Consider the following 144,179-nt stretch of genomic DNA (forward strand, 5'->3'; position numbering starts at 1 on the left):
ATGGAGATTTATATTGGTGAATCATGATTTGCGATGTGTGGGCGGGAGTCTAGGAAGGAGGTGGTAATTCAAAGCTGGAACAGTTTCTGGTGGTGCCGATATAAAAACTGTACTCACTGAAGTAAGTCCTAGCCCTTATTAGCCATTTGCGTCTACTTCTAGCTTAAAAAGACTGAGACACCAGCCAAGAGTACTTTAAGACAGCACCGTGATGGAACACTGTTTGGGAGTGCTGTGAAGTAACACTCTAATGGAATGCTGCGCGAGCATTCTGTGAGGTTGTGCTGGAATGTTTTGTGTATTGAAAGTATTGTGAGGTACAGTAATACTGTGGTGGAATGCTGTGAAGTCACTCTGTGATGGAATGTTATGAGAGAGTGCTGTGAGGTAATACTGTGATGGATTGCTGTGAGGTGTCACTAACTGGATGCTTTGGGAGAGTTTTCTAAAATAACACTATGATTGAATGCTACGAGAGAGTGTTCTGTGATGGAATGCTATGGGAGATTATTCTGAGGTAACACATTGATGAAATGCTGTATTGGAGTGTTCTAAGATAACAATGGAATGTAATGCTATGAGGGAGTGTTATGAGGGAATATTGGGATAGAATGGCATGATAGTGTCCTGAGGTAACAGTGAGGGAATGACATGAGGGAGTGTTCTGATGTAATAATACTGGGGTAGAATTCTATGAGTGAATGTTCTGAGGTAATACTTGGATGGAATGCAATGGTAAAAATAGCGCTGTTTGGCAAAGTTGTGATGGAATAAAAACTGAGAATGAAAGCTGTGAAGGAATTCTGAAGAGTGCTGTGATATAAGCCTACAAAAATTGGTGAAGAGTATGGAGACAAATAACTACCTTGTATGAATAAAATGGTGGCTTATCACAGTTATTCGAAAGATTTTGCTGTAACTGCCTGGGAAAGACAGGTTTTTCTGTAACTTACGACTAGGCATGATGAAATTTACAAGGCTCTGGAAGCTGTTGCAAAAAAAAAACATTTGAGTGCAATTTTTTTATACTTAATTATCCTTGAATTCCTTGTGCCCAACGGGAAAACATCTTCACATATGGACATCCAAAATACATGATATTATAGATGTTGGATAAGAGAGAAGATGACCTGGCTTAAACTCCCACACGTCACTCTATGACGTCAGCTTACATCTAATTGAGCTGATTTATATCCTGCTTAATTTATAGTCTAATTACTTATGCTTTATTGATTCTTTATTCATTTAGCAGTCCCTCATATAAAAGGTAGCATACACAGCTGGCATACTGACATTTATACTGCTGGACTTTAAATCAACATAGGTAGGGGATTCCCGGGTGTGCTGGCTAAATTCCCAACCTGGCTCGTTCAAACTTGCCACCTAGTCATCCCCTGATTTAATTGGTTAAAAAATGTTCTCTCCCTCTCCACCTTAGCTAATGTGTGGTGAGCATCCTGGCGCAAAATGTTTGCCATGCATCGCCCAGGTGGGTACTACACATTTGTGGTGGGTGAGGTGAGTTCCCACTCACCACAGTAAAGCACTTTGAGCATTTGGAAAAGTGCTGTATAAATGAAATGATTCATTCATTCATTCATAGGTTAGTTACGCTACTCAGGGATAAAACTATTAAGTTAAAAAATGCAGCCAGTACCACAGAATGAGATGATTGACTTATAATGCAGAATTCTACTGATGCATTTCACCCATTATGCCATCAACATATAACAAACACTCATACATCTATGACAATGGGCGAATTTCCCACAGGTTCAAACTATCACATACCGCAAAATAATAATGAAGCAATTACACTCTTGATCGGAATACTAAGTGAACTCATACTTGTCAGTTCAAACAGTTCATCATTGTGCTGATGCTGACACATTGAACATTAGCCTATGTACTGGCATGCTAAATATAATTTACAAAGGGTACATCTCAACAAAAACAATACCACCCTCCACCATTGAACATGGGCAACAATCTGGGGTGGGTAGGGGAATCAGATAATTGCACACATTGCAATTGGGACACACAGTTTTTATACCATTTGTGGCAATTTATGTTTATTTATTTGAATTGAATTAGCTTTAAAATGCTTTTAATTGAATACGTGATTTCCCCAGTAGACTAAATTATTTATAAACCCACTAATCTGGCCAGCCTTGGTAAAAACAATTTTTTTTTTATTTAAAAAAACTTACATTAAACCAATGCATGCAACTACTACTGAAATCAAACAAGAATTACCAGAATCAAATAAACAGTCCAGTTCTAAGATCACATATCGTTTTCCCTTTACAAAAATAATTTTCCCTTCCTCCACTGCTCAATGCCCAATAGGCTCAAGTGTCTAAGTGCCTGTGATTACTAATAGTATTCGGCAGCACCGGCAAATTCTTTTTATTTTTTATTCAACTGGCTTTCAACTTTATCGAGTTGAGCACATCTATTCAATTATCTAAGAAACTGTCAAGTTCCTAAAGATTCCTACCCACTCTTCTACAGCAGACTTTGTGAGAAATGCCAGATTGAGGAATGCTCCATTAAGGGATGGACGAGAATTGATGATAATAATAAAAATTATTGTGATTATTATTATGATTATTATTATGATTATTATTATTATTATTATGATTATTATTATTATTATTATAGTCTCCAACTATAAAGAAAAACTGTCTTTTTTAAAAGTTTATAAGTTATTAAAAGTTACTGAAAAAACTCTGAAACCTGAAGTTACCTTATGAAATAGTCAGCAGCAATCACAGTCATGTTAACAGTGATTTTAAAGACAGAATACCCATCTGCAGTTGTTGGTCGCAGTTAGTTTAGAACAGCGTTGTCAAACACAAGTCAAGGAGGGGTGCAATATCTGCAGTTTTTTGTGCTTTCCTTCAATCAGCATCTACTTTAGGCCTTGGAAACAAGGTGTGTGAACTTTTTCAGCACTCAGTGACTTCAATTAATCATTTAAGTGCTGAAACAAACCAAAAAGCCAGCAGATTCTGCAGCCCTCCAGGACTGGAGACTGACACCACTGGGTTAGGGCATATAGGTTGCATTGTCATTAAAAATGAATTAAATGTTAATAGGCAAATTCAAGGGATCACAATTCAAGACTGCGTAAAAGTACAAAATTGCATGGTCTATATATATTCTGCAAGCCAACAGATGGTCATCAAAATCATTTAAAAGTTATTAGCACTGATTATCCTACCTGCGTCTGACAAATCTTGAAGTATCTTGTTCTTAATATTTCACAGCAATGTCAAAAGCGCTAAAACTTTTGCCCTAATTAACGGGGCTAATTCTGCTAATTAACAGATGCATGAGAAGGTAATGCATGGCTTGTCTTCACTGAGAAGTGCCAATCAAACCACTACACCATACCAGTAGGGCTAAATGAAGATGTCACGTTGAGTTCCCCATTAGAGTGCCTGCAGAGCCAGTAAGGCTATAATTCTCATCCAGCTCTGTTCTTGTTTCAGATCTGTCCGGATTTTCTTTGAGACCATCCTCAGCATTGACGGATCATAACAAAGCAGATGCACCTTCTGCCACGTACTGAATCAGCCACACACACAGGTTGTGTCAGAAAATGAAAACAAAGAAGACATAAGGCACTAACAGAAATAGTTTTTGTTATTTCTGACATTGCGCGAGCTGACTTTTTGCAGCGTGTGAAGAGTGTTAAACAAGCGACACTCGTCACTGTTGATGAAGAATGGTGAGATGACGGCAGGCATCTTAGCCACACAGCGCACACTCAAATAAACAGATGGCAAGCCAGTGTCATGAGGTGAACTGATAATTCTGATGCGCAGGGAAACTAAAATAGCATAGCTTAGTGTCCTGGATGCTTATGGGCCGTAGACGCCCGTAAAAGCTAAAATCAAGTATTATTTCCAGATCCTGGGACCAGTTGAGGGCAGTCGGTCAGCTATGAGGGGAATTCTGCAGATGTCATAAAGGCGGGTGGGGGGTGGCGGAGGTGGTGGAGTATGCTTTAAGGATTAAGGTCTGATTCTTTTTGTTTCATTTTGGGCCAGATGTGTTATTACCCTGCTGGACAAATAATGTTTTAAGCTGTGGAAACTTTAGACGAAAACTAACTAAACTCACTTTTTTAGTGCTTGGAAAGGTTCCCAAATTCCCCCATGCATACCTTGATTCTCAGTGCCTCAGGGATGCCCAGCAAATCTTAGCTGGTCAGGCATGGTATCTCCCATAGCCCAACTACTGGTGTGAGCTGCTTCGATCAGATATGAACCTGCACCATATGGGGTCATGGGTGGGTGGAGTTAAGACCAATCCAAGGTCCCTGACTGACAGGGGCCCTCAAAAAATGGTTGAGGGTTACAGTAATTGTTCAGAGATTGGGTGGCCTGGGGTGGTGGGGGCCCGTTATGAGATAATTTCCATGGGCCCAAAATCCCTGGAGGTACCCCTGACTAAATCATATATCTAAGGACTTCCTGGACTTCTGCTCCTCCATGCTGACTGGAGTATATCATACAGAAACATTATCTGATCTGAGTACAGTTGTATGCAGACCCACAGACGAAATAGATTCACGTTAATGCAGATAGCTGTGTTCATGTGACCTTTAGATCTGATGTGCTTGTATATCTTCTGCCACTGAATGTGAGAAAGCCATAGTGTGTTGTACTCCACGTGCATTTTACTTCAGGTTTTCCCTGGAGAAACCAGATGAGAGGAAGGGAATAGGCAGGCCATGAATGACAGAAGTCAAAGATGTTTTCCCATTATATCTATGGGAAATTCCTAAGACATGTACATTGAGGTTCCAAAGAATTGCTACCTCTCAATATTGCATTTAATTTGCTTAGTGAGTTGGGTTGATTGGCTTGGCGCTACATATTGCTGTGTACTGTCCCTATAAGTCACTCTGGACATCCATCTGCCAAATGAACAACTATACTGTAAATGTATTGAAAAAGACTAATCCAGTTCATTGAAAATACCAGTGCAATTCAGCATCCTGAACCTTAAAGTTCAGATGTTTAAAAGAGACTCTTGGAAAACTTCTGAAATGGCACGGGTGAGAGGCAGTGACATTCCAACAGTGTGAAAACTGACGAAGTGCCAGAACAGGTTGCGTCTCCTCTCGCTCTCTGGGGGAAGGGGGTTTGAGGGGGCAGAGCCAGCTGTACCGGAGAGGTGTTTTAGCAGCGCGAGACATGCGTGTGAACAGGCTGCCTCCAGTAACAGGAAGTCCCTTACCCCCCCGCCCCACCCCCACCGCTGAGTGGGGCAGATGGGTGGCCATATTTTCTGTGTGACACAGAGTGATTACCTCAGGCCTGGAAAAATTTTATAAAAAGAAAGCAAAAAAAGAAACCCCTAGGAAGTACAGCAAGTGTTTGAATTCTGTCAGATGAGATGGCAGCCTCCTCACACCCAACCCAAGCGCTAATGGATCCCTGCCCGTGCCAACCTGTCACGCGACATTCACGTGCCGACGCCCCACGATGGCATCAAGGGTACGGGGGAGAGGAGGGAGGTAGGGGAGGGGGGTGCACTGGCAGGCATTGACCTCAGTAAACATTTTAGAATTGTTCTTCTTGCCTGTCAGTTGTGCTCCTAAAACAGTTATTATAAAATGAACATGACATTCATGATGGGAAACGAAAGTTGTAATAATTATGATCACGCATCTTTGGATTCCAACCTGTAACCTTCTGGTTATGAGCAATCAAATAAGAAGTTAAATTATATAAGCAAATTTTCTAGGTTTTCTTTGGTATCTTTTCTCACAGAAGCTCACCATGAATTAAAAGAGAAGGAGATTTTTTTCACTTTTGAGTAAACATGAATTTGCTGATGATGATTTGGCAACATTAGCAATAACCCAGTCAGCAAAAGCCAGAATCTAGATGCATAGAGGGGTGGGAATATAGGTTGAAAGACCTTTTGACATAAATGAACAAGGTTATCCCCAATATAGCTCAGGTTTTACCTGGATAAGGCCTGCCACAGCCCATTAGAAAACTTACTTTCTAACCAAATGTAGCCAGGCTTTCACCTACATGGCGTTTCACTGAATTTTCATTGACTTTTCGCCGCAAAATGGTGCCACTGGGCAAACAAAAAATGAGCCTGTGGCAGGGCTTGGTACAGCAGACGGAATCGTAGAAATCTGGGTCCATGCCTACTGGTTAAGTACCAAGTAAGCACCTGGATAGCATGAACTAATCAGCCCAGGGCTTATAAATGTCACTAGTCACTAGTGTCCACAAAGGGCTTCACAAACTGAACTACAGAGGCTACACTGTAAGATGCAAACCACTAGTTTGCCACAAAAACAGGACGGCCAGGTTACAGTTTGCTAAGAAGTACCTAAAAGAGACTTCAGAGTTCTGGAAAAAGGTCTTGTGGACAGATGAGATAAGATTCACTCGTGTCAGAGCGATGGCAAAAGCAAAGTGGGGAGGCCAAAAAGAAGATGCCAAAGATCCAAAGCATCCTCTCATCTGTGAAATATGGTTGTGAGGTGTCATGGTTTGGGCATCTATGTGCTGCCACAGGTACGGGCTCACTTCTCTTCAATGATGATGTAACTGCTGACAGCAGTAACTGAATCAATCCTGAAGTGTACAGAAGCATATTATCTGCTCCAGTTCAAGCAACTGCTCCCAATTTATACATTGTGAAACCAAAGTGCATAAATATATCCTTCAATAAAAGCTGAGAATGTGCTCTTCAGCCATAAGTCAATTGTTTGATTACAAGTCTAAAATTGTGGAGTACAGAGCCAAATCAAAATATATATATGTATTTGTAACAAACGTTATGGAGCTCACTGTATGTTCAGTGTACTGCATTCACTTAATTGTAAGACAATAAACTACTAGTAGTATTAATTTTTAGAATAAAAAAACAACATGTTTTATTTTAACATAATTAACTTTAGTCCTATGGTGATTTTGATTTTTTTCACTAGCCTCTGTTTTTTCAAGATTAAACAGTTTGCTCAATAGATAACCCTTCTTGCCCCCTTTTTTTTTACAAGACTTGTCCCTATCTGGAAATATCATGTTTATATCTGGAAACAATATTAACGATTAGTTGGTAGGCCCTATTTTATGTGGGGGAAAAATCATTTTCGCTTCCTAAAAAAATGTGCTCATGTGCGTATATCTCCAAAACAAAAAGTCTTACATTGCAAGAAGAGGTTGGATGGCGTAACCACATCATAGAGCCATTTCAATAGGACATACCATTGCTTTATAATGCATAAAAATATCAGCAAAGTACCATGCAGAAATATGCTCTGAGAACTGAAATGGTTAAATAAATCTGTTTTCTTTTATTTTGATGACACTGGAACCAATTTGTACAATAAATAACTATTTTTTAACAATAATAAAATTAAAATAAATTGACATTATATCTAACTATGAGATAAAACAAAAATAAAGACCTTGATAAATAACTATGCATCCAATATGTACTATATATTTTTTACCATGAACTGAATGATTAGTCTACAACCTACTGAAGCTGGTGACAAACAGCCTAACATTTTTACCAGCATTGCAGCAAATGCAAATCTGGTTTTATTGTTGGTCAGTCTGACGTAATTGAGAGGCGCAAGTCTCCACTGCATAGCAAAAAAAAATGATCCTATGTTCAGAAATAAGAGAGTTAACAAAGATTAAAGGGGGTGTTTTATCTGAGTTCAAGGTGTTAAAGCGTTAAGAAAACATTTTTCCAATGTGGAATCCCTGCAGTTTTCTATAACAGACTGCCAGTAAAAAGTGAAAATGGATATTGTGATTCCCAGTTGTGTATAAGCTATTGTACATCTTGGAAGAAGATTACAGAAAAAAAAATCATCCAGGTCATGCTTCTAAAATAGAGATTATTTTGCAAGGTTCACAGTCCTAAACTAATGGAACAATGCAAAAAGGTCCCTGTTCTGCCCTGCACATAACTGCAATGTATAAAAAATAACACTTATCACATCACATGAAACTGAGTATACACATGACATTTCCTCCTCAAGTGGCTCCAGGCAAGAGCCCCTCCCTTACAACCTGAGAATCCAAAGACCATGTGAATATGACCTTGCCTTTTGACACTCTTCCCACCTCACCCACCAGAAAGCGGTCTCTCTTCTGTGAGAACAGATATTCCTCAGATTCAGATATAAAAGAGGGGGAAGCAGAAAAGGTGTATTTCCTAGCAGGATTCCATTAGTGGAGGCAGGAAAAGCTCCTCTCAGCAGGGAAATCCATTCTATCCTCCTTCCAACAGCTGTTTGAACCTTGAACGCCAGACGGGGAACTGGATAATGCCAAAGAGGCTTTTGATTTACTGTAGCAACACTGCTGACCAGCTTTTCGCGCAATGGGAAATGGAAAAAGAACATTTCTGAATCCAAACTAGACCATTCCCCCAATCCCCCTCATTGCCCCCCACCTCTACCCCCCTCACCAATCTCTGTAGAGGTTTATGTTCATCCCTGCCAACCTTATGCCATCAAAGTCTATTCATAGTAAAATAATAAGTATATTCCGTAAGTATGTACTAAGCACCAAAGTGCTGCATTTTGTAGTTCTCATTCTAAAGTACTGCGGAAAATGAACTTTCAAATATATGCAGTGAATCTCAACCAAATGCTTAACATTTTGCCCTTTGTCCTTTCTGTTTTTATCAATCATGGTTCAGCTGCAGTATCATTTCCTGCTTTTCAGTTAACGCTCACACAGAGCAAAGCCCAAGCCATTCACAGCCACCACAGCTAACAGCTGTCTGTCGACATTTGGCTGTGCCATTAGCACACAAATCCAATACTGCATTAGCACGTTGACGACAGCTACTAGCGTAGTACGGAGGCTGTACTCGACAAGGCGGTAGAACAACCAGCAGCACCCCTGCACGCATGTTTGCTGTAACAGAGTATTATCCGTAGGCAGCACAGACACGAGAGGGGATATGTTGAAAGAGAGAGCTTGGGCTGAGAAACATACGGCCAGTCATGTGTGAGTGGATGGCGAGGCTTGATTAACCCGACCTGGCCTCCTGTGAGCTGATTGGCTGGGGTGGACAGGTGAGCACTGTTCCCAACTCCTCTAGGCTTCTCCATACCAAGGCAGGGTTAAGCCCTCTACACCTCTAGCCATAAATAGGCAAAGAGCTAACACTGCCAAATCTGCCAAGCCAATTAACAGTGCATGGTGCAAGTCAATAAAGCTGGTTTGTGTCCCTTTATGAATCAATTATTCAATTTTCTGGTCATTGTATCCAGCGCTTAAACTTACAGCTTGTACAAGCCACTTACTCTACTCCATTAATACTACATACATTACAGGCATTAGCGACGCTCTTATCCAGAGCACTACACAACTTTTTTAAAGCACTCATGTATCCATTATACAGCTGATATATACTGAGCATGCGGTTAGTACCTTGCTCAAGGGTACAACGGCAGTGCCTTACCCGGGAATCGAACCTGCGACCTTTCGGTTACAAGCGCAGTTCCTTACCCACTGTGCCACACTCCGTCCACTCCTGAGTTGCTCAAGGGTTTAGTTCTTGGGACCATTACATAAGTTATTTCATAAGTAACTCTGAAATTAATTTGACAAAAAGTAACGCAAACTAAATTGTAGCAAACTAAAAAAAATTCTGGTCAGAAGAAATTACGAACCTAACATTATGATTAATTGAGACCAAATATATATATATAGACAACAAGCACAATCATAAAGTAATTTTACAGTTGAAAAAATGATAATTGCTTGATAAACACCGTACAATATGGGGGGAAAAATCAATCAACACATAAAAATATTGTTAAGTACAGCACATACCTTACAACCTGTTTTTAAAATATTGTTATAGTGCTGTGAGTCATTCGGGGCATCTCCCAGTCCACACCTATCTTCTGTAAGCTTGCGCCATGATTCTGTAACCGAGATGGCAATGCACACCCAAGTAGCGGACTGCAGTGTTAAAAAATTCAGAAGCTGAGGTCTCATTTTCTGGAGGACATTACACTGCATTTATTTGGCAGACGCTTTTATCCGAAGCGACGTACAATAAGTGGGGAGTGCGTACTTGTCCGTAGTCTCACAATTTGATAGCGCAGATTGCACTGATGAGTGCTTCAACTAAATTCAACCAGGCATTCCCAATAGCAAGTAAAAAGGTCAAATGTTTATTTTTTTTAACTCTATAGAGGAACTCTGTACCTTCATCACATTACAATTCAGGACCCAACACTACTTTAAAAGAATGACTGTTATCCTCTGGTTCTACAAATTTGTTAATTAATCTTGATCCATTAATTTGATCCATTAATCTTGCCACAAGCACACATATGCATGTCAGCATGCGCACACACAAACCCTCTCTCTCACACACACACACTGACACACAGTCGTGTGGTTTAGTTTAATGAGTGCCAGTGTGATGTGAGGGTAAGGCTCCCATTCTGGATTAGAAAGCTGCAGGCCTCAGTAGGACACTGGTGTTTACCCTTAAGCAGCCTTAAGGTTGACTGGCTTCAGTAAATATCCTGCAGTATAACTGGTTAATGTGCAAATGCAATCTCAGTCTAAATCACTCTGGATTGGCGTCTGCAAAACAAATAAATGATAAGAAAAATGACAAAGAGCTCACACTCTGGGCAGCGATGGCAGGTCCGTATATCACTATAGAGACCATCTGGGAGATGCCTGAGAGCAAGTGCATGACCTCCAATGGCCTTTGCTCATTTAAAGGGCACCTTGCCAACAGGAAGCTGCCTGGAAAGAATGCTTGTTGCATCCACATCTGCCTCATTTAAATAGCACTGTTAGATAATGCAGCCCTGAACCAAGTTAGAAGAATGTGGTGTTCTCTACCACATTAGCCTTCATTTACATTGATTTGTGGGGGCAACAGTAGGGTAGAGAGACAGACATTCAGATTGATGGATGAATGAATACAGGTAGACAGATTTTTATTTATTTTTAAATACTTTATTGAGGAGTTCTCGTTTCAACCAGTCACAAACAACAGGTTCAAATGTCCAACAATACGTACTTCAAAGATTGAAAAGAACCAAAGGAGGGAAGTAATTAAAATACATAAATAAATAACAATAAAATAATCCTTAAAGGATGTAATGTGAGATTATGTAGGTATACAGACAGACAGACAGACAGACAGACAGACAGACAGACATGCAGGCAGGCAGGCAGGCAGGCAGGCAGGCAGGCAGGCAGGCAGGCAGACAGACAGACAGACAGACAGACAGACAGACAGACAGACAGACAGACAGACAGATAGATAGATAGATAGATAGATAGATAGATAGATAGATAGATAGATAGATAGATAGATAGATAGATAGATAGATAGCGAAAAAAGGGCCCATATGTGCTTGACTGTCCGGTGCACAGACGCTAGAAGCGGATTCTTGCGTTCATTCACTATTCATTCACTCACTATCCAATATGGACCTGGCCCACTGCCGCACACTGCAGTGTTACACAAAAGTGTTTGACATAGAAATGTTCATTGGTTTCAATGAACATATGTGTCTGTTTGTATGTACTGTAGTCAAACATTTTTACAATATTTAAAATGTATTTTATCAGTCAGCGTGAGCTTTTTGATCAGTTGCTTTGTTCTTTGCCAGCCTGGAATGCAAAAACAAATCATCTTCAAATAATAAAACTGTTCAACATAAAGGACTGAAGATGCCAAGAAATAAAATAGGAAAAATTGAAAAAAGAATCACAATAAAAATTTAATAAATAAATAGGATGCCATAAAAAAAAATCAGTTTCAAAATAGATTCCTGTTTGCCATAATAAATTTCTTCCTTCCGTTCCTGCTGGCATGCTTGTCCATCACTGATAAGAAAGTATAAGTGTCCGTCAATATACAGAGTAATTAGACCACGTTATTCATGAACCTTGGATGCATTATACAGGCAGTGTGCTTTATCTGTGATTTCATCCCATTTACCACAGTCCCTGACATTTCACTATCCACTTGTGCCAGGAGCTTTCCCAGCAATTTGTTACAAATCACACAGAACACCTTCTAAGAAATTAAAGTCAATAGAGCACCTCTCACCATGTCTACAATATCTACAAATACAGTTTAAAAAATGTACAATCAGATAATTGTAAAAAGATTTGATGTTATAAAATAATGTTTTGAGTTAAGTGGGAATTGAAGAAATGAAAAAACTAACAAAACCTGTGACCACTGAGAACTGCATGCTCAACTGGTCTACCTGGTTGCAGTGACACTCTCACATTTCATCTACCATTTAAATAAGATACAATGAATACAATAAATCTAATTTATTGAACAAATCAAGTTGAACCACGGCCATTTCCATCCAAACAGCTTAGCAAGATGATTTACCTGATGAAATTTAAGAACAAGGGTCCCCAGCTAAGGAAACTGTTCCTCTTATTCAGGCTCTAGGGCGTGACATCACACTCCTGAACTCTATTCTGGTAGAATACTGAGTCACCACTATCATGTGTAAAACACTGTAATGGATAGCCTTTGGCTTCCCATTCAATATCTAATAAATGTCGCAACAAATGTCTCAATGGTTAGCCTTTCAATGCTTGCCACCTTCAGGTGAATTAACTTTCAACATGCCTGGCTAGTCTGTTGTCCATCTGAGGCACATGCTCTCAGTACAGAGATATGCTCGACAGGCACTATTTAACTAGCCTCAAATTAGGCAATAAAGCTTCAGTACGATGCATAATTAACGTTGGTGTCACTCAATTGCGAGGATATATTCACTTATATTCCTTCATAAATCAACAGGAGCTCCTGAAGTAGACTGTGAACCTGCTATACAGAGTGCTTGTGCAAACTGTGCCAGTTGCGCAGTCCTCCAGAACTGTGCAGCCTACCTGACGGTTTGCAGAGTGAAAAGAAGTGGCTGGTAGCATGTGCTCTCCTTAACTGTCAGAGGACACTGCAGCAGTGGAGCAGGCTTACAATTCTGACTGGGATTTTTTAAAAAGCATGGGGGGAAAAAGGAATACAACTCCTTAACTTCAAAATCCCATCACAGAATGCAAGATGATTTCAATAAATTACCATACACACGTGCATATTTATCGCTTTTCCCTATCTTTTACTTTATCTCAAGATGGAACACGGTTGTCCCCAGACATGTCTGATGTAAGGTGTAAATAGCAGATCCGGCGAATCGTCGGCACACCTGAAAAGCCACGACTGCTTCGCGGCCCCACAAAATCCGTTGGTGACTGAAAGCGGCGCCTTTTCCTCCGTGCAGGAACCTCGTCTACTTTAGCAGAGCTATTTATTCACCACACGTCCTTTTAATGCAGGTCTTTGGCAGGGGCGCTTGAAACGCGGCACCTTAATTCCATTAGGCTGTTACTCTTAATCAGCGCCGATAATCAGACCCCGGCTGAATGACGGGGTTTGGAGAAGAGGGGGCTGGGAGTGGAGCGCAAATTCCCCCGTGAAAACCTGCAGGTCACGTATTCCTTTTGGGGTTGTTTAATTTGACTAATAGCTGCCCCCCCCCCCCCCCCACCCCCCGTTCTATAAATGCTGCTTACACACAGTAAATCTCAAAGGCAATAAGACAGGAGGGAAGTGGGTGACTCAGGATTTTCAGCAACAAATTCATCAAGCTAAATATTCCAGTGTTATGAATATTATGTGGTTTGTTCATGTTCAACCGAGGATGAGAGCATACACTGTTATCCTAACTCGCTAACTAACCTTGGTAGAACAGTTGCATATATTGATGCATTCACACTGTATGGGTCCTTTTTTTGAGACATAGTAGGAGACTGTGGGGCCATCGAACGCATGAAATTTGTCTGGCCTCACCTAACAACCAAACTTCTAGCTGTTTTGGCCTTGATAGTGAATATTGGTGATTATGCCATACATTTCATTAGCAAAACAACAGTTCAGTCAGGACAACTCATGTATTTAAATTAAATATGTAAAAGAATGTGCATAGTAATTATTTTTTGTTTGGCGCTGAATGGATCTGCTTTAGGTACATCTGTACACACACCAGCGTGCACTAACCTATCAAACAGGGATCACGATACATATCCCCTACAAAACAAAATAAATACCAAAACCCCCCAGTACCTGGGTGGTGGGGGGTGAGTGCAATTCTGTGAGCTGCAGCAAGTGTAGTATGCAAAAAGCAGTGCAGGCAATGAGCAGCACCTGAGAGGTCTGACTGTCAGTTTAAAAAAGACGCTCCATTAGCAATGCATGCATGTGATACGTTGAGTTTGAGAACATACTTATGTGTACATGCATTTGATTGAGTATGAGAACATGTGGCTGCTTAGGCCGACCAATGGTCAGCTGCAGCATGGGTTTTCTGACCGAACTTTCTCTGTGCATTTCATGCACGTCGTTCATTAGAGTGGATTAGCTCAGAGTAATTTAGTCTCCCACGCCAAAGCCGTGCTTCCCAAACTCTCATGGCATAAACTTTACAATTTCTATATAAAACAAGGCTTTACCCTGGCTGCCCTTGATGGGGGGAGTGCGTCGGGGTAGGTGAGTGGGTGGGGGGTGTTACGATGGGGGGCTGGGGGGTTGCATGGGAAAGTGTCCGCCTCTGCCTGCCCGCCTGATCCACTAAGGGCCCGAGGAGAAGAAAGCGAGGGATAAGAGTGAAAGAGGATTAGGGCCTTGAAACCTTAATTGTTGTGATCAGTTAATAGCACTAATTCTCAATTACCCACCTGATTGCGCAAAGGTGTCTTGTGGCAAATTTACATTTGGCAAGGAGATGGTGGAGACAGAACAGGGGCAAGCTAAAATGGGGCAAGACGGATTACGATGCTCAAGATGTACCAGCATAAAAATGAGTGACATCAGCCTTTCATGAAGTAGCCCCTTCAGACAAGCCCCCTAGTGGCCGGCATCCTGACATTGCTCAACTCAGGCATTCAGCAGGTAACCTATGAGCAGAAATAACAAACTCTCTGTTCTAGCTTTATTAGTAGATGATACACCAACAGTAGTAGCCACTGTTGTCACATAGTTTGTCCATTTAACACGCACCCTCTCTCTGCAGTCTCATCTGCAACTATGCCGCCAAGCGTGACACATAGGACAATAGCATCTATCCAGAAGTACATAAAAATATCCTTTCACCACCAAAAATACGTATTCCATCATAGCAACAAGATAAAGCCAACAATAGCCTGAAGGTATAATAATACAGCGATGAAAAATCCTGCAAAAAGCGAAATAAAGAAGAGGTATTCTTGTTTAATTATAACAAGTCATTCTATTATCAATAACTGCAACTAAATATGGAATAAATATACAGCCTTACCACTGGTTTTACCCACAGAGATTTCAAGATTCAGTGGTCATCTATTGTCTTGAATAAATTGTTTGCAAAATAAACACGCAAATAGAGAGTGGGGGTGGGGATTTACATTGGCCACACACAAAACCTCACAAGCTTTTTATGTCATTGTAACTCATTTCAGTTCATTCTGGTTTGATTGGTAGCTCTTTTATCCAGCAGAGGACAACATAAGCTTTCCAACAGTGTATGGCATGTCTCATTGGAAGCTTATAACAACGATTGAGAGCCTAGCTCAATGGCATGAATGATTGCTTCAGTACAGCTTTGTGGAGTCAACTATAATGTTATGCAGTAATACAAAAGCACATGTTGAGGCGTAATTGCTTTTTACTTCAGTTTTGGAAGATTTTACTCATTTTGCCAACTCATCCACATGGCTAAAACAAATTTTCACCATGCTGATTTATGGAGTGGGACAGGAGAGGAGGAGGAAGCATGAAGTCTAGCGAGGATATACATGAACATGGTGAAGATGTACATACTGCTTATAACATTTCAATTATTTACGTTGTGTCATATTTTTGATATTGTTATATTTGCATTGGTCATAATGGGCAACTGTTAGCCTGTGCTAATAATGTTCAGCATATTTGTATTGAGAGCTATTTGTAATAGCTGTTATTATAAGAGCATTGTTAGCGTACCCTAGGCAGTGTTAGTTATCCCATCCTGATGCAAAAAAAATATTACATACTGTAGAGTACAGAAAAACATACAAGACTAAATGATTACATTTTTAGGTATGTGTACCACAGTGCGTTATGATGCTTGTGCATTATTTTTCAATGCGATTTCAATCTTATACCATTTTAATCCACCATAAGGGGTCCATGTTTTCATTTTCAGAGAGGTTTTGAAGGTTATGCAAAAAGTGAGTTTCCTGAGTCAAAAGTGAGTTTCTTGTGTCAAAACAGTATATTTGTAGTGAAGTATAAGATTATGTTATGATTATGTTATCATTTAACAGCAATGTACAATTTAAACATTTTGGATAGATTTGGAGTCACTAAATGACACCAAGGATACTGTTTACATTTCTCTTCACAGATTTTAATGCATATCACCCACAGATTTTGTACAGTTGTGGTCAATGACTTTATGATCCAAGACATGTATAGTTGTACCTGTTTAATATACAGTATGTGATCTCTCATTATTTCACTTCAACCTGAAGGAGAACAAGTTCAGTTTAGCATTTTCACGAAGACAAATGCATTTTTGCCATTTTATTGTTACCTTAGTTATGATCATAAGTGGTACAAATGTCTTGCTTCATTTAAGCCATTTTCCTAGTCTCTGATGGTCACCTCTGGAGTTATAAAGCCTTAGAACACTACATAAATGGGCAAGGATTGCCCAGATTTTGCATTTGTGCCAAGAAGGTAGAGTTAATAGGCTGGAAGTGCTATCATCCCAAGGCTAACGAAGAGGGTGGCACAAACAGCTCAACTGAAAGCATCCATGTTACCCATATGGACCTTAAGCAGAAAGTCTCCTCATCTTCGAAAGTGATCTCCTCAAGCACAGCAGTGCCATATCGCTGCCCTTCCACACTGGCGCTCCGTCTTGACGTGTTTACGGTCAAGTTTACAGTTACTGAAGATGTGTGGTTCTGTACTGACAGGCAACTCGGTCCCACGAGAAGAAAGAGCTGTTTCCCAGATGAACCCGGGACCGGCAATGTTATGACAGGAGAGAGGTGTTTAGCATCAGGGCTGTTTTCGCGATTTCAAACAATGTGGCAAATAAATTCCCCCTCTCGCAATAACAAGGTGAAGTACAGGAGGTAAGAGGCAATGCAGGACAGAGCATTGAGTGGATTTTTCCACTTCTCGCAGTACCCTGTTCACTGTTCTTCACGAGTGAGAGAGGAAGCAGCCTGACATTAACTCTGTCTTTCCCTGCTACCATATGTAGGCAGAGGTGACTCACACAGGAAGGATTAGAAGACAGTGAGCAAAACCCACAAGAAAGCTGCAGCTGCACTAAACAGAATCATGAATAAGTGTCGTTGAACAGGGGAGTCAACAGAGTCGCAGGATTCAAAAAAGGGCATCAGAATTATCCTGGACAGGAAATGATTACCCTGGGGCTTTCAGGGGAGGGACATCCTGAAGATAGTCTTTAGCACTGGTCCAGTGCAGTAACACGCTTTGTGATGCAATGCAATTACGTGTACCTCTGGTTACTGGGCACCCACAGACTGTCTGAGCTAGCTGTGGATGAAGTATATTCCTCTGACACCATGACTGCACAGTTCAGCTAGTTGGCCCCTGAGTGAAACTATCTCTTCAAGTGATGTTTTAAGGAAAAATATAACATTTTCCGTTTATGTGCAGTATATATATTTCAAACAACGTCAATGCATTACTGCTTTCAAGACCAACGGGGCCTTGCAAGATACCGACTACATTTCCCACTGTATGCTGAAATTAACCGGAGGCCATGAAATACAATGTGACTTGGGAATCAATACACTATATTTGACCAATTAGTACAGTACAGACATATCCAGAGCAATTTGCACAGATTACGTTTTTCATCTACAACTGGATAGTTTACAGAAGCGATTCAGGGTTAGCACCTTTCTCATGGGTACACCAGCATCATGACTGCTGGGAATCAAACCTGCAGCCTTTGAGTTACAAGCTTGGTCTCCTAACCTGCTAGGGAACACTCATTGCTGCTGAATTAATAAAATGTGTTATTATTTAGTCAAACAATTGCTATGCTTTCTCAGCTCTACTGTAAAACACCTAAGAATTTTCCTTCTATCACTAATAGCAGCTCCCATGTCAATGTGCTCGAACAAAGTTAGCACATGCTTTCTCCAGAAATTATGCAACAGGCATACAGTCACAACTGCCAACCAACCTTGATAAATCACATCTAATAGCTCACAGGCCTTTCACACATTTAACCACGGCAAAAGGTAACTTGGTAGAATGTCACAATTTTACAGGCAATAAGAGCTCTCCAAGTTTAGAGATAAATTTGCTCTAAACTGTCAATTCTGCTCTAAAAAGTGGGTACTTACTTAATACAAGAATACAAGCTATACTGTTAACACTATTAATTAAATGCAATTTTTTTAATTCAGTGACACCATTCCCAGTGAGTGTCATACTTCTGTACTATACTATAGCCCTGTCACGAATCTGTATAGCACTGGAAGAGCCTGAACAACCACCCCCCCCCCCCCCCACCACAGCCCCAGCAATTTCACAATAAAAACTAAAAACACTATCAGCACCTCCATATATTAACGCTCCCCCTTAGCACATCCAGGGAATTCCTGGTGCAGCCACTGCCTATGAGATGAAAGGAAAGAAGGGTTCATTTTTTTTTATTAATTAGAAACATTGAAGCCATCCATACATTATCTATACCCACTTATCCTGGGCAGAGTTGTGGGGGAGCCTATCCCAGCGTGCATTGTGAGAAAGGCAGGAATACACCCCGGACAGACCCCCAATCTATCGCAGGACACATTGAACTGTAGACTGAAAAGGTTCATTTTTAGATGTTTGTGGAAAACAGCCTGTGAATCTGCCTTCCTGACTGTTGGGGTAAGGTTGTTCCATCATCAGGTGACCTGGACAGAATACAGCTGTGAGAATTGGCTGCCAGGTACTTAAAGAGACGGGACAGCCGGCTGGTGAGAGGATGCTGAATAGAGAGGTCTGGTTGAAGTGTATGGTGTAATCATTGTCCGATGACAGGAAGGGGCAGTACCATTTCCAGCTTGGTTTGCCTGCGTGAGAGATTTCAACTGAATGTGAGCAGCCACCTGAATCTGAGGAGCCACTGTGTCACCCCCCTTTCATATCAAAGCCAAGCCGTGTTGAACCTGCGTAAATTCCAGGTCATGACAGGGGTCGTGGGGCGGACCTGGGTTGGATAACGTGGGTTGACCTATTCACACCAACACCAAACACAGGTTTTACCCAGGTCATGCATCGGTGTGAAAAGGGTTTAAGATTGTTTTCTGAGCAGCACTGCAATACTGCAGAGCCGTTGACAGTGAAGGAATCCACGATTACTATTAGCACTTCCTTGTGTCTCTTGTTTTTTGGTTTCCAATGTGTTTGCTGCTGTTAACTGGCACAAGCTGAAAGGAGTGGTGTCCTGTCTAGCTGTCCAGGCCTCAAATGCACAAACACACACTGTAAACTGTACAGATCCTGACTCCAAGACGAAACACAGACTCATTGGCAATATTCTAGAACAAATAAGAAAACCCAGCTGCAGCTGCATCTTGACTCCCTGAACAAAACATCTCCTCACTCCCAACTGCTGGATGATTTATTGAACTTCAGCCTCCTCTTGATTACTCACAGATTTTGTGATTGCTGTTTATAGCACTTTTACTTTTGTCCCATTTTAGATCATTGCCTTAACTATGGCACTTGTGAGTAAGTACCAGTGTGTTCCCTGTTTTATAGAATCACAATTTTTATATTATATCAAACATCTGTACTGTAATTCCAAAGAAACCTGCTGGAAAGGAATTCTACAATGCTGTGGCCTTCTAGTGTAATAACACAGAATGTTAATGTACAACAGAATTCTGCCATATCAGATTATACTGCAACAAAGTATTCTTCTGTTACAAATAACTTAATGCAGCTTAAGTTAGCATCCTTACAAGGGAGCCAGAAAGCACATTAGCAAGCTCTTAGAGGAGGCAAGGAGCAGAGGAGGGCTGCTCTTTTGATATATAAAGAATAATCCATATAAACTCTAATCTTACACTATGCAGTATTCGGGGTTATCTTTCCAGAATACCAACTAAAAGGTGCATGTGTATTTCTCTGTAGTGAACTGTATGTCAGCTTTCCATTTTGTACATCTGCAAAAAGTATTACAATCCATTTGTTCTCCATTCTCATCTCAACGTCTGCAAAGTTTTCAGTAACAGATGGCAACCAAGTTTTAAATTTCACATGATAAAGCCAGAGGGCAGATTTATTTCTTAGCGATAAGCATCCACTTAAACTACGTAGTCCTTGTAAATATGTATTACCACAATTTTGGTCCTCATAACTCCAGGAAATATTCTGAATTGGGTTTTACATTTTCAAATATATCCAGATGGCAATGTGATTAGCTCGTTTGACAGCATTCTTGCTCCTCAAATCGACAGCAATGCAATTATACAAAATGCATTTCACTAAGAGAGAGCGGATTTTTTTAACGGGTATTTTCAGTCTTGCCTTATTGAACAATAGCTAAACATAAAAGCCCCGCCCCTAGGGTTGATACTGCTACAAGAGTCGCACGCCACTGTTTTATGTATGCACTTAACCACGCGACAGGCGCGTGGTAACCTCTCTTTCTGATAGAATGGAAAGCCAAACTCTGCTGAAAGTAGAAGGGAGATTTACACTTCGACACCAGGACTGCAGGGGGAAATGGAGCAATATTCACCTGTTGTATCACATATTATCCGATTCTTTCTGGCGTGGACTTTTAGTTGGATTAAACAATGGACACATGCAAGATTTATAGTGTGTAAGCTACGTAAACCAACTAATACTCCTTTGTGAGCTGAACCAAAAAGAAGACAACTTTCTGAATTTATTTTGGACGTGAAATTGGAGGGGAAACAGGGCCGGGGGGTACATTTAGTTTCTAACACTGTAATCATTTTTATTATCTTTAAACCGTGGTAGGAGCTTTATATAGGCCTATAGACTTTTTGTTTGGTGCTCATATTGTAGGTTGTGCGTTGAGATTTCGGGTTCGTCTTGTAGCGTAGCCTCTCTCTCTCTTTCGGAATGAAAGTTGTTCGGCTTGATTATCTACCTTGGAAGGAATAAGTAAACACTGGTGGTGGAGAAACAATAAGCGAACAGTGTTGCGGGGTGCAATGTAATATCGGTGTCTTAAAAAGGCAGAACTGAATGGACGATTTAGCCTTTACTTCTTGCTCTGACGGGGTTGATAGCCCAGGCTATGTTGAGTGCAGCTGCAGCGAGCTGGATCAACAGTTAGAAGTAGGAGGTGCAGACACCCTGACGCCGTGGCCTGCGGTGAGCACATCAACTTACTGGCAGTCCTTCATTGTTTTCGAGGTCTTATCTCTCGAACTCCGGCTAATAGTTCTGCGAGCGGAAAAAAGAAACAGGGAAATCCTTTGTGACTGCCGAATGTCGTTCCAGGTCGGGTCCTTTGAGAGCGATGGCAACTATGAAATGACAATCGCAAGTTGAAAGACCCCGATGGAGGTTATTAGGTATTGCGTTTCAAGAGCAACGCCCTCCCTCTATTTCACTGTCTCACAGGAAAAACTTACTTCTGATCCAAAGCAAACGAAACAAATGTTTCTCACGAGATTCTCTGCGACCGTGCTTTGTTCGATTTCAGGCAGCGGCGATGAACTGGTTGGCACGGGACCGCTTCGTTGGTGTAAAATTCGCATCATTTGTTAAAATATAGTCTGACGCGTTTTCTCCCATTTGGATTCTTGCAAGTCTGTCATAGCGCATTTAAGCGGTGCGGTAAAACTATGAAAACGAAACCTCAATTACAGTGAGACGTGGTTGGTAGGGACAGATGTTGAAAATATGTCTAAACCTCTTGTCTTAAGCAACTTTTTTAAAGCGAGCAGCTGAATTTAATTATATTTAGCTCAGTGTCTCCCATTGCACAACCGCGCAAAAGAATGACCTTTTCCCAAATAAAACGTAACTTAAGAAATGCAAATAGATGCAGGTGTTTAGGCCCAGGGGCAGAGCAGAACCGAGGTGACGAGTTAAAACCCGAACTCTAAGCTCTCGGTCCCATTGATCAGCTGAGAACTCGCGTTGACTGACAGCCCCCGTCGCCATAGCAGCCGCCTGAGCGGCGCCGTGAGGACTGGCTCGAGGGCTGCTGTGAATGGGTGACGTCACGAGGCTGGCGCCTGAGAGTCTGCAAGAGCATGAGCTCGTGGCGCTGCTCAGTAGTGCTGCTTCGCTCCGTGCCAATTCATCACCTGTCGGGGATCAGTAGGGGTGTCATGCGAAATGTACACAGCTGTGAGAACAAAAAGAATGGGGAAGAAAATGGAAAAATCCAATTGTACCAGATGTGGACAGGACTGCGAGAATCCCAGATCTCATCGCATTACATTATAAATGCATAAGGGTCGTTAAAAAGGCAAAGAGGCTTTGCGCTTGCAAGCTCGGAATCTTTTTATGTAGCCTACGTTTTATTTGTCAGATGTGGGGGAATTAAACCGTTGAAGGATTTTTCGTATTTATTGGGATAGTGATTTTACATTATGATTTAGTCGACACATCCAGGCTACACTTAAAGTAGCCTACACTGTATTACATTGTATTATTATGTGGTTCTGTAGAATTGATCGTGGGTTTTAGAGTAATTCGTGTTGAATGACGGAAATCGCTTTGTGTCAAACTCACGGTTATGGAACGCGGAAATCCGTTGACATTCCATAGGAAAATGTAGCCTACATTTCTTAAATCGTAGTACGCAATTGGTGTTTTACAGTTCAGACCGTGTTCCAGTATAGATATTTAATCATGCTAAACTATAGAGAAACTGGGTTGGTCTAATTCAATTTAATGTTTTCATCATGCGGACGACATGCAGCCTACCAAACGAATAATTAGATGCATTGCACATGCGTTCAATTTTAATGTAACAAACTTCTGTTTATTTCTCTACACTATTTTTATTTATTATTTTTTTGCAGGGTTTTCTTTTTACCTGGTTTTTGGTTTCCTTGGATGTTTTCAAACTAATGAAACTAAACTAACACAGTCGGTTGTATTATGGATCCAGTTTAGACACAAAGCAAAATGAGCATCCAGCGGAGCTTGACATCCACTGCAGCCCTCGGCTGCCCCGGGGCAATTAGCTTCTGCCGCATTACTTCTCTACTTGGGAGCCTTAATCCGCGGTACCAGCGGAGGAATGCAGCGTGTAATTGATACAAAAAACGTTACATGTTTGCACAAATAATGGATATCTTTTATTCCGTTTATAACGCAATTACTGGCTTTGTAAATCTTCTCCCCTTGAACGTCCTTTATGTGCAGAACTGCTCCATGTGTACATCATCCATCAATGATGATAAAACAGCAGACAGACCCCCCCCCCCCCCCCCCCACACACACACACACACATAAAACACTCCCCCACCACGCACACTTAAACACTTAAGATATTGTTCTCAGTTAATTTATCTTATTATTAATTTATTTATCTACCCATGATTCCCGGAGATATTAAAATGCACAAAACCACGATCAACATACCCTGCACTATTCGTTGATTACATGATTATTAAGGCAGGCGCCCAGGTCAAGCAGTTAGTCTGAGCCATGATAATGTTAGCCACCCTAAACACACTACCGCCAGTTTAGAAGTGAAGCACTTTTGTATGGATATTTCCTCCAGAATATTAAAAAAAACATGACCACAGATAACAACACCCACATGCAGTACCTTTTGAAACAACTTATGTGGCTGAATATGTGGTTTTCTGTGACTGCAAGTAGGGCCAAATTTGAATGAATGAATTGGTATGTTCGCCTATAGGCTATGTCAAATGAAAAAAAAAAGAATATATATATATATATATAAGGGTAAAGGAATGTTTGAGGAGAAAACCAGGTTGTGCTGTCACTGGCAAGATTATAATGCTAATGTTGCATGTTTAATAATGTATCCATTTCCAAACATTGAACACAGAGCAAACTGTATCAACTGCTTAATTTAATGGATACAGTCAGGCTGGAAATGCCTAAATCATTCTGTGTTTGTCCCCCATATAACGTAGTTCTTCTTTCGTTTGACCAGATATATTATTTCTTTGTTTCCTAACTTTATATAACAAACAATTTATTTTAATTTTAATATATGCTGTTATTTTAGGAATATATTGATATTGATAGCTAGATGTTCTTAAATGAAGACGAAATTTCCATTCAGAGAATACAACCTCCAAAGTTATGCACAGGTTTAATAATCTGATGCAAATCATTCGTTCTATTGAGCAGAATCATGTATAGGAATCAGTTTACCAAATTACCCGTCCAGGCTGTTCGCTGTTTCAGCACCACCTCCAGAGCTAGCTTTCACTAGTTAAGAACGCGGAAGACGTGGGAGGGGTTTTGGAAGGAGGCGGGCTAGACGAACGCAGTGGGTGAGAACAGCGATGGACGTAACCCTTTAAGCCAATCAGCAGCAACTCAACCCCTGCGTGGCAAACCCTGCTCCGTAGATATATAAACAGCAATGACAGCTTGCAAATTCACTTCGTGTAGTTAACAGCACGGAATAGTTGCTATCCAAAGGAGACACAGTAATCGTAGTTTTTAACTAAAATACCGATCAACTCGCTCGAAGTGTCAACATGAAAGCAATAAGCCCAGTGAGGTCCTTCAGGAAAAATAACGCCAATTTATCGGAACACAGTCTCGGAATCTCCCGGAGCAAGACACCCGTGGATGATCCTTTAAGCCTACTCTACAACATGAATGACTGCTACTCCAAGCTGAAAGAACTGGTGCCCAGCATCCCGCAAAACAAGAACGTTAGCAAAATGGAAATCCTTCAGCATGTTATTGACTACATACTGGACCTGCAGATTGCGCTCGACTCAAATTCCGCTATAACCAGCCTCCACCACCAGCGACCGGGGCAAGCGACATCCCGGACACCCCTGACAACTCTCAACACAGACATCAGCATCCTGTCCTTACAGGTAGTAGGCTAAGTGTTCTTGAATTGTGTCGGAATTAAATGTTCATATTCAGCCCTCGTCCATAGTGGTTATAGGCAATATTTTGAAAACAAGGATTTACTCCCATCGCTGTCTAATCTGAAGATTTTTGTTGCAAGCCAAAGCTTCGTGTTTAGCTGTAGCCTATGTCCTGTCATGTTTAGCTGGTCCTCGAAAAAATGGAAATATTGTAGCTTTATACTAGAACGCTCTTTGTGGTTTCATCTGCACGACTTTATATTGTGCAAGTAGTCTAGCCTACATGACATGTCGAAATTAACATGCGTTCGTTTTTATTATTCACTTATTTATGTATTCATTTATTTCAGTCTGCTGAGTTCTCGACAGAATTGACTACAGACGACAGTAAGACCCTATTTCGTTAAACCGGTAAGCATTTTCCTGATTTCCTAGCCCATATTTCTACACAGTGCAGAAGCCTATAGCCCATAACAATTTTGCAGCGGCCACAATTCATGTATTGGGAAGGAATGCACATAGCCTAAATACAGTTTATTTGTTACATTGTGATGAAATGCCGCCTAACTGCGGGAGCGGTACCGACTGCGCTGGCATAGTCTAAATGAAAATGGGCTTATCGGCTTTCAATGTTACGCGAAAATGTTAAAAGTCTAAAAATGTATTTGGCTCTTGATTTTGGTAGGCTACTGGATTTTAAATTACGCAGGAATCTTAAGAATTATGGTTGTTCGGAATAGGCTACCTCGATGTTTTAGGCTAATTGGCGAAAGAGGAAAGCAGACGCCAACAGAACTGCCATTAACTTGATCCTTTCCAGTTCGGAGTTGTTGGGATGTGCTTCTGGGCAGAGCGTGTGTGTACATCTGGAAACCCGGGTTTGCCCAGTATTTGAGTGTTTGGTTAAATGTTAGAACTGCGGCTTCCTCTCTGGCGCCAGTCTGTCCGGGTCTCGTTTGCATTTTCTAAACACGCCTCTCTTTCTCAATCTTTTGCAGGTGTTTGGTTAAGACACAAAACACGGGACCTGGAAACTGACTTTTTTCCTCCTCTGTTTTGTTCTCGATCTGGATTTTTTCTTTAATTGAGTCAAGAGAGACTTTCATAATTAAAAAAGGACAATCTATGTGTTGTGTTATATAATACGGACATTTATAGTTATTTATAAATAGACTTGTTTTGTCCTTTCTTCAAACGGAAGGCTCACTATATTCCCAATAGTGGGAGAAAATGAAAGAAGATTATTGTCCCGAGGATCCCCCATAAGAAGTCTTTGCTTTTTTGCGAAGGTGGTGTGTGAATAGGGCGACTTCGTTACTGTAAAAAGTTTAGTCTGTTTTGTCAGAATTGTTACTGTTTTGGCACGTGAAGGACTGGACGTTGTAAAAAAAAAAAAAAAAAAAAAGTTGAAACCACGTGAACTCTATAATTGGAGTTTCATCTTGTATAGTAGCGGAAATTGCAAATTTCTGCAGAACATGTAATGCTGTAATTAATTTTGCTGAAACTTTTTATAAAAGTAATAATGTAAATTGTACCTTTTATACAAAAAATAAATGAAATGCTTTATTTGAACATGCCTCTGTGGAAATGTATCAAGTTGAAGTAGCCATGAATGTGAATTATTATTATATATATATTTTTCATTTGGGGTGGAGGGGGAGGGGGGGGGGGGGGGTACAGTACAGGTCTAGTGGTTTGGTGGTTTATGGTTTGTTAGTCCCTGAATATCTTAGGCTAAACTCTTGCCAGATAGCCTTGTATCAAGGTGATGAATGTAATGATGTCTATTTACAAATCAGAAAATGTAACACACTTGATTTGTTGTTGTCTGCAGTCTACACAATGCTTTTTAACCGGGACACAAGTTCATCTCCATCTAGACAAGTTAGTGTGAAGGTATTTCTGAGAGAAGTACTTGCGCATGAGAAACAGGACATGGTGCCTTCTCTTTCTTTTACCTGGCCAGCATTCCGGAATGTTCTCACAACATTCAGCTTTGATTCCTTTATTCTGAGGTTCAAACATCATTATGCCAGATTCTTATTTACTTAAATCTGGTTTAGGGCAGTGTCCTTTAAAAATGACCTGTGATGGCCAACGTTAATAACCTCATAATTTATAATTGTTCAGGCAATGGAGGCGATAAATCCGAAAACAACCATTAACCCAGATTTAACAGGTGTCTATCTGGCTCCAGACTGTCTGACAGACCTGGCAGTCTCTGTTCTTGACTCAATTTACCATGGAAACTGCCCAAAGGACACCAGTCACTGACCAGTACAGTAGGCCTTTACTGGTAATTAAAGTCACACAGGCAATGTGGCTGTGATCTCAGTGGGAGTGAAGAAAGTTAGACTAGGCTAACTTATTTTGAGTTATATGAAAGGAAAACGTACACAGGCCATTTGTTGAAATATGAATACCATCTCAGAGACTGTTCCCTGTGGAAATTTCACACTCCACCAAAACTTTGAAATATAAATTAAGATACAATTATCCACTCATTATAGCACAAAGATGTCAAAGCACTGCCCGTACAATTATGGAAATATTAGAGTTGGGGTTTAACAATGTTTGGGCGATTTGATCAAAATTTATGCTTGTTCATTGCTTGTCCTGTAGGCTATTTGTCATAAAAAGCTGATGGAAATTTTTGCCCCCTGTTGTTTACACAAATTTTCAAAGCTCTTCTACATGAGTCCATTCAGTGCATTTTATTAAATATGGCAGTATGCTAAATACTTTATTTGTAAATATGAGAGGAATAAATCGTGAGCTCCCACGATAACATCAGGGTCGTACGTCCATGTCTTCGCTGTACAGACTAGGCGCAGCTGGTTTCAGGTCCGCGGGTAAATCAAAATAGGTTTGTATTGAATGAACGCCACCTACCGTTTGCCACACAATCTTCTGGCAATATACCTAACCCCAGGGAATCGGAACGCATCTTGTTTTTTTTTTTTAGTCGCGTAGATGGCAATTGTTTTTCGTGTCGGTATCCATCCACCTAATGTAGCTACTATATATAGCCTCAGTGCTTTCTAACTGCTTTTCAAATAGTAAACTGGATGTAGGCTATACGCGAGTGAGTATTATCGATATGACAAATACATTGTCAAATACCGAGGTAAAACCCTGAAATATGTGAGAGAAACCGCAGACCATAGGTAAAGGCTATGCCCTGTCTGCAAGAGCACGGCATAGAAATAATAGAGGCTATCTAAGCCTAGCCCATAATACGGGTAGATATACGATTCGTGCTTCATACGCACTCACTATCGATCCAGATAATTAAAAATACATATATAGCTGACATTGAGGTTGAAGTTTAATTGACTGTATGTAATTAGCAATCACGTTATAATGGACTGATTTGAAATTAGGAATTGTAATTTTATGGATGAGCGCACACTGATTCCATCCCAAGTGTTTATATGGCTAAATTATACGTTTGGTACAATCAAACTTAAGAACACAGTTTAAATGAAGACACCATTTGCTGTATAGAAAACATTATCCTGTTCATCATCACCAAGAATGCACGAAATCACATTTTCCTGCAAATAAAATTATTTCTTGCTGAAAACACAACTGTTCACCAGCTGAAACAACGTCCAGGTCCGTTACAGCTGTTTACACTGTGGTGTGAACACCGTCACCAAAACTCGTGGCTATAGCCTATCTATTCTAATCAAATCTATTCTATTCTATTATATTCTAATTCGATCCGCATCGGTTATTTCACAATGTATATAAAGAATACAATTTTTTTTGCATAATCCAGAAATTGTATAAATGCAAAGTGCATTATTTAAACCAAACCCTGGCTTTCTTTTTAAATATAAAAAACGGTCACCGCTTCGTGGGTATATGCAAGATCGGACGTGCGAGTTTTTAACAGTGAGAGGGGAAAAAAGCAGAAACAACAGTTTTAATAAAGCAAAATGACCGGGTGTTTATTTTTTACGGCACTACAACGTCAGTTTTCGGCCAGAGACAACACAGCACAATGCATGCAACACTCCTCACTTACAAACATCAAGTTTCTGATCTAAAACGATGCCCACGTTTGATCTATCGATATGATTCTTTTGAACAGTCAGCAAGAGGGACAGCGGGGATTCTACTCAAACTTGCCGGTGTGGGAACGAAGATTTACATTACAAATAGGACAGACTCGCAGAAAAACTAGTTGCTGCACAGACGGTATTGCAGTCTGGCACGGACTAGAAAAGTAGTTTTCTTTATGATGGATGTCGTAACGAACCCCGCAAATACTAGGCAACCTGGACACAATGTGTGGCAACTGCCGCTCAGGGAACAACCCACAAATCCGTAAAAAGCTATACTTGTCAGTAAAACACAATTTACACACAACATCCTACACTAGCCATGCACCTAACTTCAAACACAGTATTTGTTTGCCCTCCAGTTACACTGGCAATTCACTCCACTAGCACCATAGACGACTAACTAAGCTCCTATTTATCTGAAATGCTTAACCATTCCTAAACCCAGATTTGATATGTAATGACCATATTTGTACGTCATTAGTTTCAATATACGTGGTTTTTAGGTCATCCTAAATGAACCTGACATTGATATTTTCTAGTTTCACATTTTAAAGAAACTGATTAGTGAAGCAGCAAAGTAACTGAAGTAAAGTCACAGCAATGAATGTCAGAGCATTCCTTTGTGATTCTCCATTTCTGGTTTGTAAACAAAGTGCAAGCTTACAGTTTTACTTTATTTCTATTTAATCTTAACCATGTACCATGAAGACATCTAACAGACACTGTGGGGCAGGTCTCCAGGTTAAATTCAATTTAATCTTAACATGTACCACGAAGACATCTAACAGACACTGTGGGGCAGGTCTCCAGGTTAAATTCAATTTAATCTTAACATGTACCACGAAGACATCTAACAGACACCGTGGGGCAGGTCTCCAGGTGAAAGGATCTCACAGGATGCTCTCCCTCTCTTCCTCATAGTTGACGGCGTCTGAGGTCACGGGGGCGGTGCCAGAGGTCAGGCCCTCCCTCTTCAGGTTGTCGTTCCGCAGGGTGGGGGCGGAGCCGGGGGTGATGATGAGCGGGGTTCCCTCGGTGGACGCGTTGGTGGTGGTGTTGTTGTTGAGGGTGGTGTTGCTGGCGGTGCGGTTGAGGTTGTAGCCGCGGGGCGGGGGCCAGCTCTCCTCGGGGCTGCTGGCCAGCAGGCTCCCCTCGGAGGGCGCCTCCGAGCAGATGGACATGCGGGCGACGGCGGGGTCCGGCAGGCCGCTGAGGCTGCGGGGCGGCCGCGCCCTCATCCGGGCGGGGCCGTCCCCGTTCAGCTCGATCAGCGGCTCCGCCCCCTCCTCCTCCTCGCCCCGCGCCGAGGGGTCGGGCGAGCTTTCGTCGGACCTCATCCCGGAGTCGGACGAGTCCTTCTTGCGGAGGAGGTCGTCCCCCTCGGCTGCCGAGCCCCTCCCCGCCCCCAGCAGCGGGGCCCTGTCGGACTCCTCCGCCCCGGACTCCTCGTCCTCGCTGGGCAGCTTGTGGTAGCGCGGTTTGGGCCCCGCCCTCTCGGCGGCGCGGGCCAGGCCCAGCAGGGAGCGGGCGGAGGCGTGGCCGGGCCTCTCGTCCTCCTCCGAGATCGGGTCGAGGAGGGACGCATCGGCGGCTGCGGGGGAGGGCGTGTCCGCCGCGTCCGACGGCTTCCCGCCCCTCTTGGGGAACGCCTTGCGGCCGTCGGCGAGGTCGCCGTCCCTGCCCTTGCCCTCGCCCGGCGGGGCCGGGAGGTGGGCGGGTCTCTCCCCGGCCCCGCCCGCCGCCTCCAGCTGGGCGATGTGGGTGATGTACTCTCTGTAGGCGTCGTGGTACTCGGCCTGCTGCCTGTCCGTCAGCTCCGTCAGCTTGCCCGCGTCAGTGGACGACTCCTGGGAGTTCAGGCTGGACGTGCTGCCGGCTCGGTGTGTGCTGGCCTGTGGGCAGTGGGGGAGGATCACAAGAAACCTATTTCAATATCGCAATTCACTATGGAGCCTGAAAGAAATCTTCCACAGAATGACTCCAGCAGAATAGAATAATAACACTGGTGTGTGTGTGTGTGTGTGTGTGTGTGCGTACGTGTGTGAGTGAGTGAGTGAGAGAGGAACTGCGATGTGTATGTGTGAAAATGTGTTTCTCTGTGTGTGTTGGCATGTGTGTGTGTGAGAGATAGGGACTGTCATGTGCATGTGCAAGACTGTTTCTTGATGTGTGTTTGTCTGTGTGTGTGTTTGCATGTGTGTGCGTGCGTGTGAGTGAGAGAGGGACTGCAATGTGTATGTGTGAAACTGTTTCTCTCGTTGTGTTTTTGTCTGCGTGTGTTTTTATGTATGTTTGTGTGAGAGAGACTGCATTTCACAATGTGTTACATTTGTCTGTGTGTGTTTGTGTGTGTGTGTGTGTGTGTGTTTGTGTGTGAGTAAGAGGAAGAGAGAACTGACAGAAATATCTCCTCCTCAGCAGACAGTGGCGGCCCCTGTGTGGTCAGGGCAGCAGTGTGCGGGGGGGGGGCCGGGGTGTGGTGGGAGGGCATGTGGGCGTCAGGTCAGCCTGGACAAGGAGCTCCATTAACCTCCTCGGCCGGGGGTGGGGGTGGGGGAAACACACTCACAACTGCTTGTTTCAGTTTCTCACCCCTGCCACGCCCAAATGCCCCAGACAACGAGGGGAAAGGTTAGGGGAGACATTCCTGTAAGCACCTCTCTCCAATTTCTCATGACAGCGAACTGCTCAGTACACAACGTCAGTGTTATAAATGATATCATCGTTATGTATTACATACATTATTATAATATATTATCATACATTACATATGCCAATGTGAAGATAGTACAAGGAGAATCTGTTTATTTGGCATTCATAAATTACCCTATTTAGGGCCATTTGTAGTACCTGGTTTCCCCAAGTTGCATTTTACAACAAGGGAAATTATTAACCAGAGTTCTGAAGAGTTCTCATTCTGAAAACGTAATGGTTAATAAAGAGCATTTGTGAGCAGAGAAGGTTTGTACGTACGCACCATCCAGGGGGTGTGACTGGGCCTGTGAGTCTCGTCCAGGCCTGCACCGGACAGCTCCTCGAAGCTCAGGTTGAGGCTGTAGGAGAGGGAGCTGTCCCGATTGGACCGGCCTTCATGGGCGACGCCTTGACGCGGCGCTCTGTCCCCGTGTCCTGCCCCACCGCCACTGACCTGCTCGCCTGCCCCCCCAAGGGGGTCCTCCTGCAGAGCTTGGGTCTCCATGTGTCGCAGCTCCGTCACCTGCAGGGGGCAGCAGAGAGCCAGAGCCATCACTGAATACACCCCGGGCAGGTAACACTTTACAAAATATAATATTTACAACATCAACAATTATATAGAATTAATAAATAGAACGTCTGCGCAGTTTATTAATCATATGATTTTAATATGTCTCATAGTTATTCAATTTAAGCAAGACTCCACACTATTTCTGCCAACACCTCCCCCATATCCTGATTTATGCATGTGATGGCTGTTTTGGTCCAGACGGCTACCTGCAAATGTAACTTTGAACTATGAGACTATGAGTGTAACTGGTCTCAAACTCCAGCAGGGTGCTGCCTGACAGACGTGGGTTCAGAAAAAAAAATACATATCGTGACACGTGACAGCATGTGCATGTGCATTTCAACATGCACAGCAACAGATTATCGACAAAAAGCAAATAGCTTGCATATTCTAAAAGTAAATTGAAACTAGCCACGGGAACACATTACTACCAAGCTTGAAATAAGCTACTTCTGTTAGTTACAGGCCCATTTATGCTTACAACAAAATTAACTTTGATACACTTTATGCTGTCCAGTTTGAGCGTTCAAAACCTTTTGACAAGTAAAACTAAACTGTAAAACTGTATTATGACTCACACTTATTCTAACCTAACATATACAACATTCAGACTGTTCACATAAAATCAAAAAATGAGTTTTTTTATACCATTCCTTTGAAGAGCTGCCAGTCCCCAAAATTCATGTCCATCTCTTTCTTGAGCTCGAGGAGGTCGCACTGGGACAGGACTCTGCCGTTCACATTGGCCTGGCACAGAGGAGAGGAGCCATGAGGGTCCTGGCGCCTTACGGCCTTCCACACATTTCAAGGACACAGTAATCATACGCAATCAATTCATACTCTGTGTGTGTGTGTGTGTGTGTGTGTGTGTGTGTTTGTGTATATATATCCAGGTAAAAAACCAAGGGGTGAGGCTGCATTAAATGCTGGGTTATGTACCTTCTTGATGGTGCTGGTGTACTGCTCCAGCATGCTCTGGTCCAGGCCTCTGATCTGCAGGAGCTGCTCACACACGGCGTCTGTAGTCATGGAGCTCAGCGGTACCAAGCCCTGTCCAGTACCAGAACCACAGAGTGAGACACTCCCGCACTCATACACGTCTCTGTTCGCTCGCACACTCCCAAACACGTATTTACATCCGTCTGAGAAAAACACCTGCACACGCTCAGAACAACAGACAGCGCATAGCATCACACTGATTTGCAAAAACCCAGGAAAGCACTTTGTTTTTTTTAACCATAGCCATCTTTTATTTCTTTTATTTATTTATTTTTTTTTTACAGAAGAATAGTTACTTTTAGAACATTTTTCCCATTATAGAAAAAATACATCCTTTTTTGTATGAGCTACTCTCTAAGAAGGAAAATGAGCTCTTCCCCCCCAGATCTTCGATCAGATTGATACAATTTGATCAAAGATCCAGTTTAACTCAATTTTTAACTCAAGTTTAACCAATTTTTCTTTTGCTGTGCTAAGTGAGGAAGCACAACACTGTGGTGGCATATGACCTCTGTGATGCCATATTCTATAATTTATCTATTAGTGCAGCTGGTCACATCCCTTTGAGCAACAGCACTGACCCCCCCACTGGATTTGAACTTTCTGGTTCAGTTTCCCAGCTGTTATAGCAACACTGCAATGCCTAATACATGCGGAATACATTTCCACTGTATGCGCAATCAACCATACATTGTTACACTGGCCGTCAGTACAAGGAATGGCAATCTTGGACTGCTGTGTGGCTCATGCACTCAAAATGCTGGATTTGCATGTGCAATTCACCCCACAGGCCATTCCTGACTGTCTCAGTGTTGACCAAGAAATCGCCAGCAGAAATCGCCAACAGAGGAAGGGTTCCAGTCAGCAGGTTTTTCAAGCAAGAGCAACTTTTCTGTTATTGGGAGGGATGCATTATAAATGAGGATAACCAGAGTATTGAGAGCTGTAAAGAACTTCCTGCTCAGTCAGACACAGAATATGTGACTACGAGGCTGAAATGCCTCAGTGACTATCTCCAAGATTAGCTCTGGAATCAAATCAAAAGTAGACAGGGAAATGAAAAAAGGATCCAGGACTGTGACGCAGTCTGTAGGGCAGCTGAATCCCATCTATGAATCCCTGTTTGGCAAGGGGGTTTGATTGGCCAACGTGGCACTTTCTGTACCGTGATCTCTATCTGTAACCTTTCCTGTTCTTCCCCTGTCCAAATAAAACATACAGAAGTACCAAAATAGGGTAGACTGCTTGTTCCACTTTTAGAGAGCAAGATGTTACATCCACCAAGATTGCTTGATCTAACATTATTTGATTAGCTAACACAAGCTAGCAGACATTTCATTGTGAGGAAAGTGGTATTTGTTTTATGAAGGGAATTCCATGATCACTAACAATTATTAACACTTCTCAGAATTCTATCTCTCAGTTGCAACGGACTACAGAACTACATTTCCCACTTGGCATGCAGTCATCCGGAAGCAGTACACAATGAAGTAGCAATTTTCAGGCATTAGTGTCTGCATGTTTCTGTACCTGTTTCAGGCTGAAATGGCCAGACTGTTAGGGGACATAAGGGAGTGAGACAGAGGGAGAAATAGGTAATAGGTAAGGAGTGCTGAAAAAGTAATTCTAATGAGGCAGAAAAAGCACTGACACCATAGAGACGGCACACTCATAGAATGGATGCATTATTTACATGCAACAAGCAAGGTTGCCAGGAAACTGATATGCACCAGTAACAGTATGCATTTCTTGTAGGCGCAAAAATCATCCAAACCAAAAACTGGTTCTGAGAGAGACCTGAACTAGCACACCACCCGGAGTAGAGCACACCATTACACATCTCTGAGGCAAAACAGTAATTATAGAACAGCAGCAGAGCAGGAAGCAGAAGCGCTTTATGGGGGAATCGTCTCTTTAAAGGAGATAAGCAGCAGATCAGCGTACAGATGACAGGGAGCTAATGATGCTAATCCCCGTGTCAGAGGGCCCCAGACCTGCTAAAACCACACAATTACACCTCCTTTATAACTGCAGAGAGAGAGAGAGAGAGGGAGGGAGAGATGAAACACAAATGGGGCCAAAAGAAAGAAAAAAAATGGCACTTTTTGATCTTTCTGTGCACTACTGTCAACTTTTGAGATAGACTACGCTCGGAACAAGCAGTTTTGGAGATTGTTTTCTGGCAATCTGACCCCCATCAAGAACTTTCCGGACTTCTCTATGCTGTGTGGAACCTTCTAAAAGGGCCAATGGTAAACCTGGTGAAGCAAACAACACCCCAGGCTAACAGAATAAAAGTATAAACCATAAAGGCAAAGCCATCAATCGCGAACAACCAGTCTTAGCAGGGACAGTGTGCCACTGCACCACTGCACACAATCAAACAGTCACAAGCACAGACATACCCAAATCTCCATGCAACATGCAGACCGCAACCCTATTTAAAACCTGGTCTTCCACATCTATGTGATGTACAATAACACAGGAAGAAACTGTGGTTCTCTTAATATAATAAAAGTGATAAATGAATCAATATATATTAATATATGCCCTGATATATGTGCCCTGCACCACCTATGCTCCTTGTGTCAGTGGCCACCGCACAGCATTGAATTGTCTACCAGTGTCACATTTGTGCTGTGTTAACCGTGTGCAAGGGTGCCCCCTAGCTGTCTGTAACACACTGTAGCTGGTGCTACCCACAAGCAGATAACCTAGCTTCCTTAAAGAATACAATCAAATGGTTGTATAAACGTAACCTGAGGGATTTTTCCAATTTTGTCTAAAACTTTCATTCATAAGGGATAGGGATCACTGGTTGCTGCTCCAAAAAGCTAAAACAGGAACTCAACAATATGTGGTCACAAAGCAGATTAAGCTAATGAATTGTGAGAAAAAAAATTACCGGTTTGCGGTGTGTACCATGTATAGCAACGAGAGTCTGCATGCAGTCTCTGACATGCAATCAGCAAAAACAAGTTGCAGGCATGTGCATGCACACGTGAGTTTGTGAGTGCATGTGCCTGTGCTAGTGTGTGTTTGTGAGAGAGAGACCTTGTGTGCATGTATGAATGTGTGTATGTGTATTTTTGAGTGTGTGTGGGTGTGTGCACGGGGATGCTTGTTCTCTTGTTCCAGTTGATGATGTTCGATGGATTATTGGGGGAGGTGATGGTATACGGAATTTTATTGGGCAAGCTGATACGGTTTGGTAGGTTAATGGCGGTATGGGATGGGTGTTTGGGAGGGGTTACCATGGGAGAGGCAGAGGGGGTGGGGACACCCTCATTGGCATCTTCTGCAATAACATCCTGACAAAGAACAGAGAGGGGGCAGGACTTGGGTACAGGGGCCAGGGTCCACAAGAGGGGGGATTGCCACACAGGATCTACAACCACGCCAACATCCCTGCACCATCAGCTTGTGACATTGTTGAACTGTCAGAGGGCCGTGTGAGTCCCATCTGAGTCTACCACCACTGGGAGACAGACCCAGCCATTCAGTCCAAAAATGATTCAGCTTTAACCAAACATCACAACAACCCAAAACCTCTAAACAGCTCTAACCCAAACCTCTAACCTCACAATCCAACTACCATGATCTTTACAACACCACAGCTCACATACATATCCCTAACCACATGACTAACCCTTACCCCAAACATAATACCCAACTGTAACCACATCCTTAACTTGACCGGGTCAGTTTTAAAGGCCACAATCCTCATCTTAACCAAATAACTTCTAGCTTCTTTTTCCCCAACCATAACTCAAATCCTACCCCATCCCTAACTACAACTCCAAATTGGCATCTCAACCGTACCTAATTGTAACCTTACCTGATGCCCCAACCAGAAAGCTCAACCATAATCCTCTGTCCTCAACAAGAAAACCCTGACCTAGCTCTAACCCTGTCCCCAATTTTAACCCCGACCTGCACTAGGCACTCCAACCACAACAGGACCATTAAGAGAACACAAGCTAAAGCAGAACATCAGACCCCATCACTACTGCTCCCTGTGTTAACCATACAACCCTGCCCCATTTCTACCCCTACCCTAACCCTCACAGTAACCTCAGGCCTAACCTTAATAACCATAACCATAACCATAACCGTAACCCTAATGGGACCTGTGGCACTAACAGGACTGTAGACAGGACCATTTGGACAAACACACCACTGAACAGTGTTGCATGCCACAAATTCAATAGATATGTTATTTAAATGTTTAATCAGTTCATTACATGTCCAATACAAGTCCTCATAAAAAAGACATCCAGAAATAGGAAGAAAATTCTTAACAAAATAAACCTAGAACAGGTTTAGAACAGAACTAAAAAGAAGGCCAAACAATGAATGAATATGGATCATCACCATCACATCATGACTGGATAATTTCAATATGACTGCATCACATCACCGAGATCACATCAACATGACTGGATTCTACCTGAATAAATGTTTAGAAATCCACGATTAAGTGGTCCAGTCACTGCTATAAGCAATGTGTTCATGACTGACAGATACTTACAAGTCCACTGCTGGGATCCCTGGGAAATGTGGTTTTAATGGAAGGGCGGGGTGGAGGATGATGGGTAGTGCCAGCATAATACCTTGGCACATGATAGACATGATGTGGGAAGTACGGCTATGGGAAAACCATTCATGGGGGGGGGGGGAGAAAAGAAAATAGAACATGATCAAAACAAAAATACAGACACCCAATTATGATATAATAATGCAAAGGAAAGGCACACTTAATGAAATATTCATATTAATGGCATATTAAATAATCTAAAGCAAACAAAAAGATGAGACTTCAGGATTGAAACAAACAGGTGGGCTGATTAACACTGTCCAGAGGAACGTCCGGGTTCACATTGCACCATTTATCTCTTGACCCTCAGTTAAGGCTATTCAGAGAAGGGTTGTTTTTTTGCACTATGAGCATAAAACTTAAATATTATACTGATACAATACGTTTATTGCCGCATTGCTTTTTTAGTACAATGATTTGATGGCGACTACACACTGGTGTGCATTTAATCTCGCTCTGTGCGCCATTTAGCAATGTACTCCTTAAGGTCTCCTAACTACACTTTACTGTAAATGCAAAACATTAGGCCCTGTCTTCTGGATGCTGACCATAGCCCATCAGCATGGTTGTCCTGACCACCTGTTGCAGTTTCTGACTACAAAGACACAGCCAACCATGGCTCTGAAAACCAAACACTCCATTAAAGACACTGATGTCTCTGGTTCAGAAGCAAAATCTTGAGTATATGTGCAGTTTATACCATGGGAATAAGTATGCAACATGGAAAGACCAATGCATGTTTATGACAGAGCTTTTTAACCAGGTGTATATGAAGTGTGTTTGTTGGTGCACAGCATATATATATCGTTTCCTTTTTCAGTGGACATATGCTACTTGGCTACAGACCTGATATTCACAAGGGGAAAGGTGCAATAGTCATAGTTTAACATGCTAACCCCAGGATTAGGACAGGACCATGAAGGGCTTGCTTATACCAGAGAAACAATGATGACCTCCTGTTGATCCACTCCCTCTCGGGAAGTGCAATGTGAATTTTCTTTTCTGGTAGTGGTAACCAGTAGCTAGTCTCAGACATTTCAGATTGTATTATTTCATATTATACTCCTTATTGGTTATAACTGTGGGTGAAGGACCTATGAAAACATATATCATATGGGGAGTTGCTGTACCTTTAAAAGGTGTATTGCAATTGAGACTAAAAAATAATAAGCAGCAGCAAATGGATGCATATTTTAGCTTGTCACAGGAAAAACACATACGGAACATAAATATAATGCATAAAGGTTTACAACAGTTCGGCAGCATGAGACTAATTCAATTTATTTATTTTTCAGATTTTATCGTATGTTAGGAGTGGCCATTCCTGATTCAGTTCCATTGTTTCAGAGCTCGTAATTGATCAATTAACTTTAATTACATTAAATTACATTAAATGTAAATTAATTAGTATAGCTGTGAAGCAAGGGGAGAGAACATAGCTTTTTGTTCTGCTTATGGGAAAAATAAATTGGTTTAAAAAAAAAAAAAACGATACAATTACCATTAGATGTCAACATCAATTGTTATTACTTTGCGTGTTCTTAAAAATCCTTTAGGATATACACTGTGCAACCCGTTTAATGAACATCTTTCATATGCTTGTCGTATAAAACATTTTTCATGTTTAAAATTTTTTTCCAAAACTTCACATCCATGAAATTTACTTTGGAAATGTATACTGCTGTGGGCAACTTCATTTAAAGTAAATTAAAACAGCGCGTGGAGAAAAAGGGACAACAGACCAGGTCACTGCTACCATACAAACTTTGGAAGCAGTCTGAATTTGAAGACGGTTGGGGAGAGGAGTGCAGTGGAGGGACTCACCCTGTTGTAGAAGGGGTGCTGGGGTCCCGTCATGCCGCTGTAGTAGCTACTGTGGGGCGCCCCCCCCTGGGGTGGGAAATGACCTGCGAAGGAACTGGAGGGGGAGCAGGCGGTAGACATCTGACTGAAGACCGAGGTGGCTCGAGGTGGGGCGTCCTGCAGGGGCAGCGTGGGATAGGTCACGCCTCCGATTTGCATCTGGTCCCGGGCGGCACGCACATCTGGAGGAAACAGGAAGCAGGCAGGAAGCAATCAGGGAACGCTGCACCCAGGATGAGGTTCATGGAGCCTCACACATTACTAATATGCAGATTAAAATGCAAAACAAGGTTCTAATGCTATGCTTTATTCATTGAAATAGTTTATTCAATGCTTTTCAATTCTTTAAATTTTTTATAAGAATACCTAGTAGTTATTGTTAATACACAGACTAACCTTGGTACAGTAGTTAAACTAGCTCAGCCAGCAACAAAGGAAAGAGGAATTCTAAGAAGGATTTCTGGCAAAATCCATGTAACAATACCTAGTTATAAACATTATTTGTTTGTAAGCTAGCTACCAAAATTCTTAAAGAACTTTTCTGTTATTGAATATTTCCTCCCATACATATGGTGGCAGTAAAACTATGTAATTAGTGCCAGTGGCTATTATTCACTCTAATCCACACAGATTATTACAGGAGAGCTAGCGCTGATTGGAGGACAGGCATGTTTCACTGGCTAAATCTGGTAAGCTGCAGACATCTAACAAGTACGAAGCAAGCACTTATATGGAAGTAACCCAGGGAATCCTGGCTTAACTGCAACCCACTCAACCTCTGACTATACAAAGCCAACCATCTCCCACTGCCACAGACTCAGTTGGCTTATCAGTCACAGCTGGCCAATGGCATAGCGTCTCAGGCTCAGGCTAGCCGTGCCCAGGCTATAGGGTTCATCCCACGCCCACTGCCAGCAAACTGTTACATGCTGACTCACTTGGCAGGCTGTTCCATAAAGGCCTGCGCTGAGGGGTCAGACATCCTGAACCAGCACTCGGATGGATGCGCTGTCTGGCTCAAATAACGGTGCCGGCTGCCCATGTGTGGAAAATATTTTGCTCAGACTCGTCCTGATATCACAAAGCAAACAACTGTTCTGTGGCTGACGGGGCCATTAGGGCCTCGCTTGGAGAGGATCCAGAAAATGTACAGCGCTCCGCGTCTGAGCGTTGTTCTCGGAGCAGCTCAAAGCTGAAGCGAGACCACACAGACGCACATCGGACCGTCTCACAAACTCAAAAGGTTTCTAGCCCCCTGCTCTGAAAAGTGAATAAGGGTCCATTCATACGAGACCCGAGACTGCAAGCAAAATATTCGAAGAAGCAACCAATAGGAAAAATATTTGGTAACTGTGTTCTTCCTTTGTGCTTGTCGCCAGTGGCAACAGCAAATCAAAATAGTTTTCGAATGTAAAGCATGAGCCAGATCGCTGGAGGAACCTAAAACAGACGTCTCATTCATGATGGATTTGAGTTGGCCTTCTCGAAGTGTTTGTCTCGCGGTGGACTGGAATATACCTACTGTAGGTGTTTGGGAGATCAGTTGATATGAGGCTGCTTTTCATGGAGTTGGTCTGATGTAAAGTAGTTTATTTTACCTACTATAGGTGTTTGGGAGATCAGTTGATATGAGGCTGCTTTTCATGGAGTTGGTCTGATGTAAAGTAGAGCTGAGTCGATTTTCGTGGATGCATTCTCCGCTTTTTGCGGTTGGGGCTGGATCTGGGACCCAGTGCACTGACCTGCAATTATCTCCCTGAGCTTGGGGTCCAGGTTGACGGTGCAGGGCAGGAAGGTCTCAACGTCGTGCGCGGTGAGGACGGGGGTCCTCGAAGAGAGGAACACCTCAAAGCTGCGGATGTCCCCATCGATCTCAAGCAAGGGCTCCACGTCTTTAGTCGTTGGAATGTTTTTTGAAATCCTGTCATGGAAAATGCAACAGACCAACTACAGATGAAGTCCACACATAACCGAATAACACACCAGTACTGTATTCCATAGTAATTGCCAATATTTTAGATGTAGCATCAACAATTGGAGTTATAAACAAATTCAGGATATTACACAGAGTCTCCCCCAGGTGGACTGCCAGGGTTAAATTGAGTGTTGTTCAACAATACAAATATAGGGCAGGGCAGACTGGTAGCATTAACATTGCTTCATCTCACGCTTACCAAACTTAAAAACATAAAAACATTTTTTTTGTTGGAATTGGCAACACGCCCTTTGCTTTGTCTCATGATTACTTTCTATCATTCCAAATTTTATAGATGTTTTCAGAATTCTGACTGCATACACCTCACTTCCTGTTGCATCACCCTGATAGCAAGCAGCCTTTCTTTGTTGGGCCACTCCACATTGACAATCATTTGGGGACCAGATGATCGACGGAAACACCCTCAACAATATTTGTATCTATCTATTATTTGCATATGTGATTCCTATCCCTTGATCATGTAGAGTCAATGTAGCTGTCTTGCAATTGCAATTCCTCCTCATAGATTTCATATATATTTAAACATGAACTAATGACCAATCACATAAGGCAATGACTAAGATTCTCAACTAATGGCCAAGATCCTGTACCACTTTCATGGTCTAGCAAGTATGTTTGCTATTTTCTGAAGTCAACAGCACTACTGAATGGTGTTACAGCTACTTTCTGTACACAAGTCTCATGAGGTCAGTGACACAAATATTACAGTCCAATTAACACAACAAACTAGTGTGTAACATTATTCAAGTAATATTTTTCACATTATTTAGCCTTTTTTAAGTGTTTGTATGGTTTGAACAGAAAAAAGGCACACGCTTCTCTTCAATCACTCACGTTGGACTTTGAAACTTTCTTTTGAGTACTAAATGTATGTGTATGTATACATGTATGTAGTAAGACTACAAACTTACTGAGGACTGTACAGTTGCCAAAAGTGTCACTTGCTTAAACTCAAGGTTGAGGGCAAAGTGCATTGTGGTTAAGACTTTAAAAAGGCATTGGTTGCTAAAAGGTCATTAAATTTCACAAAGACATTCATTAATCCTTTTGTTCCCACCACATAATTAACTGGGCTCTCAGTATCTTCAAGTCACACTAATAATCCAGTGGTGCTGAACCACGAGATGGCTATTATGATTGTGAAAGCACCCGCCAAACTGAGTCCCTCTCTTCAAAGACAGCTTTTGTGTCAATTTTGAAGTTCTTTTTTATTTTACAAAAAGGCATTGCCACAGACATAATGTAATTAAGATAAATGACTTTCAAAATAAATGGTTCATTCTTCAACAGGGGCAGGGAAGATAGAAACAACAATGGCGCTGAAATTACAAATAACGGTGTGAGGACCCGGCTACCAGCGTTTAAAAGAAAAGCGGTTTGTCTTTTTAAAGCTGGGACCGTAAGAACGTCAGGAATTCTGCAGCCGTTTCACACAATGCGGCTATTTATTAGCCTCAAATTGCAGTACGGGCGCAACTAACAGTCTACGCGGAGCCCAAAATTTCTTCGCCCTCTCCTTCTCTCGGGGCTTATCAGAATGCTAATCAATCCCAGCGCTAGCTCTGCTCTCCTTTGTCTTATTCAGAAACTCCCACATATTGCAGCTGATGGGAAACGGAATAATTCTCCCTCTATTTTCCCGTCACGAGCGCTGAATGCGGCTCTTGACTTTGCGTCCACCCTCCGGAGATCGACAGTAAACACTCGCAGCGAGGCCCGGCGCTCCCGGACGCGTTTAAACAAAGGCCTGAGGAATCCACGTGTTAGCGCATATTTGGTGAAGTCAGGAAAGGGAATCGATGTTCTCAATAGGAATGTCAACAATGGAGGTCACAATCTCGGCTGTCAACATCGGGTCGTGGTTTCCCCAATACATCTAGTGCCTGTGCGAACCAGTTTCCACAGTATTGATGCTCACCAGTGTCAACACTACTACAGTAGCCACGAACCTCCCCACTCCCCAATTTACGCTCTCCAGTGTAGCACCCACTCTTCAGCATCCTCCCACCCCCCACTGCCTTCACTTTCCAATGTCCACGCTCCGCAGCGTCCACACACCATAATCACCACTGTACAAATTACACAACTAACAGCTCATGTTTTAAGAGCTTCTTGATGACATCTTGACCACATGGAGTAAGAATGTTTTGTTTCCATCCTCTTTTAAATATTATTAATAAAGAACAATAAAATACGATTGAACACAATGAGTTCGTACACCAATGGACCTAGTATGTGCTAGATTTTGTAGCATGTGCGCTAGCTACAAAACATGCAGAGAAATTATTTTTCCGAGGTTCACTTTCAAATTAATTTTGACTTTCATCCAAAACATACCTCAGCATGTTAAATGACACTTTGGAATAATTATAAATAACTGTACAGTAAGTTGTTGATAACGTTCCAGAGAACAGCTCATTCTGAAAGGTGCTCTTTAAGAACTGCTTTATATATGTCTCTGAAAGAGTCCAAAATAAGCCAAATGTCTGAACTGGACCCACATCCTAAACCACAGCTGTAACATGACTCACAAAGTAGCCTTTGACTTAGGTAAATAATGTTAGCCATTTTCTAGAAAATAAGGGAAAACAAAAATGGTAGGGTCAGTAAATCTATTTCAAAATTTATCAAGGACAGATGCACCAGAGAAGGATGTAAACAGTTGAAGTGGGCCAGTTTTAAAACTAGGCCCAACTCAATTCCTGTTCAAATCCCTAGAGTATGCTGGGGCCTGGAAGAAATGGATTATGGGAAACATACACCAGGGGAACATTAAGAATTCACACCATTTTTGCTAAAAAGGAAGAAAAATGGTTCAATCCTTCTTTTCCTCTAAATGAAAAAGAAAGCAGGGTTCCAGTCACATGTAATTTCTTCCAAATACCCCCAGTTCTCAAAAGTGAGCATGGAATTCTACCCATTTTACTGCAGCCAACCCATGCAGTAGAGCATTTGTCTCTCCTCCACGTACACACCACAAGTTGAGCCCCCTCCCTCTCTTTTGTGAAGCCGTTTACTTCCCAGCTACAACCGTACTTGTCCACCATTTTTCATCTCGGTCATTTTGAGGTCAAACTCTTTGACCGAGGGCATTTGTGTGGAACCAATATACCGCTCACCATCAAAGATAGCAGAGCTCTGTTGGGAAAAGAGATGAGCTTTCAGGAGATGTGTAATTTAAAGGGCTCAAGGCTTTCAGGCCAAATTCAGGCCACAATTTTAAACTGAAAGTGCACACCTCTCATCAAACTGCTAGACTGAGAGCACTGGGCAATTCTTCTAAGGACAGAATTGGACAGGAAATGACCATTAAAGGCATGCTGAAATTTTACAGACGACCTCCAGAATGTGCTGAAAATACACACTGACAATCATGTCAAACCAAAGGCTTCAGAACCCAAGGGCAAAGGAAAGTTCAAAAGTATTTGATGAAATATAAAAACCTGGTAGTCCTTTTCTTAAAAGTGGTATTTATAGGTTTTCACATAAAGGAAATCGCACAAATGTGCTTTACAAAAATGTGCTTATCTCAATACGTAATTGCCACTAAATTACAATAATTGTGCCAATTAGAGTAATCCTGAATGAGCGGAGTGTCAACTTAATGTTTCAGTACTTGGGAGAAGAGTCTCTCTAATTAGCTGAAATTGCCGTTCTGCGTATTCATTTCAGATGTCACTAGTTAAAACTTTTAACAGTTTGCAAAATCGCTTCAAAGCCTACGTTAGAACAGATCACTGAGAGCCAATTGTCTGGATGAACGTGGGAGCCCGGCGTTCTGACAAAGGCCTTTGTTTGAAGCGGGGCTCTGTGAATTGGGGGGGGGGGGGGCTCCATGTTAATTTCTCCTTCTGTGGTGATGCAGCGGCAGGCTGTCAGAGAAGAGAGGGAGAGACTGAAATAGACTCAAAGCGACGAGGAGCTATGCCGCCTGGGTCAAGAAGCAGTGACAACAGTTTATCTGTCTATTCTGTGCGTAGCAGCACATGCGTGTACATGTGTGTGCATTAGTTTCTGACCAAACAAGGTGCTTGAGCAGAACGGGTTGGCCATTCAAAATGGTGTCAGATTCATAAAACAGGTTCCCAGAGGACTGGGCCGGCAAACATCACCCTGCCTAATGTCTAGAGCAGGGGTCTGCAAACCAGGACCTGGAGAAACACAAGCTCGGCTGGTTTGTGTTTTCATCTTAAATTAGCACCCAATTCAGACCCAGGTAACCAGGTGAAGCGAGTTTGCTGTTCGATCTACTGCTCTGATTAATTAAGCGCAGAGTAACAACCAAAGCCAGCAGGGCCTGTGGCTCTCCAGGACTAGGGTTGCAAACCCCTTGTCTAATGGTTAGGGGTGGGGGTGGGGATGAGAGCATGGGTGGAGGTGCACACGTAGGAGCTGTACGGGGTCCAGGTACATGGGACGGTTGACGGGGACAGGCAAAAGCTTGACCGCAACGTGACTCGACATGTTTGCACTTCCTGTTTGAGTTGGAATTTGGCTGAATAAATAAGCTTCCTGGAAGACATGACGAGTTCAGTCCGTGTCCCACACAGATGCTCTCCTCTTCTTGGGAAACCTTGAGAGGTTTCCATTATAAGCCACTTCTGGAACCTTCCACACTGCTTCCTTATTGCTTAAGTAAGAAACACTTGGGCACAGAAGAGAAATCTGAATGTGTGCAAGGACGGTTCAAAAGACCAGGATTAGGAAGGATTACGAATCAATTATATGTTGTGAATAGGAAGATTTCTCTTCATCACTCATTTTGAATATCGAGAGGTTTAATTGTGAAAAAAGTAAAAACTGTGCAAAAAGTTATCTGAAATACATGAGCTCCTTTAAGTTCCCTTTAAGAACCAAGAGTGCTGACTAAACCCTGTAGGTGGAATTCATAAATTTTCTCAGCAGAACCAGTGAGACAAAAGCCGTTGGCTCTGGTGCATTTCTGCTGATGTACCATACGTCCCCAGCACACACTGAGACCATTGTTTTCCATCCCTGAACCCGCCTCCCCTTGCCTCTTATGAGGATCACTTGGTGACATTGCCCCGTTAATCATAAAAAAGACCGCGGTTATTAGCAGATTACACACATTCTGTAACAGATTAAAGAGCTGGTTCGCTCTGGATTCTGCGTAATCTGCAAACCGCCCTGTTAAGTTCCGTGAATGTCACTCACTGAGTTACATGTGCAGGTCGCAATGTCGTTACACAAAAAAAGAAAATCAAAACTTTAAGAATCCGATGACATATTTTGAATTATATAGATAGAATGCTGGTTCAAATTGGCCAAACGTTCACAGTTGGCAAAACAAAAGGCAGCGACAATAGGACAATCTGGCTTCTGAAAATAACCATTTTCGCATTGCTTGTCAGCGTAAGCCTCACACATCTTAAGTGATTCTGAGACTGGCCTATGAGTCAATCCATGAGCAGTAAATGAGCACTTGTTCTTTTCATAAGAACAGTAGAGCTACTGAATCTGGAAAGTTCGGCATTAGAATGTACTGCAAACCATGATCGGAGTTTGGATACGTGCAGGAGGGATAGTTAGGTTGCTATAGCAGGGATAGGCTTTGAGTCTTTTCAAAACAGAACGGCAGAACTTGACCACTGGCGTTAATGTCCCATCGTGTTCATAAACACATGATGCTGCTTGCCCATGCCGTGAAATTAACCGTCCTCATGGTTCGGTTCTGCAGCGAGCGTGGAACAGCAGTGCGATGCGGGGTTGATTCATTCCACTGAAACTGCATCACTAACATGAGTTATCACTCAAATACCCAAGAAATATTCAAGTGGCCATGGCAATTGACCCTGTATCCCTCAGAGCCCTGCCCTCTTTTCCTGTCCAGTCATGGGACTCCAGACATAATGTAAGTATTGATACTACTGGCAATTTCATTGGTCACGCCATTTTGTGTTCTAATTCCATGTGAGTTAACACTTCGACCATGGTGTGGCTCAAACAAGGAAGAGGTGAAGGGAAGCAAGGCTAGTTGGACAATGTTTCCCGCTATCAATATGAGTTAGCTGCAAATTAGCACTGCGCCAGTTGGAAAACCCAGACGGAAAGAAGACCGAAGTTCTTGGTGACTGAGCAAGGCAGGCGGACTGACTCAGTGCTCTATAAAAAGAGCAACTCGGGGCAGATGATTCATTGGCTCACGTCGCTTCAGGAAACGTGGGACCGGGAACCGGCGTGCCCTTATCTGGGCAGCGCTCCTCCTCGGCATGGTGGGCGTAGCCGCCGTCTGCATTTCTGCGACCTCGAGTTCGCCGAAAGAACCGCCGCGAGAAACGCTCCGTCAGCCCGGTTTCAGCTCGCCCCTATAACGCATGCGCGGCACGCATACGCCTTCCCACAATCCCGTCTGACCTTTTCCCTTAGGGGCCTGACACATCCACCCAGCCGGTCGCAACAGCCGGCCGGTTCTTCCGAACCAACTGACATTTTCCATGACAAGACGCGAGAGCGCACTGCTCCAACACTAGGCCACCCTCTGCCGAATCCACTCTGATCTCGCCCGAGGAGAACAAAACAAATCATCTAAAGGCAGTGAAGCGACCATCTTGCTCTGGCCTTCACAAATACGGCATTAATCAAGAAAGTGTATGACAACCGTGTCCACCCTTCACACACTGGATGCAAGGGCTGCAGTAGGCAAGACAAACTGGTACCAGTGCTTTCCACATTTAGGTGGAATCAGTTTAGAAGAATCCGTTTAAAAGGGAACAAACAAAACAAAATGGAGGGCGTTAAATTAGGAATCTTTTATCTCTCGTTCTATTTCCGATTCCAAATTGCTTAATTCATATTTAAAAAGCATGAGGACTTTGGTTAAAAACACAATGGAGCAACGTATTATGGGAATGCTGGATCTCCAGCTGCAAAGTCTTTGTTATTTATGGTTGATTTGCATTAATGTATTCACACTGAACTGAATGCCATCGTTACACACAAATCAATTAAAACTGCAACTACGTCCCTGGATACAGAGAACAGGTAAAAATGTGTGTTCTCTTTTTAAAAATAATGCTGTAATTCAGAATATAAGGCTTGTGGTTCGGTTTTAAGCAGTTTGAGACAGTTTACACTTGTTTCTGTGCATTCTTGGATAGTAGACCTTGAAAGGCTGTCTGCCTGTTTATGGTCAAATCATTTACATCACGCAGACTGTTTTGCTTTCTTGTTCTCTGATTGGCTCAGAATTTCAGGGGTCTGCAAACCAGATTGTCAGTCACATCCATTGGTTTTCTAAATTTACACAACCTCAAAATAAAGTTTCAATAACATCATATTCTAGCTGTGCAATGGTCGAGGGGCATACAGTTCTGTGTCGTGTGAGAGAGAAACCTTTTATAACATGAGACACCATGGTATAACTACCTTCATTTATTTTAATATATGGACCCACCGATTACTGTAAAACATACTGCAATCTTAACCAGTCGTACCATTTCTGATTAAGTTTGATGATCTCACTTTAATATTATCCCCTGAAAGTGCAACAGATTCTGTCATTGGTTAAACAACATTATCTAAATGAGTACATAATCTATAGTTGTAACACAGAGCAGATTTGGTCAAGGTTATTTAACCAAGCAGTCAATGTATATAAAGAGGGGCTTCACTGTCACCTACTGGACATTATTATTTCTGCACATTTTTTGCTGTAAAACAGAATACTAAAATGTTAAACTACCATTCCTATACATATTATTAAGTGCTAAACACTGATATAAAACCAACCCTGTTCAGTGCAACATTATGGTTGAATGTGGTATTTACTGTATAGACAAGCGTGCTAAATTACGTTCAAAAACGGAAGCATTGACCATGTATAAAAGTATTAATGTCAAGTTCAGTGAAAAATAATATACAGCTCTACATTATGGCTGAATGCAGAGAACAAACCATATACAGCACTACATTACAGTTAAGTGTTCTCATATTAGCCACGTGCAGAGCTAATTTATGTTCAACCATGGTGATATTCACCACGCGCGGTTCACCATTACGAGGAAGTGCAGCTCTTATGACAGAGCGCCGTAGCTACTGTACCTCTCGTAGATGCTCCTGAGCGTGGCCTGGTCGGAGACTCCGTCCGTCTCCTCCATGTAGAGAATGAGCCAGGACGTCCGGTAGGGCCACTCCTCCGTCAGGTTGATCCAGGACGCCAGGCGGTCCCAGTTAAACATGATCTGATTGGCTCTCAGCAAGCGGCCTGCAAGGAAGGGGCTCCTCCGTCACACACATTTAAACTACAGGACACAACTGCACCACTACACAGACGAGAACTCCAAAATGGATCCAAAATGGAACCTGTGATGTCCTAAGGTGGTTGTTGGGAAAAAGACAACTATAGACCCCTTCTAGTAGCATTTTGTTTATTTTTCCATACTGCAGAAATGAAATGTTATAAATAAATATAATAAATAAATCTTCTCTGGTTTGCACATCCTTTGGCAATAATGATCACAATTTATTACACACCTGTGCTCTACTAAAAAGCTCTCCGTCTCATAGATATCACTAGATGGCTACATTACACTTTAGATAAAGGTCTGTAATGCAACTCAAAAGTTGACCATAAGTGGGTTCTCAGTCACAGGATGGTCATTTCGAAAATGTTAGGAACCCCCATACCTAATACACTAATACACTGCTTTCAGATCTATGCAATATCCATTACCCACCCTCCCCTAAAAACGAAACTAATGGGGCGGTCCTCCAGAGAATAAAAGCACCCATGATTCTAATATGCTGGCCTGTCAACAGTAAATATTGTTTATTTCCATGGCAACTGTGCAGTCTACTTTCCTTCTGGACCTGGACAAAGAGCAATGCTTTTTTACAATCTGGAGCCTGAGGAGCTGCAAAGATGGAGACTGGGCGTTTAACAACCCCTCACGTCTTTGCCTTGTGGCGTTATGTTTGGCGTCACCGCTGGGAGTCGCCCGACCGCGTCGCAAACGAGACGGCTCCGTGGTTACCTGTGACGGACACAATGTTGAGCAGTCTCCTCATGGTCTGGGGGCTGATGTCGCTGAACCAGTCCTCCGTGACCAGCAGCTTGGTCAGATCGAAGGACATCTGGCGCGTGATGGTTCTCTGCATCTGTCTTCTCCGGTAGGTGTCCTGAGAGATGACAAAAAAAACAGGAACCCATTCTCTGTTAACAACCTAATCCATCCACAGATTCAGGTTCCTGAAATAACCTGAGGTTTTGATAGGGGTGTGTGTCGAATTGCTTACATATTTATTGAGAGATTTTGGTATGCATAAATGATGGCCTCAGAAAATGATTGTGGATCAGAGTCCACAATCTAATCACAATGGTTGGGAGTTGGATTGCAGTTGGAAGAGCTGGTCCTGGTTTGGAAAATGCAAATGCATAACTCTTCCACTGCTGAATCTGAAAGCATTCCAATAATAAGGAACTGTTCACAAATATAAAGTAAATCTCCTGACTAGCCCACCAAACTTCTGCTCCCAGTGCCTACTGAACTAACCACTTCTTTATGCCTGGCTTGATTCTATAATCTAGGCCATTAATCATTTTTAGGCATGGAAGACAGGACCGCATGTGACCTCCATCACGGCCCTCGTGGATAACCTTGTTGCCAAGGAGTCGAGCGTGACACCTAATGAGGTCGCCCACCCGGACATGTGACCTGCAGGGACGTGAGGACGACCTCGATGATGACCTGTGTCCGGTGCACGGTGTGGCGAGCAGACCCGCCCCCTCCTCCCCCCAAGCCTCATGATGAGGTCACACGCAAGTGATTCAGTTAAAATCTGGCTGAGTTCAACAACGCAGACCAATGGGGTGAGAGGGGGAAGGGTGCAAGCACAGCAAGTCTACAGAGTGTACAGGAAGCCGCATCCAGCCAGAGACCATAGCAATACAACACTGGTGTTTAGCTGTGAAAGAAGAGACTTTAGTGGCTTCAGTGACTCACTCCCTGCCTGGGGAAAAAGACTGTAGCCAGTAGCTCCACAAGGAAACGTGTAATCGCTTTTTGCATTGCCCAGGGAATGGGAGGGTTCAGTCGAGTTCCGTGTTCGCTATCCAGTGACCCCTGCTGGTCGACCGGACCAGTAGATTTCAGTCAAAGCCGCATATGAAAGGTCTCCTTCTGACTTTGCTCTGTGTGAGCTAAGTCGTAGTCTGCGGTGTGCAAGGAAGCAGCTAGCGACACCACGTGTTTTGGAGGTGAACCGTGGACGTGCGCACTCTCTGGAATTGGCAGTGGGGTTCGCACAGGTACGCAGCTAATACTGCAGACGACTGGCCGTTCCAACTTGGGCTGGGAATTGGATACGCTCATCCCCAGGATGGGTGCCAAATTTGTTAAAAAAATAAAAAATTCAACAGAGTACACGTTTCACATTCTGATCTCCCTTGTTGCAATGAAGGTATTAAAAGCAACAGCGGGTAAAAGGTCTCTGCACTAACAGGCTTCACAAACGCAAGACATTAAGCTTGCGTTGAAGGCTTAATGGCTGGCTTGCGATTTGTGAAAAGATAAAAAATGGCTGACGATAGATTAAAATTCGATTAGGTAAAGAGCAGTCCATACGCTTGAAGATGCTCGCACCACAATAGCGCGTTGCCCTTTGTCCTCCAGCTTTGAATACTCAAGAGCAGAAAGTTCCATGCAACCCACTAAATTAAAAAGCGGCCTTATTTTAAATCTATTAGGGTACATCTGTTAAGAATTACAGTGACTGCATAAAGAGATAAACATGCACTACAGTTTTGGCTTTGTGTATATTCTAAGAATTTCGGCACTGTTTATTTCCCAGTCCCTCAATACATATGACCTGAAAGCTAACTCTAATGGGACTAGCAGGGATTTATTCCACAAACAAACAGCTTGAGGAGAGATTAAAATCCAGCGTGATAATGTTTCTTCTTTTTTTTTTCCCCCCAGATTCCAGTAAACAGAAATGCATTGTGGGAAGCATTTTCAGAGCTGTAACGTGCGAAGTGGAAGAGACGCAGGAACCCGGCCTGACTCGTAAGAGGGGGAGCGTGAGCCCCACGCCGCCAGTGCGAGGGAACCAGGGCCGGGGACGGGGCGAAGGAAAACAAAGCGTGTTTACCGAGCGACGCATAAATGAATCACAACGCAAACACACAGCGGAGAGACACTTAGCCTCCCGCAAACATTTCCAACGGCAGCGTTTTGTCGCCGGGACCCACCGCAGCTCTACCCTGTCATTAGCCAATGGCGCCCCGGCGGGAGGGATAAACAGACATTAAATCAATTACAGCCACTTCTCTCTCCGCCGCGCGGGGCTCGCCTCTCCCGGCGAACGGCGACGTCGTCGTCCTCCGCGGCGCCGGCCTCGCTTCCCCCCCCCCGCCCGCGCGGAGCCGAGGACTGACGGAGGGGATTAAAAGTTTTCCGTCCATTTTGGATTGTCGACGGGTTCCTAGAGGGAGCCGCCGATCATTCATAAAATAGAGGGACTATATAAACTGGGCTTGCAACTAAACAAATTGCAGGTTCAAACTACTGTACCCTGGAGCAAGATATTTATGTCTTTATTTTATTTATTTGATAGGGACGGTGGTCACCTGACTGTCCCAGAATTAGCCATCAAGCTAAATGTCATCTGTTGTCCCTAGGCAGGTAACAGTAGAAGACAGTGCATATAGAATGTGTTAAAAGACAGACAAACATACAAGCATGTCACCCTTATGAGTAAAAAAATATATAATAAAAAAGCAAAAGGAAGAAACACAGTACTGAGTAATTAACAGTTCCACATTTGATTAATGTTCACAGGATTGATTTCATTTCACCCATGATTTCAATTGAGATTAAAAGCAATTAAAACTGATAATATTTTCTTGTACTGGTAGATGCTGCATTCCTAATATTTGTCACTTTGATTGAAAATGTTGATCAACCAAATTCAGTTGATCTGTAACATACAACACAATCACCTCAGGTGGACATTCTATTTTCCTACGCATGTCTGAACACTGTTCAGACAAGTTCATTTTTTCATTTTCTTTCATTAACCTGAATTGCTCAAGTAAAAATATAGTGCTGGATACATGTCTAATGTGTTTTAAAAGAAAGAAAAGCATGCTGTTAAAGTGCTCCACACTGGAGAGAACATGACCCCCGTGGAGCGGACTGTGACTGGGTGTTACACTGTAAGTGGTATCGTCTGCCTCACTGAGCGTTAGCACGCGGGAGGGAGATCGGGAGGAGGCCAGACTGAGTGTTAGCGTGTGCTCTGTGAGCAGAGTGGAGGAAGAGCGGGAGGAGGCCAGACTGAGCGTTAGCACGTTCTCTGTACTGAGCGTTAGCACACGCTCTGTGAGTGGAGTGTAGGGAGAGCGGGAGGAGGCCAGACTGAGCGTTAGCGCGCTCTATGTGGAGCGGAGTGTAGGGAGAGCGGGAGGAGGCCAGACTGAGCGTTCGCGTGCGCTCTGTGTGGAGCGGAGTGTAGGGAGAGTGGGAGGAGGCCAGACTGAGCGTTCGCGTGCGCTCTGTGAGCGGAGTGTAGGGAAAGCAGGAGGAGGCCAGACTGAGCGTTAGCTTGCGCTCTGTGTGGAGCGGAGTGTAGGGAGAGCGGGAGGAGGCCAGACTGAGCGTTAGCATGCTCTGTGAGCAGAGTGTAGGGAGAGTGGGAGGAGGCCAGACTGAGCGTTAGCGTGCGCTCTGTGTGGAGCGGAGTGTAGGGTGTGCGGGAGGAGGCCAGACTGAGCGTTAGCGTGCGCTCTGTGAGCGGAGTGTAGGGAGAGCGGGAGGAGGCCAGACTGAGCGTTAGCATGCTCTGTGTGGAGCGGAGTGTAGGGAGAGCGGGAGGAGGCCAGACTGAGCGTTAGCACGCGCTCTGTGAGCGGAGTGTAGGGAGAGCGGGAGGAGGCCAGACTGAGCGTTAGCATGCTCTGTGTGGAGCGGAGTGTAGGGAGAGCAGGAGGAGGCCAGACTGAGCATTAGCGTGCTCTGTGAGAGGAGTGTAGGGAGAGTGGGAGGAGGCCAGACTGAGCGTTAGCGTGCTCTGTGTGAGCGGAGTGTAGGATGTGCGGGAGGAGGCCAGACTGAGCGTTAGCGTGCTCTGTGTGAGCGGAGTGTAGGATGTGCGGGAGGAGGCCAGACTGAGCGTTAGCGTGCTCTGTGTGAGCGGAGTGTAGGATGTGCGGGAGGAGGCCAGACTGAGCATTAGCGTGCGCTCTGTGTGCGGAGTGTAGGGAGAGTGGGAGGAAGCCAGACTGAGCATTAGCGTGCGCTCTGTGTGCGGAGTGTAGGGAGAGTGGGAGGAGGCCAGACTGAGCGTTAGCGTGTGCTCTGTGAGCAGAGTGTAGGGAGAGTGGGAGGAGGCCAGACTGAGGTTAGGCGCGCATCTGTGGCGAGTGTAGGAGGTGGAGGAGGCAGACTGACATTAGCATGCGCTCTGTGAGCGGAGTGTAGGAGAGCGGGAGGAAGGCCAGACTGAGCGTTAGCATGCTCTGTGTGGAGCGGATGTAGGGAGAGCAGGAGGAGCCAGACTGAGCATTAGCGTGCTCTGTAGAGGAGTGTAGGGAGAGTGTGGAGGAGGCCAGACTGAGCGTTAGCGTGCTCTGTGAGGATGTAGGGAGAGACGGAGGAGGCCAGACTGAGCATTAGCGTGCGCTCTGTGAGCGGAGTGTAGGGAGAGCGGGAGGAGGCCAGACTGAGCGTTAGCGTGCGCTCTGTGTGGAGCGGAGTGTAGGGAGAGTGGGAGGAGGCCAGACTGAGCGTTAGCGCGCGCTCTGTGAGCGGAGTGTAGGGAGAGCGGGAGGAGGCCAGACTGAGCGTTAGTGTGCGCTCTGTGTGCGGAGTGTAGGGAGAGCGGGAGGAGGCCAGACTGAGCGTTAGCGTGCGCTCTGTGAGCAGAGTGTAGGGAGAGCGGGAGGAGGCCAGACTGAGCGTTAGCGTGCGCTCTGTGAGCGGAGTGTAGGGAGAGCGGGAGGAGGCCAGACTGAGCGTTAGCATGCGCTCTGTGTGGAGCGGAGTGTAGGGAGAGTGGGAGGAGGCCAGACTGAGCGTTAGCGTGCGCTCTGTGTGGAGCGGAGTGTAGGGAGAGCGGGAGGAGGCCAGACTGAGCGTTAGCGTGTGCTCTGTGTGGAGCGGAGTGTAGGGAGAGCGGGAGGAGTCCAGACTGAGCGTTAGCGTGCTCTGTGTGCGGAGTGTAGGGAGAGCGGGAGGAGTCCAGACTGAGCGTTAGCGTGCTCTGTGTGCGGAGTGTAGGGAGAGCGGGAGGAGTCCAGACTGAGCGTTAGCGTGCTCTGTGTGCGGAGTGTAGGGAGAGCGGGAGGAGGCCAGACTGAGCGTTAGCGCGCGCTCTGTGAGCGGAGTGTAGGGAGAGTGGGAGGAGGCCAGACTGAGCGTTAGCGCACGCTCTGTGAGCGGAGTGTAGGGAGAGTGGGAGGAGGCCAGACTGAGCGTTAGCGTGCTCTGTGTGCGGAGTGTAGGGAGAGAGGAGGCAGATGAGTGGTCTCGTACTGAGCGTTAGCGCGCTCTGTGGAGCGGAGTGTAGGAGAGTGGGAGGAGGCCAGACTGAGCGTTAGCGTGCTCGTGGAGGAGTGTAGGAAGTGGGAGGATGCCAGACTGAGCGTTAGCGTGCTGCTCTGTGTGGCGAGTCGAGGTGCCTGGTAGGTCCTCTGTGTAGCGAGGAGAGGACGAGGCAGACTGAGCGTGTGCAGTGTGCAGTCTGTGTGGAGCGGAGTGTAGGGAGAGCGGGAGGAGGCCAGACGCTTACCCTGCGGTTGAGCGCTGTCTTGCTCCCCTGCTTGGCCTGATCCCCGAGGCTGCTCTTTCGGTCCACGTCCTCGTGGTAGCCTGCAGAGAGAGGGTACACGAAGAGAGCATATGAGTGTGCGCATGTGTTTTCAGTCTGAGAGAGAGAGGGCGAGAGTGTATGTGATAAAGATAGGAGAGAGAGTGTATGAGTGTGAGAGTGTGTTTTCAGTGTGTGTGAGAGAGAGGGCGAGAGTGTATGTGATAAAGACAGGAGAGAGAGTGTATGAGTGTGAGAGTGCGTTTTCAGTGTGAGAGAGAGAGGGTGAGAGTGTATGTGATAAAGACAGAGAGAGAGTATATGAGTGAGAATGTTTTCAGTGTGAGAGAGAGCGTGAGAGTGTATGTGAGAAAGACAGAGAGAGAGAGGGTGAATGTGGGCGTGAGAAAGAGCAAGAGACATCAGTTAGAGCTGAGATCTAAGTAACCCAAGAAGCACACAACCACGTCCTCAATAATTTCAACTCAATCATTTCAGCCTCTAAATCAGTCAGTGTTGAGAAAAAGCCTTGTATCTCCAAAAAATGGAAAACAAAAACCTTTTTCACATTTACCTAGACACGTTCATAGTTCATACGCTGGCTAACTTTATCAGTCCTAAAGGCATACTATGCAGGACTTTTACCTTGAAAATACTATAAAATAATGATCCTGAGGCATCTCTATGATGCACTGGAAATCTGTCTTTTCGCACTTTCGCAAAATTCATGCACCTTTATCTGTATTTGTAATTATAAAACACGATAGGGATGTTTCTGGGAGTGGTGCTCTTTTCTGTGGTTTGGGCGGCGTCAGCTGAGGTTCACCATGGGGATGAAAAGCGATGCAGAATTGGCTTGTTTTCTGTTGAATCTGTAAGTAACGTTACCTGCAGTGTGAAGCTAGCAACAATAACAAGTATTGTGGGTTTTATTCTGAAGTTTTCGAAATAGAAGTCCCAACAATAAAACCACTATTACATTCAACATAATGGACTTAATTAAGCTGTAATCGAATATGTCTTCTTACTGCTGCTTACTGTCGCTCATTTCACGATACTAACATCTCTCGTTATCCAGCTAGCTATATTAGGTGGGGTACTTGGGGTGAGTGGGTGGGGTTGAAGATGGAGGAGACTTCCTTCATTGTAAACACAGGACCACAAACAAGGTTAAAAATCCTGAATAGTATGCCTTTAAGATATGTACAGCACATAGAGATATACGAGAACATTCAATACTGATGAAAAGAAATGGACATAAAAGTTTTTTTCATGACACTGGCACGGTGAATTTGGCCGCTCAAATAGCGCAGAGATCGAGCGGGCGGGAGTACCGTCGGGTCCGAGGTCTCCGTTGGTGGGCGAGGCCATGCACAGCCTCTTGGAGGTGCTCAGACCCCGGCTGTTGAGGAAGACGGGCAGGTGGACGATGTTGCGCATGTAGTCGTGCCCGTTGATGTTGGAGTCGCGCAGCACGCTGTTCAGGTTCTGGTTGATGGCCTTGATGATGATGTGCGGGTCGCTCGCGAAGATGGAGATGAAGGGGCCCTTGGAGAACAGCACCCTCACCTGCAAGACAGACCCATAAGTCAACCTTTCATTCGACCAATCAATCAATCAGTTAGACGGTCGTTAGCATTCAGCACACTCAATCATCTTCATCTTAAAGGAAAAGATGACGGAAGGTACTGGATTGCACTACAAATATTCTTCAGAGGCGCTGCTGGGTGGCTCATTTGGTTAAGGCACAACACTGTGATGCATGGGTGAGCTGCAAGGTCTCGGATCCTTTAAGATGACCGTGCCAGCGTCGATGGTGCCGGTGTCAGTGCCAGCTCTATAGGGCGACGCGCGATTGGCAAGTGCATCGGCCAGGGAATGAGAGGGTTCAGACATTTAGGGGTTGGATAATTTAACTGTTACCTAGCGACCCCCGCTGGTCAATCAGCCGTATTTGGTCAGCATGCTAAAGCCGTGTACGAAAGGTCTTCCTCTGACTTCCTCTGGAAAGAAGCAGCTGGTGACACCACGTCTCGAAGGAGAGCCTGCACGTCTACACTCTCCTGAATCGGCAGTACAGTTGAACGTGGCTGCAGCTACAGATAATTGCACAATCCAAATTAGGGTGGGAATTGAATAGGCACAACCCCACATTTGGCATCATTTTACAAAAAAAAAAACAAAAGAAAAAAATGTATTTTACTGTTAACCTGGTGAGCTGACTGACACCCAAATGCTTCTTCTAAGCCCAACAATATGTCTGGTATCAATTGGTGCACAAAGGATGCTTCTCTGAAACCAGGGGGGATACACTCCCTGTACGTACATACTGGTTGCACATACTTTAATTAAGTTCACAAGTGTCACCAGACATGCACGAAGCTGACTGAACGAGGCAATAAGATAAAACGCTACTGTATGACGTTCACCCTGATTTACAGAAAATTCTTGATGTACTCAAAATGTAATTCAAATGAGTTTAGGTGGCAGTTCCAGGTCCTGCTTTTGTCTCGTTAGGTTTGGCTTGTGACCAGAGCGGCTGTCAATTTGTAATGTTTATTTCCCCTCACAAACGTTGGAGAAAACAGAGTGTGCGACCCTTCTTTCCTTTTAAGTTTTTCCCTCGCAAACGTTACCATGAAAATTCTGGTAAATGGACGGGACTGCATGCTGTCGTCTACGAACGGGAGAGACAATGCTTTATTGTTCCTTCTGAACGACGGGGGTTCCCGAAACCCTTTCGCCTGACAGTCACATGATTACGATTTCACTGCGGCGGCAGTCTGCAGCACCGCACTGCCGCGGGCCTCCGACACCGCCACTTCCCTCCGTGCGATTCGCCCAGCCTCCGTCGGCGACCTTCCTCCTTATTTTAGCCCGCCAAATTGCTGTCGCATGAATGTCATTCCCTTATCAAAACTTCGGCATTAGCGAACGGCAAAACATTTAGGAATGGAGGAATTAAATTTCATAATGCTTATTAAAATCGGGGGACAAAGGGCTCAAAATTTAGGAGAGGTTTGGTTAATTGCTCCACAAAGGGCGCCTTTCACGGCCTCCCATGTACAGCCTCATAAGATTTCATTAAGGCGAGGAAGCTTGCCAATTCCAGGGGATTATTTTCTGCAATAATAGCATTTAGCCGGAGGAAATTCTATTACTCCCACTGGAAAAAGAATTTGAACCCTGGGGATATACGGTTCTGACCTACCCCGGCTACTGTGCGTCCTTTGTTGCCTTGGAGAAAGGTCTTTTCAAAGGTAAATCATAGCAACACGGCCAAGTGCTGCTCATTTCTGCAACCAAACAAGTCTCAACTGTTACTGCCAACGATGGAACTCCCCAAAAGATACTGTGAATGACACTGAACGTTCTGTATGACTTTAGGTGCACTCCAGCTGAAGCATCAAATCCAATTATCTGCCATTTGCAAAATACAAAAAATTGAGCTTTTCCCTCTCAGACTATGCAGCAAGACCTCTTATAAATGTATGAGGACTATTATGCAATAGCAGGTAGGTCAATTTCAGCTAGATTTAGACTTAGCCAGTCATAACCACGTTCCTTGAGGTTATTCCTTGTTGAGACCGCTCCAAAACAGTTTGTGCCTGTGCTTTGAGCACCGTGTGAGTTGTATTTCATATTTATAGTGTTGTATGTGTGTTTGTTTGTTGTGCTTGCAATATGTACGTCATATGTGTTTGCTGTGAGGCTTGTTTGTACGGTGTGTGATATGTGTATTTTGTGACTGATTTATGGTTTATCAATGTATTATGCTTTATTATGTTCATAGGTATGTTGTGATGACACAGTTATGCCAATACCCTAGCAGTGTGTTGTTTTTTTGTCACGTGCTTGGTACGTTTTTTATTGTATGTTTAATCATTATTCCCTTATTTTAAGGTGAACATATTTGGTGTAGATTGTATACATTTGCTACATATATATATATATATATATATGTATATATCCCTATGTGCTGTGCCAGTGTGTCTGCTATGCACTGTAGGTCTACACATGTAAGCATGTTGTCCATGTTATAGATGTGTGTGTAATGTGTGTTTGCTGCACGTGCGTGTTGTGTGTTATTGTTTTCTGTATGCATACAGGGTTTTTGCATATTTTCTGAGTTGCATTTGCATTTACATTTTGTGAGTGTGTTACATTCAGTTACTGTGTGTTTGTGTTTGTGTGTGTATGTATGCACGTGCGTGTTTGTTAGCTGTATGCGTGTTCATGCTACTTGTCTGCAGCGTGTTACAGCTCCACACCGTGTCCAGCATCTGCAGCACTTTGTCTTGCTCGCAGGAGTCTAGCCCATCGATGATGACCACCAGGCGAGTCTGGTTCTGGGTAAAGCAATCGATGGTCTTCGCCATCTTGGCCATCAGCTCCACCTCACACTTCAGCACCTGTCATGGCCACAAGGGGGCGCAAAAATTCATGCAGCCGGTCACTATGGAGATTCCGAATCCTTCCCACCACTCAATGGCACAAACACAAATAACACAGTTCCATATTCATAAAGCCTCACAACAAATAGGGTTTATTTCCTTCAAACAGCATGCCAGGCGCTCACAGGCTAACATTTGTGGTCAGTATGAAAATGATAACCCCAAAAACAGCATTAAAATACCACAACGTCAGACTGTTGGCACACAGGTGACTGAGGGACTGAAGGCCTTCCCGTTTACCACACGCAAAACTAGTAACACGACCAATGATTGGCTCAAAACAAATACTATGACCAATCACTGGTCGTGTTATTGGTTTTGCGTGTGCTAAAAGGTTCTGCACATGCTACAGGTCTTAGCAAATCAGGCCCTGAGACTGGGCCACTGACCTTCATGAACCCCTCGCTCTTCAGCTTGTGCATCCGGTTTGCGGCGCCGTGGAGACGCTTCCTCTGCGAGTTGAGCACCGAGTCCAGCACCTGCCACCACGTGCGGAAGTTCAGCACCAGCGCCAAGCCAACCGCGCTCGCCACGCTGATGAGGACCGCGTTCACGGTCAGGTTCTCGCGGTCCACCTTGAAGACCGCCAACAGGGCTAACCCCGTGATCAAGCACCCCAGGATAAAGACGAAGATGACGAAGGACGGGACACAGCACGTCTTCTTCCACTTCTTCCCTGCGGATGCAGATTTTTGAAACAGCATAAGAAAAGAAAGATGTTTCCGATTTCACCAAGATAACTACACACAAATCAAACTATCAGGGCACGGACAACATAGTATGGACAGACGTGTAGCCATTCAACTATCTCAGTCCATGACAATCAGCATGGGGAAACCAGTGAAAACCTGCACCCGGGATTATGAAATTGGGTCAGCTGTATGGTGAAGGTCAAAGCGCTTCACCCCAAACCTCAAGCGTTCCAAACCACGCCGGTCCAGGCGTACCTTGTGTCTCGTCCGTCTTGAAGACCCTGAACAGCCTGGTGGCCAGGAAGCCAAACTCCCTCTCGCAGGCGTCCGAGAGCGTGGCGATCATCTCCGCCATGGAGGTCTCCCCGCCCACGCTGGAGAGCCGGTTATAATCAGTGAAGAGGAACCTGCAGGTTATGAGGCAGATACGTACACAGGGGTTAAGGTAAAGGAAGGAGTTTCTGCACTAATTATCGCTACAACTGCTACTACTACCGCTCTTATTATTACTTCTGACACTATTACTACTTCTACGAATACTGCCACTGCTGCTACTACTATCACTACTACTTATACTACTAGTACTACTACCTCTACCACTACAGCTAACACTGCTACGACTACACCTACAATTTTTTCTACTGCAATAATTTTTTAATACCTCAAGTACACCTACTGCTCCTACTACAATAACTATTGCTACTACAACTACTAAAACACTGTTTTACTGCTGCAACTACTATTACTGGAGGTATACCACTTGTGTGTATCTGTGTGCGCGTGTGTTGCGTGTGTGCATGCGCGTGTGTGTGAGTGTGAGTGCGTGCATGCATGTGTGTGTGTGTATGAGCGAATGTGTGTGTATGTATGTGTGCATGCGCCCCTGTGTGAGCGAGTGTGAGCACGTGCATGCATGCATGTGTGTGTATGTGTGTGTGTATGAGTGTGTGTGTGTGTGAGTGTGAGTGCGTGTGTGTGTGTGTGTGTGTATGCGTGTGTGTGTGTGTGTGTGCGTGTGCAGCTGTACCTGACTGGTAGCGCGCGGGTGGTCTGCTCGGGGAGTTCTGGGGGGTTGACGAACATCAGTTTGAGCAGCAGCTCCAGGTAACCAATGTGCCGTGCCACATGGGTGCTGAGAACCCACACCCAATTCCAACTCTCCCCCTCCCGCCGCCCACCAAAGTACACCACCACTAGGGGGAGACAAAGTCAGACAATGTTCATAACAAGAGGCAGTTCAACAGAAGAAACTAGTACTTTATCACTGAAAGTATTAGTCAGTGATAAAGCAATAGCAAAAATAATCTATTTCAAAACAGTAAGATTATTTGAAAAACATCATTTATATGTAAACATAATTAAAGCTAATCAAATCAAACATAATAAATAATTGTTTAATGTTGGATTTTTAAAATTCTGTTTTTTATTTATGAATAGATTTATTATTACATGAATAAATAATGAAAATATGTGTATATAATGTATATGTAACTGTAATAACTATGACATCACAACATAAGTGCTTAATGTTGGATAAATGAAACATTCCTACTGATTTGCTAATACAACACTGCCCCCTTGTGGAGTAAAACAGACCTTTTGGTCAGTGTCAGCTTTTAAAATATAATTATTTATTCCAAATAACTTAAAATCGATTTAATATCCAAATATTCACAAACAACGCTCATGAAGTTGCAAACATTTCAGCAGTTCTCAGGTGTTCTACTCCACATGAATAAAATGACTGATAGGATCTGCACTGAAGTGTACATTTTTAATGCCTTTTGCACGGTATGGACGGCACTGGCTCTTTACCGAAGAAGATGTAGAGCAGGGCGAGGAGGCTGAGGGACACGGCGATGGCCAAGCGGGGGTCGATGGTGAACCCCAGGATGAGCGCCACCGAGCCGCAGAGCAGCAGCGTGAGGACCACCACCAGCCAGGAGAACTGGAACAGCGGTTTCACCTGCTGCCCCGCGAACGTCTTCATCTCATCTGGAGGGGGGGGGAGGGGAGAGACAGCAGCTAATATTACCACACGGTGATCTTTTTTATTGTCTAAGGCAGCGGTTCCCAACCTCGGCCCTGCGGGACCCCCGTGTACACTGGTTTCCCTCCCAACCGCAGTTGCAATGCCAGAATTTCAATAAGCTTTTCATTATTTCAAGATTAGGTGCCTCTTCATGTTTATAGGGATTAGTTACTCGCATAAACCACGCCCTGGTCGTCAGCTGCTGTTTGAGCCTAGCTTCGGTGGGTGTGTTTGGACCACACACAGCATATCACGGGTATGGCGTGCGTGAGGTGGGGGTGCGCTTGATTGAGGTGGGGGCACGTGTGTGAGGTGGGGGTGTGCTTGAGGTAGGGGCACGTGTGCGTGAGGTGGGGGTGAGTGCGTGAGGTGGGGTGGCGTGCGTGAGGTCAAGGCTCCCCCTTACCCTCCAGCTTCTTGAGCAGGAAGGACTTGCCGCTGCCCCACTGGGCGTACAGGCCCACGCAGATGGGCGGCTGCATGGTGGGCTCGCTCAGGATGTCCGCCAGCGCGCTGCTGTACAGGTCGTACCCCAGCATGTCCCCGTCCGACTCCGTGGGCGACAGGTGCTCTGGGGTGGGGGGGGAGACCGGGACACAATGTTGGGTTTGAAGTTTTAGTGTCCTCAGCACGTGTTGCTTGTAAACAAAGCATACCTGGTTCCTAAACGTTAGGGCACTCACATCTCAGCCCAGATAAGGTGGGACATGTAAGTCATGTCAGGCTCCTTTATATACATTTAACATTTATTTAATATTATTTAACCCAGGACAGAACATCAGCTCGAGGACGGTTGCTGTGGCAGAAACTTTTACTAGCCTTCCTGTTGGTCCAGTGTAATTACCAAAGAAAATAAAAGCTTACTGCACAGTGTTTTTTGTGTAGTGAATTCCTGCACTGTCCTCAACCTTTCCTCCAGGGAGAGAAGCTAAGGTTCCCAACAAAAGTCAATGCCTCATTATTGATTGGCCTATATGGAGTTATCTTTAAATAGACAGTACTTCTTACAGTTTCCGCATTTAATTGCACCTGTAGTTTGTTTTATTATTTTACAACCGTGGCAGCATTCCCAACCAAAGCCTGGCAGCATTGCCTGGGTTACATACTGTACCAGGTAGCACCGTCATCACTGTAATTACTAAATATTTCTGCATTGTGCCAAACAGCTACAGTTTCCAAATTATTAATCATCACAATTGACAGATGCTTCCAAGCAGTACACAACGTGAACCATTTTTCAAGTGGAGGTCATGAGCAGCAGAGTTATCATTTAACAGGGCACTAAGGCGAACGGTTGGGGCTCTGCGGTCATACTACGATAACAGCAAGGCGAGGAGACACTGACTGGCTCCGAAGATCTGGGTGAGGATGCTCTTCTGGTGGGTGCAGTCGATGTTGTAGGGCGTCTCCCCGGCCTTGTTGGGGCGGTAGAGCAGGCGGCCGTCTTTGGGGTTCCTCAGCAGGAGCTCGGCCAGCCTGCGGCTCCGGCCCCGGATGGCGATGTGGAGCGCGGTGTCTCCTTTCTGCCCGGGCGGGAAAAGCAGAGAGAGAGAGAGAGAGAGAGAGAGAGAGAGAGAGAGAGAGAGAGACGCGATCGTGTTCACTCGCAACCGGGTCAGCAGCCGCACGGCGCCGGTGACCGACCGCCCTGACCCCGCTCCGCCTACCCCCCCACGCTGGGCACTCAGCGGGGATAAAAGAGATGGATTGTGGGTAACGGCCATGTGATATTCTGCAGCACTGTCCAGAGAGCGTACTTAAATATAATACCGCTCGGTTCTCCGAACTGACTGTTCTATGACACGTACGGAGCTCTTCGGTCAACACCAGAATGTTCCCGTTCATGTTCTGTATTTCCAGGGATCACATTAAAGGTTTGGAGACCTCACTGAAAAATGGGTCAAAGTTTATTGGTCACAGTAATCGCTGGGTGCGGACTTTATTCCCATTTTTCACGTGTAACCTAGATCTTACACCTGCGTTACTTGTATTAATGTGCGTGCATTTCGTTTTTCTTCTACCGTGTCTCCTAGGAGGCTGACCCAGCGACACGGTCATACAAAGAGGCTTCTGTCCTCTTATAAACCGTACCTTGTCCACGGCGGACACCTTGGCCGCTTTGTCCAGCAGGAGCTCCACAATCTCGATGTTCCTCATCTTTGTGGCTTTGATCAGAGGGGTCTCTTCATCCTGAAACCAACACACGCACGTGCACGTGCGTGCAGACAAGCGCGCGGACAAACATGTTAAAAGAGGTTGTGTGAGCTATATTAATAGAGCTGTTAGGAGTGTCAACAGGTGTGTTACATTACAAAGTATGTGAGATACATGAACAGGTGTGTGAGGTTCATTATCAGGGTACGTATGGAACATTAACAGGTGTGTGGTGGGTTAACGGTGTGAGTGGTACATTAACAGGTGTGTGTGCTGTACATTGACAGGGTGTGTTGCACAATCACAGTTGTGTGAGATTTGTTAACGGTGTGTGTTGTACTATACATTAACAGGCGTGTGATATTCATTAACAGGGTGTGTGTTGTACAATACATTAACAGGTGTGCGTGTGGTATATTGACAGGGTCTGTTGTACAATCACAGCTGTGTGAGATTTGTTAACGGTTTGTGTTGTACTATACATTAACAGGTGTGTGAGATTCATTAACAGGGTGTGTGTATGGCACATTAGCAGGAGCTTGGTATAGTACGAAGCGAGTCTCACCTTGGTGCAGGTCTCAGTGTCAGGGTTACACTGCAGTATATCTCTCACCATGGTGGCATTCACTTTCTCCACTGCCCAGTAGAGAGCAGTCTTACTGTCCTACAGCAGGAGGTCAAAGAGTGAGGCAAACTGCAGCAGTCCAGGCTAACTCCAGCTCTATCAGGGAAACTACAGTCTGTGCCATCAGTTAAATATGAGCTGTAGCAGTAGCACTACAGACTTTAAAAGCTGCTGCAAAAGTGCACTGAGGATATGAAATTAATTACTTCGATATTTAATAACATCATAACGTCAACATCAGATAACCTACAGATGTGAAGTAGGCCGTTCAGCCCATCTTGGCTAATTTCTTGTCTTAATCTGGAAGTTAAAAAATGTAACAATTTAACAACAATTAGATGATCTATACTTATAAATCTCTACATTTGTTTCAGTTGTACGTAATGGTGGAACTAAACCAATTCCGTTTCACCTGCTTTCTTTATCGCGTGTTAATCGATAAATCGACCTGCAGTCCTGCAGCCTCTGAACAGCGGAATGAAAAGCAGCAGCAGCTGGCGGTGGGCGTGGTCAGAGGACGCGGGCGGGAGTCCACGCTCTGACTTGCACCAGGGCTACCTCTGCGCGTGTGACCTGTCTGAGCCCCACCGCGCAGCTGCTCTGAGCTGTGTGCGCGGGGCTGGAGGCCCGTACCTGACCTCTGATGTCAATGTCTGCGTATTTGTTCAGCAGGGCTCTGACGATCTCCACGTGGCCTCCCCTCACGGCTCCGATCAGCACCGTGTCCCCGCTCTGCAGGATACACACACACACAACCACATGCAAAGACATACACAGCCATGTGCACAGATACACACAGATACATACACACACACACACACACACACACACACAACCACATGCAAAGACATACACAGCCATGTGCACAGATACACACACACACAACCACATGCAAAGACATACACAGCCATGTGCACAGATACACACACACACACAGCCATGTGCGCACACACACACACAAGCACCCACACACACAGCCATGTGCACACACACACCCACACACACACACAACCACATGCAAAGACATACACAGCCATGTGCACAGATACACACACACACAAGCACCCACACACACAGCAATGTGCGCATACACACACACACACACACACAAGCACCCACACACACAGCCATGTGCACACACACACACACACACAAGCACACGCAAAGACATACACGCCCATGTGCACAGACAAACACAGCCGAGTACAGACACACAGATACACACACACACACACACACACGCAAAGACACACACCCATGCGCACAGATACAAACACACAGATACACACACACATGTGCACAAACACAGACACAAACACACACCCACACACACGTGTACAGACACAGACACAACCGCAAGCACACACACACGCACACACACATACACGCACAGACACAGACACAAACAAACAAATGCATTTGCTAAGTAGTGCTGGCAGCCTTTGTGTATTGTACTGCACAGACGCTTGTAATGGTTTTGCTGAAGCATGCTGAAGACTACTGTATGTTTGAACAGAGAGGGCTGGGAGTTCTGCTGAAGGAGCTGTTGGTATTTCAGTCACACAGAGCTGGAGCTCACTGAGAGCTGCAAAATTCTTTGATGTTTGAGCTAAGTTTCCTTCACAGTATAGCAGCCTTCTCTTTTCAGAAGAAATGCCACTCAGCTAGCTCTGGGTCCCCAATCAGCCTATTCCTCACAAAGCTGCACAAATGGAGAATGTGCAAAAATAACAACTATTGAAATTGGCATAACTAAAGTAAGGGTCACAGCTATGAAAATACACAAGGCAAGGTCATATTGATGTGTTGTTTGGATATACAGTGAGCTCCACATTGTTTGGGACAAAAACTTTTCTTTTTCTCGATTCAGCTCTGTACTTCGCTGATTTGTAATCAAACAATTCACATGTTGTAAAAATGCAGATTCTCTAGAAAATGTATTTTTGGGATCGCTGTCTTGCTGTAAGATGAATCGCCGTCCATTGTGTTTGGAGGAATTTGGTTGAACTTGAGCAGATAGGATATCTCAGTATATTCATATGTGTCCTACCATGTTACACTGATCAAATCTTTTCATAACTCTTGTTACATGTTGCCCCATCCCAGCACTTTTTGGTAATTTGTATTTGTCCTAATACTGTAGCTTATTCTTCTGCCTAGTTGGCTTTGCAGAGGTTAGGTCTGAATAGTGTTCACTGTGTGAACTAAACTGTCTTGGCTAGAAATAGCTGTACAAAATAAGTATTGTACCTTACTGAACCTGTGTTCAGCAGTTGTCTATGACCATGAAATGCACTTTTTGTACGTCGCTTTGGATAAAAGTGTCTGCCAAATAAATGTAATGTAATGTAATCTTTTGTGAATGGTTTGGTTGCAAAACCTAAAATTGCAAAGTACATAGCAAAATCAAGAAAATATGTAAATATATGTCTGTGTCCAAAATATTATGGAGCTCACTGTATATACATATAGTTTTTTAGTGTAAACTTCAGCCAGGTGTGCATATTTTTCACTTGTTGATGTGTCACCTTCAACCAAACATCTAGCATTGGATGCAGGTGCATGTTTCCTTGTTGTTTGGATCGATAACCACTTTGCTCCAGGTCTCTAAGAACCCAGCTGCTTGACCGGGTGGAGCACCTACCCTGTCAGGAATGTTGACGTAGGTTCCGGCATCCAGCAGGTCCTGGACGATCTCGGTGTGGCCCTCTTTGGCGGCGAACATCAGGGCCGTGTTGCCGTCCTTGTCCGTCATGTTGACGTTGGGGTTCCTCTGCAGGAGCTCTCTGACCACCTCAGCGTATCCACCCCTCACGGCCACGATCAGAGCCGTCATGGAGTTCTGCACCAGCAAGAGGGAGGGGGGAGGGGCCATCAAATGACATCATAATGACACCGCACCGACCGCATTTTCTATGACACCGCAACGTAAACAACCTGGAAGGTTTGTAACAGCTCAAAGACAGCCTACCAAAAGAAGATATCAAATTACAATGTGCCAACTGCCCCTTCTATGACAACAGCCTCTCCGCTGGACAGTTTCTGCATAAGCAGCATGACACAGCAGTTGCAGATGCGGACAGACACGGAGTTGTCGGTGAGGGTGTTCATTTGTTTTGTTTCATAGAAAATCATCAGAGGCCTGGCCGAAGTGCCATACGCACCGCACCCTCCTGGTCCACATCGGCCCCGTTGTCCAGCAGGTGCATCACGCAGTCATAGTGGCCCTTCCTGGATGCCCAGATCAGGGGTGTGGTGCCATACTGAGAGACGGGGGAGGGAGGGAGGAAAGTTGCCCGTCAATCCAATACCAATACTCACATGAACATTCCAAATCACAGCGGGACAACTCCTGTCTGCTAAAAGCTATTTTCGGAAGTGATCGAATTTCCTACCCCAAAAAAAATAAACTGGACGCGTACCTTGTCGGAACAGTTGACTTTGCCTCCGTACTGGAGCAGGAGGCGGACGATCTCCGCGTGACCTCGTCCGGCCGCCCAAATAATGGGGTAGACGCTGTACTGCTCCCGGCAGACAGGAACAAAATTATACGCATTGTCCGGTGAGTCAATTTCCCGCGCGTCGAACGCAGAGTGACCTCTCAGACTTTACGGGTCCAAAGGTCAGTGAGTGAACCTGATTTAGACGGTAGAGCACCGCACAGAGCAACCGACTCGCTGACCAACTGACTGAGTGAGCTAGCGACTGAGCCAGTTTACACCAACCTGTACAGCCATTATACAAACCATCATCCAAGTACCTGTATTTCATGCATGTGAATCTAGTTTAGCACATGGGCACATTCAGAGAATAAGGTAAAAAAAAAACTGGCCTAATGAGATTCCCTAACAACATTAATGTGTGTTTTATTGAAGGATACAGAGGGAAATAGCAGCCCAAAATTCATTTGTGAAATATATTTAATATGACAAATATAATATATGACAGAATGACTTATCAACCCATCTAATCAAGACGCACTCTCTCTTCATCTTGTGAGCCCAGGATGCAGGCAGGGACCATGCGTTTGAGAAGGCAGCACTTCATGCTAAATATAGAGAGTTCTGGAACTTACCTGCCCAGTGATGTTGGGATTAGCTCCCTTTTCCAACAGAAGTCTGGCCACTTCAGTACGTCCCTTGTAGGCCGCCCACATGAGGGCGCTCCAACCCCCCTGCAGCAGACGTGTGAGCAACACACACACACAAACACACACACAAACACACGCACACACACACACACACACACACACACACACACACACACACACACGCACGCAGCCACCCACGCATGCACAAACACACAATTAGCCCCATAAACTATCATCATAAAACACACTTTAAACTGGGCACGTTTGGAGGTAAAAAATAATAATAAATAGACATCTAAATCATTCTCATGGCAACACTGTTTGCCTGGTAAAATTAAGGTTAAATAAATGTTAAAAAATAAAGTAGCACCCACAGTGCATTTCCTATTGGCAATTGACTGATATTACAATACCCAAGTAAAGCCTTTCAGCCAATTCAAACACATATTTCTTATGGAGGTAATTTATGTTCAAATAAAATAAAGGAGTTAAAAATGCAAGAGACAAATGTATCTGCTCGTTTAGGTTTAAAAATAGTAATATCTCCTGATCAATATGATGGATTGTATTATGAATCCCACGTCAAATGAGATATGTGAGAGCTTCTTTATCTTCTATGAATAAGAGGATAAAACTTGCTTTTTCATTCTTTGCAATCACAGTGCCTTAAGAAAGTTTTCACCCCCATTCATTATTTCTAATGTTACTGTGCTGCGAAGTTAAAACATATTTTATTGGCTTTCTTCAACTCATACATGTATGACTTTCTATAATGTCAAACATATTTAGATTTAGATTAAGACCAAGGAACTAGGTAAAACTTCCAGATAAAGTTGTAGGTAGAAAAAAACCAAGAAAGGCAATTTTAAAAATATTGGAGAAAGTTTGAATCTTCCAATGGCCCCTTGCCATTGTACAAAAAAAGGAAAAATCTGACACTATCAAGATCAGACTGTCCTATCAAACAGAGAAACAGCGCTAGAAAGGCACTTCTTAGACAAATGACGAAGAGGCCAGCTACAAAATGACAGTTTCAGATAGTTTAAATGTTTATTGGTTGAAATGGGAGAAACTGTCCAGAGATAAACAATTGCTTCAGCGTTTCAAAAAATTTGACCTCTTTGTGAGAGTGGCTAATTGGCAGCCACCTCCAAGAAAGTCCAACAAGTCATGCTGGGAACTTGCTAGAAGCCATGTGACAGACCTTGAGGCTTTATTTAAGATTTAGTGGGCTGATGAGATTGAAGTTGAGCTCTTTGGTGCAAGCTAAACATCATCCCTCCTATCAAGCATGGTGGTGGCTGCATCATGTTATCAAGTTACTTTTCAAGGGACTGTGAAGCTTGCCTGAATCAAAAACAAAATGGATGGAGCCAAATACAGGTAAATCCTTGAGGAGAACCTGTTTCAGACATTTAGGGCAAATATTCATGTCCCAACAGGACAATTACCAAAGGTGCATGGAAGAAACTACAAAAGGAATGGCTTAAAAACAAGAATCCCAGCCAAAGCCTTGAGACTTCGATTTAAATCCCACTGAAAATCTGTGGTATGGCCTGAAAATTTCTGACCGCTGACAATCTCTGTTTAACCTGCCAGAGGAATGAGAAAGAATTCAAAATGTAAATGTGCAGACATACCCAAGAGGGTTTGACGCTGTAATTACTACCGAAGCCCTAACTACAAAATACTGACTCCGAGGGGCAAATACTTTTGGAATTAGAAACGGAAGGCCTTTCTATTTTTTTTTAGAAAAGTGTTGTTAAATTGAAAAATAGCATCATGTGTTGAATTTACTGTGTTTGTGAAAGGGATATAAAAAATAATGCATTAAAATTTGAAGGTGTAACAGGACAAAACGTAAAAAGTTCAAGGGGGTGAATATATTCAAGGTGCTGTAGGTTTGTTTTATTCCTAATATTTTTATTGCATGACCTGTTTATTTCATGTTATTTCCAGTGCTTACTTTTCTGTTCGTAGTTTTTATTGTCAGCAGTAATTTTGCATCATCAGGAAAGAGCTTTGAATTTTTGTATGATATGCAAATAAATGTGTAAATAAAGTTTTTTATTCTTTTACACGTGAAAAATTGGCCCAGTGCACAGCAACTACTGTAGACAACTCCTTTTTTATCACATATTTAAAAGCACAGCAATTATTTCTGCTAAACAAAACTTTCAGAACAAGCTAGTTACCACTTCATTGCTGTAACTTCTCCCAACAACATTCCAGGTGCCCACAAGCTAAGCACAATTATCGGTGAGAAAAGGTTCCCCTAAGTAATGCCTTTCTTTCTTCTGAAACAGAGGTCTTAGCAGGAGTCCAGGCCATAATGGGATTAAACAAGGGATAATCACATTTCAAACAGTCATACGAACATTTTTCAAGCTAATCTGAAAATGCAACTGACAGCGCGGCCATTTCTGCTCTCGAGTTGACAGAGCGTCTGTGTGTGGGCAACGCTGCCATTTTTAGGAACTGACTTCAGGCCGCCAACGGTGACTAATGCACATTTCACGTGTCAGATGAAACTCTTTTAAACTCACGGGCCAGCTGAGGGCCAGCAAACCTTGCGCTAGTGTTATTATTATCGCGTCCCTGCAGACTTGCTGGCACCCCAGCAGCTTAAACGCGTCAAGACTGCTTGGAGTCCCACTACGAGGGACTGACTCACCTAGAGGAGAGTTTAATAAGGAGCTCAGAAAGAGTCGGACCTGCATGCCAGGGCACATTAAACCGCGTAATCCACACGCTGCCAGGAAAAAAACAATTGTAGGAGCCATGTGTCGGCAACAACCAGTAGAACAGTGGCATAAGTATTCTTTTCACTGTGTACGATGTTCAGATATAAAGGTAAAAGCTGTTAGAATTTCCATAATGATGAGGGAACTTGTGACCATGTCATGTTATTTAGCATTTTCCCCTTGTTTTTTTTTTACGTATGTTTGAATATTTAGTTTGAATATTGTGCGGCCTACTCCCCTCAAGTGATAATGTTTGAATACATCTTATGTCCAAAATCGTGACGGGGCACTTTGCTGTAGAAGGTGCCACCTCTTGGATGACACATTAAGCCGAGGTCACTAACACGCTGCGATCATTAAAATATACCCTTGCCAAATTCCCATGACAACCGGCTCTCCACATCTGGCCACCTAATCAACCTCTATATTTCACTGCCAACACAATCCCTTGCACTCCCTTCATGATTTCCCAGGTCATCAATGCAGAAGAAAATTACATTTTTGGTAGGCCTACCTGGTTAAAAAAGGTAAAAATTAAAATGTAAAAAATTATTAAAAGGAGCTTGTGGAATCGTGGATGCACAAAAAAGATTATGAAGGAGTTAGTAAACTAGTTTTAATTTCTGTTCAGAAGTCACAAATTTAAACTGTAAATAAACAAAACAAAATGGCAGTAAAGCTGCAGAAAGCAGAAACAGCACAACTATACAACTATAATGTACAAAAGCAAAAATAAAAGTATCGTAGGAGTAGAATCGTAAAACTTAAGTAGAACAATAAAAACTACTAAAAAAAGTTGTACTCAATTTAATTTTAATTAAAAAAAAAAAAATCAAAATGAGGAGACTAACTACAATTGTCATGTACAACACTAAAAACCAAATCCAAAAACTGGCGTAAAATATCAGAACTGTCCATTAGAAAACTAAGAACTGTAAACTAAAAACAGGAGTAGAAGCGCAGAATTTAATAACAGCAAAAACCTGTATAACACCCCAGTAGGCACCCGCCCAATTCTCCTCACCATATCCCGGTGCTCCAGGTTGGCATTGTTGGCAAGCAGCTCCGTCACCACCTCGACGTGGCCCTCCCTGGCGGCTGAGATCAGCGCCGTCCAGCAGTCCTGCGGGGCAGCGGAGCAGAGGGCGGAGCAGGTCACCGGGGGGGGGGGACGCAGATTTGGGACACCGCCAGCTCCAACCGAGCTGTGCCACGGCGCCGTACCTACCGGCTGGTCATACCAGGTGCTCATGGACACGGCTGACGCGCAGGACGGACAGAACGGCGCGGTCGATCGGAGTCGGGCGTACGCTCCCGGGTCTGCCTTCACCTATCCGCTTTTTGCACTGCGAGAGGGCGAATGCGCGCGCGTGTGTGTGTGTGTGTGTGTGTGTGAGCGCAGACCTGGGCCGGGGATATATACACCCAGTGATTTACTCAACTACAGGCATGTTTTGTTCTCTGGGTGCTTATTATAGGGCTCTGTGTTTATCGTCGAGAGTGACGAATTCAGCAAGCTGGCACTGCGGGGCTTTCAGTCAAACTTAGCTAACCGCTCTCTGAGGGCAACCGAGGCTAATTGCTGAAACTCGTCCGTTCGCTCATTGTTAAGTCGAAATTCATTCGAACCTTTCTGCAAAGACGTCAGCCAAAGTGAACCCCTGACAAAGCTGGATATACGAAGCTCGCGCTCATTTCATGGCCCTGACGGGATTCTGCTTCAGGAGGTGGCCACCGAGGGCTCAGCATAACTGTAATTTGTCGTAGTCTAATCCCACATCTGTCGTCAAGGATACAGGGTTCAATAAAAACGGTGTGTGTGCTGCATATTCAGAGTGTGTCAACCTTTTTATACTTTGTCCCAATGGTATTCTATATGTATGTATGTGTGTGTATGCATATGTATATATACATATGTGTTTATACTGTGTGTGTATATATATATATATATATATATATATATATATATATATATTGGGATGGCAGGTATGCCATCCCGCCAAGTTACGCCTTGGCGGGGGCATGCCCCATACCTATACAGCACCGAGACTTTGGCACTTTTCAGGGTTCCCCACAGAAATAACCACAACAGCCACAGACACTCAGCCCTTAAAAACATTAAATTCTGTTCATTCTGACCCCATTTCAACAGACAGAATTCATAAACAACTTCACATGTCCACACAATAAAGCCCCAAACTAAGGGGATTTTGCGTTTTCTCCTTCTTCTTCTTCTTCTTCTTCTACTTCTTCTTCTCTTTCTTCTTCTTCTTCTTCTTCTCATTCTTATTTTTCCTGCCGCCTATCCCACTAACAACATGTCTCCCCATTGGACATTTCACTGACACCAGCCAAATCTGCACCTACACGACCCAATCAAAAACGCGCATACACACGCAAAATACCCATACATTTTTACTCTGAAACATTTCCTGTTCAAACAGCTAGTCTGCCTGTGGCCTAGTGGGTAAGGTTACAGTCTTGGGAACATGGGGTCTTAGGTTCAAACCCAGCTTGGAACACGTTTCTTTAACCTGCTTCAACCCTCACTAATAATTGTCTACTAGCCTACTTATCAATTATTGCTTTTGCACCATATTTACCCGCCGTTCACCGTTCTGTTATTAACCGGCTACAATATTGCTAAGCCACATGGATTCAACGGGAGCTCTTCTGTGCTTACTGGCCTGTGTTCTTTAAAACCACCGGCAGGTTTGCTAATGATATTTCACGCATTGCATAGCTATGGCATGGTGCTGCACTAACGAAGTCACAGACTGGTAAACCTCCGGTTTCAGGATTGAACCCTGACTCGCCCTCAGGCAGATAATTTCCTCTTTTACACTAACGTTTTCTTACGCCTATATTTGCTTTACCAAAACTCACTCACGACCACCCATATGCATTTCATCACGGCAAATGTATTCCTTTTATTAAAAAGTTACACCAGTTCACCACTGTGCCATTTCTACTAACTATATTTCTTCACTTGGCTACCGTACAAAACTTTCATATCAGCAAACGCCACGTTTCTATTTCTACATTCATGTTACCTCGCTCTGTTCTCTATCTAGCCACATACGCTACACACAATTACTACTTATGTACATTCTGCAACTCCGCAGTTTGAACAGCTAATCCGACCGTGGCCTAGTGGGTAAGGTTACAGGCTTGGGAACACTGGGTCGTATGTTCAAGCCCAGCTTGGAACACGTTTCTTTTACTTGCTTCGACCCTCACTAATAATTGTCTACTACTTCTTAATTATTGCTTTTGCACCATATCTACCCGCGTTCACCGTTTAGTTATTAACCGGCTACAATATTGCTAAGATATATGCATTATGACTTACCGTCTGTACGTTCAGTTATTGACCGGCTACAATATTGCTAAGCCATATGGACTCAACGGAAGCTCTTCTGTGCTTACTGGCTTGTGTTCTTCTTTAAAACCACCGACAGATTCGCTAATGATATTTCACGCATTGCATAGTTATGGCATTAGCTAACGAAGTCACAGACTGGTAAACCTCACTCACTCACGGCCACCCATATGCATTTCATGACGCAAATGTATTCATTTTATTTAAAAGTTACACCAGTTCACCACTGTGCCATTTCTACTAACTATATTTCTTCACTTGGCTACCGTACAAAACCTTAATATCAGCAAACGCCACGTTTCTACATTCATGTTACCTCGCCCTGTTCTCTATCTAGCCACATAGTATCTAGCCACTTACTACGTGTACGTTCTGCAACTCCGCATTAAAACATTACATTTAAAATCATGATTCACTCATAAGTATAACTACTAGCACTGAACATGAGAAAAAAACATTCGTGCAATAGATTACATTACAGTACAAGCAAATAATGAGTGCAATGTTATTTAACCCTCCACTTCAACAACTAAGTTCAATACCGACTGTTATATATACCATTTGATAAGGAATATAAGCTCGCTCATGGTCACTCCATTTACTTCGCACTATACTCCGTGATCATGTCAACCTTCACCTACATGCCCATTCTGCTAAAAACATATTGTTTCAACTACGGAATTTCGTAATTTCATTTTAATTTCTCTCACACTGTTGTTTTCTCTCATATGCAAAGCCTGCTGGGACATATGCGTCTGCTCCTATTCTCCACTATCATGTTTTCCGGTTCTCGTTTAGCAAAACAGCGAAGAGGATTCCTACCTGCAGATAAGCCTATCAAAATGCCTTATAAACCTTACAAACACTAAAAGTGCATCTCCACGAAATAACAGACAATGGAGCAGGACAGAAGGATAAACCTTACAAACACTAAAAGTGCATCTCCACGAAATAACAGAAAACGGAGCAGGACAGAAGGCTACACAAGTTGCGACCTAGGGAGTTATAATTCTACGGGCGTGTTATTATTTTGTCAGTCAAGGCTCGTTGGATGGACGTCAAATCCGTGAGTACATACCATATTCCATCTGCGTTCCTGATGCGTTTACGCTTACGCCACTGCATCCTTTCTCACAGCCACTGTTTTACATATATAGCAAACCGAAACTGCTGAACGGTACACACTCATCAGACTGTACAGATTCACACAACGATAGCCATAATCCACAACCGTTTCTTGCAGGGTCGCATTTCTCACTCTCATAATAAAACGCTTTGCAAAAAGAACTGATATCTCATAAAAAACACGTTTTCAACGTACAAAAATGCCAAGTTACTAAAAAGTATTGATATCAAAATGACGCCAAGTTACGATACTACAAACAATATAGGCTATCTTGCCTCACCGAAATGACATAAGATGTATCTCAAAGCAATGCTACCCAATATTTCCTCAGTTCTTTCAAGTCACTTGGCCCTGTGTTTTCTAATCTTACCATTTCACAATGTCATGCAAACTTTCTGTCAGATCAAAGAGACAAATATTTCGAATTGCCTCATGGAACACATTGAACATTGTACATTGAAATTAATGTATCAATTCATTAATGTACAGAACTGCTGCTGAGCAACGACAGGAAGCACATTTCTCCAGAAAACATGTTTATACTTGCTTCTGAACTGAATTTGAGTACATGTGCAAGTTATTGTATATTTGCTACGTACAATAAATACTGCATGTAAAACACATATTGTACATACATACATAGAGAACTTCTTTATCCGCATGGGGACATTTCCCTGGCAGCATCTTACATTCACATTCACGAACACACTTGTACCAAGAAACATACTATCATTCACGCAACAGAAAGCCTGGGCAGCGAAATACATAGGCCTACATACCAATACAAATTGGACATACACACACCTATTCAATCAATCTTGACTGTGAGAGAGCCATCCACACATATGTTTGGCCTGTCCATGTAGTGCATGCTTATACACAGGGCCAAGTGACTTGAAAGAACTGAGGAAATATTGGGTAGCATTGCTTTGAGATACATCTTATGTCATTTCGGTGAGGCAAGATAGCCTATATTGTTTGTAGTATCGTAACTTGGCGTCATTTTGATATCAATACTTTTTAGTAACTTGGCATTTTTGTACGTTGAAAACGTGTTTTTTATGAGATAAATATATACATAGATAGATAGATAGTACACCCACACACACACACAGTTTCCATAGGCTAGAGATACTGACATGGCCTATAAGAGGCTCTGAATGTACACAAATTTCACAATTTACAGATGCTTACTACATCTAATTAAACACTTTCCTGGGGTTTTCTTTCTATTTAAAACTGCTGTGTTGTCCTGTGGGGGTTGTGTTGAAAATTGTACTGTATGGCTTAAAATGCTGAGTCATGTGCCATATTTAAATGAAAGGGTTGGGCTCTTTACTTAAATAAAATCACAGAGAATTAAGTAAAATGCATTCTCTGCAGCCTCATGTATAATTCATAGGAACGCTATAATCTTGTAATTTTCCTTTTGTTCAAAATGGAATCACTTCACCCATTGTCATGCAAAAGTTTATTAAATTAGCATTAAGAAAGACTGGGATGTAGTCACTATTAGTTCCAAATTAGAAATGAAAAAGGGTCATTTCTTTACACTGACCCACTTCCATAAAACTGGACACCAGTAAGTGGTGTGTGTTTTAAAGGAGTCATTCCTATGTTCCCAGGGTCCTATGTTCCCCAGATTTATATGGCACATAATGGAAACACGACAAAGGGTCCTATGTTCCCAGGGTCCTATGTTCCCCAGCTCTACATGAAACCTTATCTGTGTTCAGTAGATAGAGACAGAGACAGTAAATCAATGATTGTTTGTCTTACTCCAGAAAACGATGTCAGCTAGGTCTATCAGCAAACAAATGGCTTAGCTATGCTCAGAAGTCCACAATAATAATAATATTTTCCAAGAAATTATGAAAAATTGTTCATAACGTTTTGTTAGGTGCAGTAGAACTTAGGACTCTGGGAACACAGACACGCTCCCGTTTTAAACATGTAGTCTGTTTTAAACCTATTTTGATAACCCTGTTCACAGACAAAGACAAGCAAACAACCAGGAGGAAATATGTCCACAGTGTGGTTTTGAGGTTTTTTTTTTTTGTTTGTTACATACAACATCATCCAGGTTGATGTTGGCTCCCCTCCTGATTAGCTCCTGGACGATCTCCAAGCTTCCCTGCTCCGCGGCCAACATCAGCGCTGTCTGCCCGCTCTGTGGGGACAGGAAGTGACACGCTCATTTCCCACCTCTTCATTTTGTAATGTTATTCAATGATCACTCCTAAACTCCTAAGGCCCACAATATAACCATATTACATGTGCTTTAACTCTACATTAATATGTCAAGCTCACGGCTATTACTTATCCCCAATACTCAGGCAATGTTGTGGCAATGAATGGTCCAAGAATTTTAAGAGCTATGGAGAATTTTGTACTACTTTTTTTTCCCCCCGATGTAACTCCTCCATAAATGTATTACTTGTTTACAGCAATGAAAGTGGCACTTACATTGAACAAGAAGGTTTTAATGTTCTGCCAATCAACAATGCACTCAGATTGGGTTACCCAGCACAGACTCTCTGTGTAATTATGTACCTCAAGGGTCTCAACTGATTGGGTCTTATTGAGCACTCTATTGTGTATCTGACATCTCTTAATGGTTACTTCAAGACAGGGATGAACAACCCTGTTCCTGGAGATCTACTGTCCTGTATGTTTTCATTTCAGCCCTAATTTTTCACACTTGATTCTACTAATCAGCAGCTCAAAAAGACATCTAGCTGTTGAATGAGGTGTGCTTTGTTAGGGTTGGAGTGAAAACCTAGAGGGTGGTACATCTCCAAGAACAGGGTTGGGCAGTCCTGCTTTAAGTCCTTTAAAGACAAAAATGTGTTTTGAAAAGTTTTATTTTTTATCTTTTTAATTTGTACTAATAAAAAGACTCATTAAAAGGCATTATTCAAATACACTGATTTTAGAATGTGTACAGTTCATTAATTGTAGTCGGCACTTTCTAATTATCCAAATGAAACAACAAATCATGATTAAACTTAGCGTTCATTTGCATTGCTATTTTAGAAAATTTCCACCTATACACAAAAACATAGCATTGAACAATAATGCATTCCTTACTTAAAGAAGACAAATTGCATAATGATGTGAAAATAAAACATCACCGGTTTGAGCCAGTTCAGGTTTTATTAGAAGCGAGGGAGTGCACTGAGAGGAATAATAAGGAGACCAGAGCTGGCTCAAACCGCTGAATTAGAGTTTCATTTCCACATCCGTGGGCCAGGGGCTGGAGTGCTAAAGAGCCTGCTTCAAAAACAGCAATCAATTTATGCCTAATTGTCTCCAGCGGTCAGGTCACCGACCGACTCCAGTCCAGGTCGTAAATTGCGAGCCTCTCCATTTCCGCCCGAACCTGCCTTTAGCATCAGGGACGAGACTGAGAGAACTTTACAGGCCTTTACATTCTCGGACAAACTGCCCACAGGGACGTGTCAGTGAAGATATAATGTGTGGGCGTGGCACATGTAGCAAGCAGTAGTTTAAATCTCAATAACAGCAGGGAGAAAGTGTATCACACCAGACTTAACGGTGCAGCAAAAGTGGCAGTGTCACCTTCAAAATTAATATACAAGCCTGTCGTATTTCAGTTGAAAAATTCGAATATAACTGAAAATAATGGCAAAAAGTAATAAGTGAACAGCAACAGTGCTGAAACCCCGCCCCCTTTAATATGAGCTTTAATATACAATGGAGACAGGCTGTTAACTGCCCAATTAAAACAAGCAATTAGCCCCCAAAAACCAGGTGAGGTTTTTTCAACTACTTTAACTAATCAATTACGAAACATGCTGATTAGCAACCCTGTGTATCTCTAGTACCAGGGTTGGGGGGCACTGATGTAAGTGATGGTTAACTTCGCCAGACTAGAGGGTGTCTGCTGGAGACTCACTTCGCTGCGTCCGTCCACCTCCTTGAACTTGTCCAAGTGGGCCCTGATGGCCGCCATGTCTTCCTCCTCTACCGCGCTGAAGAGGCTCTGGGTGGCCAGAGTGGACATCTTTAGAGACGTGGTGGTATCCATGTCTGTGGAACAGGCAACACAGCACACCACGTTAAACACTTCTGGTCAGTAGGGAAACTCAGCCCTGTACATTCAGACCAATCAGAACGCTCCTGTCAACTTACAGTAGCATCTGTCAACACATCACAGGGAGCAATCCAACCATAAATGTTTGTTCGAAAACAGGAACTTTCAGGCGTCTCAGGACATCTTATGTCCAGGCTTCAGGGCTCAGTGCAGAATGAACGCCACAGTTGTTTGTGCTTCCTAACGAGGCACTCGGAAGAGGCCACGATTTTAAAAAGCTTGGCTTCGGGATGTCTAAGCCTCTTAAATTGAGACTGCTGTTGCCCGTTTCGAACGTAATGCCCAGAAAACAAGGAAACTTTGTTTGAAACTCAAACAGACAAATGATGATAAACGCAGACAGATCTTGGTCGTCTGTTCAGAGCCATCAAGAGAAATGAGGGCAATCAGTGATAACGACAAGCCGCAGTAACTACGGCCCAGTTGTAGGCAGGCCTGTTTTTGCACTGGAGCGCGGTTTACTTAATTGGATTTAGGGGACTCGGCTCTTACCCCACATCCCATTATTTGAGTTTAAGTCAACGCCCCCCCCCCCCCACACCCCCACCCCCGCCACCCCCCACCTTGACGTTACAGTTCCGATTACAGGCTTTGGACAAAAGCAGTCATCTTTACCGCACCGTGGCAGCAGTGTTCCACATCAGAGCCTCAATTTCAGAACAATGGAGTTCACCACAAACACGACCGCGCCCATGAAGTCGCCACGGGGCGCACGTGCCCCGCTTGTTTAGTGCGGCCAGCCTTGCAACTCCTGCACTCCCGGGTGCTTCTGAGATCACACATAAACAGATTCAACCCTGCTATCAGCCTCGGCTGATATGAAAACGACCGTGACGTACTGAAAACTCCCAGACACCTTAACATTACATATTTAAAATAATGAGGTCGGCACGAGGCAGGCTGTTCTGTGTATTTAAGCTAGGAACGGCCAAAGCTTTGGTAAGGGAGGGTCAATGTCCAGAGTGTGCATTATATCTGTCTGCAGAAGATAACCTGTCACATTTAAAACAGTTACATGGAGGCCTACATCCAAAACCACACCTCATCTGTACTGGTCCTGTTCTTACAATGTTGTGTGTAGTGTTGCAAACCTAACGCAAGTTGGCTGGGCATTGGTTACTTAAAGAGTAACAGTACATACATAATCAGTGTCAGTTTACAGTAAATATTATTAAAGGCAATCCAGACTGAAAGCATGCCGGAGGCTGTTTGCCAGCTGTATTTAAGGGGAACTTAAAACCATATTATTGTAACAGTCCCATTGAATAGTGTTTACATGGCATGGTTTAACAAATACTGTGTGGTGAGATACACCCAATATCCTGGGAGGCCACAAATCAGTTTTTAACCCTCAATTTAAGTTACTATCATGCGTGGGGCTAATAATGTCGGTACTCGATGGGATTTAAAAAACCTGTAATCAGAAGTGCCAGTCGGTAGCAGCATCATCCCAGAAAATGGCCTATTCCATCTTCTTCAGAAATAACTGAGGAAGATTCCAGTGCCATGGTCATAACATGCCATGCCCGCAAGCATGAAAAGGTTAGTGTCCATAGTCTTATAAATTCAGCACATAAGAAAGACCACCGAGCGTGATTAAACACGAGAAGACACAACGACATAGATAATGAAGCTGACGAGAAGACTGGGATGCACCAATATCAGAAATTTGACAATAAGGTTACAGTGCAGGTTCAAACCTTATTTATGTGGCAGTCACTAGCGCTTTCAGGAATCACTGATACAAATTCAACCATTTACCAAAACCAGACAGGATACCAAATTTTCTGACTATACTATTCGGCAGTTCATCAATACAATGAATTTCATAGTACACAGCCTCTCTCAATCAGTGCTCACAATTGTAGTCATGGTCACCATTAAGTTTACCTCCTTCCTGCCTTAACCTTCTGCCACCACTCTAGCACTCTTCCATTGTCATTAACTTTATAAAACTTTTCTATGTTGCAGACACTAAAATCTGTGACGTGAAAGACTGAGAATTAAATCTTTTACATTTGGTCTCTTCGAAAGTCATAGTTTTACAAGAACATATAGGCTACATTGATATGCCACCTGGAAATCCAGTTTTCGTTGCAAAATCTGACCAGACTGAAATATCCAACGGCCAACTGACAAGAAAACTGTTATATCATAAAGTCCTGATCATTTATTGGCATTATCAGTCCAAAATTTAGCGATTTGCACAATATCAAAAGCCAATACCATATTAAAATATGAAAAGGACCGTTTTAGTCTGTATTCAATTAATATTATAGACAAGTGAATTCAACAATAGGACAGTATGTTACTCAAAATGGAAAATTCGAATAAGTTAGCTATTCAGACTAATCCACTCATTTTGCCTTACGAAACAAACTGCATCATCGATAATACAGTGATACAAGCAATACACAAATTACATGTCACACAAAATTAATTTCCTATAATGTATGGAATTCAAATGAAAAACATGTTTACCCACCCTGTCAGTTGCTCTGCATCTGTATAGTTCAGCGATTAAATATGTAACATTAAGTCTGTTTCTTTGAATCATAATTCGAGATGACAAATAAATTCATAAATATACAGAAAAAGCAACACTCATATCCGGGGACAAAATAATCCGTCGCTGTCTGTCGTGTAAATAGTAGTAGGCTAAACATTTTCAATAACACACCCAGCTCTCTCTCTCTCAGCAACACACACAATCGTACTAAGGAAAACAGTTTGGACATTAAATTAAAATTCAAAATATCAAGAGACAACTGATTTGAGGAGGTTTTACAAAAAAGTAAATGCAAATCCCGAAAGTTGTCAGAGGTTAAAAGGTAACTGGTGAGAGTGGGAAACAAATCGATTAGTTCGCTGTCATCCTAATTAACCTCACACAAAGATACACCATTAGCGCTGAAAAGTGAACACAAAAGTGAAATCAGCTACTTACTTTCAAAGCAATTTTTATATCGTGTCTGATTGTAGAGTAGCTACTAACAGTCAACTACCACGCAGTATTAACAAGCATTGTCAGCTCACAGCTGCACATCCCCGACTAATATCTATTATGCATGAGATGCTCGCACTACGCCCAACCTCTCCAACGAACAAAAACATGCCAAGATGAAAGTGCACGCCCTTTGGCTTGCCCTAAAATACATCTTCTCTCCGACTGATCAGCAGAGACAAGTACTCAATCAGACAAGTTATTATTATTGTTGTTATTGTTATTAATAATAATTGTATTTATTTACTATGGTACTGAATAGCATATATAATGGCCACGATGCTTTGATTTAAATTGAGAAAATCAATTCAGTTTCATCTTAGACAATGTTCTCCGTGACAAGAACTACGAAAGCATCGAGGCTTTAGCTCACATTAGCTTTTTATTAATTCCTCTTAGCCAGTTATGTTTAATATAACATGCATTTTCAAATGCGCAAGTGGTGTACATCGGTAAACATCACCGATAGTCCATCCACAGAAATACAGATATACTGTCCCATATAATTTAAGACTTTCCAAATATAAACGTCAGCTTTTTTCTGGACGGTCATGCGGGTATGAATGTGATGAGGACTAATTTCCATGGTGTGTGTGTGTGTGTTTGTCACAACAACGTCTTAGGTCACGTCCTGATGCGAGAGCACGGTCAAACAGCTGCTATATTTAGTTTCATGCAGCAACGTGGCATTTAAAAGCCTAATTAAGAAAATCACAATTTTGCTTGGTGGTAACGGGCTTTAGCCAACATATAGAAACTATTTAGAAATCAGCTATAGTTAATTAGCTCCCTAAAAGCATCTTAGCCAACTACAATAGCCTACATTTTAACTTTTACTCACCACATCTCAACCTGGTGGATCTAAACGTTTGATTGACATAATTTAAAAATCAACAAGCACAGATAATAACAGCTTGATAGATAACGAGATGCAGAGCGCATAACATATTCTCAACCACATAACCTACTTGTTGCGCTCAGTCCAACATCGACTGTTAGCCAAAGTTCTAAATAAAAATGTTTTGGGAGGTGATCGTGTTTGACAGCCATCTGGTAAGAACTAGCTTCATTTCATTTCTCCCCAACCCACTAAAGAATAAACGCAAGCTATAGGTCCTTTGGAAAGGCACTGCATTGCATTTTAGATAATTCTGCAACGTTAGCAAGTCAAAATATCTAGTCAGCTATTTTTGTCAGGAAACTTAGCTAGCGAGCTAAGGTAAACATTCTTACAATACTTTTTGTATGCTAAATAGTTTGGTAGGACTCCAGTTAATTATTTCTCATTTCTCAGAAATATCAAAACCAACGTTCAGCGCAAGTTAGCGATTTTCAAATCGTCAGTGGCTACAATTGACAGGTAGCTAGTTAGCACTGAGCACGCCCGGCAACGTTGCAACAACGACCCATAAGATGAGGCAAACGTTAAAAATACTAGTCGAAAATAAAGTCGAGTTTTGCTTCTCAACTCGAGATATGGCTGGCTGGTTTGCCATTGCCATTGAGCTTATAGTTCAACTAGAAAGTTCCAGCATATCGAGATCAATATAAATGCACAAAAAAGTTGGAAAATCTTACTAGTTGTGAACTGTGTTAATGCATATTCGTTGCTATCTAACTCCTCCTGAGTTTCATTATAGCCTACTATTTCTCACGACTTCAGTCGTATAGCGTACCCTCATATTTAACGAGTATTTTCTAAATCACTGGTGTTTCAGCACCCTGATTAAGCGAAAACTGAAATTATTTATCATTACAATTTTCCCACAGCAGCAAAACATCGTGTAGCCTAGTGTATGGTGGGCATAACGTGAAGTTAGTTGACTAGGTAACTAGGCAGGTGAGCAAACACTTTATAAAGAAGATAATTCGTTGATCGTTTCTACCTACCTTTCTAATAATAAATAAACTCCTGGTGTCGATACGTTTTGCCAGCTGTTGTGTTAGCGGATTATTTTATTCCCACTGTTTAAGGCCACCCTGTCACTTTGAAAACTGCCATTTTGAACGCAAACGGGGGCAGGTTCAGTTTCATTGCCTCTCCGCCTACTTTAGCTTGCAAAATATGTGACGTACGAAACGGATCATAATATTGCTTATAATTTGATAGCCCATGCCATGTTTTAGCATTGCGTATGCATATGCATTGACGTTGGGTGTATTATTATTATGTTTGGTTCATTCCTGTTTAAATGAGGTTTCCTGTTTAAATTGAAATGTTCCATAATAAAAAAGACCAACTTACACAGACTTTAAAGGGACATGTAGCCTATATAGGAGAACAATTATTCTCTGAAACCTTTTTAAATTTTTTATGTTCCAGTTCTTCATACTGCATCTATCGTTCTGGCTTGGTGTAGTAAACTAACCGTTTAGGCAGCGAAGTGACATCGTTTGTGGTAAAGTTAGCCATTTCGTCATATGTCATAAACATTTATCTTATCTGGAGTAAACATACAGGAGTTAATTACTGATAGCCTATGTAACGTACTTCCTAAACTAGGTGCCTCTTGCTTTTACGTTCCCTATCGTATAATTTTGTATCACGGTAGCCAAATTCGGATAATTGTTGGGCCTACAGACTACAGAGGATGGTCATAGTCCTGAGCTCACACAACCCAAACATACAGTTAAATGGAAATAGCAGGGGTTGACGTGAGACGCCAGATACAGAGGTTTTTGGTTGGTGATTTTCATAGAAGTGCTTTAACGTTTTTTGGAAAATAAATGTATCTTGGATTTTACGCATACAATTTATATTTTTTAGGGGACAACTAATCAACATACTAGGCCAAGGATGCATAGTCGTACATGAATATGTGTTCCATGCATGTGCATTTTATCCGCATATGTGGTTTGCTGTTTATGATTTTTAAGTGCGTTTACAAACTGGCGAGGCTACTTGTCTGTGATTATTCTTGCAGTTTGGTTCCTGTGACTTTCTTGTGGATTAACCTCAACGTTCTGCGATGGCAAATACAATGAAATCAAATCATGCTCTTATAAAAGGACCTTGCTTACAGTGTTTGGATATTTGATTTCTCTAACATTTTTATGTTTAGCTTAATTGGAGACTAAAGTTCCACGGAGCTGCAACATTGTTTCACGCTCATAGTTGGCCACTTACTTCACAAACAGCAGAAGCGTTCGTAGTGTTCCCATGGTAACCAGCTAACGCAAAGAAATCACCGGTAATCAGTGCAAAACAGCTGCTGTTTTTTTGTTTGTTTGTTTGTTTTTTGGCAAATCTATCGCATGTTTTTATTGTTATAGCTTAATTATGTCAAAATAAAGACAATGTATTTTAGGGTTATGAAAAAGATGCCAGAGTTGTGTGGCCAGTTTGTACTTAGTAATGTATAGGCGAATAACTATAGATTTGTTTCGAGTAAATTAATCACAGTTAGCCAGCCAGACATGTTCTGGAACCCGTATGATTTAACATCACTGAAATGCAGAGCGTTTGCGCAGAAATCTGCTTATGTCCCAGAAGCAGACTGGCGTTTCCCCGTGTTCAGGGAGCTGGGATTTTAGTGTGAGATTACTGACATCTAGTGGTGAAAATAGAGAAGCCCTTTACAGCGCATAAAGTGAGCTCCATAACGTTTGGGCCGAATACCTTTTTTCTTGATTTGACTTTGTACTCCACTACATTAATTTTTGTAATCAAACAATTCAGATGTGGTTACCGTGCAGATTCTCAGCTTTTATTTAGGAGTAGCCTATTTTAAAATACATTTTGGTTTCACCATGTAAAAATTACTGCATTTTTAGTCTCCACATTTCAGGTCACCATGACGTTCGGACATGATAATGTTATGTAAATTAAAGTAATTGTGTTTAGTACTATGTCGCATATGCTTTGCATACAATGACTGCTTGCAGTCTGTGACCCACAGCTATTACCAAGTGCGAAGGATCTTCTCTGCTGATGCCCTGCCAGGCCTGTACCGGCAGCCATCTTCAGCCCCTGGTTGTTTCAGGGGCTAGTTGCCTTAAATTTCCTATTCAACATATGAAACAGATGTTCAGTTGGATTCAGATCGGGTGAATGACTTGGCTAATGTAAATTGTAAATATAAATCAGCTATGTAGCTAACTCTGGCCCAACGGTTGTGTTGTGTTGTCCCCTGTAAAATAAATAAAATAAACTTAAAAAAAAAAAAAATCAATAATGAATAATTCTCCATCTTTTGAAAAGTATGTTTGGGGTCATTGTATCCACGTGCGAATGTTGATAAATACCAATTAATCGTAAATGAAATGCACCTCCACAGAACTTGTGATTTGCATAAACGGTCGCCTGAAAATGCCATATAAGGAGCTTAGAATTCCATTGTAGGCAATTTAAATGGCCGAGAAAAGATATAATATAAAAAAGTTATCTAAATCGGAGATTGAAGTGCTGTAAATGAAAGTACACGCCAAGAAAGAAAAAAAAGAATACATTTATTCCATAGTGAAACCAGTGTTAGGGCAGGGGAAGACTAAAGCCTGGCAAAGTCAAAGTGATTTATTTATAAAGTGCACAGTATAACACAGGGTAGGGTCATTCTGAACAATGAAATTCTTAGGACATGGCAAGCAACAACTACGTACTAAGCAAACATATAACAAGAATAGCAAAAATATATATAGCAGAAAGAGCAGTACCAAAGCCTGTAAAGATGGGGAATATTGACAATAGGGATAAGAGTATTAAATATGATAAATATAGAGTGTAATTATAAATATAAAGTGCCAGTGAATATGTACATTAAATTTTAGGTAACGTATATTGAGTTGTACATAGAAAGTGGCTAGAGCAAACATTGTGGAGATCAATGTGATCACTGAGATTAATGTTGCTGGTTGAGAAGCCTGATGGCCTGGGGGAAAAAACTGTTTGTGAGTCTGGTAGTCAGTGCTGGGATGCTCTGGTAACGTCTGCCAGACGGCAGCAGCGAGAACAGACCATAGCCTGGGTGGCTGTAGTCTATGATTTTCTGTGCTTTCCTAAGGCATCGTGTGTGGTAGATGCCTAGTACGGAGGGGAGGTGGCAACCAATGATGCGCTCCGCTGTCTTCACCACCCTCTGGAGGGCCTTGCGATCGGCAGCGGAGCAGCTGCCATACCAGGCAGTGATGCAGCCTGTGAGGATGCTCTCAATGGTGCACCTGTATAAATTGGTGAGAGTTTTGGCAGACATGCCAAACTTCTTGAGTCTCCTCAGGAAGTATAGGCACTTTCGGGCAGTTTTTACTGCCGCGTCCGATTGCCTGGACCAGGTGAGGTCATCATTGATAACCATCCCGAAGAACTTGAAGCAGGAGACTCTCTCCACTTCAGCTCCATCGATGTGAATGGGGGCGATGTGAATAGGGGGTGTGACCCCCCCCCCTCCCCACCCCCACCGTCGCTTCCTGAAGTCCACGATCATCTCCTTAGTCTTGCAGACGTTGAGAGGTTATCCTCCTGGCACCATGTTGCCAAAATGCAACGTCGCTGTCTGGAATTACCCCGGAGGGTGGCCGCGATATGTTTTCTCTGTTCTGTGCCAGTCACTAAGAATCTGAGGACCATAAGCACATGAATGTGTTCTAGAATTGCTCAGGCGCGGCGTGTGGGTCTTCTGAGTTCTGGCTCCAGTGTGTTGCACAGACTCTGAAGGAGGTGTCTGGGAAGTCGGAACCAACTCATGAGCCATTCGTTATCCTAGTCAAACACATGTGAAGATGCACTGTGCTTTAGATCTTGGGAAGTTGGTTTTGGCCTCCACACTTTTGCTTTTGCCATCACTCTGATAGAAGTGAAGTCTTGTCTTATCTATCCACAAGACCGTTTTCCAGAACTTTGCAAGCTCTACTTTTAGGTACTTGGCAAACTGTAACTGGCTGTCTTGTGTTTGCTGCTAACTAGTGGTTTGTGTCTTGCAGTGTAGACTCTGTAGTTGTTTGTGGAGTTTTCTACAGCGAGTCATTATTGACACATCCATGCCTACCTCCTGTAGAATGTTTCAGATCTGTCAGATAGGTGGCTGGCAGTTTTTCTTAATTATAGTGAGAATTCGGTCATCAACTGTAGAGGTCTTCCTTATGTGGTGGAAATCCTACCAGGCCCTTTGCGATTACTGAGCTTACCAGTGCTCTTTCTTCTTACTGATGTTCAAATAGTTGTTTTTGGTAAGTTTAAAGTTTGGCCTACGTCTGTTTTTTCTTATTATTATTTCTCAGCCTCATGATGGCTTCCTTCACTTTCATTGGCACAACTCTGGTCCTCACATGTTGACAAACGCCAATAACAGACAGCATAGGCAATCAATAGCTTAGAATTAAGACTAGATACTAAAAGCTCTCTTATACCTGCACTAAGGAAGCAATTGAATAATTGAATTGACTACTCAGAAACACCTGTGACACCATTTGTCCAAAACATTATGGTGCCCTGAACTGAGTGCTATGTGTAAAAAGTGCTGTCATTTCTAGATGATGAATGCAAAATGTAAAAAAATATGTTTTAATAAAAGCTGAGAATATGTACTTTAATTAATTGTTTGGTTACAAATCTAAAATTGTGGAGTACAGAGCCAAATCAAGAAAAATTGTTTTTGTCCCAAACATTATGGAGCTCATTGTACATGTCCTACGGGCATCGACCATTGCCAGAGGCTAATTAATACTGTCCCAAACTGTCCCAATACCCTTTCACACTCTGTTGCCCCAATGTGCAACTATCTACATTATCCCCATACCCGTATTAAACATTTAAAAAAATCTTTAACAGGCTCGTCCAATGAGAACTCAATTCTCTTTTTGCAGTGACAACCTGGAGAAATAAATGTGGGTAGGGAAATCCAAGTGTTGTGTTACCTCTCAGATGTAGGGGATGAGTCATTAGTCAGATGTTTGTGGTATCTGTGGCCAATTACCATTTCACCATTGTCTAGGATAGTGTGTGGCTTTTCCATAGAACTCCCATACAAGACAGAAAGAGATAAGAGAAGTATGGTAACAAGGGCAGGCCACTAATTAATAAACTAAACCTCTCAACTGTATATATTTGGTGCAGGTCTGATTCCTTCATCTAAATATGATGAACATAGCTCAGGAGGTAAGACCGATTGTCTGGCATTCGGAGGGTTGCCGGTTCAAATCCCACCCTGGGCATGACAAAGTGTCCTTGAGCAAGACACCTAACCCCTAACTGCTCTGGCCAATGAGAGGCATCAATTGTAAAGCACTTTGGATAAAAGCGCTATATAAATGCAGTCCATTTACCATTTTTCTGAATGTAAACTAATAATCCAAGGGGACTGTTACATAGACCTTCATGAGGTACTAAAATCAATTCATGTTTGTTTAGTGTTACACAAGCTTGCTTGAAGTACACAGAGTGAAAGTTTTTTCCCAAAATATGTTGTAATACCATTGGTTGCGACACAAGTAAACTGCCCTTGCAGAAAAAGAGTTGTTTCATTTAAATCTTAACAGACAGAGGAACAGCTACGAGCATGTGAGTACACCATGTCTGCTTTTCTTACTGATGAGTGTCTGCCTGCTAAAATGTTCGCAGGATACGGCACTCTGCCAAGCATGGCAGAAGTATTAAGTGGCCTCGTTATTTTGACATAAATTAGATAGATAATTTTAGAGGTTAGTAGTAAAATATTTAAATATACAGATATTCAGAACAGAAAGTTTATATTATACTTTGAGTCACAATTTGACTGTTGTTAACATGTGTTAGCCATTAATAACATCTGTTATTCTTTTCACATTTAGGACACTTCATATCTTCCCCACAGTCCTGCTTCTCACCTTCTTGAATGTAGGATTGCCTGCAAAGGAGTGTCCCTTATCTTGCGTATGTTATGCATCAATTACGGACTGTCGCAACGTTCGTCTCACCACTGTTCCCAAAGATATTGTTCAGCAAACGGAGACATTATTTTTGTCACATAACCAGCTAACGGTTATCTCTTCCATAGCTTTTTGGAACTTAACAAGCCTAACTTTTTTAGACATATCAAAGAATAATATAATTCCTGAGAATGACACACTGGATTATGTTTGCAATCTATTGTCTCTGGATTTTTCAGAAAATGATATTCAATCAATTCCTACAGATATATTCCAACCAACCCCAAAGCTGGTTTGGTTAAACTTGGCTAGAAATCAATTGAAAGGCCTCCCAAATGACATAATCAGAAATCTACGCAATCTTACTTACCTTGACCTCTCCTTCAATTCCATAGAACTTCAGAATAATACATTTGACAGCCTCTACAGTTTAAACACTTTGATTTTATCTGGCAACAGGCTATCCAGCCTACCAACAATGGTATTTTACACAATATCACAGCTTCAGATTTTGGATTTATCCAATAATAACCTGACATACCTGTCTAGTAAACTCTTTGCCAAAACAGACAGTCTGACAGATTTGATCCTCAGCAACAACAAACTGACTGGATCTGTACTTCCTGCTCTGAGAGGTCTGAGCAATCTGAAATACCTATATTTGTCTAATAACAGTATTTCAACATTGCCACCTCTTCCATTCGAAAGTTTTCCATTACTTCACAAAGTTACACTCTCTAACAACTCTTTATCAGTTCTACCAGATGATCTTTTGAAAGGTTTGCACCAACTTGCAGTGCTTGACTTATCAGGTAATTCCATTGCCCAGTTACCAAAGGAAGTGTTTCCAAATAACAGTAGCTTGCAGTACCTGCATATGGACAGAAACATGTTCTCTGAAATGCCCATGCTGGCTGGTCTACAAAATGTTTTGGAGTTAACTCTTTGCTGCTCTAGAATACAACACTGGCCCTCTGAAGTCACTGTAAGTCATTTAGAATCTTTAGAGACATTGGATCTGTCAAGGAATCTCATTGTGAACTTAGAGTTGAATAAATTGAGGTACAATACAAAGTTAAAGAATGTATTATTAACCAACAACCCAATTTGTGTGAATATGATATATGTTGTTATGCCACTAAAGTGTATTAACTGAAATTAAAAAATATATTTTATCATAATTGATAATAAATCTTGTACTATTTTTTGTACAGCAAACTTTCTTTTTAGATATATCTACATTATGTATTATTTTAGATCATAAGAGACCTATGCGCACGATTAACTGTTTGTAAAATCAATAAACACAATTTAAAATAATCAATGTGTATCACTTAATGTTTGCTGTGTAATAAAATTTTCACGTACGGTCAGGTCAAGAATTATTGGGATACCTGATGGAAATGAAGGAAAAAGCTGTATAAACACAAATAAAGAGCTATATATTTACCCTCAAACATACAAGAAACCTATATACTTTAATTCTAATAAAAGTGTGTTACTATGGTAACGGAACATAAACAATTCATTCACGAGATTTGAGTTCTACTGTGTGTGAAAGGTAAAGACGGCTCGAACACTGCTTTACAAATTCTGTGGGAAAGGGGACCTACCGCATCCGAGCCGCCTCTGATGCGCCTCTGAAGCCCCTTTTAGCTGTGTGAAAGGGGCTTCAGAAGAAAAAAAAGGAGTTTTCGAGACTTTGGATAAAAGCGCTATATAAATGCAGTCCATTTACCATTTTTCTGAATGTAAACTAATAATCCAAGGGGACTGTTACATAGACCTTCATGAGGTACTAAAATCAATTCATGTTTGTTTAGTGTTACACAAGCTTGCTTGAAGTACACAGAGTGAAAGTTTTTTCCCAAAATATGTTGTAATACCATTGGTTGCGACACAAGTAAACTGCCCTTGCAGAAAAAGAGTTGTTTCATTTAAATCTTAACAGACAGAGGAACAGCTACGAGCATGTGAGTACACCATGTCTGCTTTTCTTACTGATGAGTGTCTGCCTGCTAAAATGTTCGCAGGATACGGCACTCTGCCAAGCATGGCAGAAGTATTAAGTGGCCTCGTTATTTTGACATAAATTAGATAGATAATTTTAGAGGTTAGTAGTAAAATATTTAAATATACAGATATTCAGAACAGAAAGTTTATATTATACTTTGAGTCACAATTTGACTGTTGTTAACATGTGTTAGCCATTAATAACATCTGTTATTCTTTTCACATTTAGGACACTTCATATCTTCCCCACAGTCCTGCTTCTCACCTTCTTGAATGTAGGATTGCCTGCAAAGGAGTGTCCCTTATCTTGCGTATGTTATGCATCAATTACGGACTGTCGCAACGTTCGTCTCACCACTGTTCCCAAAGATATTGTTCAGCAAACGGAGACATTATTTTTGTCACATAACCAGCTAACGGTTATCTCTTCCATAGCTTTTTGGAACTTAACAAGCCTAACTTTTTTAGACATATCAAAGAATAATATAATTCCTGAGAATGACACACTGGATTATGTTTGCAATCTATTGTCTCTGGATTTTTCAGAAAATGATATTCAATCAATTCCTACAGATATATTCCAACCAACCCCAAAGCTGGTTTGGTTAAACTTGGCTAGAAATCAATTGAAAGGCCTCCCAAATGACATAATCAGAAATCTACGCAATCTTACTTACCTTGACCTCTCCTTCAATTCCATAGAACTTCAGAATAATACATTTGACAGCCTCTACAGTTTAAACACTTTGATTTTATCTGGCAACAGGCTATCCAGCCTACCAACAATGGTATTTTACACAATATCACAGCTTCAGATTTTGGATTTATCCAATAATAACCTGACATACCTGTCTAGTAAACTCTTTGCCAAAACAGACAGTCTGACAGATTTGATCCTCAGCAACAACAAACTGACTGGATCTGTACTTCCTGCTCTGAGAGGTCTGAGCAATCTGAAATACCTATATTTGTCTAATAACAGTATTTCAACATTGCCACCTCTTCCATTCGAAAGTTTTCCATTACTTCACAAAGTTACACTCTCTAACAACTCTTTATCAGTTCTACCAGATGATCTTTTGAAAGGTTTGCACCAACTTGCAGTGCTTGACTTATCAGGTAATTCCATTGCCCAGTTACCAAAGGAAGTGTTTCCAAATAACAGTAGCTTGCAGTACCTGCATATGGACAGAAACATGTTCTCTGAAATGCCCATGCTGGCTGGTCTACAAAATGTTTTGGAGTTAACTCTTTGCTGCTCTAGAATACAACACTGGCCCTCTGAAGTCACTGTAAGTCATTTAGAATCTTTAGAGACATTGGATCTGTCAAGGAATCTCATTGTGAACTTAGAGTTGAATAAATTGAGGTACAATACAAAGTTAAAGAATGTATTATTAACCAACAACCCAATTTGTGTGAATATGATATATGTTGTTATGCCACTAAAGTGTATTAACTGAAATTAAAAAATATATTTTATCATAATTGATAATAAATCTTGTACTATTTTTTGTACAGCAAACTTTCTTTTTAGATATATCTACATTATGTATTATTTTAGATCATAAGAGACCTATGCGCACGATTAACTGTTTGTAAAATCAATAAACACAATTTAAAATAATCAATGTGTATCACTTAATGTTTGCTGTGTAATAAAATTTTCACGTACGGTCAGGTCAAGAATTATTGGGATACCTGATGGAAATGAAGGAAAAAGCTGTATAAACACAAATAAAGAGCTATATATTTACCCTCAAACATACAAGAAACCTATATACTTTAATTCTAATAAAAGTGTGTTACTATGGTAACGGAACATAAACAATTCATTCACGAGATTTGAGTTCTACTGTGTGTGAAAGGTAAAGACGGCTCGAACACTGCTTTACAAATTCTGTGGGAAAGGGGACCTACCGCATCCGAGCCGCCTCTGATGCGCCTCTGAAGCCCCTTTTAGCTGTGTGAAAGGGGCTTCAGAAGAAAAAAAAGGAGTTTTCGAGACTTTGGATAAAAGCGCTATATAAATGCAGTCCATTTACCATTTTTCTGAATGTAAACTAATAATCCAAGGGGACTGTTACATAGACCTTCATGAGGTACTAAAATCAATTCATGTTTGTTTAGTGTTACACAAGCTTGCTTGAAGTACACAGAGTGAAAGTTTTTTCCCAAAATATGTTGTAATACCATTGGTTGCGACACAAGTAAACTGCCCTTGCAGAAAAAGAGTTGTTTCATTTAAATCTTAACAGACAGAGGAACAGCTACGAGCATGTGAGTACACCATGTCTGCTTTTCTTACTGATGAGTGTCTGCCTGCTAAAATGTTCGCAGGATACGGCACTCTGCCAAGCATGGCAGAAGTATTAAGTGGCCTCGTTATTTTGACATAAATTAGATAGATAATTTTAGAGGTTAGTAGTAAAATATTTAAATATACAGATATTCAGAACAGAAAGTTTATATTATACTTTGAGTCACAATTTGACTGTTGTTAACATGTGTTAGCCATTAATAACATCTGTTATTCTTTTCACATTTAGGACACTTCATATCTTCCCCACAGTCCTGCTTCTCACCTTCTTGAATGTAGGATTGCCTGCAAAGGAGTGTCCCTTATCTTGCGTATGTTATGCATCAATTACGGACTGTCGCAACGTTCGTCTCACCACTGTTCCCAAAGATATTGTTCAGCAAACGGAGACATTATTTTGTCACATAACCAGCTAACGGTTATCTCTTCCATAGCTTTTTGGAACTTAACAAGCCTAACTTTTTTAGACATATCAAAGAATAATATAATTCCTGAGAATGACACACTGGATTATGTTTGCAATCTATTGTCTCTGGATTTTTCAGAAAATGATATTCAATCAATTCCTACAGATATATTCCAACCAACCCCAAAGCTGGTTTGGTTAAACTTGGCTAGAAATCAATTGAAAGGCCTCCCAAATGACATAATCAGAAATCTACGCAATCTTACTTACCTTGACCTCTCCTTCAATTCCATAGAACTTCAGAATAATACATTTGACAGCCTCTACAGTTTAAACACTTTGATTTTATCTGGCAACAGGCTATCCAGCCTACCAACAATGGTATTTTACACAATATCACAGCTTCAGATTTTGGATTTATCCAATAATAACCTGACATACCTGTCTAGTAAACTCTTTGCCAAAACAGACAGTCTGACAGATTTGATCCTCAGCAACAACAAACTGACTGGATCTGTACTTCCTGCTCTGAGAGGTCTGAGCAATCTGAAATACCTATATTTGTCTAATAACAGTATTTCAACATTGCCACCTCTTCCATTCGAAAGTTTTCCATTACTTCACAAAGTTACACTCTCTAACAACTCTTTATCAGTTCTACCAGATGATCTTTTGAAAGGTTTGCACCAACTTGCAGTGCTTGACTTATCAGGTAATTCCATTGCCCAGTTACCAAAGGAAGTGTTTCCAAATAACAGTAGCTTGCAGTACCTGCATATGGACAGAAACATGTTCTCTGAAATGCCCATGCTGGCTGGTCTACAAAATGTTTTGGAGTTAACTCTTTGCTGCTCTAGAATACAACACTGGCCCTCTGAAGTCACTGTAAGTCATTTAGAATCTTTAGAGACATTGGATCTGTCAAGGAATCTCATTGTGAACTTAGAGTTGAATAAATTGAGGTACAATACAAAGTTAAAGAATGTATTATTAACCAACAACCCAATTTGTGTGAATATGATATATGTTGTTATGCCACTAAAGTGTATTAACTGAAATTAAAAAATATATTTTATCATAATTGATAATAAATCTTGTACTATTTTTTGTACAGCAAACTTTCTTTTTAGATATATCTACATTATGTATTATTTTAGATCATAAGAGACCTATGCGCACGATTAACTGTTTGTAAAATCAATAAACACAATTTAAAATAATCAATGTGTATCACTTAATGTTTGCTGTGTAATAAAATTTTCACGTACGGTCAGGTCAAGAATTATTGGGATACCTGATGGAAATGAAGGAAAAAGCTGTATAAACACAAATAAAGAGCTATATATTTACCCTCAAACATACAAGAAACCTATATACTTTAATTCTAATAAAAGTGTGTTACTATGGTAACGGAACATAAACAATTCATTCACGAGATTTGAGTTCTACTGTGTGTGAAAGGTAAAGACGGCTCGAACACTGCTTTACAAATTCTGTGGGAAAGGGGACCTACCGCATCCGAGCCGCCTCTGATGCGCCTCTGAAGCCCCTTTTAGCTGTGTGAAAGGGGCTTCAGAAGAAAAAAAAGGAGTTTTCGAGACTTTGGATAAAAGCGCTATATAAATGCAGTCCATTTACCATTTTTCTGAATGTAAACTAATAATCCAAGGGGACTGTTACATAGACCTTCATGAGGTACTAAAATCAATTCATGTTTGTTTAGTGTTACACAAGCTTGCTTGAAGTACACAGAGTGAAAGTTTTTTCCCAAAATATGTTGTAATACCATTGGTTGCGACACAAGTAAACTGCCCTTGCAGAAAAAGAGTTGTTTCATTTAAATCTTAACAGACAGAGGAACAGCTACGAGCATGTGAGTACACCATGTCTGCTTTTCTTACTGATGAGTGTCTGCCTGCTAAAATGTTCGCAGGATACGGCACTCTGCCAAGCATGGCAGAAGTATAAGTGGCCTCGTTATTTTGACATAAATTAGATAGATAATTTTAGAGGTTAGTAGTAAAATATTTAAATATACAGATATTCAGAACAGAAAGTTTATATTATACTTTGAGTCACAATTTGACTGTTGTTAACATGTGTTAGCCATTAATAACATCTGTTATTCTTTTCACATTTAGGACACTTCATATCTTCCCCACAGTCCTGCTTCTCACCTTCTTGAATGTAGGATTGCCTGCAAAGGAGTGTCCCTTATCTTGCGTATGTTATGCATCAATTACGGACTGTCGCAACGTTCGTCTCACCACTGTTCCCAAAGATATTGTTCAGCAAACGGAGACATTATTTTTGTCACATAACCAGCTAACGGTTATCTCTTCCATAGCTTTTTGGAACTTAACAAGCCTAACTTTTTTAGACATATCAAAGAATAATATAATTCCTGAGAATGACACACTGGATTATGTTTGCAATCTATTGTCTCTGGATTTTTCAGAAAATGATATTCAATCAATTCCTACAGATATATTCCAACCAACCCCAAAGCTGGTTTGGTTAAACTTGGCTAGAAATCAATTGAAAGGCCTCCCAAATGACATAATCAGAAATCTACGCAATCTTACTTACCTTGACCTCTCCTTCAATTCCATAGAACTTCAGAATAATACATTTGACGGCCTCTACAGTTTAAACACTTTGATTTTATCTGGCAACAGGCTATCCAGCCTACCAACAATGGTATTTTGCACAATATCACAGCTTCAGATTTTGGATTTATCCAATAATAACCTGACATACCTGTCTAGTAAACTCTTTGCCAAAAAAGACAGTCTGACAGATTTGATCCTCAGCAACAACAAACTGACTGGATCTGTACTTCCTGCTCTGAGAGGTCTGAGCAATCTGAAATACCTATATTTGTCTAATAACAGTATTTCAACATTGCCACCTCTTCCATTCAAAAGTTTTCCATTACTTCACAAAGTTACACTCTCTAACAACTCTTTATCAGTTCTACCAGATGATCTTTTGAAAGGTTTGCACCAACTTGCAGTGCTTGACTTATCAGGTAATTCCATTGCTCAGTTACCAAAGGAAGTGTTTCCAAATAACAGTAGCTTGCAGTACCTGCATATGGACAGAAACATGTTCTCTGAAATGCCCATGCTGGCTGGTCTACAAAATGTTTTGGAGTTAACTCTTTGCTGCTCTAGAATACAACACTGGCCCTCTGAAGTCACTGTAAGTCATTTAGAATCTTTAGAGACATTGGATCTGTCAAGGAATCTCATTGTGAACTTAGAGTTGAATAAATTGAGGTACAATACAAAGTTAAAGAATGTATTATTAACCAACAACCCAATTTGTGTGAATATGATATATGTTGTTATGCCACTAAAGTGTATTAACTGAAATTAAAAAATATATTTTATCATAATTGATAATAAATCTTGTACTATTTTTTGTACAGCAAACTTTCTTTTTAGATATATCTACATTATGTATTATTTTAGATCATAAGAGACCTATGCGCATGATTAACTGTTTGTAAAATCAATAAACACAATTTAAAATAATCAATGTGTATCACTTAATGTTTGCTGTGTAATAAAATTTTCACGTACAGTCAGGTCAAGAATTATTGGGATACCTGATGGAAATGAAGGAAAAAGCTGTATAAACACAAATAAAGAGCTATATATTTACCCTCAAACATACAAGAAACCTATATACTTTAATTCTAATAAAAGTGTGTTACTATGGTAACGGAACATAAACAATTCATTCACGAGATTTGAGTTCTACTGTGTGTGAAAGGTAAAGACGGCTCGAACACTGCTTTACAAATTCTGTGGGAAAGGGGACCTACCGCATCCGAGCCGCCTCTGATGCGCCTCTGAAGCCCTTTTAGCTGTGTGAAAGGGGCTTCAGAAGAAAAAAAAGGAGTTTTCGAGACTTTGGATAAAAGCGCTATATAAATGCAGTCCATTTACCATTTTTCTGAATGTAAACTAATAATCCAAGGGGACTGTTACATAGACCTTCATGAGGTACTAAAATCAATTCATGTTTGTTTAGTGTTACACAAGCTTGCTTGAAGTACACAGAGTGAAAGTTTTTTCCCAAAATATGTTGTAATACCATTGGTTGCGACACAAGTAAACTGCCCTTGCAGAAAAAGAGTTGTTTCATTTAAATCTTAACAGACAGAGGAACAGCTACGAGCATGTGAGTACACCATGTCTGCTTTTCTTACTGATGAGTGTCTGCCTGCTAAAATGTTCGCAGGATACGGCACTCTGCCAAGCATGGCAGAAGTATTAAGTGGCCTCGTTATTTTGACATAAATTAGATAGATAATTTTAGAGGTTAGTAGTAAAATATTTAAATATACAGATATTCAGAACAGAAAGTTTATATTATACTTTGAGTCACAATTTGACTGTTGTTAACATGTGTTAGCCATTAATAACATCTGTTATTCTTTTCACATTTAGGACACTTCATATCTTCCCCACAGTCCTGCTTCTCACCTTCTTGAATGTAGGATTGCCTGCAAAGGAGTGTCCCTTATCTTGCGTATGTTATGCATCAATTACGGACTGTCGCAACGTTCGTCTCACCACTGTTCCCAAAGATATTGTTCAGCAAACGGAGACATTATTTTTGTCACATAACCAGCTAACGGTTATCTCTTCCATAGCTTTTTGGAACTTAACAAGCCTAACTTTTTTAGACATATCAAAGAATAATATAATTCCTGAGAATGACACACTGGATTATGTTTGCAATCTATTGTCTCTGGATTTTTCAGAAAATGATATTCAATCAATTCCTACAGATATATTCCAACCAACCCCAAAGCTGGTTTGGTTAAACTTGGCTAGAAATCAATTGAAAGGCCTCCCAAATGACATAATCAGAAATCTACGCAATCTTACTTACCTTGACCTCTCCTTCAATTCCATAGAACTTCAGAATAATACATTTGACGGCCTCTACAGTTTAAACACTTTGATTTTATCTGGCAACAGGCTATCCAGCCTACCAACAATGGTATTTTGCACAATATCACAGCTTCAGATTTTGGATTTATCCAATAATAACCTGACATACCTGTCTAGTAAACTCTTTGCCAAAAAAGACAGTCTGACAGATTTGATCCTCAGCAACAACAAACTGACTGGATCTGTACTTCCTGCTCTGAGAGGTCTGAGCAATCTGAAATACCTATATTTGTCTAATAACAGTATTTCAACATTGCCACCTCTTCCATTCAAAAGTTTTCCATTACTTCACAAAGTTACACTCTCTAACAACTCTTTATCAGTTCTACCAGATGATCTTTTGAAAGGTTTGCACCAACTTGCAGTGCTTGACTTATCAGGTAATTCCATTGCCCAGTTACCAAAGGAAGTGTTTCCAAATAACAGTAGCTTGCAGTACCTGCATATGGACAGAAACATGTTCTCTGAAATGCCATGCTGGCTGGTCTACAAAATGTTTTGGAGTTAACTCTTTGCTGCTCTAGAATACAACACTGGCCCTCTGAAGTCACTGTAAGTCATTTAGAATCTTTAGAGACATTGGATCTGTCAAGGAATCTCATTGTGAACTTAGAGTTGAATAAATTGAGGTACAATACAAAGTTAAAGAATGTATTATTAACCAACAACCCAATTTGTGTGAATATGATATATGTTGTTATGCCACTAAAGTGTATTAACTGAAATTAAAAAATATATTTTATCATAATTGATAATAAATCTTGTACTATTTTTGTACAGCAAACTTTCTTTTTAGATATATCTACATTATGTATTATTTTAGATCATAAGAGACCTATGCGCATGATTAACTGTTTGTAAAATCAATAAACACAATTTAAAATAATCAATGTGTATCACTTAATGTTTGCTGTGTAATAAAATTTTCACGTACAGTCAGGTCAAGAATTATTGGGATACCTGATGGAAATGAAGGAAAAAGCTGTATAAACACAAATAAAGAGCTATATATTTACCCTCAAACATACAAGAAACCTATATACTTTAATTCTAATAAAAGTGTGTTACTATGGTAACGGAACATAAACAATTCATTCACGAGATTTGAGTTCTACTGTGTGTGAAAGGTAAAGACGGCTCGAACACTGCTTTACAAATTCTGTGGGAAAGGGGACCTACCGCATCCGAGCCGCCTCTGATGCGCCTCTGAAGCCCCTTTTAGCTGTGTGAAAGGGGCTTCAGAAGAAAAAAAAGGAGTTTTCGAGACAGCTTTTATTACCGCACTTATGTCTGTGTGAGCACGTTGCGAAGGCTTTTAAAATATCGCATCGAAAACGCCTCTCCCAGTGTTTTCGAGGCGCCTCTACTTGTCAGGGTGCGTGGGGGGTTAGGACCCAAATGCAGAGGGGAAAAAACTCAAAACTCTGAATGATATGAACAAAAGACTTTACTTAAAAGTTCAGGGCAAAAGGGAACAAAAGGCCTCGCAGGGCAACTCTCAAAAAACACCAAGACAAACTTCAAAAAACACAGGAAACCAAGAAAATCCAGAAAATCCAAAAGCACGTGGAAACCAGAACATGGACAGGAACACACAGGGCAGAATCATGGGCAAAGTACACATCACCAAACACAACCAAGGATCCAGCACCTGAGTCTGGGAGAAGGGAACTTAAATAGACAAGACACTGACGAGACACAGCAGGGCACTATGCACAATCAGGCCACAGGGAGGGAAGGGAAAACGAGACAACCAAGAACCAATAATTGAACAATTGAAAACAATAATACAATTAAACATGGTACAAGCAGGACACAAAACAGAAGTGCCACCATCTGGCGGCCCAACAAGGAAAGACAGAGACGGAAACACAGAACCATGACAATAACAAGGGTTTACAGGAAGAGGAGAACCAGAATGGTAGCAAGAACCAGAAATAAACAAAAAGAAACAAAAGAACACAAGAACCTATCCTACTCCAGACACATAGCCAATACATGAACACACACACACACACACACTCGCACAGCCAAATCTACACATGACCACACTTACTCACTCAACCAAATATATACATGAACACACACTCTTTCACTCACACATTCAGCCAAATATTTACATGAACACTCACTCATTCTCTCACCTACACACTCGCTCACACACACACTCGCTCACATTCGCTCACACACACACACACACAAGGGTCTGTTTTGGCCTAGTACAACTATAAGCAGCAGACTTGGACTTGATTATCATTTCTACCGGTGGTTCGTATTTGTAGCAGCATGGTTCAATCTGATTACCTTTGATACACATAATGAACGACAGCATCCCATCTACTGCAAGTCTGTTTCTACACTCTGTTTTGTTCAGGCCAATTGTTGAGAAGACTCGTTCTGCATCCGCATTAGAGTGAAGTAGGCATAGAACAAGCTGTGCCACCTTCCCAAGTCTGGGGAACTGTTCTTTACCGGTTATTCGGCTCTTCCACATAGTCAAATGTGCCCACACCATGTCCATACGATGGAATTGGTCTTCCTCTCCAACACTCATCAGGGCACTTTTCCAGATGGTGTCAGGTATGTCCGTTTCCTCCAGCATCTGGTACTCCAGAAACTCATCTGAAATCCTATCCTGGTCACTTGGGTCCTCAAAAGGAAGAAGGTGATTGTATCTGGGCAAAGACAATTGCAGCAACATTAATTAGAATTGAAAAAATATTCAGATGTTAATTTCTCCATTAGATGATTGAATTCTGTAAATAAAACCTCCATAAAACTATAACTAATTCTCTACCCAAATAGAAAGAAACAACTCTTTTCAATAGCTCACCCATCACAGCAGCTGGTGAAAGTCAAAATCACCCGTTATCTTTATTTAACTTCTCACGTTGTTTAAATTAAGTATTGGTTAAGTGAAAATAAGCATTCAGTAATTTACCTTTGGACAAAGTACAGCACATCATCCACATGCGAGTCTTGTCTCTGCCTAAGGTCCACAAACTCAGCATGTGGCAGCAGGACGTCATTCAGCGGTGGCTTCTTCAATGCATACTCTGTAGACTTTAGCAGGAAGCCTCTTGCTGCCTTGTAGAATTTGGTGACGTCACCCGAGGGAATCTCATGTGGCCTTTGTAGTCAGTCCAATACCAAGTTGGAGATCTGAAAGGCAAAAAAGGTAACACGCTATTTCTCACCCTTGCACCATTTTGCCCACACTATATACCTGTAGATTATTTCAGTTTCTATAAAATGGTCAAATAATATATCAGTCAATTGTATTCACCTGCTAGTTGGTTTTCCTGATCCTGAAATCAACACTCTCCAAACTTGTTGTTCTGAAAGCTGCAGGCTTCAAGAATTTTGACATCGGCTTTCGGATGAATGCCCTCACCTAAAATACAGAAAATATGCAACCCCCCATCCATAAACATTAATGTAAGAATCAATTCTACTATTTGACATTACCAATACACTATCTGAAACAGTTAAGTCATGTACCTGCCCATGGAGTAGATAGGTGCATGGGTGCTGCCTCTGGAACAACAGATTAAACTGGCAGAATGTAGGCAGAAGTGCCTGGTAGAGGGGAGATGAACTTCAACAGGCTCCTCAAAACAGGCACGGAGCTGAGAACACCTGGCTTGCTTTTCGTCTAAAAGACAAAAAGTTCAAAATTAAATAATAAATAGCAAAATTGTATTTTATGTATTTTTCATTATTTACATAAACAATTATAAAGGGACTACATACCAGTGGATCTGAATTAGCTCGTCAGGGCCTTGTAGAGGCGGAGTATGGGGTTGACAGCCAGATCCAAACTGATCCACCTGATGCTCAAATGCTGAAGTACCTCTATGTACTTAGTGTCACAAAACATGCAGAATTCTGAATAGAACAAAATATGTATTTTAGAGTGGTCCTTCAAACAATTTCTGAATCACCGCTTTTGAATATAATAAATGTGTTATGTGGGGATAACTTGCCATCAAGCATGTTCTTCGTCTTAGTGCTGGATTTACACCAGTAGGCAAGTTCGCTACAGAAATCTTCAACATCAAAGCCTGACATCTGGAGGGTTAGTTTTAATAATTTTACATAATGTAAAATGTAGCCAACTCAGTAAAACATTGCAAATGCAGAATGCAGTTGTGACTGTCAAGCCATTACCTCGGAGTACACCAAGCCACCAGCGTGTGCATTATTGTGCACAATGTGGCAGGGACAGCCAGGCCAATGTAGGTGGATGGATTTTGGTCCAGGACACTGCTCTTAATGGAATCCCTGATTCCCAGATTGACACTAGCATTGTCAACTGCAAGGGCCACACAGCTGGCCATGGGATATTGTGCCCTTCCAGCACCTCATTAATTTTGCCTATGCGGTGCCACAGCTGGTCCCTGACGTCAGGCCCATGTTGAGAAATTGTTGAATCACCCCTTGTGAACTCCACAGTTTAACGGTCAGCGGATTCATCTTCTCTCTCCCTGTGACGACACAAATGTATCCAACACTTACAGAATGTTCACAATTCTGTGCGTGACTTGTTGCATTTATTGCTCATGAGTTATAAGAATATATAATAGATTCATTAATTGTACATAGACATAACTCAGCATTCATGGTTAACATACATACTTACCAGTATCGCTGGACCCATCAGTGGCCAAAGAAAGGGGCTGATCACGAAGATTTTTCACCAGCTCATCCATCAAATAGGGGGCTACACACTTTTGACTTTTTAAAAATCATTGATTGTAAAATATCTATAGCGATTAAAAATAAAAGATTTCTCACGTTTTTTTGGGATATCATTCTCTGCCGTAGCATTTGCTTGGTTTTATTTATTTCAATCTCTGGTGGAAAAAAATGGATTTATGTCAATTTACGTTGTGTTGGTGGTCCTGAACTACACTAAATCAAAGTTGTACAATACATGTGTGGTGTGGGGATGGCTGGTTTAAGCAGCCACACCTGCCCTGGGTCAAGCTAATTAGACCTGGCCAATTGGATAATTGGTGAAAAATTAGATAATTGGCCAGGCTAATTGGACCCAGGAACAGGAGTGGCTGCACCTGTGCGTAGTGAGGTAATCACTGCGCACAGGTTAAATCTGCCATCCCCACCCACACCAGGCAGCTTCCGTCATGACAGGGTTAACATCTGCTCATTTGGCTTTACCATCTTGCCAAACCCTCGTGGAATAAATGTGGACTGTTTTGAACATCTTCTCCCTGTGTCTCTGTGCTGGAGGGCCCCAAAGAAAGCCACTTCGGTGGCCTGTGGCAGGCGTGTTTGCCACAGTGGCGCCCAACGTGGGGCTCCTCCGGCACAGGAAAGAGGCACAGGAGGGCCGGCCAGGAAGCACACTGGAGGAGGGGCGGCTGAGGTGTTCCCGACAGGGCTTCGGGCGGATCCTCCGGGCCAGAAATGGGGAGCGGAAGATGACCAGGGAGGGGAAGGAGGCAATCCTCAGCTGGGATGCTGAGGAGCTGCACCTGGCCGAGGAGGCAGGTCAGCGACGGGCGGTGCACGAGAGGTGGTCGCGCCGTGAGCTGGACTTGGCCGGGAAGGCGGGTCAGCCACGGGCGGCGCACGAGCGGTGGCCGCGCCGTTTTGCTTCCTTTCTCGTCCGTTTGGTCGTTTTTTCTTTGTTTTGGCCTGGTTGGTTTGCCCGAGCCCATGAGGGATAAGCCTGCAGCCGCCCGCCAGCAGAGCCGACTGGCGGCCACCACAGCCACGAGGGTTCCTGATCCCAGCACCACAAGCCAGTCCACCAGCCCACCAGCCAGCCACCCCACCACAGCCCCTGGAACAGCCCAAGCCGGTGACGCCCCCACCAGCCAGCAGAGCAGCCCAGGACTTCCCGTGCTCCAGAGGGAGGAGGAAGAAGGCTGCCTTGTCGATCCGAAGGAGGGTCACCGCATGTACTGGACTGTTCCGGGGCCACCCACCCTGACTTTAAAAAAAAATTTTGTAGCGTGTTTAGAGAGGTTTTTATTTTTTATTTGTCTTTTGCTTTGTTGGGAGTGCGGGGGTGGGGGGTGGGGGGTGGGGGGGGGTAGGCTTCGGCCCGTGATTCTCCCTGGCCTCAGTTTGGCGTTGGGGGTATGTGGTGTGGGGATGGCTGGTTTAAGCAGCCACACCTGCCCTGGGTCAAGCTAATTAGACCTGGCCAATTGGATAATTGGTGAAAAATTAGATAATTGGCCAGGCTAATTGGACCCAGGAACAGGAGTGGCTGCACCTGTGCGTAGTGAGGTAATCACTGCGCACAGGTTAAATCTGCCATCCCCACCCACACCAGGCAGCTTCCGTCATGACAGGGTTAACATCTGCTCATTTGGCTTTACCATCTTGCCAAACCCTCGTGGAATAAATGTGGACTGTTTTGAACATCTTCTCCCTGTGTCTCTGTGCTGGAGGGCCCCAAAGAAAGCCACTTCGGTGGCCTGTGGCAGGCGTGTTTGCCACAACATGTCACAACCACGTGTGCTTGTAAGTCTACCCGCCAAGTGCGGTGCCTAGGCTCCAGGTGAAGTTGCCCCTAACTGCTGGTCTGGGATCAGATTTCCCTTCTCAGGTCCTAACTTTAACCATTAGTAGGGGAAGAAAATAACTGACTCACCCAACACCGGTGGCTAGCTAGCTATACCCATGACAATGGCGGTGTCACTGGTTGGAAGAAGGAAAAGGCGTCCACGTCAGACTCGTGGTTGCAGCTCGGGGAGAAGCACCACACCATCTTGGCGAACACCCAGCTAACATTAACTACCTAACTACTACTAATCTAGCTAAGATTAATAAGCTAATAATAACTATAGCTATAAAATTGAAAAGTCTATAACAGTTCCCAGCAAACATGCGACGTCAGGGAGACGTTCAGATCATGTCTGTATAACGTCCATCAGTCCAGACCCACTTTTGTATGTCTGGTGGACGTGCAAAACAGGTTCAATATCTGAACGTCTAGCTAGGACTCCTATTGGACGTCTATGGACGTGCAAGACGGGTTCAATATCTGAACGTCTGATTGGATCCCTTTTAGACGTCTGTGGACATGCAAGACGGGTTCAATATTTGAACATCTGGCTAGGGACCCTCTTGGACGTCTGTGGACGGGCAAGACGGGTTCCATATCTGAATATCTGACTAGGACCCCTTTTGGATGTCTATGGACGTGCAACACAGGTTCAATATTTGAATGTCTGGCTAGGGACCCTCTTGGACGTCTGTGGACGTGCAAGACAGGTTCTATATCTGAATGTCTGACTAGGACCCCTCTTGGATGTCTGTGGACGTGCAATAGAGGTTCATTATCTGAACGTCTGGTCGTGACCCATTTTGGACGTCTGTGGATGTGAAAGCAAAGCTAAATATCTAGACATCTAGCCAGGACCCCTTTTGGAGGTCTACAGACGTCCAAGACAGGTTCGATATCTGAACCAATCTGAAACGTGTCATTCGGAATAGTGCCATTGTGAAATGCTTGAATTTTTTTGACAAATAGTCATGTGAAATACCTGTTAAATAAATAAATAAAAATAATCACATTATTATAAAAACGGCAAAAATGAAATAATATAACATAGTAAGTTGATATTATGTAATTATTTCAGAATTATTCAATTATTTACAACTTTATTTAATAATTTACATTAGTTGCAAAGGGGCGGAAACTTTTCGGGTATTTTGGAAATTTCGCCCAATTTCAATAAAAATCTTATAATAGGGAACTTATTTTTGGGGGGAAATACACATAAGACAATGGCTCTCCGTGCCGGCTGCCTGGCTCTCCGTGCTGGCTGCCGGGCTCTCCGTGTCTTGTGGCATGATTTGGTTAAAATATCCCCATTTAAATTCAGTTGAATTGCAACCCTGCACATTCAGTGTGCATTGCACTCCTCCATCAAATGTACACGTCATTTCCAGAATCGCATTTAAGAAGAATTCAGTAGAATTATAACCCTCTGCATGCACAGAGCACTCTTCCATCACATGTACAAAATGATTCTCAGAATCTTGCATATGCAGTGTTGAGCCCACAATAAAGTTAGGCTTACAATTGTACAGATGTATGTTGAAAATGTCTTTTTTGGAGTGGAATCATAGGGAATGTGTTTTTCTGTTGTTGTAAAGAGTCAACTCTTTTAATTCACAACAATGCTGATTTATTTTGCACACATTCAGTTAGTTTCACAGTTATTGATATTTGACTATATCATTTGATATGATGAGTTTGACTCCTCCAGTGATGTCATCGGAGGACACTGAACCAATTGTGTTGTGTTAATTACAACTCAATTAAATGATCATGAAAAAGTAGCAATAGGTATTGCTATTTTTTCATGTCCATAATTTCATTGAGCTGTAATTAACACAACACAATATTTGTGACATCACTGGAGGACATATTCAAACTCATTAACTCTCAGTAACTGTCAGACTAGATTAATGTGTGTAAAACTGTTTACAGTTGAAGTCGAAAGTTTACACATTACCCAAATCCATTTAAACTCAGTTTTTCACAATTCCTGACATTTAATCTTAGTAAACATTCCCTGTCTTAGGTCAGTTAAGATCACAACTTTATTTTAAGAATGTGAAATGTCAGAATAATAGTAGAGAGAATGATTTATTTCAGCTTTTATTTCTTTCATCACATTCCCAGTGGGTCAGAAGTTTACATACACTCTGTTAGTATTTGGTAGAATTGCCTTTAATTTGTTTAATTTGGGTCAAATGTTTCGGGTAGCCTTCCACAAGCTTCTCATAATACGTTTCTGGAATTTTGACCTGACAGAACTGGTGTAACTGAGTCAGGTTTGTAGGCCTCCTTGCCTGCACACGCCTTTTCAGTTCTGCCCACAAATTTTCTATTGGATTGCGGTCAGGACTTTGTGATGGCCACTCCAATACCTTGCTTTGTTGTCCTTAAGCCATTTTGCCACAACTTTGGAAGTATGCTTAGGGTCATTGTCCATTTGGAAGAGCCATTTGCGACTAAGCTTTAACTTCCTGGCTGATGTCTTGAGATGTTGCTTCAATATATCCACATCATTTTCCTTCCTCATGATGCCATCTATTTTATGAAGTGCACCAGTCCATCCTGCAGCAAAGCACCCCCACAACATGATGCTGCCACCCCCGTGCTTCACGGTTGGGATGGTGTTCTTCAGCTTGCAAGCCTCACCCTTTTTCCTCCAAACATAACGATGGTCATTATGGCCAAACAGTTAAATTTTTGTTTCATCAGGAGTTTTGTTTCATGTGGAGTTGCAAACTGTAGTCTGGCTTTTTTATGGTGGTTTTGGAGTAGTGGCTTCTTTCTTGCTGAGCAGCCTTACAGTTATTGTATAGATCTTATTGGAAGATCTTTTACTGTTCCCAGCATCGTCAAAAAAGTGATCCTTGCATGGTTCTGGATTGATTAGCACTGTTCATTACAAACATTGTTCATTCTAGGAGACAGAACCACTCCTTCCCGGCGTAACGTCTGCAAAGCCCATGGTATAAGTAAGCGACAGGTATTCAGGCATAAACCAGTTTGTGGAGGTCCACAATTTTCTTTCTGAGGTCTTGTCTGATTTCTTTCGAATTTCCCATGATGTCAAGCAAACAGGCACTGAGTTTGAAGGTACGCCTTAAAATACATCCACAGGTACACCTCCAGTTGACTCAAATAATGTCAATTAGCCTATCAGAAGTTTCAAAAGCCATGACATCATTTTCTGGAATTTTCCAAGCTGTTTAAAGGCACAGTCAACTTAGTGTATGTAAACTTCTGACCCACTGGAATTGTGATATAGTGAATTAAAAGTGAAATAATCTGTCTGTAAACAATTGTTGGAAAAATCACTTGTGTCATGCACAAAGCAGATGTCCTAACTGACTTGTCAACACTATAATTTGCTAACATGAAATCTGTGGAGTGGTTAAAAATGAGTTTTAATGACTTCAACCTAAGTGTATGTAAACTTCCGACTTCAACTGTACATGTGTGAGATTATGTGCTAAATAAATCAGCATTGTTTTTCAGTGAAGTGTCCCTTTAACTCATAAGTTAATTGTTAATTCTTAAATTTTTAAATTTCTATTACAAGGGTTTGCAATTATGTCTGTTTCTGTCTGTTTCTATCTGCATATGACATGGTAATTAAATACAGCCTGTGGAAATAACCCTTATATTTCCATTTTATTCCCATTAATTCCCATGGAAAGTTCCCAGATGAGTTAGGCAGCGGCATTCTGAATCATCTGTAGTGGCTGTATGGCACAAGCTGGCAGGCTTGCAAGGAGAGAGTTGCAGTAGTTAAGGCGGGAGGTCACCGTAGCCTGGACGAGCAGCTGGGTAGAGTCCAAAGTCAGGTATGGTCGAATCCTTCTGATGTTGTACAAAAGGAATCTGCAGGACCATGATGTTGCCTTGATGTGCTCCTTGAGGTCCAGTTAGTCATCCAGGACCACCCCCAAGCAGAGTGAGAGGCAGTCACTGTGGTGCCATCAACCGTGATTGAGAGCTCACGTAGTAAGGAGGTCTTGTATGGGAAGAAGAGCAGCTCAGTTTTGTTGAGGTTGAGCTTCAGGTGGTGGCTGGCCATCTAGGTGAAGATGTCAGCCAGGCAGGAAGATATCTTATCATCAACCTGTGAGGCCGAGGGGGGGAAAGAAAAGAAGAGTTGTGTGTCATCTGCATAACAATTATAGGAGAAGTCATGTGAATTAATAACTGAACCAAGGGTTTTGGTGTACTTGGAGAGCAGCAGAGGACCCAGTACAGATCCCTGCGGTACACCTGTAACAGGTACAATTACAGAATCTGATGATTTGGACAAGGAAGAGGAGAACATAACAGTTTCCCAAGCTGTTGACATTTCACGCATAAGTAGTTCTTATTGAATTGCAACATTATAAGACTTACAAGGTTAGTGCTCATTATTTTAATGACTGATGCTTCCATTTATTTTATATACTGCATCTGTCTAGGTGCCATTGTCAAAGCGCCCACCTTTCCCATTCCACCAACAAAGTCCATCCAGATGGGGTCTGCTGGATCTAGCAAAAGGTTCACTGGTATTAAGTATCTATCACTTGAATCTACTAATTTGTTATGTACATAATTTGTTCTTGCATAAGGGCGCGGGCACACGTGCGAATGCAGGCGAATGACCATCGCCTGCCGAGGCGAAATTCGTATCTTGTCGTGCTGAATGTGGGCAGTGCAGGATGTGATGCACACGGAAATCAGTTTGCTGGTTTGTAGTCCGTTTGAGTGGTTGTGGTTGTTGGGCACACATGAGCGGTTGTGATATCACATGAGCAGTTGTTGGTTTTGCGACGGGAAAATGTATACTGAAGATCGTACAATACCGGCTGGTTAGACACAGCAACAATCAAAGTCTCCTCCATCCTGGCTCAGTAAGAAAACTACAGCCAACTACAGGGTCAACCACACACACTTCTTTGCTGTTGGTTGAGGCTGCAAATTTGCCGGTCAAAGTTTACCAAAGTTGAACTCCACACGAATCGAAGATGCAAATTTGCTTCACCACCGGAAGCGAATGTTTTATTCGCCCCTTCGCTTGCATAGAATGGAAGTGAACGGGTGGCGAATATTCGCCAATGTTAATTTTGCGTATGTGTGACCGCGCCCTAATCATAACATGAAGACGGTTACAACATCAGTGTTAATCATTTACATGTGCTCATTTTCAGACTCTGGACATTCAAATCCAGTCAGGTCTAGCCAAGTGGAGGGTGCTGGGTCCAGGGACAGGGACAAGTCCACAGGCAGTGAGTATTCATCACATTATACTAGTCACCTCTAATCCCAAATCATTTAATCAACCACGTTGGGTGTGAATCCAGTTGAATCTCAGAACATTTCTTCTGTATGTCTTCTGTCCATTAACCTGCACTTAGCTGTAAATTAACTCAATGTTTTGTTTTTCAGACTCTGGACATTCAAATGTAAACAGAGCCAGCCAGTCGAGAGGTGCTGGGTCCAGTCAGCAGTCCAGCCACAGTGATGGGTCCCAGCACAGTGACTAGTCCAGGCACAGCGACCAGTCCAGCCACAGCGACGGGTACCAGCACAGCAACCGGTCCAGGCACAGCGACGGGTCCCAGCACAGCAACCGGTCCAGGCACAGCGAAGGGTCCCAGCACAGCAACTGGTACCTACACAGCGACCAGTCCAGGCACATTGACCGCTACCGACACAGCAAGCAGTCCAGGCACAGCGACCAGTCAAGGCACATCGACCGGTAGCGACACAGCAATCTGTCCGGAGACAGCGACCGGCCCGACACAGCAAGCAGTCCAGGCACAAGGTCTGGTCCAGGCACATCGACCGGTACCGACACAGCGAACTGTCCGGGGACAGCGACCGGTCCAGACACAGCAACCAGTCCAGGCACAGCGACCAGTCCGGGCACTAGGGTTGGGCCGATGTAAAAATTTTCAAACAGATTTGATATTATAGACAGGGAATATAGAATCATTGTTTTAATAGAATTAACGACCAGAGGTTGTTAAGCAAAAACCTCTGGTCGTTAATTCTATGAAAACAATGATTCTATCAAGAAAAAATAGTTCCTTCTCGTTTTATACCATACAGTTAGCACCAATTTTGGTCATTTTTGTCATTACATTATTTAAGAAAACTGCATAAGCAAGGCTCCAGAGTGCGACCATTTTGGTCGCACATGCGACCAAAAATCTGTCATTTGCGACTAAACATTTTCATTGCTCGCACCGGTGCGCCTGACATTTAGTAGGTCTGTCTGTGTTACGACGGAGTATTAGGGCCACATTGAGGGAAAAAAAATTCGGAGATTTCGAGAATAAGGTCGTAATATTACGAGAATAAAGTCGTAATATTACAAGAATAAAGTCGTAATTTTACGAGAAAAAAGTCATAATATTATGAGAATGAAGTCGTAAGTTTACGAGAAAAAAGTCATAATATTACGAGAATAAAGTCGTAATTTTAGGCTACGTGTTATTTTAGACTGGAAATATTAGAAGAGCTGCCTGCCGCCTGCGTTAAAATGAGGAAGGTGGAGTATCTTGTGAAGTTATACTTTAGTATAGGTTTCACAAATAAAATACTTAATCTTTTGGCACATCAGCACCATATTATCATAAGTATCAGGACATTGAAAAGATTGTGCAAGAAACTGTGTCTATTCCGAAGAAAGTACCACACAGACTTGGAGGAAATTGCAGGCTCAGGCTGCCATTAGACTGTCCTCTCTCCCGTTTTGTTGGTTGCTGGTAATATATTTTTATTTTAATTATGTTTTTTTTCTCTCGAAATTTTACGATTTTATTCTCGTAATATTATGATTTTTTTCCCCGTAAAATTACGACTTCATTCTCGTAATATTATGACTTTTTTCTTGAAATATTATGACTTCATTCTCATTAAATTGCGACTTTATTCTCGTAATATTACGACTTTATTTTCGTAATATACCTTATTCTCGAAATCTCTGAATTTTTTTCCCCCTCAATGTGGCCCTAATACTCCATCGTACTACAGTGTGTGTATATGTGTAGCGTTATTTATTTTTCCCACCCGCATTCTGCGAAGACCCGCCCCTACTCTGTCTCTGATTGGCTCTGACCCTGATATTCTTCTTCGCTGAATGTGGGTGGGGGAAAAAAATAAGGCATGTATGTGTGAAACCGCGCCCTGTACTCCTCCAGGAGCAGCGCACAGAAAAATTTTGGGTGCACCTAAATTATGTGCTGGTGCACCTAAGTGCAACCAATGTAAAAAGTTAGTCTGAAGCCCTGATAAATCAATCGAATTCATCTCCCTAACACTGTCTTGCTTTTTAAATGGTGTGGTCGCGCAGTGTAGACATAACGTCTTTCTAAGACCCTCTGAAACAGGTTTTGAATGCCAGCTAGCTTTATGATAGGTTCACGGTCACTTGTCACCTAGCCAATATTAAAATTCTTGGTTTGAGGTCAGAATGGTCTCACGGCATGCTTGTTATCCCAGCTAGCTAGCTAGCTAACTATTGAATTGTATTCAAAACAGCGGTTACTATAAACGCAATCATTCACAAACATACAGATGAAAATGCATCCCGTAGCCATGAGTTAAATGCAGAACACCTATTCTACTGTCCAAATAAGGGATGATTCCAATTTGCGGGATGGTTGGCAACCGTAAATAAAGCTAGCAACAGTAACTAGAAATGTGATTCAACGTTGCCATCAATTGTGAAATTGGACTTTGAAAAGGGGAGGGGATGTAACAACAATTCAAAAGCGTAAGAATAATGTTGCTGTTTAAACTGCTTTAGAATGCTGGATTTTGTAGCACATTGATTTTAGAACTGTTAAAAGGCTGAGGTGTCCCTTTACTGAGAAATAATGCCCACCCTTGGACCGATCAGAATCGAGTAGCCTATTCAGTCAAGCCGTTGTATAAACAAACATAATATTATGTTAACCCTCCTGTTATGTTGCGGGTCAAATTGACCCTTTTTAAAGTTTGAAAATCTAGGAAAAATATTTAAAAGTATTTTTTCAGGATGAAACTTCTTCTACTGGGCTTAATTAGTGTAATCAACATGTAAAATTAAAATGATTCATTTATTGTATTTGCAACCCCCCCCCCCCCCCAAAGGCTAAAAGGGGTCAGAAGTGTCAAATTTAGACCATTTCTTTCTTTGCAAATGTGAGACATAAGGTATTTCCTACTCCCTCTCACCATATTTCACCCCAATCACACACACACACACCCGCATGCACACACAATATATTTCACCCCAATCACACACACACACACACCTGCATGCACGCAGGCACGCATGCACACACTCAGACACACACCTGCACGCACGCACACACACACACACACCCGCACGTACGCACACACACAGACACACACACACACACACACAACATATTTCACCCCAATCTAACACACACACACACAAACACTTTCTCCCTATTCTCCCTACCTGAACTGTAAAGTGCGAGAAAGTGCAGATATTACGATGACTTTGACGGGAACCTTTTATTTTCCCACGGGAAAACTCCGCCCACACACAGCGTACACTCAGCGGGGGAGGGGCGAAACATACAAAAGGATCTCTGCATGAGAGTCCTACCAACATTACACTCTGCAGCTACATACAGTATACTCACTGTCAGAGCTTGACAAAATGAGCAACACAAACAAAATGACGACACCCCTGGAGGCTCTGGAATACATTGATCACAACTGTGAAATAGATGAGGATGTGTCTGAAGATGAAGACCATCTTGAGGTCAATTCTGATTATGACGATTCTAATTATGAACCATCAGATTAGGAAATTGCCATTCCTATTCCTCCAAGCAAGACATTCATGTCAAAAAATGGTGAGAAACAGTGGTCCTCATCCCCCAATATACGTCAGGCAACACTGTCTGAAGAAAACATAATAAAGACAGTGCCAGGGCCCACCAGGATGGCAGTGACTCGTGTCAGCTTTTGAGCTGGTCATTCCAAATTCAATACAGAAAATCATTCTAGAAATGAATAATCTAGAAGGGAGGCATGTTTTTGGGGAGAAGTGGAAGGAGCTGGATGAAACGCATTTACATGCGTATTTGGGGCTCCTCATCCTGGCTGGGGTCTATAAGTCGAAGGATGAATCGACAGCCAGCCCGTGGGATGCAGAGACAGGCAGGGCCATATTTCGAGCCACCATGTCTCTGGAGACTTTTCACATTTCCTCCAAAGTAATCCAATTTGATAATCGGGAGACAAGAGCTAGCAGACGGGAGAGAGACAAGCTGGCAGCTATTACGACAGTGTGGGACAAGGGGGTAGAGCGGCTTCCACTACTCTATAACCCAGCTCCTAATGTCACAGTGGATGAAAGGCTGGTGGCATTCAGAGGTCACTGCCCATTTAGGAAATACATGCCTTCCAAACTGGAAAAATATGGCATAAAAATCTAGGCAGCATGTGATGCAAACTCCAGCTATGCATTGAACATGCAAGTTTACACCGAAAACCGGAGCCCCAGAGAAGAATCAGGGCATGAGGGTCGTGCTCAACATGGCACAGGGTCTCAGGGGTCACAACATAACGTGACAATTTTTTCACATCCTACAACCTGAGACAGGAGTTTCTAAAGAGAAAGCTCACAATGGTTGGAACTGTATGAAAAAACAGAACTGAGCTGCCTGCTGAAATTTTGGTGATCAAGAATAGGGCCTCTCAATCATCCAAGTTTGTTTTCACAGACACCACAGCCCTAGTGTCTTACTGCCCCAAAAAGGGAAAAAATGTTGTGCTCATGAGCACTCTCCATAAAAATGCTGAAATCAGCACCAGAGAGGACCAGAAACCAAATATGATCCTAGAATACAATGCTACCAAAGGGGGGGTGGACAACTTGGACAAAGTAACAGGGTCCTACAGCACCAAGCGAATGACTGTGCGCTGGCCTTTAGTCATTTTTTTTTACATTATCAGAATCAGAATCAGAATCGAATTTATTGCCAAGTACATTTACACATACGAGGAATTTGCTTTGGTCAACACACCGAGGCAGCCATCTGCGGCGCCAACGTATTAGATGAGAAATGAGAGAACAGGAGGAAGGAGGAGGAAGAAAAACAGTCCTTTCAATGAAACGAGAGAGCACTCGTTTCATTGAAACGAAGAAAAACCTCAGCACATAGCAACATCATAAAAACATTACAAACATTACAAACATTACAACAAAAACTCGAAGACTTGCACATGTGGTAGGGGGTAGGGTGTCGGGGAGGGGAAGTGTCGCAGCACAGACACTGGGGGGAGCGCGCAGCCGCTCAGGCGCAGCGCATCAACCCTCAGCAGACTGCACTGTAACGGGGGAGGGAGGGGGGGTGGGAGCCAAGAAGGCGTTGAGTAGGAGGTGGTGTGTGTGTTATCTTCATGTGCGTGTGTGTGTAAGTCCATGGACTTCATCTCCACCACAGTCTCAACATTGTCTCTGCCGTCTGATACTGATGACGAGGACACGGCCATTGCCGTGGAGATGACCTCGAAGAGTCCTGATCCAGAGACAAAGTTCCATAGGAGCAGGGAGGTGGGGGTAGGGCCGAGCATCTGGCTGCATAACAATCCAGGAGAGTGGAGAGATATCAGCCTTCCAAGGCCGATGTGGGGGAGCCAATGAGGATAAGGATTGTTTTGGGTTCAGGCAGACTTCTGCATTTTTCATCTACCTTTAGTCCTGTGGTTCTCTCAGCGTTGTTCCAATCATCCGAATTAGTGGCCCATTTCAGTGAGCCGAACCGGCAACTTCTCCAAGTTGGTATCCGTCATGCGAATTTGCGATCCAATCGCATCCAGTTTGCGATTGAGCTCACAAATCGCTTGAGTCTGAGTGTTGACAGCCCTGCCCGTTCCCTCAATGGCGGGCAGCTTCCCAATTAGTGCTGCCAACGCCTTCGGCATTTTGCGATAAATCAGGATGCTGCCAGCTCCAAACAGCAGAAAGCCTGTTATCATAATTCCAATCAAGTAAACGTCTTCAACATCCTCAACGGAAAGGATCGACAGGCACACGACCCTCCACTCATTCCAGGAGTCCATCGTGTATCCGGCTGCAAACGTTCCGTCAGGGCAAGAGGGCTCTCCCTGACCCGTTCTTCTCGTCGAGAAAATACTATCAATTGCGTTGAGAGACCAGTTGATCAGATCCATGCTTTTAGGTTTCGGAGAGAAATGCAGAGAGAGGCTCCGGATAGTTCAGACAGACGCAGCACAAGACAAGAGAGCAGCAAGCAGGGGCAGATAAGGGCAGGGAGGGAGCAGAGGAAAAAGCGTCCGCCTTCGTTGAGAGCAGGAAGCTAAGATATTGATGTATCGGCCTATAATGCGTTCGTCATCTGGACAGAGATTTTTCCTAAGTGGAATGTGTCAAAGCTACACAAGAGGCGCATCTTCCTCGAGGAGCTGGGGAAGGCACTCGTGGTACCGCATATAGAACGGAGGCAGCACATGCCAAGGACCCCAGCCACTGCAGCCACTGTGAGGAAGATCCAGGTGAGGGCTGCACCTAGTACACCAGTGCCTGAGGTAAGTAAGTGTGTATGTATGTGTGTGCGTGCGTGCGTGCGTGTGTGTGTGCGCACATGCATGCGTGTCAGGGGATCGGGATCAGCAAAAAAGACATAGTAAAGTAATCATCATCCTCATCTTTCTAGGTTGCCGCTGGGGGAAAAAGGAAGAGAAAGAGGTGCCAGGTCTGCAGGCCGTCTGATGACATCAAGACAAGCAAAATTAATTTGCGCAAAGCACTCTGTTACGACATGTCACTCGTGTGCTGTGTAGATACACAGATACACACACACACACACACACACACACACACATGCCTTGTTCATATTGCTCATCTCTTGTTCATTTTTGTTCATTTCTGGTTCTAAACATTGTAAATATTGCGTAAATAAAGTTTTCTTTCAATAAAAATCCTTATGACTCATTTGGCTTGATTTTAAGTGAACAGGTCAATTTGACCCTGAACAGAAGAGGTGTCTCACCCCATAAAAAAAGTTTAAAAATGTAAAACAAAATTTTAAAAATGAAATGTTATGTAAAACTAATGTATTTTATATCTAGGTTTTTCCAATGTACAGAAAAAAGAGTTTGAACATGTATTTTTCGTGAAAAACGAGTGAATTATCCTAATGGAACCATGATCTGTGAGAGGTGAATAACACCATTGCACTAAATATTGATTTAATTGTTAGTAATGAGGTACCCAAACAATGTTTATTAGGATTTTTTGGTTTCTGACAACTTTTGGATGTTTAAACATGACCCAGGAACATTTTTGATGTTCCTGACAAATGAACAGAACCGGAGGGTTAATCACGTTGTCATATTGCTTATTACTAATGCAATTTCAGGTTGTATTTAGTGCCGTCGGCACAGGTTGCTGATGTAGGCTACTTTTTAATTTGCCAGAACGTCTCATAATGACAAATGCCGGTTCAGTCGGTTCGCATAAAATCAAACCAGTTTAAGCTCGTACACCGGACCGGACCGGCAAAACCGGAAACTGACCCAACCCTAGTGAACAGAGACCATCTTCACACTATCTTAAAGTCACGTGTATGCTGCCGTGTACCCCACCAGTCGTCATGGGTCTGTGCAGTATTGGCACTTGATATTTGACAGGAGAAATAATAACAAATAAGTATAAGGAACTTTAAACCTGGATGTTTTCACATACAACATGTGAACATGCATACTGCCATGTAACTAGCATATTTATAATTTTTTGTTTTTGTTCAACTCTTGCAGTGGCAGTCATGAAATGGGATAAAGGAACTACAGAGGCTACAATGAAGCATCATGCAGAAGAACATCTTAAACATGCACCAGGGAGGAAGGGAGGTGTAGGGCATACAGGAGTGGAAAATAACTAAGTACTTTTGCATGAGTATTGTACAATTTTAATGCATTTGTACTTGAGTATTTCCAATTTAGGGGACTTTATATTTTTTCTCCCCTGCTGATGGGAGTGCGGGTTTCTCTTGTTCTGTCACGGTACGGGGGGTGGGACCCAGACGCAGAATGGGAAAAAACACGGAACTCAAAAAAGTTGATACAAACAAGACTTTATAAAAAAGCCACGAGGGGCATAAAACGAAAACTAAAAAAAAAATACAAGAAAACAGAACTACACCAGTACAGAAAACAAACGGCAGAAATGCACAGAAACACACAGGCGGAAACAAAGTCAGAAACACAAACAGGTCAAAAACACAGGCAGGTACGTACGGTCTGAAACACAAGTCGGAAACAAACACAAGGAACCAGCACCCGAGTCAAGGGAACAAAGAACTTAAATAGACAGGGGGTAACAAGACACAGGTGAACTCAAAAAACAATCAAACCACAAAAGGAGGGGATAACAAGACACAGGTGGGAACAATGATAGAATAACAAGACAATTGGAAACAATCATACAATTAACAGGGGGGAGCAGGACACATAACAGAAGTGCCGCCATCTGGCGGCCCAACAAGGGAAACACAGACAGGAAAACACAGAACCCTGACATGTTCAGCCCAACTGTGATTTAGATCAGTGGTTCCCAAACTTTTAACCAAGCCCCACCCATTCTTTTTTTCCCCATGGCACCTCAACTCTTCAAAGAAAAAAAAAACAAGGTTTGTAATGTGTCCGTTTTATGAGCAATGAAACGCATGGTCATTTTGCTGCCCCAGTGACTGATATTTTCACACTGCTGCACACCCCGCCCCAACCCAATCAGTAACGTCAGAGTTCCACTTTGGAGGTACTATCAAAAGGCGCATTCCATTGAAAGTCGGAAGTCAGAAGCTCCCAGTTGGAAAATTGGAATTACGACCTCAGTGCCAGGCTCGGAAAGAAACCATACATATGTAAAATATGTAAATAGTTTATCTAAGGGAGAAGCACGTGATCCCGGAAGCAGCTGGTGTTTGTCTGGCTAGTTTCTGAGCACAATATATGAACTGTTATATTAAGCTACCACACTGGTATTGATAAGAATCCAGCTTCAATCGTCTCCGAAAGATGGAAATAATGTTGTTTTATAGTGTATGCCTCCCAGAGTAGAGAGACCAACCCCGAGGTCCCTACTTGGAATTCCGACCTCGAGGGCCATTCCATTGCATTTTTTCTAGTGTAGGAAGTCAGATTTTTCCAAGTTACCACTTAAATGGAATGCACCAAAAAAGCCTGTCAATGAAAAAAAGAGGTTCTCTGACATCACAGATTGGGGTGGGGCAGAGTGTGCAGCAGGGTAAAAATATCAACCACTAGGGCAACAGAATGACTATGTGTTTCAAAACTCTATATACTATATAAGCGATGCTGCATAAATTTGTCTGTAAATGTCTTTAAAATTGATAAATGAGTCGCAACAATTTCAGAATTAAATTCCATTGAACTCTTGGTCCTTATGATGATTTTTTTTTCACTTGGCAGTTAACTTTATTTATTAGAATTTTGTTTTATTTTTCAAATTGTTAATATTTTGCTGAAAACTATGAAAAAATATTCTCTTGTCATTTCAAACAATGTGTAATTTTGAATAGATCAGATGTCACACATTTCCAATTGTAAATAAGGCTACTAAAAAGTATTGGCACACCTGTATGTCTTGGACAGGTGCATCTGAGGGTAGGTATCAATTTTTTATTTTCAATTTTAAAGAAGTAGTCCTGCACAATACCTTCACTAGAATCAGTTTTATTGAATACCATGTTTTGGTCATCAAACCCTGGAACAATAGCCTGATGAAGGTTTGATGACCAGAACATGGTATTCAATAAAGCTAATAGTAAGTGAAGACAGGATGGGACTCTGGCCTCATTTACAATTAAAGAAGTAAAGTTGGTTTAAATGGAGTGCAACGGGGACGTCTGAAATGAGTCCAAGAAAGACGCCATAAAAACTTTCATTTTGAACCATATGAATCTGTCCTTTGGGCGACTGTAAATGACGTTGAAAAGACATCTGAAATGATGTCGTAAAAACTTTCATTTTGAACCCTGTAAGGATGTCACTTGGACGTCAATAATGAACGTTTAAAAGATGCTTAAAAAATACGTCTTTTTAACGTTCACTATGGACGTCCAAATTAAGTCAATAGTGAACGTTTAAAAGACGTTTAAAAAAAGACATCTCAAAAACTTTCATTCTGGCTTCTCAGTGGATGTCTTTTGAACGGTCGACAAAGACTTTAAATTGACGTCTTTAAGCTAAGTTATAAAAATATAAAATAACTACCTAACTACTACTAACTACTACCTAAGATTAAAAGCTAATAGTAACTATAGCTATAAAATCGAAAAATCTATAACAGTTAGCTAGCTAGCTAGCTAAATATTTATATACACACAGTAGAAGTTACTAGCTAACGTTAGCAAGTAACTAACCCAGCCAGCTAGTAGTAGTAGTAGCCACCTAAAGAACAAGAAAATACGAATATGTAGATATAAAATTGGAAAAACCTAAAAATGGATAAAATCTAAAAAGTGGAAAAATCTAATAATTGAAATACGATATCAAAGTGACACTAGAAGTAGAAGGGCGCAAGCATGTTCCATCTGAGTCGTGACAATATAAGTGTGCGTCGGGAGCAAAGTACCGGTATGTGTAGTTCCTAAGCGTACTAAACGCACAGACCGTTGTACCTGGTACTTGTCATGGGTCAATCGTGCTGCTGATATTTCGTGAGTCATATATGTCATGAGTACCGCATACCAATAGTTAACTGGTTCCCAATTTGTAACTAAAAATATTGCTTATTGAAAATTGCCCCATTCATTTTCCCACTGACAAATTTGCGGGAAAACATGGGGAGTGGCTTGGTGACGTTAATGTGAAGTAGCTAGCACAATCGGACAGCACTAACCCATCAGCACCGAAATTTTTTTCACGCCCTCAATAAATGGCAAAAGTCCCAGTAGGAGATTGAATTAAACCTTTTAAAGTTATATATTTTATGAAACGTTATCGATTCCGCTTGGCCACAGTGAGTGAAACTAGGCGATCTCAGCGTATAGTTTCTATGTAAATTATGCCAGAAGGATTCAGCCTTGTTGTTTGCTACCTATATTTCGAGCATACTTGGGTAGCAAGATAGTATGTTCCCATGAATAATACATATCTATGTGTTGCCGCCAATTCATTTTACAAGGGCGGGAAAGGGGAGTGGTACGTACTTGTGAAGTAGTCGTCATCATCAACCTTAAAACAGACCGAAATTTGTTTTCACGCTCCAAAATAAAGAAGGAATATTTAATTAGTTATATATCATGTTTCTTCCCTGCCACTGTGCAAACTAGCACCACTAATAATTCCAGAAGATCAGTGTGAAAACCACGATGTTACTCCTTCTTGGCCGTTCGCAATCAAACTCCAGCCATTCCACTGAAGTAACGAAAACATGACTGCCCCACCGTTCATCCACTCGGCGGGTCTTGTGATAGTACGTTTCCTACAGTCTGTTCTAACATTGCTGAAATTTGTTCAACCAAAGTCCCCATTATACCAAGGTGCCTTGCTGCTGCAGATATCACTATTTTTAACTTTTCAGTTCTTTGTTCATGCTGCACAATTAATAACCTCAGCAACGAAAGCAACAAAATTAACTTTATTCACTATGAGTGTATCTGAACCGACAGGGCACTTGTGGCTACAAGATCCCCCTCCATGATCCCGTCCAGTATATGATTGATTAGAGTCAATTTCCCCCGTCCGTCTCCCCTGTACTTGCTTTGCAGCCTGTGCATACGTTAGATTGTGTGTGGTTTTGTACCTCAAAATTTCAGATGCTCGTTTCTGAGCCTCACACCCCAGGTAAGCAGCACTGAGCCTCACACCCCAGGTAAGCACAACATTTTGGCACAACACCTTCCCCACACTTTCCATATGCATGCTCCCCCCACACTTACAACATCTTATTTTCCCTTTACAGACTGCTGCAACATGACCCAAATGCTGACAATTAAAACACCTCATCGGCGTTTGTATGTATGGTCTTACCATATAGTTCATATATCCTATCTTGACAAGTTCAGGCAGCTATTGGCAATTGAAGTTAATCATTACAGTTGTACTTGGTTCCCTTTTTCCATTCCTACTAGTTTGCAATCTCTTTACCTCCGTTGCCATTTCACTTGCCAGTTGCACTTTTAATACATCCTCTGTTAGGCATAATGGCACCCCTTCCTGCCATTTTGTCCAGGTATGTAGCAATTCACAGTGGTCCCACTCATTCCCTTTATTTTTAAGGCCTCATCCTGCTGTTTTTTATCGTTACAAAAGAGCAGAACACGATTATTTGATAAATACAGTGCAGACTTAAAGTGACAATCTCGAAGATTTCAGTTTCGTTCTCTATGGCGGTGCCAATGGCGAGAAGCGGTAATTGCAGGTGTGTTTTTGGACCTCACTTCCCATAGATCCAACCGGATCCAACCAGTGTCGCCTGTGTGACGTCAGTCAGTTGGCACGCCAACTATAACACTTACTATTTACTGAATAAAAAACGGTTGTTATAAAAGTAACGTTATGTACATACGCATTCGTTGTCTAACATTAGGCTAACTCAAGATGTCTTTACACTGCCGAGCCTGGTTAAAATGCCGTAGCAAACCTGGGGTAGAATTAGAATTAGTGATGATCAATTTCTGCAAACGTTCTTTATCCACCTTTTGCCTGGTATGAACATCTTTACACTGCAGGGAAGAATTTGCGGGATTCGCTGTGGCTCGTGCAATTATGTATCTCGTGCACAATAAGCAGTCTTTTTCGTGAATGATTGTTGTGTGGTATTTTTGAAACAATTGCCTTGCAAAATGTTACCCCTGGTGTTTCTGGTTTTGCTAGCTAAACTTTTCGAGAATAAAGTTGAGCTGGGTGTTAAATTAGCAATCAGAACAAGAAGAATAAAACAAAAACAAAGGAGATTTCATCAAAAATGGCATAAAGGATGAAGGAACATATGAGGAAGCGTAATAAAATAATAACAATGCTAATCCATACTCCCGTATTCTTTTATTTAGTTTTCTCCTGCATGACGTCTTCAGAAATCAGACCCGGCTCTGCTCCACATACCCCGGCTTTATTCCGATCATTATAATATATTGATGAACTCGATGGCAATGTAAATAACGGTTAATGATTCGCAACAAGACTGGGTGCAACTTGCAAAATTCCAAGATGTCTGATTGTAAACGTTCTAAAACTGCACTTGGCGATTTGACAAGGACAGTCTTTTAAAACCTCAGGGCAGGCAACGGCTCTGCTACTAGCCAGTTCACACCGCTGCAATTTTCTCTGCAACATTCTAAAACCGTTTCGCCTCATTGCGAATCATTGATCTGAACTGGCCTTAACCCTCTGGGGTCTAAGGGTGAAATGAGGCACACTGGTGATTGTGCGATGCTCTGACATTTGTGTAAATTTCATCAACTTTATATACAGTGATTCCAAAGTGTTTCATATCTTTGTTTTCAGCACAGACTCAGCTACAATAATATGGCCGCAAGTAATAGGTCATAATCATGTGTGGATTGTAAACTGCTCTAAAAACACACAAACTGTAAACAGTATAGTTTGAACATGCACAGGAATGTTGTAATAAAGCACACTGAACAATTGTGAATAAGACTTTTGGTCACTGAAATGTGTTCATCAAGGTCTTGGGTATCAAAAGATGACAAAATATTTTAGCAATGAGAAATATAAAATACATTGCTAAAAGTTAGTGTTGTGACTACTATTTTTCAACATCAGGTGAGAATGGGAGGGCAAATGGCCTTTCTGTAATGAATATGCATTGGGTAGGACGACCTGCCAGCTAAGTAGGCTATTCACACCTGGCCGCATGCCTCCCCACCACTAAGACAAAGACTCAGTGAGCCATTTAGAAGACAGAAACAAAGACATCTTTTTATTTTCAGAACCTTTATTGAAGCAAACTATACGCATGGAAGATGAGATGAGACTGGTGTACTCTTGCAACGCTTGCGTGGCCTCTTAGCTAGTGGTGAACTAGGCCGTGTTTCCTGATCAGCATCTCTGTAAATATGATAAAAACAAAATTGTTAGGAAATGTGACATCAAATCAAACTTTATTTATATAGCACATTTCCTTCAACAGGTGAAAATTAAATGTGCTTTACAAAAAAGGGGAAAACCACTAACTAATGAAAACAAAACTTAGGAAATGTGACATGGTTACATCATATACAAACAAAGAACCAAACAAACACAACCAGACGCAGAGAGGTAGCCTATAATTTTGAGAAGCAATGGTTAGAATCGTTCGTAGTGTGGGAATTTACAAGCGCGCATATTAGTGAATATTCCTACAAACACACAGAGAATGTAATACAGCACACATTTACAAATAATGCAAGCTATCAACGAAACAACATTAGCTAAACGAAATAAACATTGATATTCCAGCTCAACTACACGCAACTCATCAATAACAATGCCTCAATCTGAAGTAGGCTAGGTCTGTTTAGCTAAGTGGTTATTATATTGCTATTTCCCGAATTTACTTACAGTATGCTAATATCGATTGTGCGAGGACATCAGTTTTAGAATCATAGCCACGCCACGGGCTATTTATTACCAATATGATCGAAAAACATACAGTCTACCTGATACTTCTAACACAACCAGACGCAATGCATCTATGCAATAGCCTATGCAAGATGCAATAGTTCGAATCGTTCGTAGTGTGGGAATTTACAAACGTGCATATTGCTGGATATTCCTACAAACACACAGATACGTTGCAATACAGTACACATATTTACCAATATGATCATAAGAAATATACTTACGCATGAAGTTGATCCTCAGCTGGATCAGTTCGCTGTTCGAAATGACACCGCTCTTCATCAGTGTCGGCTTCCGGACGGACCATTTTCCAAAATTAAATGAAATGTTCACCTCAAAAGAAGTGAATTAGGTGACACGTTGACATTCTATCCCGCTTTCGCAGACTTGGCATTTCTCACATGGATCTCGCATCGCCTCTTCTTTAGTCTCCTTCTATGGAGAGTAATTATAATGTTGTTAACATGTGAATGTGATTTGGGCGGACTTCCTGCTGAGCGAAATTCACATAGTAATGAGTAAAGTTTAACGAAGCATACATGATCTAATTAATCAAATTTAGAACATTTAAAACAATTCATATTATTTGCCAATGGGCGCATTGGAAAGTCACGATTCTAAGGTTTCTGTCAATGTTTTTGTTGCGTCTGTATGATAACAGCACGTGAAGTTAATCATCCAAATAGAAACGAAAGTAAATTTCATCTTGTCGAGCTCCGCCGGCGGAGCTCTCGACCCCAGAGGGTTAAGTTAGCTACACTGCAACGTTGCAACAAGGTAGCATTGCATTCGAGAGACGGTTTGCGAGGTCGGTACCGGTCGGTAGCGTTAGCTAGTGTTTTTTTCTAATTGTTAGCTGACATTAGATTGTGTTAATTACATTAGCTAGCTAGCTAACGCAATGTTACCTGATATGAGAGATGGATGCTGTGCGCAACGTTGTCTAAACTAATGTTGTCTTTCTTGACATGGTCCGGTAGCTAGCGTTAGCTGTGCAAATAGCTATGTAATTTAGTAAAGTTACATTGTTATTAAATGTGATACGAAATCTACATCAACAAATAATATGATCTCTCATGTTACACAAAAACTTTTTAGGGTTCCATAACTCCCCCAACCCCCCTTTCTCTGTTATTGTAACGCATGCAGACACCGGAAAAAACAGTACGCCGCTCACACACAAGTGAGTTTAAGAGCGAGCCTGTTGCGTTAGTTCCGCCTACCCTCTCTAGCGGACCACCCACTGATGGGTGATGAAAAACGCGTCACTAACTGTGCGCCACTTGTGATTTTTTCCCGGGAATGTCGCCACAGACACCAAGTTTTTTAATCATGAATTATGATAATAATAATTGTATAAATTAATATAAAAATAGGCTCAATCACCATTGTGTTACCCAATGCAGCGATAGATAGTGACTTAAAAGACATTTATTTTAATGAAAATCTTCGAGATTATTACTTTAACGTTACCCAGTATTTTTTTAATGACTTTTGTTAAGCGCATGGGATTACTGATGTTATCAGCCATATTAGCAAACGTCAATATAACCTTATATTCGACTTCCATCCGCCTAGATTTGTGTGCCATGCTTGATTCTCCTCCTGTATCGTCAGAGTCTGACTCCCTCCCTTTCAGTTTATTTGTGGCAGTAACCACTTGAGACCATTCCTCGCTATCCCATATTATTGCAGAATCTCCTTCATCCGAATCGCCCGACTCCATCCTCTCCAGTCACAGCACAGCCGTCATTAACCCGCCACATCAACCCTGCTCTCTGGTCCATGCTAGTTGGAGTGTGGCTGGCTTGCTTGAACGCCTTCTGGACTCCCGGCTGTGAACTTGAGCAGCTGTCCAATCAATAAGCATCGCGATAAGCATCGCGCACCAATCAGAGAGTAATTTAAGATGCAACTTCATGGAAACACCCATATGAAACACCCGGTTTTCAAATACTCAGCTATCTTCTAGAGTCAAAGTTGTTCGCTTGGTTTAACCATTACTATACCAGAAAGACTTTGACCATAATATGTTCGCCTGTTCATCTCTGTTGCTGTCGCAGTGTTTTGGTGTGAGAATTGTTTGGGCAGCGTGAGAGCATGAGACTGAATGTGAAAGCGTGTGTCACACGCCAGGAGCGTGAGAGTTGGCAACCTTGCTTTGTGTCTTGTCGGCTTTTGAACAGCAAATGTAGCTTAGCTGAATTGCAAAAGGAATGCAGATAGTATTTTTTTTCCTCAAGTATTTTTCAAAAGGCCTACTGCCCCCTTGGTTGTGCCTTGACAACCATATACACTCAGCATTCCATTAGCCACTTGACTAGCACCATTCTTCACTGTGCTGAAGATGAAATCCAAATTTCAACAAGAAATGATATTGTAGGCATCCAACTTAAAATTTGTGCTGAAAAAATAAGAGAAATGCATCCAGTTAAAAAACAGAATACAATAGAACTATGCTCTTACTAAGCAAACTTATTCTGCAAAGAAGAACTCATTACTTCAGAACATGTCTACATGCAACAAGTCCCACCTCCGAAAATGGTTGTACAGAACTTACATAATCAGTTATTGGGGTCAATGCAATGCATGTTCAGAGCGTTCTCTATATATTCCGAATAATGTTCCCAATCCTCAAATATAAAGATCAACAAATCTCTGTAAATTGTGTGTTTTCATCCAACAGTGGTATTGATCAAAGACAAATTTGTTTTGCTCCATGTGACAGGATAATGTCTGTATTACTGTTGCAATCCCTCCCAGACAGACTGACCACAGCCATTGTTCTGGTGCATTTTCATTGTATAAAGAAGTGTGTGCTTTGTGATTTTGGAGATAGAGTGGGTTCTGTGCTGGTTTAGTTTTGGGCACTGATGGCGATTGCCAATTATGGCTGTGACACATTTGTAGAGACCATCGCCCTGAAGTGGGTTGAACTCCTGCAACAATTGGACATATACAAAGACCAGCCCCAGACAACTGTGTCCCAGACTGCAGGTCACAGTGTAACTAGTGACAGATACACCATCCTTGCAGCTGCTGGGTCTGACCAGGGTTGGTACTGGTGTGAAGGACAGAGAGAGTCCAGACCACCCTTTTCCCGGTGCAGTGCTATAGTCACTCTCACTGTTAAAGGCAAGTCATGATCAGTGCTGGATATGTGTGCGTCAGATCAGAGAGCAGAGACCAGGGATATATAGAGTATCACAAGGGGGAGGCACTGAGGGAAGAATTGGGTAAAAATGATAGCAAGGAGAGAATGAGGCTCAATGACAGCAAGCATTGGCAGAGCTACCACGTGCAACCAGAAAATCACTGGTCTGAACCCTTCACTGTTTTATGTGGCAAAGAAAAACCTACTGAATCTTTATTCACTGGCAAAGCTTTCATTTCACACAGATGTTACATTTTAATTGTTCCCAGTACAAATAAAGACAGAATTTTGTGAGTTTCTCACAACAGGTTCCATCTTGATCAGCATGCAGTGAATCAGAGCAGTCTCAGTTCAATTAAACACTCATCTTCCATAGGCTGGGAGCACTGTGGCTGAGGGCAATGTGCACTTTTTAACAGCTACAGAACTGCTCACACCAAATACAAAATGTTCATGGTAAATTGGAAACTAATCATTTTAGCTTCTCACTAAAATGTATTTATTTCTTAGTTTACTTAGATACTGATTGCTGTATGAGATTGTGGGTTACAGGCAAAAGTGATAGAATTGATTTTATTTATTTAACCTTTGATAAACCATGAATTGAGATTATGTGAACAGAGACCTGACCAAGATGGCAGCAGACATTTTTCTTTTATTTTACATCTCTTATACCATTGCTACAACTGAAATACATGGAAAAACTAATAAAATGGCATTTAAAAAACTTTTAATTAAGTACAAAACTAAAACCATTATCTATACATCCACTAAATAAATAATCTTCCTCTGCTAGATGGCACTAGAGTATGGATTATACAGAGTTGTCTATCACTAGCCAATGAGCTATCAAAAACATAAGAAAAGAGAAAAAACATTTAACAATGATAACAAAGTACACATTTACTATTGGTATGATGCATTTAGCTACCTGTATCATGAGCAGATAGCCAGTGTTATTTACTCAATAACTGTACTATGTTAATATTATCCAATTTAATAAATTATACACCTCTGACCACGAAAATGCTTAGCTAGAGGTAATGTGTTAAAATGCTGGATAAACATGCTTATCCTGATCAGGGTTGCGGGGGGAGCTGGAGCCTATCCCAGCGTGCATTGGGCAAGAGGCAGAAATACACCCTGGACAGGCCACCAATCTATTACAGGGCACACACACCATTCACTCACCCACTCATACCTATGGGCAATTTGGAGTCTCCAATCAGCCTACCTGCATGTCTTTGGACTGTGGGAGGAAACCCACATGGAGAACATGCAAACTCCACACAGAAAGGCCCCAAGCTGAGATTTGAAGATACAACCTTCTTGCTGAGGCGACAGTGCTACCCACTGCACCATCATGCCGCCTATATATATAAGCTATAAGTTGTTAGCCCATTACTTGTTCCCTGAAAAAGGCCTTTTTTATAACTCTGAAATTTACATTATTTTTCAGTTTTTGGTAACCTAAACTTTTTTTTTAAACCTCAGGTCATGGACTGGACTTGAACTGCTTAAATTTCAATAAAACTGGAAAAATGGGGGTGTTATAAAAGTGTTGACTGGTAGTGTGTATATATATATATATATATATATATATATATATATATATATATATATATATAATTAAGAATTAAATTTAACAATAAAATCACTGGATCACACTACTCAGAACTGACATTAGTAATTTTACAGCCTAGTGTAGCCGTTTACTAGAAGTGGTCCCGTCAATTGTTTTATCTGGTTGATTCTGCCAGTTTGGCTACAAGGGCGCGTAGGAAAATGGGAGACACTTATGGATAGCATTTATTTACTTATATGGTCATGAAGTCCATGGGTTGGGTCCAGGTCGTCCACTAAACTGTCAGTGAGAAAAATGCTGCAACCCCTCATGCAAGCTGATAAACATCACAATAAAAAATAATCCTGAGCTCTCAAACGTTCTTCGTTCCATGTAAGCACACTAATCCAGCTTCTGTGCGGAGTATTTACATCGCAGGTTCCACGTTCTCTTCAGTGTATTTGACAGCTGCTTCATTAGATGACCCTGCACGTCAACAAACATGTAAAAAATTCAACAGATGAGAGAACTGTGAGTGAGAATGAACAAAGTAAATATGCATCCCAGTAAAATGACATCACCTGATCTCCGGCACCATTTCACGCACAGAATAATGGAGGCTAACAGGAGAGGGGCAGAGCCCAGACCAAACACCAGTCTGTCTATAGAGAGAGATATAGATTAGTCCTATATATAGCTATATGTTGCTTGCATATTGTTAGACAGTCCAGATCAGTGGTTCTCAACTCGGGCCAGAAAGGGCTGGTGTGGGTGCAGGCTTTTGTTCCAACCAAGCAGTTGCACACCAGATTCTACTAATCAAGGTCCTTAGTAAAGACTCCAAAGGTTGATTAGTAGAATCAGGTGTGTAACTGCTTGGTTGGAACAAAAGCCTGCACCCACACCGGCCCTTTCTGGCCCGAGTTGAGAACCACTGATCTAAATGAAAGCATCTGGTAAATGAATGCCATGTCCTAGAAAGCAGTGTAAACATATTAAGGATTAAGTGCCATATCTAAACTGACTTGCCTGAGACTGCAGTCAGAGTGATGGAGTCACTTCGCTGTGATGTCACATTCCTCCCCTCCAGCCTTCCCTCACACCAGTACTGCCCCTGCTCAGACCCAGCAGCACCAGAGATGGTTACATTGTACTCCTTAGTGAAGGATATGGCTGTCTGGGGCTGCTCTTTGTACCAGAAATATGTCCAGTTGCTGTAGGAGTCCACCACACACTTCAGGGTGACAGTCTCTCCAGTATACAGTGGGCGCAATTTTGGCTCTATAGTCAGAGTAGCCTTAGGTAGTGCTGTGGATGCAGACAGACTAGGTCACATTTCTGGTGTCATGCCAACAAAATTTGGAGAAAAAAAAATCTGTTTTATTTCTATTTTCAGTGATACTTCTAAAAGATATTCATGACTCAGTCGTGAATCCTAAACGTTATGATACCAGTAAGAAACAGGATCCCAGAATCATCACAGGAGAAATAATATGGCTTTACAGTTAGACTCAGTACATTATTGGATTTTGCAAGCTTTACACAATGAAGAGAACCAGTCAGCACTCACCTGATACCTGTATGTGGACTGGGTAACTGTACTCTGTGTACCAGACTGGGTTTCCTCTCCCAGCTCTACAAAAGTACTCTGCTGTGTGTGCAAGAGCAGCAGTGTGCAAACTTTTGGCTGTACTGGCAATAAGGGCAATATCATATGATCCAGTTCCTTTCTGTATCGTCTTGTACCAGTAATATTCCCAGCCAGCAGATGTCACTGTAACCTCACAAAAGAGTCTGACAGTTTCGCCTGCATATATCTGCTTGAGTGGAGAGATGGTCAGGACAGGCCGGGGTTTGTCTGCAACAGCGAGAACAGAACAATTCTGTACCCCATCTTCGTAATAATGGTTTCATCAAATACACAAAGCAAACTGATTCAGCATGTGATGGACTCAAAATGGCCTTGGGTGGTGCTGTGAAGATGAACAGTCTGGGTCACAGGTCTAACTGTTAGCATAACATAGACAAGGCTACAGAGGGACAATCATTCTTTGACTAGGGTTAATTCAATGCAGTAGGATTTCACATTCTATGAGAACAGATAAAATGGGCTACATTCTGTGGATTTAAATATGTAAAATACTAACAAGAGAAACAAGACAGAGTGTGACAGTCAGAAATTAAAGACAGGAATAGGTGGCACAACCAGCCTATTTAGTGAACGTGTGTAAATGAGATATTTCACTGAAGTAAAGAAACTGGTACCAGAAACATAAATGTGCTTTGGGCCAGACTAAATCACCTGATGGGCAGTTTTGACTCACCTGACACAGACAGTGTAACATCATCACTGTATAAATAGTAATCAGTGCACTTGTATGAACCATTGTGGGCTTCAGTAACAGATGAGATAGTGTATGTGTCGTCAGTCCATTTTGGAGTTTTGTAAACTTGGGTCCAATTGTGTGGTTTAGTTTTATACCATGTGAATCCGCTCCTTATGCCTTTCTGTCCAAAACACCTGAGTCTGACAGTCTCTCCAGTGAATATCAGAGGCGAGTTAGGATGCAGAGTCAGTACAGGCCTTGGGTGCCCTGTACAAACAGAACATCCACCATGTAAGTACACATGTTTTAATACTTCCAGTCAAGTTAATAGTGTCCTGATTAATAATGTGGCTCCATAAGTTAAAAACATTAAAGATCTGCTTCTGTTAGCAACCTCTGTATCAAACCCTTTTGTAGGATGTGCCTTGACTCTCACAGATCCAGACATCACTGTCCACATATGCCGTCAAATTCAACATCTCATAATGCTGTTCTACAGACTTATTGTGAATGCTGACATTGTTATACATTGTTTACATTTTTATGAACTATCATTGCTGTTTGAATATTTTTTGTCTGAGATGAAATAGTAACAGAAGGTGGTTTTGTCTGAAAATCTATGAGCTCTAACTCACCCAATCTGATCAGTAGACTCAGCACTGCAACAGAGAACAGTCAGGAATCATTAACAGGACCAATATAATGGCCAACGAAATGCATGAATGAAGTACAAGAGAAAACAACACAACAACATATACACAGATCAGCCACAACATTAAAACTGCCTGCCTAATATTGTGTAGGTCCTCATCGTGCCGCCAAAACAGCTCTGACCCGTCGAGAGTTTTTAAAATCATGTGTAAATAATTCACCCTCTAACAATCTTAGCTTTTTGTAGCCCTGAAGCAAATAATAATGTAATAAACTACCACTATTGTAATAACTCCCAATAATGTAATCCATTTTTAATGTAAAAATTTTAATGTAATAAAAACCAATAATGTAATAAGTAGTAGTAGTAGTAGAAACTCTAGAATAACAGTCCCCTATATCAGAACTGCTGGGTCACTGTCTTCTTTTAAATCTCATTTAAAGACACATTTCTATAGGCTTGTTATTAAGGATTCATCTTAAACATTTTATTGGGTGTTTTATTGTTTGTATGTCAATGTATTATTACTGTTATTTTAGGTCTGATCCTGTTGTCTTTTTCCATTTCATATTTCTTAATATTCTCATTTTATCTTTTTTTTTTTGTCTGTAAAGCACTTTGTGCTGTATTACTTTAAATATGCTATATATGGAATTAATCACAAAAAAACTATGTTTTAAATGAAATGTTTGCATTTGTCAAATGAGCCCTAACTGATCAGCCCTAACACTAATCAATCAGCTCTCTATCAAGGTGTATCAGCATGGATCTTTGACAACTGCTACAGCTCTGTTTATGTATACTGTACCCTGTTTGTTGTCTAATGTTAGACGACATGTACTAAACCCTGGGTAGATTGCTTAATATTCAAACTTTCTCTCAAAGAGCCTAATTCATACTCTTAAGACTGGAGGGAATATTGTGGTAGGGTGGGCGTGGTTTTGCGTTGGCTGCAGAGAGAGAGTGGGCGGGGCGGCTCTCGGAACTCTGCGCCACGGCTGTTGGGGTTTATTAATCAGCACGGATAGTTAATTGTTTGATTGATTGACGATGTGCTGATTACCTCGACAGTGAGCCTGGACGTTTAAAAGCGGCTCGACAGAGAGAGAAGCGGGAGAACTGGAGGAGGAAGAAGAGCTGACGGGCAGTCAGCCGTGAATTGTAACATATACCTTGTGTATTGTGTATTGCGAACAGAAAGCCGCGTGGCGGCCGGAAAATAAAAAGACGCAGTCGCGTCCTGAAAAAGAACTTGTCTCTCTCTCATCTCTCAAACGAGCGGTAGCACTCAGTTTGCTACAGTGGTGGCCCGTACGGGGAGACGGCAGGAAGAGAGAGAGAGAGAAGGTCAGAGATGGACCCAAACCGGAGCGAGACGGCGCAGCCTCTCGTAGCGCTGGCGAGGATGCTGGAGGGGATGGCCCAGATGCAGGAGCGGCAGGCGGCCGTACACGCAGAGCAGATGGAGGCTCTGCGTGCACAAGCCTCCCTCCAGACCCAGGCGCTGCGACAGCTGGCTGCCGCCGGGGAAACCAGCTCCCGGGACCCGCCGTCCCGATCCCCTCTCCGGATCCACATACCAAAAATGACCGCCGACGATGACATCCAGGCCTTCGTGGAAAGTTTTGAGGTGGCAGCGGAGGCGTGTCAGTGGCCCCACGAGGAGTGGGTTGTACACCTCCTGCCCCTTTTAACTGGGGAAGCCCAGCAGGCGGCGCATGGACTGCCGCCCGGAGCCCGGGCGGATTACAAGATTGTGAAGAGGGCGATCCTGGACCGACTGGGCTGCAGCCCGGAGGATTACCGGCGCCGGTTCCGGACGGCGAAACTGGTGGCGGAGGACCGTCCCTTCGCATACGCCCAAAGGCTAACCCACATGGCCCGGCGTTGGCTGCAACCAGAGACCCGGTCCGCCGGGGGCGTGGTGGAGCAGGTTATACTGGAACAGTTCCTGGAAGGGTTGCCGGAGGGAACGGCCAATTGGGTGCGCTGCCATCGCCCAACCAACCTAGAGGGGGCGGTTACCCTGGCGGAGGACCACCTAGTGCTATACCCCAGCGCCCAGCAGCAAGCACGGCCGGAACCGGCGCCTAGGAGGAGACCCCCTCCTCGTGCTGGCCCCTTCCCTGTCCCCCGGGCTCTGCCCCCTCCCTTTCCTCAAACTAATTCCCCCCTTTTTTCCGATTCCCTCTCCAGGTCCAGGCTCAGTGGCGGGGGGCTCCGGCTCGCAGAGGGCGCCTCAGACGCTCGGACCGGGGTGTTGGCGGTGCGGACAGCTGGGTCACCTGCGCCGCGATTGTCCACTTATGGAAGTGGGGCAGGTGGTCCGGGTGGTCGGGCCGCCCACTTCCGCTCCCGATCAGGAGGGAGCGTACTGCATCCCGGTAAGGGTGCAAGGGAGTGAACACCGGGCGCTGTTGGATTCAGGGGCTATGCAGTCCCTGATCCAGCAAAACCTGGTTCGAACCGAGGCATTGGTAAAGGCACCCTGGGTTTCCATTCGGTGTGTGCATGGAGATGTGCACAAGTATCCGGTAGTACCCGTGGAAATTTGTTACCAGGGAAAAACGCATATTGTGAAGGCTGCGGTTAGCTCCCGGCTTGCGCATCCCCTAATCTTGGGTACTGATTGGGCGGGGTTTAGGGAGATCTCTAGAAACATACTGGGGTTGCGATCACGACCGATAGGGAAGTGTGACGTGTGTGCTGTTGACGGTGGTGACGCAGGGCCGTCCGACACGGCCGGGGCGGGGAGGGACCCAGGCGAGCCTCCGGTTGAGACTCCCCGGGGTCCTGTATTCCAACCCGCGGAGGATTTCCCACTCGAGCAGTCTCGGGACGACACCTTACGCTTTGCCTATGACCAAGTGATGCGGATTGATGGTCAGCAGGTGCGCCCCGATGCAGTACTCTCTCACCCTTATTTTTCTATTATTAGGGACAGGTTGTATCGAGTGTGTCGTGACGCTCAGACCGGTGAAGAAACGACCCAGTTGTTGGTACCCAGAAACCGCCGGGAAATGGTTTTCCAGGCGGCTCATTACAACCCCATGGCAGGGCACTTAGGGTATGATAAGTCACTACACCGAATAATGGCTCGGTTTTACTGGCCGGGCATTTGGGCGGACGTACGTCGGTGGTGTGCGTCCTGTCCCGAATGTCAATTAGTGAACCCCCCGGCCACCCCAAAAGCGCCGTTGCGCCCATACCCTTAATAGAGGTTCCCTTTGACCGAATTGCTATGGACCTCATCGGGCCATTTGAACGGAGCACCCAGGGATACCGTTTCGTGTTGGTCTTGGTGGATTATGCGACCCGGTATCCCGAAGCAGTGCCGTTGCGCAATATTTCAGCTAAGAGTGTTGCGCAAGCTCTGTTTCAAATTATCTCCCGGGTCGGAATCCCGAAAGAGATTCTGACTGATCAGGGCACTTCGTTTATGTCACGTACACTAAATGAGCTATACGGATTACTGGGCGTCCGCTCTATTAGAACCAGTGTATACCATCCCCAAACAGATGGGCTTGTGGAGCGGTTTAATAGAACTCTAAAGTCCATGATTCGAAAGTTCATTCACGACGATAGCCGAAATTGGGATAAGTGGTTAGTCCCTCTATTATTTGCAGTGCGGGAGGTTCCCCAGGCCTCCACGGGATTTTCTCCCTTTGAACTGTTATTCGGTAGAAAACCTCGGGGAATATTGGACCTAGTTAAAGAAAGCTGGGAGGACGGTCCAAGCCCCAGCAAAAATGAGTTGCAATACGTTATGGACCTGCGAGCAAAACTCCATACACTGGGTCGGTTGTCACGGGAGAATTTGCTCGAGGCTCAGGAACGTCAGCAGAGGCACTACAATAGAGGGACGAAACTACGTCAATTCTCGCCGGGAGATAAAGTCCTGGTATTACTTCCAACCTCCAGTACAAAATTACTCGCCAAGTGGCAAGGGCCCTTCGTGGTCACACGACGAGTTGGGGAGGTTGACTATGAGGTGGAGCGTGCTGATAGAGAGGGAGCGAAACAGATTTATCACCTCAATTTATTAAAAGCCTGGAAAGAGGTGGTGGCTGTTTCTCTGGTAACGGTGGATCAGGAGAGGGACGAACTGGGGCCGGAGGTAGTAAATTCAATCAATCAGACCCCACCCCTTTCAGATAGCCACCTCTCGCCAAGTCAGAGAGCAGACCTTGCCATGTTGCAAAAACGGTTTGCGGATGTGTTTTCTCCCCTACCAGGACGCACGAACCTCATACACCACCATATCGACACCCCCCCGGGAGTAACGGTACGTTCCCGCCCCTATAGACTGCCGGAGCACAAAAAGAAATTGGTGCAGGCAGAAATAAAGGCCATGCTGGAGTTGGGTGTAATAGAGGAGTCCCACAGTGCCTGGAATAGCCCCATCGTGCTGGTAAGTAAGCCGGATGGCTCTATTCGGTTCTGTGTGGATTATAGGAAAGTGAATGCTGTGTCACATTTTGATGCCTATCCTATGCCTAGGGTCGACGAGCTCCTGGATCGGCTGGGCACGGCTCGTTTTTTCTCGACACTGGATCTGACTAAGGGCTATTGGCAGATTCCCTTGTCTGCAAAGTCCAAAGAGAAATCGGCTTTCTCCGCTCCGGACGGTTTGTACCAATTCCGAACACTTCCGTTTGGGTTATTCGGGGCCCCAGCCACCTTCCAGCGCCTGATGGATCGGCTGCTGCGTCCGCATGTTATCATCCACAGTAGCAGCTGGGCACAGCATATGCGGCATGTGGGGGCGGTGCTCGAGTCCTTGAGGCAGGCGGGGCTCACGGCTAACCCAAAGAAGTGTGCGATTGGCCGAGCGGAGGTACGGTATTTGGGGTACCACTTGGGAAGTGGACAGGTGCGACCTCTGGTGGATAAAACCGCGGCGATTGCGACCTGTCCACGACCCAAGACGAAAAAAGAGGTAAGGAGGTTCTTGGGGTTGGCCGGCTACTATAGACGGTTTATTCCGGCGTTTTCACAGCTGACCAGCCCCTTGACTGATTTAACTCGCAAAGGTGCCTCAGATCCGGTCCAGTGGACGGAGCCGTGCCAGCGAGCGTTTGAGAGGGTAAAGGAAGCCCTCTGCGGGGAGCCGCTCTTGTTCACCCCTAATTTCTCTCTTCCTTTTATCCTGCAGACCGACGCATCGGACAGAGGGCTGGGGGCTGTTTTGACCCAGCAGGTGGAGGGAGTCGACCGCCCGGTGCTGTACCTCAGCCGCAAACTATCCCAGCGGGAGGCGAGGTACAGCACGGTAGAAAAGGAGTGCCTCGCCATCCGGCGGGCGGTCGGGTCCCTGCGCTACTACCTGCTGGGTCGCCCATTCACCCTCTGTTCGGACCACGCTCCCCTCCAATGGCTCCACCGCATGAAGGATACCAACCCGCGAATCACCCGGTGGTATCTGGCTCTACAACCCTTTAATTTTAAGGTGGTTCATAGGCCGGGGGCGCAGATGGTGGTGGCGGACTTCCTCTCTCGCCCCGAAGGCGGTGGGGGGGGGGTCGGTCATCGGCCGGATGGCTCCCCGGCCTAAGTCGGGCGGTGGGGGTATGTGGTAGGGTGGGCGTGGTTTTGCGTTGGCTGCAGAGAGAGAGTGGGCGGGGCGGCTCTCGGAACTCTGCGCCACGGCTGTTGGGGTTTATTAATCAGCACGGATAGTTAATTGTTTGATTGATTGACGATGTGCTGATTACCTCGACAGTGAGCCTGGACGTTTAAAAGCGGCTCGACAGAGAGAGAAGCGGGAGAACTGGAGGAGGAAGAAGAGCTGACGGGCAGTCAGCCGTGAATTGTAACATATACCTTGTGTATTGTGTATTGCGAACAGAAAGCCGCGTGGCGGCCGGAAAATAAAAAGACGCAGTCGCGTCCTGAAAAAGAACTTGTCTCTCTCTCATCTCTCAAACGAGCGGTAGCACTCAGTTTGCTACAAATATACTTCAAGATTTTGCACTTTTATAACGCATGCTTCATTTCCAACATCACACATGTCCTATTTGAGAACAGAGTGCATACACAGTCACTCAATGGTAGAGTCGCTCACAAATCACTTTTATGGGGAATGAATGTTCTAATGTAGTGTACAGTTGCAATAAAAATTATTCCACCCCTGTGGAAACTGTAAATATTTTTAAATGTATGCTATTTGGAGACTTTAAACTAAAAAAAGCAACATGTATGTCATTTGTGTGTTCTTTTAAAATTCAAAATAAAACTGTATTTTTTAAGATTTCCGAGTAGCACGTAAATTTTGTATTTCAGCCATATAATAAATATTCAACCCCCATTCAATATCACCATTTTTTTAATATTTGCTGGCCTGTAGAGTGACTAAATTTTGTGGAAACACACTTAAGCCCTTAGGAAATCCATAACGATACTCTTTGCTTCACCTGTGATAAACATATAAATCCCACCGATACACTTCTTCACATCAATTTGAAGCTGACTACCAAACATGCCAAAGACAAAGGAACACTCTCAAAAGTTAAGAGAAGAAATTATTTCATTGCATAAAAAAGGCAATGAATACAAAAAGATCTCCAAGATATTTAAAGTTCTAAGAGACACAATTGGCAGCATCATAAGGAAGTTTAAAAGTCATGGAATAGCAGTAAACCTACCTGGACGTGGAAGGAAGAGTAAAGTTACATCAACTGTTATCAGGCACATCGTAAGAACTGCTGAGAAAACCCCTCATATTACTGCCAAAGTCTTACAGGATGACCTTTTGAAAGCTGGAACAAAAGTATCAGTACAGACGATAAGAAGGATATTGAACAAGCAAGCCTTCATAGCCGGACACCTCGCCGCACTCCACTCTTAACCAGTAAGCATATGAAAAATCGACTTGAATATGTAAGACGTCATTTGGATAAGTCTATGGAGTTCTGGGAGAATATTTTATGGAGTCACAAGACAAAACTGGGATTGTTTAGACCCATGGATAATCAGCATGTCTGGCTCAAGAAAGGTGCAGCTTATGACAAGAAAAACACCATCCCCACAGTCAAGTATGGAGGTGGGTCAGTCCTTCTGTGGGGGTGTTTTGCTGCTTGTGGTACTGGCAATCTTCAGCGTGTGACTGAAACCATGGATTCCTTAAAATACCAGGCCATTCTGGAGAAGAATGTGATGCCCTCAGTGCATAAGCTGAAGCTTGGTGATCATTGGACTTTCCAGCAAAACAATGAGCCCAAGCATACATCCAAGTCAACCAAAGCTTGGTTCAGGGAAAGATCTTGGAATGTCCTTGACTGGCCTTCTCAGTCCCCAGATTTAAATCCCATTGAAAATCTTTGGTAAGATTTGAAGAAATCAGTGGCATCACAAAAACCAAAGAATATCAGTGAACTTGAAGCATTTGCACAGGAAGAATGAGCCAAAATTCCAAAAGAGAGGTGTCAGAGGCTTGTGAGCACTTATAGGAAGCGAAGTTATAAAAGCTAATGGTGTTTCCACAAAGTACTGATTTTGGGGGTTGAATAATTTGGTCATTGATTTTTTTAGAGAGAATTTCATTTTTTTCCTCATAACAAATAGTAAACTCAGCTGTATGTTTTCAAAATCACTTGAACATGTTCTAATAAACATGTATTTCTGTTTACAAAGGCCTTAGTTGATACATTGTCATGAAATTTTATTCACATCACAAAGACATCTTATGGGTTAGAAGG

General features: G+C 42.7%; 9 protein-coding genes and 1 long non-coding RNA gene across 19 annotated transcripts in view; 7 read left to right on the top strand and 3 right to left on the bottom strand.

Annotated features, from left to right (window-relative positions):
- Positions 1–24,643: 24,643 nt before the first annotated feature.
- id2a (inhibitor of DNA binding 2a) lies at positions 24,644–26,681 on the top strand. Its single transcript, XM_064333886.1, has 3 exons — positions 24,644–25,109; positions 25,457–25,517; positions 26,105–26,681. Exons 1-2 carry the CDS (start codon positions 24,759–24,761, stop codon positions 25,511–25,513), a joined length of 408 nt encoding a protein of 135 aa, XP_064189956.1. The 5' UTR covers positions 24,644–24,758; the 3' UTR covers positions 25,514–25,517; positions 26,105–26,681.
- A 2,357-nt stretch (positions 26,682–29,038) lies between these two features.
- On the bottom strand, positions 29,039–87,128 carry LOC135253985 (kinase D-interacting substrate of 220 kDa B-like). 7 transcript variants are annotated; one of them, XM_064333912.1, is made up of 30 exons: positions 86,979–87,128; positions 81,887–82,020; positions 80,039–80,137; positions 74,484–74,582; positions 70,701–70,799; positions 70,048–70,146; positions 69,790–69,888; positions 69,270–69,467; positions 67,259–67,357; positions 66,566–66,664; positions 65,938–66,036; positions 65,192–65,369; positions 64,253–64,417; positions 63,630–63,809; positions 62,842–63,007; positions 62,070–62,221; positions 61,512–61,798; positions 60,940–61,080; positions 58,003–58,237; positions 56,651–56,730; positions 50,896–51,040; positions 49,964–50,126; positions 41,649–41,827; positions 39,868–40,088; positions 37,978–38,094; positions 33,387–33,497; positions 33,096–33,194; positions 32,160–32,399; positions 30,054–31,074; positions 29,039–29,915 (listed from the first exon to the last, which is right to left on the bottom strand). In XM_064333912.1, the coding sequence occupies exons 2-29, from the start codon at positions 82,016–82,018 to the stop codon at positions 30,073–30,075; spliced, it is 4,983 nt and encodes a 1,660-aa protein (XP_064189982.1). In that variant the 5' UTR covers positions 82,019–82,020; positions 86,979–87,128; the 3' UTR covers positions 29,039–29,915; positions 30,054–30,072. The 7 variants fall into 7 exon arrangements, with proteins under 7 accessions (XP_064189982.1, XP_064190012.1, XP_064189964.1 ...); XM_064333942.1 differs by adding an exon at positions 36,701–36,757 and having other exon boundaries at positions 29,039–31,074; XM_064333894.1 differs by having other exon boundaries at positions 29,039–31,074.
- A 5,339-nt stretch (positions 87,129–92,467) lies between these two features.
- On the top strand, positions 92,468–94,247 carry LOC135254036 (insulin-like growth factor-binding protein complex acid labile subunit). Its single transcript, XM_064333964.1, has 2 exons — positions 92,468–92,580; positions 92,850–94,247. Coding segments are annotated over exons 1-2 (1,236 nt in total). The 5' UTR covers positions 92,468–92,578; the 3' UTR covers positions 94,084–94,247.
- Positions 94,248–94,787: 540 nt separating this feature from the next.
- Positions 94,788–96,567, top strand: LOC135254031 (insulin-like growth factor-binding protein complex acid labile subunit). The gene is made up of 2 exons (XM_064333958.1): positions 94,788–94,900; positions 95,170–96,567. Coding segments are annotated over exons 1-2 (1,236 nt in total). The 5' UTR covers positions 94,788–94,898; the 3' UTR covers positions 96,404–96,567.
- Positions 96,568–97,107: 540 nt separating this feature from the next.
- LOC135254044 (leucine-rich repeat-containing protein 15-like) lies at positions 97,108–98,886 on the top strand. The gene is made up of 2 exons (XM_064333976.1): positions 97,108–97,220; positions 97,490–98,886. The coding sequence occupies exon 2, from the start codon at positions 97,574–97,576 to the stop codon at positions 98,720–98,722; it is 1,149 nt and encodes a 382-aa protein (XP_064190046.1). The 5' UTR covers positions 97,108–97,220; positions 97,490–97,573; the 3' UTR covers positions 98,723–98,886.
- A 540-nt stretch (positions 98,887–99,426) lies between these two features.
- On the top strand, positions 99,427–101,205 carry LOC135254025 (insulin-like growth factor-binding protein complex acid labile subunit). Its single transcript, XM_064333952.1, has 2 exons — positions 99,427–99,539; positions 99,808–101,205. Coding segments are annotated over exons 1-2 (1,236 nt in total). The 5' UTR covers positions 99,427–99,537; the 3' UTR covers positions 101,042–101,205.
- Positions 101,206–101,744: 539 nt separating this feature from the next.
- LOC135254049 (insulin-like growth factor-binding protein complex acid labile subunit) lies at positions 101,745–103,522 on the top strand. Its single transcript, XM_064333989.1, has 2 exons — positions 101,745–101,857; positions 102,127–103,522. Coding segments are annotated over exons 1-2 (1,020 nt in total). The 5' UTR covers positions 101,745–101,855; the 3' UTR covers positions 103,145–103,522.
- A 546-nt stretch (positions 103,523–104,068) lies between these two features.
- LOC135254054 (uncharacterized) lies at positions 104,069–107,083 on the bottom strand. The gene is made up of 5 exons (XR_010329757.1): positions 106,390–107,083; positions 106,138–106,173; positions 105,923–106,030; positions 105,578–105,798; positions 104,069–105,311 (listed from the first exon to the last, which is right to left on the bottom strand). It is a non-coding gene; the product is annotated as an uncharacterized LOC135254054 (long non-coding RNA).
- A 26,519-nt stretch (positions 107,084–133,602) lies between these two features.
- The window catches only part of LOC135241820 (low affinity immunoglobulin gamma Fc region receptor III-A-like), a 14,358-nt gene continuing 3,781 nt past the window's right edge, over positions 133,603–144,179 (bottom strand). Inside the window, exons 2-8 of one of the 3 annotated variants that reach the window (XM_064312546.1) lie at positions 143,127–143,240; positions 136,466–136,489; positions 135,828–136,097; positions 135,074–135,361; positions 134,529–134,811; positions 134,085–134,161; positions 133,603–133,989 (exon numbers count right to left, since the gene is read on the bottom strand). In XM_064312546.1, coding sequence (XP_064168616.1) covers positions 133,931–133,989; positions 134,085–134,161; positions 134,529–134,811; positions 135,074–135,361; positions 135,828–136,097; positions 136,466–136,489; positions 143,127–143,175 — 1,050 coding nt within the window. In that variant the 5' untranslated portion in view covers positions 143,176–143,240 and the 3' untranslated portion in view covers positions 133,603–133,930. Of the gene's footprint in view, positions 134,162–134,528; positions 134,812–135,073; positions 135,362–135,827; positions 136,098–136,465; positions 136,490–143,126; positions 143,276–144,179 lie in introns of those variants that run through there. The other 2 variants (XM_064312530.1, XM_064312538.1) reach the window with 2 other exon arrangements.
- On the top strand, positions 137,424–142,384 carry LOC135254060 (putative SCAN domain-containing protein SCAND2P). 2 transcript variants are annotated; one of them, XM_064334018.1, is made up of 2 exons: positions 137,424–138,866; positions 142,205–142,384. In XM_064334018.1, the coding sequence occupies exons 1-2, from the start codon at positions 137,837–137,839 to the stop codon at positions 142,219–142,221; spliced, it is 1,047 nt and encodes a 348-aa protein (XP_064190088.1). In that variant the 5' UTR covers positions 137,424–137,836; the 3' UTR covers positions 142,222–142,384. The 2 variants fall into 2 exon arrangements, with proteins under 2 accessions (XP_064190088.1, XP_064190080.1); XM_064334010.1 differs by lacking the exon at positions 142,205–142,384 and adding an exon at positions 141,638–141,976.

The sequence above is a fragment of the Anguilla rostrata genome, chromosome 1 (assembly GCF_018555375.3).
Source record: "Anguilla rostrata isolate EN2019 chromosome 1, ASM1855537v3, whole genome shotgun sequence".
NCBI lineage: Eukaryota > Metazoa > Chordata > Actinopteri > Anguilliformes > Anguillidae > Anguilla > Anguilla rostrata.

Coding starts and splice junctions, on each gene's coding strand:
- LOC135254060 (XM_064334010.1), top strand. CDS start 137,837: ATGGACCCAAACCGGAGCGAGACGGCGCAGCCTCTCGTAGCGCTGGCG. Junction 138,867..141,637: donor AGGGAGCGTACTGCATCCCG/GTAAGGGTGCAA, acceptor TTTATCCTGCAG/ACCGACGCATCGGACAGAGG.
- id2a (XM_064333886.1), top strand. CDS start 24,759: ATGAAAGCAATAAGCCCAGTGAGGTCCTTCAGGAAAAATAACGCCAAT. Junction 25,110..25,456: donor TCAGCATCCTGTCCTTACAG/GTAGTAGGCTAA, acceptor CATTTATTTCAG/TCTGCTGAGTTCTCGACAGA.
- LOC135254044 (XM_064333976.1), top strand. CDS start 97,574: ATGTTATGCATCAATTACGGACTGTCGCAACGTTCGTCTCACCACTGT.
- LOC135253985 (XM_064333942.1), bottom strand. CDS start 82,018: ATGGATACCACCACGTCTCTAAAGATGTCCACTCTGGCCACCCAGAGC. Junction 65,370..65,937: donor AGGTGTCCGCCGTGGACAAG/GTACGGTTTATA, acceptor CCGCCCGGGCAG/AAAGGAGACACCGCGCTCCA. Junction 51,041..56,650: donor AGACAGCGCTCAACCGCAGG/GTAAGCGTCTGG, acceptor GTCATCTCTCAG/GACACCTACCGGAGAAGACA.